This window comes from Amphiura filiformis, chromosome 12, assembly GCF_039555335.1.
Source record: "Amphiura filiformis chromosome 12, Afil_fr2py, whole genome shotgun sequence".
Classification (NCBI taxonomy): domain Eukaryota; kingdom Metazoa; phylum Echinodermata; class Ophiuroidea; order Amphilepidida; family Amphiuridae; genus Amphiura; species Amphiura filiformis.
Window position 1 is genome coordinate 20,296,796 of NC_092639.1, and position 116,182 is coordinate 20,412,977.

General features: G+C 36.3%; 6 protein-coding genes and 1 non-coding gene across 8 annotated transcripts in view; 1 reads left to right on the forward strand and 6 right to left on the reverse strand.

Moving 5' to 3' along the window:
* Positions 1-370, reverse strand: part of LOC140166692 (catechol O-methyltransferase-like) — a 2,270-nt gene extending 1,900 nt beyond the window's left edge. The window contains exon 1 of the mRNA XM_072190191.1: positions 79-370. Coding sequence (XP_072046292.1) covers positions 79-370 — 292 coding nt within the window. The remainder of the gene's footprint in view (positions 1-78) is intronic.
* A 39,862-nt stretch (positions 371-40,232) lies between these two features.
* On the reverse strand, positions 40,233-87,748 carry LOC140165919 (solute carrier family 35 member F4-like). The gene is made up of 8 exons (XM_072189262.1): positions 87,594-87,748; positions 78,350-78,456; positions 49,521-49,887; positions 48,493-48,718; positions 47,710-47,835; positions 43,017-43,206; positions 42,013-42,102; positions 40,233-41,304 (listed from the first exon to the last, which is right to left on the reverse strand). Exons 3-8 carry the CDS (start codon positions 49,787-49,789, stop codon positions 41,225-41,227), a joined length of 981 nt encoding a protein of 326 aa, XP_072045363.1. The 5' UTR covers positions 49,790-49,887; positions 78,350-78,456; positions 87,594-87,748; the 3' UTR covers positions 40,233-41,224.
* On the reverse strand, positions 53,314-55,767 carry LOC140165917 (catechol O-methyltransferase-like). The gene is made up of 3 exons (XM_072189260.1): positions 55,476-55,767; positions 54,896-55,089; positions 53,314-54,201 (listed from the first exon to the last, which is right to left on the reverse strand). Exons 1-3 carry the CDS (start codon positions 55,762-55,764, stop codon positions 53,857-53,859), a joined length of 828 nt encoding a protein of 275 aa, XP_072045361.1. The 5' UTR covers positions 55,765-55,767; the 3' UTR covers positions 53,314-53,856.
* On the reverse strand, positions 62,979-64,910 carry LOC140166693 (catechol O-methyltransferase-like). The gene is made up of 3 exons (XM_072190192.1): positions 64,904-64,910; positions 64,134-64,327; positions 62,979-63,487 (listed from the first exon to the last, which is right to left on the reverse strand). Exons 1-3 carry the CDS (start codon positions 64,908-64,910, stop codon positions 63,146-63,148), a joined length of 543 nt encoding a protein of 180 aa, XP_072046293.1. The 3' UTR covers positions 62,979-63,145.
* Positions 69,484-75,097, reverse strand: LOC140165916 (catechol O-methyltransferase-like). Its single transcript, XM_072189259.1, has 4 exons — positions 74,968-75,097; positions 73,214-73,537; positions 72,525-72,718; positions 69,484-70,994 (listed from the first exon to the last, which is right to left on the reverse strand). Exons 1-4 carry the CDS (start codon positions 75,053-75,055, stop codon positions 70,653-70,655), a joined length of 948 nt encoding a protein of 315 aa, XP_072045360.1. The 5' UTR covers positions 75,056-75,097; the 3' UTR covers positions 69,484-70,652.
* Positions 79,201-79,272, forward strand: Trnav-aac (transfer RNA valine (anticodon AAC)). The gene has a single exon. It is a non-coding gene; the product is annotated as a tRNA-Val (tRNA).
* A 7,349-nt stretch (positions 87,749-95,097) lies between the features above and the next one.
* Positions 95,098-113,997, reverse strand: LOC140165921 (catechol O-methyltransferase-like). 2 transcript variants are annotated; one of them, XM_072189265.1, is made up of 3 exons: positions 112,972-113,997; positions 111,883-112,076; positions 95,098-95,571 (listed from the first exon to the last, which is right to left on the reverse strand). In XM_072189265.1, the coding sequence occupies exons 1-3, from the start codon at positions 113,279-113,281 to the stop codon at positions 95,230-95,232; spliced, it is 846 nt and encodes a 281-aa protein (XP_072045366.1). In that variant the 5' UTR covers positions 113,282-113,997; the 3' UTR covers positions 95,098-95,229. The 2 variants fall into 2 exon arrangements, with proteins under 2 accessions (XP_072045366.1, XP_072045365.1); XM_072189264.1 differs by lacking the exon at positions 95,098-95,571 and adding an exon at positions 110,077-110,705 and having other exon boundaries at positions 112,972-113,381.
* Between the last annotated feature and the right edge of the window lie 2,185 nt (positions 113,998-116,182).

Below are 116,182 nucleotides of genomic sequence, written 5' to 3' on the forward strand. Positions count from 1 at the left end.
AGAGCCGGCTGATTTTATTCGTTTTTATGGTCAATATGAGTTTTCAAGTCTATAAAGCCAGCTTATCTTTTTGTTCACCAATAGTCCATGTCCATTCGTAGTTGTAGCAGTAATCATCATATGCTGCAAGTACGCTGTCTACATTACCCTCTTCTGAATGCCCTTCAACATATTTCCATAATCTATCTTGTAATGTATTCCCATAAATAATGTTTCTTGCTTTGGTGAATAATCCACTGTATACACCCGAACGTACTGGTTGATTTAATTTCCAGTATATATTTTTCCTTGATTTGTATTGATAGAGTAAGTACAGTTCCGTAGCCACTGCAGGTGCTGCAATGAGGGCGCTATATACATGCTGGTCCATGATTGTTTCTACAAGTATTTCAGAAAAAGAGGATTATTTAATCAATAATAATTATTATAGACAATGGACTTTCATTAATCCCTGTTCAGTGCTGTATAATTTCAAGTTATCTAAATTGTTTTTTCATAATAGTTGAAGAAAAAAATAAATGAAGAAAAAATTCAAAAATGTGAGAAAACCGAATTTAGTTTTGTGTCTTTAGAACACAAATATGCAATTTTCGTCAATTTGGATATTTAGGGTAAGTTGTTATGGTGGACCGAAAAAAATTGGCATGGAAAATCAAATTTGGCGCTTTTCTCAAAAACTGCTCATTTTTACCGTGCTAGTTGGATTCCTTGCATCATTTCCTTTCTGAAAATATATACTTTTATATACTTATCATCATTACTTTTAAAGATACAATACAAAACAATATCTAAAATTTCCCACTTTGAGTGGTCCTGCGTGCCTCCTTAAAAGCAGCTAATTAGCATTAATTAAGATTTTTGAATAATTAATTAGGTATAATAATGAAGAAAATTTTGATCACCCTGTATCGCACCCTATACAAACTACATATTTTCTGGTGGGGTTTTTCAAGCCCTGTTTGATTTTGACCTCCTCAGATTGTGATTGTACACCCTGAATATTGATTTCAAGTTTAGGTTATTGTAATCTGTGTTATTTATGCTTTCCAGCAATGTATACTTTTACATACCTGTAATTGGTACATAAAACTTTATACCCATTTATCTCAAAACTGATGTTTCACCTAGCATGTCACGATCCATCGCTAAAATGTCAATTCCAATGTTGCCAAACTCTTAATGCCACGCAGATGTCCATGCATAACTAACTTTATATCGAACGAATATCTCGACTTCGGTTTAAGCTGAACATGCTGAATGACTCAAAACTTACCTATTTGAATGATGTTTCAGGAGGCGTAACGCGACCAACATCGTTATGAATTCGGCAGACGGCCGAATCCGGATTCGGCTTTTGGTAAATTCATCTTATGCTTGCATTATTTTTGAATTAGAGAACAAGTGATCTATTCTTTACCTACAGAGGGCAGCATATCGATTTTTAACGGTTATCGTCGTTGACCGTACTGCGATGCACCGTTAGCTAACCCTGTATGTCGCCCTCTTTTGATTGCTTATTATGCTGTTATCATCTGATCTCCGTTAAAAAATTGATATGCTGCCCTCTATTATGTACAGCATTGATCCCTTGTTCTCTAATTCAAAAGTAATGCATGCGTAAAATGAATTTACCAAAAGCCGAATCCGGATTCATAACGATATATACACATGTCCTTTTAAACAGTTCAATAATGTTTCGGTATTTATGGTCTTATAGACCTGCCAGTATGCCCCCAGTCCTACTCTCACATCCTTGAACATAGGCATGTTCCCTGAACTACTGACATTTCATGACTTGTCGCGCGGCATAAAATGATAAATGAAGATATTGAGTTACAAGTTACTGGAACTAGGTCTTAAAGGGACATTCAGCATGTTCAGGTATATTTTTAAGTTTCAATGTATGTGGATAGGCTTTGAGACATCCTTATCTATATAGATTGTAGCTGTAGCGTTTGGGTAAATGCCCGGGTAAATGTCCTCTAAGATCTTAACATAATTATATACCCTTCTTTAATTCCATTCCTTCTTAAGGCTGCAAATAATTCGCTAGTTTCCACCGAATCAAAGGCTTTCTCATAATCTATGTAGCCTATACAAAGCTTCAGCTGATACGTATTTGCTTTCTCAATCAATTAGTTCAAAGCATGCAGATGATCAGTTGTTGAATAGCCCTCTTTGAAGCCTGCCTGTTCTCTAGGCTGATTTTCAGGGCTACGAAATCCACGGTATCGAGAAAGCTAACATCTTATATCTGTAAATACAGACCGAACCAGGTCAATACCCAATTTCTTCGCCAAGTTCTGACCGTTTAAATTTACGAGTGAAAAATGAATGAAATCATGACTTTTGACTCCGTTTTCCATAGAAAGTATTTCACATATGTGTTTAAATCCATTTTTGCTACTGTTGAACTCTCTGGTAACATTTTGGTAATAGCACTGAGAGTAGACATAACAAAATATTTATCATTTATCGAGCGAACCAAATTGTTTCCTCAAGATTTAAGAAAGTTACGGCAGTTTTGGCACAAGTATGAACGCTCTTTGAGTGTCAGGTATGTGCCAAGTAGAGCGCTTGAAAGTGCGACAGGCAAATATGAGAAGGTATTTTCAATTATGGGTTTTCAGTTTCGGACTAGCGCCATGTTTTACTAGCGCAGTGTCGGACTGAAGAAGTGTTCTCTCGATTCGGACTAGCGCAGTGTGTTTCGGATTCGGACTAGCGGCGTATCGGACTGAATAAGCGTTTTTCAAATTCAAACTAGCGGCGTGTCGGACTGTTGCAGTGGTTTTCATTTTCGAATTTGTGTAGTCGGACTATATCGGCGTGTCGGACTTAGCGGTGCACCCCCACGAATTGCTATATACGATGTATAGTTAATATTCGCATACATTATTCTTTTATACATTGGATGCTTTAGTTTATACATTGAAAACCCTCCCACTCGACTCGGCTATTTCAACATGGTAATCAGGCTGCCTTAGCCTATGCAATAAATTGGCATCAAATATATCTTTATTCTAAAAACATTTTAGAATTTTTTTTATTTTAGCGTACACTGCTGTGAAATCATATAAGATTCAACATCCACTGCACGTAGGCTTGACTATATTTTTAATCGATTTATGATCAATTATAATTGTTATTTCGATGTACGCATTCAGTTTAACTCGAATACTGATGTTTATCATATTTTAGTGGCTCCTTTTACCAAAGATACAAACAGTAAACCAGATGAAAAACTTACAATAATAATATTTACAGAAACAAAAAAATTGTTTTTACATAAGAATTCGAAGCAAATATGCAGTTATACATTCAAATATTTAAAAAACCCATCACAACAACAAACACAAGCATTGAAAGAGTTAATGCATTAAAAAAAAACCTGAAATCATTCATGGCCGGAAAGGTCATGCTTGCAGACTTAAGCTTGCAAAGTTCAATAGACCCTAAGGGCGAATTTCTCGATAGGAGTCTTAGTAAGCCTTTGGCTTAAGGTGGCCTTGAGGCTACTAAGCCTAGCCCGCTCTCGAAGCACGAGTCTTAACAGTAGCCGGATTTCTTGAACGCAAATTCAACCTGGTCTTTGTGGCCTTGCCGGCTTAACGCTTGACAACCTCGTCCCTTTCTACCAGCGACTTAATTGTATAGGCAGTTGGAGGTAGATGTGCATAAGCTGTTGTCCTTCACGGTTTACCGTACTAACATGGTTACCAGCGCAAAGACTAGCCTAGACCGGCGGTCTTGTGCTTGGGCTTACACCATTGTACACAACTTGATGCAAGAGTAGTTTTTTTTTCTGTTTTTGTGTCTTTTATGTATTATTTTATTTCCACTTATTATGAGTCCTGCTTGCATGAATGATACTTCTATACTTTTTACTCGACTCATTAATTTTTTTTTTTGCATTTCAAAAGGGTCAAACTGCAAGCCTACAGAAAAGGAAACGTCGATTCCCTAAAAGTAGGCCTAAAGCAAAAATTGTTTCACACTTCAAACAATTCGTACGCATGTTTGTCAAAAGTAAAACATTAAGGGGTATAATCCACGCGTCTAGTACGCACTCGTTTCTAACTGAAATTTCTGTGAAATCTTGTCCGCGCAGTTCTTGCCGCCACGCGCGCGTCAAACTAAAAACTGCGTGGAGTGTGCGCCAGGCGCTGGTAAGAAGTTCAGCTACGCGAGAGTACCATGCATGTTTTTATCGCCATTTACCGGTACCAGTGATTTTTGTAAAAGAAAGAAAGATAAACAAAGAAGGAAAGAAATAACTTAAGAAAGAAAGAAAGAAAGGAAAGTTCAGGAGTGAAAGAAAGAAAGAAAGAAAGAAAGAAAGAAAGAAAGAAAGAAAGAAAGAAAGAAAGAAAGAAAGAAAAAGAAAGAAAGAAAGAAAGAAAGAAAGAAAGAAAGAAAGAAAGAAAGAAAGAAAGAAAGAAAAAAGAAAGAAAGAAAGAAAACTAATAAAAGGAAGGAAGAAAGAAAAGAGAAGGAATAAAAGGAAGATAAAAAAGAAAGACAAAGTGAAATAACAGAAAATTTAAGAATAAAGGAAACTGAAAAAATAATGTAGGCCTAATCAATCAAATAAATAACAACGACAGAAAGAAGTGAGAAAGAATAACAAGAAGAAAGGAAAACAAAACAAAACAAAGACAGAAGAAGGAAAGGTAAGATAAAAGGAAGACAGAATAAAATAATGAGGGAAAATAAAGATAAAATAATAACCAAGATAACAAAATATATAGACCTAGGCCTAATTAGACTAGGGTGAGCCCATTTCAGAAATCCAAAAAATGTATTATTTCATGGAAAAGAAAATTATGATGTAATTAAATGGTATTAGCGTTACACATCTCGCATTTGGTTACCTATAAAGTGTAACTTCGTAATGTAATGTAACACAATTTAACTCAATGTTGGTAACGGTTGGGCAAGAGGAAATCAATAATACGTAAAAATAATATATAAGCTATAGGTATATATAATTATTATAAAACTAGGTCTATATTTTTTTCTTATGCATAGGCCCCTACTGTCCATTTAAACAGGCACAGTAGGCCTACGAAAAAATATATAAAAGGGGTGATGTCAAACGGCCTTTTTTATTTGTCTTATTAACTAGTAGGCCTATTATATAACTTATTTATTATAAAGTAGTTTCTTATTTTACTGATTATTAATATAATGAAATTATTTCAATAGTATTTTAAGGTAAAATTCTGTAATTTGAAATATATATCACATGAAGTCAATTTTATTTTTTTAATAAAATGTATATTTTCACATCTGACTTACTTCGCGTGCAACTGACTTTATAACTTAATCATGTAATGATAAAACGAGAATGATAAGTAGATCATTCAAACGTTTCAAGAACTGTTCCTTCCGGTATGTTAACGAAACGGCAAAAAAGAGGAAAGCATGGGAGCAATTTCATGTGGAAGGTCAAGGTTTTTGGACATGTCAAATATGTGGGGGGGGGGGGCATTTCTATTAATTTTTTGTTGACCGTTACAAGTTAGGTTCAAGCAGATCAGTAAGCCTTAAAACATTGCCTTTACTAAATCGGCAGCGCGATTTAAATTTGGTATACGAATACTTCAGAAAAGGATCCTTCCTCTCCTGAAGACGCTCACGATAGCAAGTTGACGTCGAAGATTGCGTCTTGCTTTAATTGCACCCCTTTAGCACCGTTGCTCCAAAAGAAAGTCCATCATTCAAAATGAGTAGGCGTTTATAGCAACAGCAGGTTTAACTGACTCGAATGAACACTAAAATAAAATGGTGAAATGTTCAACTAACAGCAGGTTTAACTGACTCGAATGAACACTAAAATAAAATGTTTTAATAAATAAAAAGTGTTTTAATAAATAAAATAAATAAAAGGTGATATATATATAATAATGTAATGTATTTTAATATATATTGGTTATTTTTTGATGTTTTAAGTTTGACCCTGAGAAAAATTGAAAAACAGTGTTTACACTGAGTTTTGTTACCCAGGCAAAAGAAGTATTAAATAAATAAATAAATAAATAAATAAATAAATAAATAAATAAATAAATAAATAAATAAATAAATAAATAAATAAATAAATAAATAAATAAATGTGAAATGTTCAACTAAATCGAACAATGATTATTACTTAGGGGTAGGGGCCTACTCTATGTTGATTGAAAGACAGCATCTGTTTTGGTTCAAAAATATGAAAGAAAAACCATGAAAACCTTGCATTACAATTTAGACCAAGGCTTACGACCTAAGACCTGCTCTGAGGCAGGGCCAAGAAAAGCCGCTGTAAGCCTGGCCTAACAGGCTTGCGTAGACTACGGCTACAGAAGACTGATTTCGAGAAATGCCAATTTTACCGAAGCCTGGGGGTAATCCTACAAGCCTGGCCCACAGGCTAACGAAGCCTCGAGGCTATGGTAGCCGTGTTTCGGGGAACGTGTTTTCAGTTAAGCCTGGTCTTACGACCTCTTAAGCCTTGAGGCTAGACTAGCCAACTGCTAAGCCACCCGTCGAGAAATTCGCCCTAAATGTCTTTTGAAGAGGAGAAATCATTTCTATCAACTTAATGAATCTTACCTCGAATAAGCTGCGCTATTATAAAATGAGCTGTCAATCCAAAATATCAATCCAAAAGCTGCTTGGAATAACGGTTGAATTCATACACGGCGTAAACTTGACAGAAATCGCGTATAGTTCCAAAAGTAATGAGTCAAATAACAAGAAACTTTGTCCTCAATCAGAATCTGATACTATTTTGTTAAAAGACGAGCAGTCAGAAATTTTGAGCCATATTAGGGACCGTTCACAAACACTTGTAAGGGGGCCTGATGAAAAAGGGGGGGCCCTGAAAATTTTTCGGATTTTTTGGGATTTCTGGGAAAATTGAGTTTATATGCTTTTCTATGGGGTTGACCGATAATTTTCATGTCAAAAAGGGGGGGGGGGGCCTGAAATTTTCGAGGTCTGTAAAGGGGGGGGGGGCCGAAAAATTTTCGCGATAAAATTTGTTTGCATCAGGCCCCCCTTACAAGTGTTTGTGAACGGTCCCTTTTGTTTACGCGGTGAACTAAAAACGGTACCTAAAACGATACGGTCAACGGTCAGAAATTAAGTTTGGGTGGTGCACTAACAACAGTACCTCGACGGTCAACGGTCAATTTAGCGTGAATGCGGATAGACAAGCATAATTAAAGTGGTATTCTTTACAAGGATAAAGCATCCAAATGATAAGCATAGCCCAAGAGAACGAACTTGAACTCCCCATATAGCTGAAATCCAATTAGCTGATTCATGTTTTTTTTCAGGAACTGAGGCTGAAACTGATCAAAACCACCTAGTACGTATTATATACAGTACCAGTTTCTCTGCTTGTATAAACCTACTTCAGTGGCGTAGCGTCAGGCACGTGCCCCCTGCAGAATAATGACATCGAATGATATTATTCATATATCAGTTATCGCCCATCACTATCTAAAATGGCGACTTACATGAGCTAGATTGTTTACCATGACTATCAGAATAAATCCTTAGCATCCTATATTATTAAAGCCTATCTGAGTGCGACTTACATGAGCTAGATTGTTTACCATGACTATCAGAATAAATCCTTAGCATCCTATATTATTAAAGCCTATCTGAGTATTCATCATGGTGTCAGTCGTAGAGGATATGTTTTGGAAACCGGTGGCAAGTAGATACCGTAAATACACGCAGTAACCAGTGAGTAACGTAGTGATAAAGTCAGCGTACGCACCACAGCATTTTAAGCTTACTTACCGTACCGATATCAGACGTTCTACACGCGTGTAATCCAAAAACATGGCAGAATTTCGCAAGCCAGACCCCTAAGCTTCGAAGGAATGTGGCAGAAAATTGGCGAATATTTGAACAGGATTATGATATATTCGTCATGGCCGCACATGGAGCGAAGTCCCAAAAGGAACAAGCTTACATATTACTTAATATTGCTGGCAAAGACGCAATAGAAAAAAGTAGGAGTTTCACGTATAAAGCAGCTGTTACAAACGATGAAGGTAACATTGTAACCCCTGCTGAGTCGAAAGAAGACCCAGTAATACTGAAAACAAAGTTCAGAGAGTTGTGTTCCCCACAAAAAAACGTCATTATGGAAAGACATAAGTTTAACTCAAGGTTTCAAAAACCTGGTGAAAGCTTTCAAAGCTTCGCGGCAGAACTCAGGACATTAGCTCAAACATGTGAGTTTGATAAACTCACCCCAGACGAGCTTATTAGAGACAGGATCGTGTGTGGTATAAATAATGATAGACTGAGAAGATCGATGTTGAAAGAACGTGATCTTACACTGGTGAAAGCAGTACAGTTGGGCCAGATTTCTGAAATGACTGATGCGCATTCCAAGACACTTACAGCCGCAGCAGCCGATTCGGATTCAACAAGCGCCGTACACTATATCAACAAGAAAAAACCACAGTCCGCAAATTACAGGAAATTTAAGCCTAAGGTGAATTCAAATCCCAGTCCTACCCCTCCTAGTACAAGCAAGCCATTAAGGGCGAGTTTCCCGACAGGAGTCTTATTAAGCCGTAGTCTTAAGGTGGCCTTGAGGCTACTAAGCCTAGCCCGCTCTCGAAGCCCGAGTCTTAACTCTAGCCGGATTTCTTCAACGCAAATTCAACCTAGTCTTAGTGGCCTGGCAGGCTTAACGCTTGACAACCTCGTCCCTTTCAACCAGCGACTTAATTGTATAGGCTGTTGCAGGTATAGCTGTACATAAGCTGTGGTCCTCACGGTTTACCGTACTAACAAGGTTGCCGTCTCATTATCGCAATGTTCCCGGCGCAAAGACTAGCCTGGACCCGCGGTCTTGTGCTTGGGCTTATACCGTACACAACTTGATGCAAGAATATTGTGTCTGTTTTTGTGTCTTTTATATATTATTTTATTTCCACTTGACCTTTTATGAGTCCAACTTGTATGAATGATAGGCCTACGTCTATATGCTTTATACTCGTAAGGTAAACCTGTTAAGCCTAATGGAAAGGAGCTGTGATTCCCCTAAAAAGGAAAGCAATCAACGTGCTATCTACTGCTGATATCAGTAGTCTTCTCAGATCTCACATGAAGTTACTGTTGGTACAATATTTATAATTATTTAAGTAGAAGATATAGCAATATTATATGCATCTTATCCGTAAATTCAGTTTTAATACTGCATGCATTATTCATGTTATTGTTTCGTGTCAAATATTTACTATATCTTTACCAATTTTGTCGTTCTTCTATTGTATTAAATTGATGTCCAACCTGGTATAATATAGGCACTCCAAAATAATATTGTAATAGGCCTACTTATAAAAATAACAAGTATCAAACTATTAAGGCTTGTATAGGGACAGGTGGTATCATATAGGTCTTCATGATGATGATGATGATGATGATGATGATGATGATGATGATGATGATGATGATGAAAGATTTAAAAAAAAATTATATTCGTTGTTAAAAATATCATCATTCATTTGGGGGTGGGGTGGGGGAAAGCGGGGGAAAACATAATAAATGAGGAGCAGGCATCGTTCATGCTGTTTGGGTTTGTAAGGGGTGGAGTGGGTCTGAGGAGTTATGGGATCTGCTTGGAATGTGTCCCCGGAAACACGTTGGCGTAGATTTCTTTTTGACATGGGGGGGGTGGGATTTTAAAAATGGCACAAATGCCATATTTAAGCTATTAAAGCTGGTGACATATAGGCCAATGGTACAAAAGTGGGATAATGTAATTTATTTAACCTTAAAAATTGAGTTTTTAAGGTTAAAATGACCAAATATGAGGTTAATTAATAACTCTCAGAAGTAAGCCTAGTTTACCAAGAGCTCCCCCGCTCCATCCCCACCCCCCTAGTTACGCGACTGCTTACTCATGTTAATTGAAAGACCGTCAAAATATGAAAGATACACTTTGCGTTACAATTTAAATAATTTGTAAATTGAAATAGACCAAGGCTTACGACCTAAGACCTGCTCTTAGGCAGGGCCAAGAAAAGCCGCTGTAAGCCTGGTCTAACAGGCTTGCGTAGACTACGGCTACAGAAGACTGATTTCGAGAAATGCAAATTTTACTAAAGCCTGGGGCTAATCCTACAAGCCTGGCCCACGGGCTACCGAAGACTCGAGGCTATGGTAGCCGTGCTTCGGGAAATACGTTTTCAGTTAAGCCTGGTCTTACGACCTCTTAAGCCTTGAGGCTAGACAAGCCAATTGCTAAGCCACCCGTCGAGAAATTCGCCCTAAGAGAATGCAAGAATTGTGGAGCCAGTCATCCGAACGGACAGTGCAAAGCAATGGGGCAAACCTGTCATTTCTGCAAGAAGCCGAATCACTTCAAGCATATGTGTCGCAGTCGCAGAAGACAGCAAGCAAGACCTGCACAACACGGTCAGCGAAGCGTGCATGAAATAGACGTGCAGGAGGAGGACATAGATTATACAGACTATGTGATAGACATGATAGGAAGTATAAATAGCCCTCAGCTATTTGATCAAGATTCTATTTACACCAATTTGCAAGTGAATGGTCACAGTGTCAACATCAAAGTTGATTCAGGAGCCAAGTGCAGTGTTATGCCAATGTCTCTTCTGCAGCAAATCGGTTAGGACCAACACCTCAACACGCAATACAAACCAGGTTTATTAGCGTATGGAGGTACCATCATACCAACTATTGGTGTTGCTAGACTTGAGTGTATCAGTGATGGAAAGAAATACAACACAGAATTCAAGATCGTAGCCGCATCAAGATCTTCAGTCGTACCACTACTGGGTTGCAGAGATTCATTGAATATGGGTTTAATCACATTGAACATGAACACGGTTCACATCATTGACACTCCGGTAGAAATTACTGAATACGCAGACTTATTTGATGATAAGTTGGGCGCACTACCAATCAAGTACAAGATGACCCTTGACCCAGCAGTACCTCCTGTGATACGACCCCCCAGAAAAGTACCAAAGCCAATGGAGGAGAAAGTGATTCAAGAGTTGAAACAAATGACAGCATTAGGTGTAATAGAGCCTGTCGAGGAAGCCACAGAGTGGGTTTCGTCATTAGTAGCAACAAAGAAGAAGGAGGACATAAGACTCTGTATAGACCCGCAAGATCTTAATCGAGCACTCAGGCGACCACATCATCCAATGAAAACGGTCGAGGAGATAACTATGAATTTAGCGGATGCTACAGTGTTCACAGTGCTAGATGCCAAAACTTCCTTTTGGCAGGTCCCTCTGGATGAAGAGTCATCCAAACTCACTTGCTTTAACTCTCCGCTAGGGAGATACAAGTATCTCAGAATGCCATACGGAATTAACAGTGGGTCGGAAGTCTTTCAACGGTCAATAGAAACATTGTTTGAAGGATACCCATGTTCAATCATTGTAGATGATTTGTTAGTTGCCGGAAAGGACTTAGAAGAGCATGATGCAAATCTAGAGAGAGTGTTGAAGAGAGCAAGAGAAGTCGGTTTGAAGTTGAACAAGGACAAATGCAAATTTAGGCAGTCAGAAGTCGGTTATGTTGGTCACCTCATAACAGATAAAGGGATCAAGCCCGATCCAGCGAAGGTATCCGCGATTAATGAAATTCCGATACCTGAAGGACCAGCAGACCTGCAACGATTTCTCGGCATGGTAAACTATGTGTCAAAGTTCATAGAAAACTTCAGTGAAGTATCAGCACCGCTAAGACAGTTGTTACACAAAGGTGTCCAATTCAGCTGGCAAAATGAACATCAACGAGCTTTTGATGAGCTTAAGCGTTTGATAAGTAGTCCTCCAGTACTCGCATTTTATGATGTCAACAAGCCATTGACACTCACCTGCGATGCTAGCCAGTTTGGACTTGGATGTGCATGTATGCAAGATGGCAGACCTATAGCCTTTGCGTCATGTACTATGACGGAGACAGAGCAACACTACGCGCAAATCGAGAAGGAGTTGTTAAGCATAACTTTCGCGTGTCGCAAGTTCCACCAATACATATATGGCAAGCACATCCGCATAGAAACGGATCACAAGCCCCTAGTGACAATTTTGAAAAAGCCAATATCAAAAGCACCATCACGCTTACAGAAGATGATGCTGCTGCTACAGAGGTATGATTTCGAGTTGTACTACAAGAAAGGAGCTGAACTCTATTTAGCTGACACACTTTCAAGAGCGCCCTCTACTAGAAAGGATGACATTAACTTTGAATATGAAGTCATGACGATTTCTAACTCCAGAGTGTCGGACAGTAGAAAAGAAGAGCTAATCAAAGAAACCGCTAAAGATCCAGCGATGCAGAAACTGATAGACACAGTGCATCGTGGATGGCCCAAGACACATTCAGCATGTGCACCAGAGATACGCAGCTACTTCCCATTCCGCGAAGAGATGGTAGTAGATAACGGTATAGTCATGAAAGGACAGAAAGCAGTAATTCCACAATCACTCCGCACAGAGTATGCTAAGATCTTACATCGTGGACACCAAGGCGCAGAAGCTACAAAGCGCAGAGCCCGCGATATAGTGTACTGGCCCGGAATGAACAGTGATTTAGAGAGACACGTAATTGAGTGTTCAATTTGCAACGCGCTAAAGAGCCACCAGCAGAAGGAGCCTTTAGTGCTTCATGACATTCCAGATCTTCCATGGACAATTGTCGGTACAGACATTTTTGAATGGAATAGTTTGCACTATCTAGTGGTAGTAGATTCCTATTCGGGATGGTATGAAATAAACAGCCTCGCAAATTTGACAGCGACAACAGTGATAACAAAGCTGAAACGTCACTTCGCAACGCATGGTACCCCGCAAATCGTCATAAGCGACAATGGTGGTCAGTTTTCGGGACACCAGTTCAAAGCGTTCGCTAAAGAATGGAACTTTACTCACATTACAAGCAGTCCCGAATACCCCCAGTCAAACGGTTTGTCTGAAAACGCAGTGAAACAAGCCAAGCTACTGTTAGAGAAAACCAAGAGAGAAGGTTCCGACATCTACATGAACTTGTTAAATGTCAGAAACATACCCAGAGACTCAGTTCTTGGATCTCCAGCTCAAAGACTTATGTCTAGATCCATTAGAACACCCATGTACACTAACAGCAAACTGCTAAAACCTGCTGTTATCCAACCAAAGACAGTAAGAAACCAACTTGACAAGAAGAGAAATCAGCAGAAAGCATCTTACGACAAGCATGTAAAAGTGCTGAAACCTCTACTTGTAAATCAGCCTGTGAGACTCCAGACAAAGAAAGGATTTGATCGCGCTGGTGTTGTCAAGCAAGTTGGTCCTCAACCAAGATCCTACATAATTTCAAGTGAAGGACATGAACTTAGGAGAAATAGAAAACATCTCCTACCAGTACCAGAATATGTACGTCAAGAGCCAAGAAATGACACACTTCCAGAGTTACAACTAGAACAACCAGTCAACAGTGCAGTGCAACCAGCAACAGTTCAACCTGGTCATCATAGACAGCCAGCACCACAGCAAGAACAAGAACAGCCTGTTCAGCACCCACCAGTGAAAACCAGAAGTGGACGAGTGGTGAAGCCTAACCCAAAGTACAATTCAGAAGTGTATGACCGTACATAGATGTTTTCACATTAGCCTTACTACCAAAACTTAGAGACAGAGACTCTCATTGAACTTCTAAAAAAGTCATATTTAAAAGTTTTGGCACTTGAAACAAGACAAATTGTCTAAAAAGACATTTAAAAGTTTTGGCACTTGAAACAAAACTAATTGTAAAAATGTTTGGCATTTGAAACCAAAATTGAAGTTCTAATTGATACATTACTACACTAATTTTGTTAAAGTTAGCAGATTGTGTATTGTTAGGTTTGCATGTTGTTTATTATTATGTCTGCAACATAATACTCATTGACACACATGATACCAATTACAACATTCGCGTGAGCGTGTGTGAAGTTCTACCTGTCAACCAGTCTGCAAGCAAGTCTAAACATAAAAAATGTAATTCTAGTGTAGATCTGTGTGAGTATATAATCACAACACTAATGGACTCAGAATAAGGTCCATGTACCACACAGTGAGAATCCAGGTAGTCTACCCTGTTCTCTAGAGTAGGTAAAAAATAATGTCAATAGTCGACAGTTCAGTATATTTCGGTCACCACATTTTGACAATTTTGGCATGGAAAATAATGTTTTCCTTTCTTTCCAAAAAGTTCTAAAAACAAAACAAAAAAGTAGACTGTCGAGGTTTGATATTGTTTCACAACTTTAAGAATGTTATTTTGTGAGTTCTATGAAGTTTACAGTTAAAAGTTTCACAAGTTTTAATCAGATGCTTTGGACAAAGTTCTAAAAGAAAGAGCAGAAACTTTGAAAAAGACTATAAGTGATAAAGGACACTTTAACTCATAAAGAATGACAAAAGGCAAGCAAAGCTTATTTCGGCACAGGAATATTTACAGTTTATTTGATATCACAATCAAGAAAAAATCTTGAGATGTCACATTTGACTTTTAGTGTGAAAGTTTCAGGCACTACTAAATTAGCAAGATTTGCTAATTCAATTTCATTTGAAATTACTGTGCAGTTTATCTTAAGAAGGGAGATGTAGAATAATGACATCGAATGATATTATTCATATATCAGTTATCGCCCATCACTATCTAAAATGGCGACTTACATGAGCTAGATTGTTTACCATGACTATCAGAATAAATCCTTAGCATCCTATATTATTAAAGCCTATCTGAGTATTCATCACCCCCCCATTCGATCTGAATTTTTAAAAATCCCATAGGTGCCCCCCAATGTGATGACCCACGCTACGCCACTGACCTGCTTGAAGCGTGAATTATTTGTGTGAGAAAGATTAGGCCAATCAAATTAAATAATCACCAACCACTAATCATGGAAGAAAGAGATACCAAGGAACCACAACGAACGCATTCACTTTGTCCACTCCTTTACCGACATTTAATTGACATTGTTATTCATGAGGATTTACTTTGATCAATACCCCGCGTTAAATAGGTGATTGGTATTGTACTCCATGTATTTGCATGTCTTCTGGAGCGTGTCTGAAGGATGATTTGAACTAATGACCTTCCGTGCAAGCACCCTATAGGATTTTCTCTGGTGACGTGATCATCGGTCATTGATGGCCTACATCTTTTTCTTCCATTTTGCCCAATTTTCCCGAACTTTGATGACTTTTTTCTCAGAGTTGGCAGTCTTTGGCACTGAAACGAGTTAGCTAGTTACGATTATACACATATAAACAGGTTTTATGTACCGGACTCAACCGGAACATTGTGCATTATTTAAGAACATTTTACATCTATTTTTCATCGAAAAAGTCACCAAAATCTTACCTTATTTGCTAAAGCTGAAAGCCGATTTTGACGACCTTTTCGATGTTTTAAAGGACATTTTCTACACAATACGATCAAGAAAACAGTTTGACTGTAGATCCCAAAACAAAGCTACTATACATGTTCAGAGCTTCAGTGAAATTCCAGAATCTTACTTCCGGGTAGCGTTTGTTTGTTCGTGGATGGGTTTGTTATAGTTTTTTTTTAGTAATAATTTCGCCAAGCAACGATCGCGGTAAATGGATCATACATAAAAGGAGGTACCATTGGTAGCTTTTCTTTTCATGCGTCAATAGATAAGCGGATTAAAACTTTGCCGATCGAAGTCGTTGTGGTTCCTTCTCATCTCTTTCTTCCATGCACTAATTGTAACAGAAACCAATAGAGGTTATCCACTTTACTCGTGCGTGACTTCTAACAAAAGGCACTGGTTCCCGTAGTATTCCTCATTCAAACTAATTCAATGCACGACCTCGGAGTTACCTGCATGACTTTGGCGGGCTATTTTGAAATAGTCATGGTTGCACATGCAGGTACTTCTTTTGAAAGTCCTAAACAAGGTATAGGAGTCGCTGGTAGGATATGCAGCTTATAGAACACGGATAACCTCTATTTATTCACCATTCATTTCAGAACATGTTTTAAGAACATATTAAAAGTCCCCAAAAGTCCAAGTAGTGGAACAGAGCCTAATTTGCATGAATCCAAAATGGCCGCTTATGCAGGGGTGAAAATTCAAATGTGATCAATTGCTGTTAAAAACCATACCAATGTCATGCTCTCATCATAAGGATTCAGAAAAAGTATACATTAGTTTGACCAGCCTCCGACATCCAGTTCTTGAGTTATATGCAAAAAGGTCAAAGGGTCAAATTTTGGGTTCCATAGTCGTTTGCAATGGAATTATGCCCTAAATTTAATCCAACTGGTCTCAAATTATTCCTTCGGCAAAAATAAATCAAAACGAGAAAGGTTGCATTGTTTTGGATGTTTTGTTACATAGGTAACATCACAAAATAGGACAAGGTCAACAGAGCTCAATGGAATTATATCTTCTTTGCCTTGTTACCAAGGTAACAAACCACCTGAGATATGGCAAACTTTTCTTTTTTAATATTTCTGCAAGTAGAGCAATATGAAACCATTTTGATCAAAATCATAGCATTGTTAATTTTTTCTGAATCCTTATGACGAAAGGAATACATTGGTATGGTTTTTAACAGTAATTGACCAAATGTGAATTTTCACCCTTGCATAAGCGGTCATTTTGGATTTATGCACATTAGGCATGGTTCCACTACTTAGACTTTTGGGGACTTTTTATATTTTCTTTAATATTAGTGATAGGCTGCATAAGGGTGTAGTTGCAAACAGCTTAGGGTACCAGCTTATTTGATGCAGCTTGTTGTTCTGAGTAATTTGACACCAATTTTATTGAAATCGGCCAAAAATTGAGACAGTGCCGGCCAAATAACGACACACAAGGGGGGGGGGCAGATTTGACCTTTAGTTTTTACTTTTAGGGGAATTTTATCACATTAAGTATTATGTAGTGCATTTTTGGTATATACTTACATAGTTTTAGGTCCAGGAAGGTCATTTATGCACTTTGTGTCAAATGAAACTTTTTAGTGTCCTTAAAATTAACGGTTTTGGTTAAAATTAGGCCGTGAGGGCGCTTTACCTTTTAGCGACCCCTTTCGCAACCATTTTTGATTTTTAAGTTGATCATACTAGAGATAATCATCAATCATCCATATTCTGAAATTTTCAGCCATTTATCACATTTGGTGTGGCCGTGGCGCTAATTTTTAATACAGGGCAGAGGATGATTTAAGGAAGCCCCATCATGCACTGTAAAAGTGTTATCACTAGAGTTTCAACTGCCACTTTACTTTTCAAATCCCATTGAACTCTGTGCAAAAGATGTTGTTTTAGAATTGCCCGTGTGTCGTTATTTCTTGGTCGATTTCAGATCTAAAGTGATGTATGCATGAAGGAAAATTCACACCTGCTGTAGATAACATAAAATGTGAAATCGACCAACCTTTAGAAGGTGTTTTTACTGTAAATATATCTGTCCAAATTCAAATTTAACCATGCACGTGTGTATGCAGTTGGCGGGCAGTGGTGTCATGTTCACTCACACAGCTGTGCTAACCGCAAGACTTGCTGGGAAGTGCTTAAATCATCCTCTGATACAGGGGTAACATGCCCATAGCAATATACAGGGGTCAACGAACTTTGTATCACATGTAAGTCAATGGAAGCGTCTCTACACATTTTCAAATGGGTACCACGCACAAGTGAAATAAGGTTGAGAGTTCAAATTTGGACAGATGCTGTTATTTATTAGTAACTTTGATTTGATAACAAGAAATTTTAAAATTTTAGTAGGGGGGATACGTAACAGCTATTAGGCTGAACAGCGCCCTCACATCCTAAATTGGCTCTTAAACTTGCATCAAAACATATGATTTGTGTAAAAATTGCATAAATATATCCAGGGGACCCAAAATCATGTTAATAATCATTAGAATCCAACAAACAGCAAAGAAAACGCCCATAATTGTCAAAATAGTGAAAAATAGGGGGGTCTCAAGAAATCCCCCTTATGCGTAGTTTTTTGGCCGGCACTGTCTCATTTTTCAACCGATTTTTTTTTAAAAGGTGTCAAAATGCTCAGGAAGATTAGCTGCTTCAATTCAGCTGGTACCCTAAGCTTTTTGAAACATCACCCTTTTTTGGGGCTGTACAGCCTATCACTATTAATATACTTTTTTGAAAAGAATGGTGATTAAATGGTTTTTGTTGCATCGCATCCTTCACATCCTTGATCTTCATCTTTTTATATCAAACGTTACACTTTAACAATTTCCTAATATTCACCATAACATCCTTGATCTTCGTGTTTTGATAAAACATCATTGACAAATCTCATCAGCCATATCCTTGATCATTTCATATGAAACGATTCACTTTAACAATTTCCTAATATTCACATTACATCCTTGATCTTCGAGTTTTGACATAACACCAATGACAAATCTCATCAGCCGTATCCTTGATCTTCATCTTTTATATGAAACGATTCATTTTAACAATTTTCAAATATTCACATTACATCATTCATGATCCTTGGTCTTCGAGTTTTCACAACAAATCAATGAAATATCACATCCTTGATCTTCATCTTTTATTTGAAACGATCAACTTTAACAATTTCCTAATATTCATATTACATCCTTGATCTTCGAGTTCTGATATCCTATGATCTTCATCTTTTTATATGAAACGATTCACTTTAACAATTTTCTCATATTCACAATACATCCTTCATGATCTTTGAGTTTTCACAACACATCAATGAAAAATTTCATCCGCCCCATCCTTGATCTTCATCCTTTATTTGAAACGATCCACTTTAACAATTTCCTAATTATTCACATTACATCCTTGATCTTCGAGTTTTCACAACACATCAATGACAAATCTCATCCGCCACATCCTTGATCTTTTTATATGAAACGTTTCACTTTAATAATTTCCTAATTTTCATATTACATTCTTGATCTTCGAGTTCTGATAGAACATCAATAACAAATCTCATCCGCTACATCCTTGATCTTTACATTTTTATATGAAACGATTCACTTTAGCAATTTCCTAATATTTGCATTACATCCTTGATCTTCGAGATTTGACAGAACATCAATGACAAATCTCATCAGCCACATCCTTGACTTCATCTTTTTATATGAAGCGACTCACTTTAACAATTTCCTAATATTTACATTACATCCTTCATGATCCTTGATCTTCGAGTTTTCACAACACATCAATGAAACATCTCATCCGCCCTATCCTTGATCTTCATGTTTTATTTGATACGATCCACTTTAACAATTTCCTAATATTCAAATTACATCCTTGATCTTCGCATTTTGATAGAACATCAATAACAAATCTCATCCGCCACATCTTTGATCTTTTTATATGAAACGATTCACTTTAACAATTTCATAATTTTCACATTACATCCTTGATCTTCAAGTTTTCACAACACATCAATGAAAAATTTCATCCGCCACATCCTTGATCTTTATCTTTTATTTGAAACGATCGACTTTAACAATTTCCTAATATTCACATTACATCCTTGATCTTCGAGTTTTGATAGAACATCAATGACAAATCTCATCCGCCACATCCTTGATCTTCTTCTTTTTATATAAAACGATTCACTTTTTCCTAATATTTACATTACGTCCTTGATCTTCGCGTTTTGGCAGAATATCAATGACAAATCTCATCAGCCTTATCCTTGATCTTCATCTTTTTATATGAAACGATTCATAGTTTCATTATCATTGAGGTATAGGACTTTTTATTTTTTCAGAGGAGAGCAGGTAGGGCAACTACTTGATTATATTTCTACATGTTCATACTACATACTCTGAAAATTTTAGAAAATTCGCACGAGTCCGTTTTTTTTAAATCACATTTTTGTTCCTAAAATGGGGGTTATAGCGCCCTCAACGGGCACTCTCTCCATAGGGCTACATGTTAAGACCAGTTATAGACAAATGGCCCTAAAATAAAACGGACTCGTGCGAATTTCCTCAAATTTTGCATATGATGTAGATTTAACATCTGGAATGTAATGCAATTGATGTCGTTGCTGCTCTTCTAAATTCATTTTTAAAATGTCCGCCCCAGACCAAGGTGTTCACTTTAACAATTTTCTCATATTCACATTACATCATTCATGATCCTTGATCTTCGAGTTTTCACAACACATCAATGAAAAATCTCATCCGCCCATTCTTGATCTTCATCCTTTATTTGAAACGATCCACTTAATAACCATTTCCTAATTATTCAAATTACATCCTTGATCTTCGAGTTTTGATAGAACATGAATAACAAGTCTCACCCGACACATTCATGATCTTGATTATTTTATATGAAACGATTCACTTTAACAATTTCCTAATATTTAATCTTGATCTTGGAGTTTTGATAGAAGATCAATGACAAATCTCATCAGCCATATCCTTGATCTTCATCTTTTTATATGAAACGATTCACTTTAACAATTTTCTAATATTCACATTATATCCTTCATGATCCTTGATCTTCGAGTTTTCACAACACATCAATGAAAAGAAAAATCTCATCCGCCCCATCCTTGATCTTCATCTTTTATTTGAAACGATTCACGTTAACAATTTCTTAATATTCAAATTACATCCTTGATCTTCGAAGTTTGATAGAACATCAATAACAAATCTCATCCGCCACATCCTTGATCTTCATATTTTTATGAAGATACCATTCACTTTAACAATTTCCTAATATTTGCATTACATACTTGATCTTCGAGTTTTGACAGAACATCAATGACAAATCTCATCAGCCACATCCTTGATCTTCATCTTTTTATATGAAACAATTCACTTTAACAATTTTCTCATACTCACATTACATCCTTCATGATCCTTGATCTTCGACTTTTCACAACACATCAATAAAAAATCTCATCCGCCCATTCTTGATCTTCATGCTTTATTTGAAACGATCCACATTCATTTTAACAATTTCCTAATATTTAAATTACATCCTATATCTTCGAGTTTTGATAGAACATTAATGTCAAATCTCATCCGACACATCCTTGATCTTCCAGTTTTCACAACACATCAATGAAAAACCTCATCCGGCCATCCTTGATCTTCATCCTTTATTTGAAACAATCCACTTTAACCATTTCCTAATTATTCAAATTACATCCTTGATCTTCGAGTTTTGATAGAACATGAATAACAAGTCTCACCCGACACATTCATGATCTTGATTATTTTATATGAAACGATTCGCTTTAACAAATCCTAATATTTAAATTACATCCTTGATCTTAGAGTTTTGACAGAACATCAATGACAAATCTCATCAGCCATATCCTTTATCTTCATCTTTTTATATGAAACTATTCAATTTCCTAATATTAACATTACATCCTTGATCTTCGAAGTTTGATAGAACATCAAGGACAAATCTCATCTGCCATATCCTTGATCTTCGTTTTTTACATGAAACGATTCACTTTAACAATTTCCTAATATTTACATTACATCCTTGATCTTCGGGTTTTGATAGAACATCAATGACAAATCTCATCCGCCACATCCTTGATCTTCGTTTTTTTTATATAAAACGATTCACTTTAACAATTTCCTAATATTTACATTACGTCCTTGATCTTCGAGTTTGGACAGAATATCAATGACAAATCTCATCAGCCTTATCCTTGATCTTCATCTTTTTATATGAAACGATTCACGTTAACAATTTTCTCATATTCACATTGTGATGTCCACTGGTATATCATAGGATTGATTGAGGCATTGAGCATCCAGCATCAATAACCCCCTGCCAGCTACTAGTAATTGGGAGACAGGCTTAATTGCCTACAGACTGAAAATACAGGGAGATCAAAATGGCTGCCTACCTGAGCAACACGGATGGCACATGCAAATGCATGGGCTGAGATAGTTGCAGATTTTTATATCTAACATTTGCAATGTAAATGCAAGGGATTCACCCCGGGGATTCACCAGAAAGACTTAGCAGTTATTCAAGAACCTAGTGGAGGTAAAGTTATATGTTGGTATGAAACCATTCCAAGGAACTGTTAAGCTTAAGCTAGCTGTGCTGTGTTATTTGATTCTGTCATGACATGACTTTGAGTAGTGTACACGAAAACGCGAACTGCGAACATGCATTAACTGGCTACAGAGTACAGACTAGTCTTCATGGAAACTCCCAACTACAGAACAATACATGATATGGATAACAAATGACTCTAGATCATCTCATGCCACAATGATGGCACTGCCAATGATAACATATTAATATTCTTACTCTATGCTAGTATGCTATACATTATATGATTGTGTATGTGTATTATAACTTGTGAAGCAGGGTAACATGGTTAAAGCCCCACCTGATGATGTAATTAACCCCAAAATAAATGTTACTAGTGTTTTATTGTTCTGAAATAGTAAAAACAGTGTACTGTGTTTACTTTGTGTGAACCTGGTAGTAAAGGGTATTCTGTCCCTAGGCCATCAGTAAGGTTGGTATATACGTTGGTCATAACAGAATTGGGGGCTCACGTCCGGGAATGAATTAAGTAATTTGGAGCCCTACCAGAAACAGGGGCTCGTGTTCTGAGATATTGAATTAAAAATTACAGTACACTGTACGTAAAGAAAGAAATACACTGTAAAATTTGGGTTTAATCAGTATCATCATCATGTCGTTTAAACCAGAAGAATTCATTGAGGATGTAACATGGGAAACGTTTGACAAGTTACGTAGACCTGAGTTAGTGTCATTAGGCCAATATTATGAGTTGGATATGAAACAGCCAATGAGAAAGCAAGTAATTAAAAATGATCTCATAGATGTATTGGTTGGTAAGAATATTCTTGATGAAAAATATTTGGATAAGAAAATGGAAGTCCAAATTCATGTTGGGGTGGATGTTGTAAAACTGAAACAACATGAAATTGAAATGCAGAAATTGAAAACTGCAGCACAAGAAAACGTGGCAAAGTTAAAAATGGAGGAAGAAATTGAAATGCAGAAATTGAAAACTGCAGCACAAGAAAACATGGCAAAGTTAAAAATGGAGAAAGAATTCAGGATGAAACAATTAGAAATGAAATGGTCACTCGAGCATGAGAAATTGAAACAAGAATTAGTATTCAAAGAGAGTACATTTGATGTCACAGAACATATCGAGTTGGTACCAAAATTCAATGAATGCGAAGTAGACAAATATTTCATACATTTCGAGGAAATTGCCAACAGTTTCTCCTGGCCAAAAGACCAATGGTGCATATTACTTCAGAGTGTTTTGGTGGGTAAAGCTTATGAGGTATTTTACTGTTTACCTGATGCAGATTACCTTACGTTAAAGCAGGCCATCCTGAATAAGTATGCACTCACCTCACAGTACAAAACAAGATTGGCAAAGCCATTTTCACACTCAAATTCCTATGAGGAATTAAGTAGAAGCACACAACATGGAGAAAAAGTTTGGTCATCTGAGGTTCATGATACAAAAAGTACAAAAGTTCCCAGTGACCCTAGTAAACAAAAGGTTATCAATGAAAGTAAGCCTAAATCAGGGCCTTCTTGCTATTACTGCCATAAGAAAGGACACCTGATGTCCCAATGTTGGAAACTTCATGAGAAACCAAATTGTCCATCTCCTGTAATGTGTGTAGACCCTGTGCATATTAATGAGAATCTCCCCAATGAAAACCAAAAAGTCCTACAAAAGGAATCTGACTCAATAGAAGTTAGTGAAATATGTGAACCTTTGGTGAGTGAGGGAATTTGTGTATCGTTATCAAATGACAAATCAGATTCAAAGCCCATAGAAATAATGAAGGATACAGCTTGTGGCAAGAGTGCAAATTTGGAAAGCACCTTGTCATTTTCAGAGATATCTTCCACTGGAGAGGATGTGCTGGTCCCTGTTATTGGGATGGATACTGTTAGTAATCCCCCTCACATAATTGAATTACAGACTGACTTGGTGTCAAAAACATGTAATGTGGGAGTACAAAATGAACTGCCCATAGATGCTGTGAACATACTCTTGGATAATGATTTTACTGAGGAAAAAGTACTACCTGATAAAGTGCCTGATCACATACATGTAGTTACTAAACCAGTGATTGAAACTGATAGGGATGGAGAGAATTGTGTTTTCCCATCAGGTTTTGTTCCCAGATCCATGAGTTGTCAAGCAAACACAGAAATTATGGAGCCCTTACAGAGTGCTCAAGAAAAACATGAAAGTCAGAAAAAGGAAAATGACTTAGTCCCAGACCTAGAGGACACTTTTCTTTCTGAAATACATGTATATGATCAGGATGAACAATCAAGTCCTATTGTTATGGGGAAATCAGATCCCAATGTATTCAATGTAAATACAAAATCTGAGAAACATAGGGACTGTGAACAGTACCCTAGTGACCATGAAAAACTGGTTAGTGAACAAGAGAAGGACCCAAAACTAGTAAACATAGGTCAAAGATCAATGACAGAGGATACAAATGAGGTCCCTGTATGTTTGTACAAAGTAAATGAGGTTCTTGTGAGGAGATACAGACCTCCAGATACAAAAGTTGACCAAGAATGGAGAGTCTATAATCAAGTAGTGGTGGATAATACATGTAATGTAGTCATAAGTCTGACACATGAAAATCTCAAACAGAGTCAAGACAAAATGAGAACATGGTATGACAAGGAAGCTGAGAACAGAGTATTTAAGCCAGGTGAAAAGGTCCTGACAACTACAACTGACTTGACATACCATGATCTTGATGTACATGCAGGTGGTTTTGCACCCATAAAACAGTATCCCTACATGGTAAATCCACTCAAACAAGAGTATACCCTAGATGTCAAGCATGTTAATGAAAGACAATGAGGTAACTGGCACCCTACCAAGGGCAGTTTAAATTGAACATACATGTATGAAACATTGTGTGAAACAAGAATTTCCTTTAAAAAGGAACACTGTGTACTTTTGAGTAAATCACATGTATTGAACATGTTCAAAGCTGAGTTTTCATGGCATTCAAATTTTACTTTTAAGTGTGCTATATAAAACTTTGAGTTTTGTTATCAAACAAAAATTGCTTTTAAAAAGAAAAGCAGTGACATGATCATGAACCAATGTCAACATTTTATATTTTGTGATAGTGTTATACAGTCAAGGTGTTTTTTCACAAAAGTTCAGGTATAAGAACCATAGTGATTTAACTAAGTAATCAGTTATGTAGTAAAACACTTAAAGGAAGTGTGAAGTTTTCATTACATGTAAACTTCTCTTTTAAGGGGGGAGGTGTGATGTCCACTGGTATATCATAGGATTGATTGAGGCATTGAGCATCCAGCATCAATAACCCCCTGCCAGCTACTAGTAATTGGGAGACAGGCTTAATTGCCTACAGACTGAAAATACAGGGAGATCAAAATGGCTGCCTACCTGAGCAACACGGATGGCACATGCAAATGCATGGGCTGAGATAGTTGCAGATTTTTATATCTAACATTTGCAATGTAAATGCAAGGGATTCACCAGAAAGACTTAGCAGTTATTCAAGAACCTAGTGGAGGTAAAGTTATATGTTGGTATGAAACCATTCCAAGGAACTGTTAAGCTTAAGCTAGCTGTGCTGTGTTATTTGATTCTGTCATGACATGACTTTGAGTAGTGTACACGAAAACGCGAACTGCGAACATGCATTAACTGGCTACAGAGTACAGACTAGTCTTCATGGAAACTCCCAACTACAGAACAAGACATGATATGGATAACAAATGACTCTAGATCATCTCATGCCACAATGATGGCACTGCCAATGATAACATATTAATATTCTTACTCTATGCTAGTATGCTATACATTATATGATTGTGTATGTGTATTATAACTTGTGAAGCAGGGTAACATGGTTAAAGCCCCACCTGATGATGTAATTAACCCCAAAATAAATGTTACTAGTGTTTTATTGTTCTGAAATAGTAAAAACAGTGTACTGTGTTTACTTTGTGTGAACCTGGTAGTAACGGGTATTCTGTCCCTAGGCCATCAGTAAGGTTGGTATATACGTTGGTCATAACAACATTACATCCTTCATGATCCTTGATCTTCGAGTTTTCACAACACATCAATGAAAAATCTCATCCGACCATTCTTGATCTTCATCCTTTATTTGAAAACATCCACGATTCCTAATTATTCAAATTACATCCTTGATCTTCGAGTTTTGATAGAACATGAACATTAAACAACAAGTCTCACCCGACACATTCATGATCTTGATTATTTTATATGAAACGATTCACTTTAACAATTTTCTAATATTTAAATTACATCCTTGATCTTGGTTTTGACAGAACATCAATGACAAATCTCATCAGTCTTATCCTTGATCTTCATCTTTTTATATGAAACGATTCACTTTAACAATTTTCTAATATTCACATTACATCCTTCATGATCCTTGATCTTCGAGTTTTCACAACACATCAATGAAAAGAAAAATCTCATCCGCCCCATCCTTGATCTTCATCTTTTATTTGAAACGATTCACTCTACCAAATTCCTAATATTTACATTACATCCTTGATCTTCGAATTTTGACAGAACATCAATGACAAATCTCATCCGCCACATCCTTGATCTTCATCTTTTTATATGAAAAGATTCACTTTAACAATTTCCTAATATTCACATTACATTCTTGCTCTCCGAGTTTTGATCTTCGAATTTTGACAGAACATCAATGACAAATCTCATCCGCCACATTCTTGATCTTCATCTTTTTATATGAAAAGATTCACTTTAACAATTTCCTAATATTCACATTACATCCTTGCTCTCCCGAGTTTTGATAGAACATCAACAACAAATCTCATCCGCCATATCCTTGATCTTCATCTTTTTATGTAAAATGATTCACTTTAACAATTTCCTAATATTCACATTACATCTTTGATCTTCGAGCTTTTACAGGACATCAATGACAAATCTCATCCTTGATCTCCATCTTTTTATATGAAGATTCACTTTAGCAATTTCCTAATATTCACATTACATCCTTGATCTTCGAGTTTTCATAGAACATCAATGACAAATCTCATCGGCCACATCCTTGATCTTCATCTTTTTATTTGACGCGATTCATTTTAGCAATTTCTAATATTCACATTACATCCTTGATCTTCGAATTTTCATAGAACATCAATGACAAATCTCATTCGCCACATCCTTGATCTTCATCTTTTTATATGAAACGATTCACTTTAATAAATTTCTAATATTCAGATTACATCCTTGATCTTCGAGTTTTCATAGAACATCAATGACAAATCTCATCGGCCACATCCTTGATCTTCATCTTTTTATTTGACACGATTCATTTGAGCAATTTCTAATATTCACATTACATCCTTGATCTTCGAATTTTCATAGAACATCAATGACAAATCTCATTCGCCACATCCTTGATCTTCACCTTTTTATATGAAACGATTCACTCTACCAATTTCCTAATATTCACATTACATCCTTGATCTTCGAATTTTGACAGAACATCAATGAGAAACCTCATCCGGTACATCCCTGATCTTCATATTTTTATATGAAAATATTCACTTTAACAATTTCCAAATGCTTACATTACATCCTTGATCTTCGAGTTTTGATACAACATCAATGACAAATCTCATCAGCTACATCCTTGATCTTCATCTTTTTATTTGACGCGATTCATTTTAGCAATTTCTAATATTCACATTACATCCTTGATCTTCGAATTTTCATAGAACATCAATGACAAATCTCATTCGCCACATCCTTGATTTTCATCTTTTATGTGAAATGATTCACTTTAACAATTTCTAATATTCACATTACATCCTTGATCTTCGAGTTTTCATAGAACATCAATGACAAATCTCATTCGCCACATCCTTGATCTTCATCTTTTTATTTGAAACGATTCACTTAAGCAATTTCTAATATTCACATTGCATCCTTGATCTTCGAGTTTTCATAGAACATTAATGACAAATCTCATTCGCCACATCCTTGATTTTCATCTTTTTATGTGAAATGATTCACTTTAACAATTTCTAATATTCACATTACATTCTTGATCTTCGAGTTTTCATAGAACATCAATAACAAATCTCATTCGCCACATCCTTGGACTTCGTCTTTTTATTTGAAACGATTCACTTCAGCAATTTCTAATATTCACATTACATCCTTGATCTTCGAGTTTTCATAGAACATCAATGACAAATCTCATTCGCCACATCCTTGATCTTCATCTGTTTATATGAAACGATTCACTTTAACAATTTTCTAATATTCAGATTACATCCTTGATCTTCGAGTTTTGATAAAACATCAATGATAAATCTCATCCGCTACATCCTTGATCTTCATATTTTTATATGAAAAGATTCACTTTAACAATTTCCTAATATTCACATTACATCCTTGTTCTTCGAGTTTTGATAAAACATCAATGACAACTCTCATCCGCCCGCCAAATCCTTGATCTTCATCTTTTTATGTGACATGATTCACTTTAACAATTTCCTAATATTCACATTACATCTTTGATCTTCGAACTTTTACAGGACATCAATGACAAATCTCATCTTTGATCTCCATCTTTTTATATGAAGATTCACTTTAGCAATTTCCTAATATTCACATTACATCCTTGATCTTCGAGTTTTGATACAACATCAATGACAAATCTCATCGGCCACATCCTTGATCTTCATCTGTTTATACGAAACGATTCACTCTACCAATTTTCTAATATTCACATTACATCCTTGATCTTCGAATTTTGACAGAACATCAATGACAAATCTCATCCGCCACATCCTTGATCTTCATCTTTTCATTCACATTACATCCTTGATCTTCGAGTTTTGATACAACATCAATGACAAATCTGATCGGCCACATCCTTGATCTTCATCTGTTTATATGAAACAATTCACTCTAACAATTTCCTAATATTCATATTACATCCTTGATCTTCGAATTTTGACAGAACATCAATGAGAAATCTCATCCGCCACATCCTTGATTTTTATCTTTTTATATGAAAAAATTCACTTCAACAATTTTCCAATATTTAGATTACATCCTTGATCTTCAAGTTTTGATAAAAATCAATGATAAATCTCATCCGGTACATCCCTGATCTTCATCTTTTTATATGAAAAGATTCACTTTAACAATTTCCAAATGCTTACATTACATCCTTGATCTTCGAGTTTTCATACAACATCAATGACAAATCTCATCAGCTACATCCTTGATCTTCATCTTTTTATTTGACACGATTCATTTTAGCAATTTCTAATATTCACATTACATCCTTGATCTTCGAATTTTCATAGAACATCAATGACAAATCTCATTCGCCACATCCTTGATTTTCATCTTTTTATGTGAAATGATTCACTTTAACAATTTCTAATATTCACATTACATCCTTGATCTTCGCGTTTTCATAGAACATCAATGACAAATCTCATTCGCCACATCCTTGATTTTCATCTTTTTATATGAAACGATTCACTCTACCAATTTACTAATATTCACATTACATCCTTTATCTTCGAATTTTGACAGAACATCAATGAAAAATCTCATCCGCCACATCCTTGATCTTCATCTTTTTATATGAAAAGATTCACTTTAACAATTTCTAAATGCTTACATTACATCCTTGATCTTCGAGTTTTGATACAACATCAATGACAAATCTCATCAGCTACATCCTTGATCTTCATCTTTTATTTGACACGATTCATTTTAGCAATTTCTAATATTCACATTACATCCTTGATCTTCGAATTTTCATAGAACATCAATGACAAATCTCATTCGCCACATCCTTGATCTTCATCTTTTTATTTGAAACGATTCACTTAAGCAATTTCTAATATTCACATTGCATCCTTGATCTTCGAGTTTTCATAGAACATCAATGACAAATCTCATTCGCCACATCCTTGATTTTCATCTTTTTATGTGAAATGATTCACTTCAACAATTTCTAATATTCACATTACATCCTTGATCTTCGAGTTTTCATAGAACATCAATGACAAATCTCATTCGCCACATCCTTGATCTTCATCTTTTTATTTGAAACGATTCACTTAAGCAATTTCTAATATTCACTTTACATCCTTGATCTTCGAATTTTCATAGAACATCAATGACAAATCTCATTCGCCACATCCTTGATTTTCATCTTTTTATGTGAAATGATTCACTTTAACAATTTCTAATATTCACATTACATCCTTGATCTTCGAGTTTTCATAGAACATCAATGACAAATCTCATTCGCCACATCCTTGATTTTCATCTTTTTATGTGAAATGATTCACTTTAACAATTTCCTAATATTCACATTACATCCTTGTTCTTCGAGTTTTGATAAAACATCAATGACAACTCATCCGCCCGCCAAATCCTTGATCTTCATCTTTTTATGTGAAATGATTCACTTTAACAATTTCCTAATATTCACATTACATCTTTGATCTTCGAACTTTTACAGGACATCAATGACAAATCTCATTTTTGATCTCCATCTTTTTATATGAAGATTCACTTTAGCAATTTCCTAATATTCACATTACATCCTTGATCTTCGAGTTTTGATACAACATCAATGACAAATCTCATCGGCCACATCCTTGATTTTCATCTGTTTATACGAAACGATTCACTCTACCAATTTTCGAATATTCACATTACATCCTTGATCTTCGAATTTTGACAGAACATCAATGACAAATCTCATCCGCCACATCCTTGATCTTCATCTTTTCATTCACATTACATCCTTGATCTTCGAGTTTTGATACAACATCAATGACAAATCTCATCGTCCACATCCTTGACCCGGGGGTCACTCCCATTGTGGCCTGTACACCATCCGCGATAATGAAAACGCGTAAAAGGGTCGTTTTTGTGGAAGGCACGATACGCGCGTATCGCGTTTAGGGTGTCAAAAACATGAAAAATTGGAAAAAAGAGTAGCAAAATTGCAATTTCTAAATACGCGGAAATGAAATTTAGGGTATGGAATTTGATGTTAGGTATGAAATCCTTGTTTAGGGTGTCGTTTTAGCCAAGGGTTAAAAATCCTTGTTTAGGGTGCTTTTCAAAAGTTGATTATCGCGGATGGTGTACAGGCCACAATGGGAGTGACCCCCCCGGGATCCTTGATCTTCATCTGTTTATATGAAACGAGTCACTCTACCAATTTCCTAATATTCATATTACATCCTTGATCTTCGAATTTAGACAGAACATCAATGAGAAATCTCATCCGCCACATCCTTGATTTTCATCAAAAAAAAAAAAAAAATTCACTTTAACAATTTTCCAATATTTAGATTACATTCTTGATCTTTAAGTTTTGATAAAAATCAATGATAAATCTCATCCGGTACATCCCTGATCTTCATATTTTTATATGAAAAGATCCACTTTAACAATTTCCAAATACTTACATTACATCCTTGACCTTCGAGTTTTGATAGATCATCAATGACAAATCTCATCCGCCACATCCTTGATCTTCATCTTTTTATGTAAAATGATTCACTTTAACAATTTCCTAATATTCACATTACATCTTTGATCTTCGAGTTTTATAGAACATCAATGACAACTCTCATCCGCCACATCCTTGAAACGATTCACTCTACCAATTTACTAATATTCACATTACATCCTTGATCTTCGAATTTTGACAGAACATCAATGAAAAATCTCATCCGCCACATCCTTGATCTTCATCTTTTTATATGAAGATTCACTTTAACAATTTCCAAATGCTTACATTACATCCTTGATCTTCGAGTTTTGATACAACATCAATGACAAATCTCATCAGCTACATCCTTGATCTTCATCGTTTTATTTGACACGATTCATTTTAGCAATTTCTAATATTCACATTACATCCTTGATCTTCGAATTTTCATAGAACATCAATGACAAATCTCATTCGCCACATCCTTGATTTTCATCTTTTTATGTGAAATGATTCACTTTAACAATTTCTAATATTCACATTACATCCTTGATCTTCGAGTTTTCATAGAACATCAATGACAAATCTCATTCGCCACATCCTTGATCTTCATCTTTTTATATGAAACGATTCACTTTAACAATTTCCTAATATTCACATTACATCTTTGATCTTCGAGTTTTTATAGAACATCAATGACAAATCTCATCCTTGCATCTGTTTATATGAAACGATTCATTCTACCAATTTACTAATATTCACATTACATCCTTGATCTTCGAATTTTGACAGAACATCAATGAAAAATTTCATCCGCCACATCCTTGATCTTCATCTTTTTATATGAAGATTCACTTTAACAATTTCCAAATGCTTACATTACATCCTTGATCTTCGAGTTTTGATACATCAATGACAAATCTCATCAGCTACATCCTTGATCTTCATCGTTTTATTTGACACGATTCATTTTAGCAATTTCTAATATTCACATTACATCCTTGATCTTCGAATTTTCATAGAACATCAATGACAAATCTCATTCGCCACATACTTGATCTTCATCTTTTTATGTGAAATGATTCACTTTAACAATTTCTAATATTCACATTACATCCTTGATCTTCGAGTTTTCATAGAACATCAATGACAAATCTCATTCGCCACATCCTTGATCTTCATCTTTTTATTTGAAACGATTCACTTAGCAATTTCTAATATTCACATTGCATCCTTGATCTTCGAGTTTTCATAGAACATCAATGACAAATCTCATTCGCCACATCCTTGATTTTCATCTTTTTATGTGAAATGATTCACTTTAACAATTTCTAATATTCACATTACATCCTTGATCTTCGAGTTTTCATAGAACATCAATGACAAATCTCATTCGCCACATCCTTGATTTTCATCTTTTTATGTGAAATGATTCACTTTAACAATTTCTAATATTCACATTACATCCTTGATCTTCGAGTTTTCATAGAACATCAATGACAAATCTCATTCGCCACATCCTTGATCTATATCTTTTTATGTGAAATGATTCACTTTAACAATTTCTAATATTCACATTGCATCCTTGATCTTCGAGTTTTCATAGAACATCAATGACAAATCTCATTCGCCACATCCTTGATTTTCATCTTTTTATGTGAAATGATTCACTTTAACAATTTCTAATATTCACTTAACATCCTTGATCTTCGAATTTTCATAGAACATCAATGACAAATCTCATTCGCCACATCCTTGATTTTCATCTTTTTATGTGAAATGATTCACTTTAACAATTTCTAATATTCACATTACATCCTTGATCTTCGAATTTTTATAGAACATCAATGACAAATCTCATTCGCCACATCCTTGATTTTCATCTTTTTATGTGAAATGATTCACTTTAACAATTTCAAATATTCACATTACATCCTTGATCTTCGAGTTTTCATAGAACATCAATGACAAATCTCATTCGCCACATCCTTGATCTTCATCTTTTTATATGAATAGATTCACTTTAACAATTTTCTAATATTCAGATTACATCCTTGATCTTCGAGTTTTGATAAAACATCAATGATAAATCTCATCCGCTACATCCTTGATCTTCATATTTTTATGTGAAATGATTCACTTTAACAATTTCCTAATATTCACATTACATCTTTGATCTTCGAGTTTTTATAGAACATCAATGACAAATCTCATCCTTGCATCTGTTTATATGAAACGATTCACTCTACCAATTTGCTAATATTCACATTACATCCTTAATTGATCTTCGAATTTTGACAAAACATCAATGACAAATCTCATCCGCCACATCCTTGATCTTCATCTTTTTATATAGAAAGATTCACTTTAACAATTTCCTAATATTCACATTACATCCTTGTTCTTCGAGTTTTGATAAAACATCAATGACATATCTCATCCGCCCGCCAAATCCTTGATCTTCATCTTTTTATGTGAAATGATTCACTTTAACAATTTCCTAATATTCACATTACATCTTTGATCTTCGAGCTTTTACAGGACATCAATGACAAATCTCATCCTTGATCTCCAACTTTTTATATGAAGATTCACTTTAGCAATTTCCTAATATTCACATTACATCCTTGATCTTCGAGTTTTGATACAACATCAATGACAAATCTCATCGGCCACATCCTTGATCTTCATCTGTTTATATGAAACGATTCACTCTACCAATTTCCTAATATTCACATTACATCCTTGATCTTCGAGATTTCATAGAACTTCAATGACAAATCTCATTCGCCACATCCTTGATCTTCATCTTTTTATATGACATGATTCACTTTAACAATTTCTAATATTCACATTACATTCTTGATCTTCGAGTTTTCATAGAACATCTGTGACAAATCTCATTCGCCACATCCCTGATCTTCATCTTTTATATGAAACGATTCACTTTAACAATTTTCTAATATTCAGATTACATCCTTGATCTTCGAGTTTTCATAGAACATCAATAACAAATCTCATTCGCCACATCCTTGATCTTCATCTTTTTATATGAAAAGATTCACTTTAACAATTTCCTAATATTCACATTACATCCTTGTTCTTCGAGTTTTGATAAAACATCAATGACAACTCTCATCCGCCCGCCAAATCCTTGATCATCATCTTTTTATGTGAAATGATTCAAACAATTTCCTAATATTCACATTACATCTTTGATCTTCGAACTTTTACAGGACATCAATGACAAATCTCATCCTTGATCTCCATCTTTTATATGAAGATTCACTTTAGCAATTTCCTAATATTCACATTACATCCTTGATCTTCGAGTTTTGATACAACATCAATGACAAATCTCATCGGCCACATCCTTGATCTTCATCTGTTTATATGAAACGATTCACTCTACCAATTTCCTAATATTCACATAACATCCTTGATCTTCGAATTTTGACAGAACATCAATGACAAATCTCATCCGCCACATCCTTGATCTTCATCTTTTCATTCACATTACATCCTTGATCTTCGAGTTTTGATACATCAATGACAAATCTCATCGGCCACATCCTTGATCTTCATCTGTTTATATGAAACGATTCACGCTACCAATTTCCTAATATTCACATTACATCCTTGATCTTCGAGATTTCATAGAACTTCAATGACAAATCTCATTCGCCACATCCTTGATCTTCATCTTTTATGTGACATGATTCACTTTAACAATTTCTAATATTCACATTACATTCTTGATCTTCGAGTTTTCATAGAACATCAATGACAAATCTCATTCGCCACATCCCTGATCTTCATCTTTTATATGAAACGATTCACTTTAACAATTTTCTAATATTCAGATTACATCCTTGATCTTCGAGTTTTGATAAAACATCAATGATAAATCTCATCCGCTACATCCTTGATCTTCATATTTTTATGTGAAATGATTCACTTTAACAATTTCCTAATATTCACATTATATCTTTGATCTTCGAGTTTTTATAGGACATCAATGACAAATCTCATCCTTGATCTTCATCTTTGTATATGAAACGATTCACTCTACCAATTTCCTAATATTCATATTACATCCTTGATCTTCGAATTTTGACAGATCAATGAGAAACCTCATCCGCCACATCCTTGATTTTCATCTGTTTATATGAAACGATTCACTCTACCAATTTCCTAATATTCACATTACATCCTTGATCTTCGAGTTTTCATAGAACATCAATGACAAATCTCATTCGCCACATCCCTGATCTTCATCTTTTTATATGAAACGATTCACTTTAACAATTTTCTAATATTCAGATTACATCCTTGATCTTCGAGTTTTCATAGAACATCAATAACAAATCTCATTCGCCACATCCTTGATCTTCATCTTTTTATATGAAAAGATTCACTTTAACAATTTCCTAATATTCACATTACATCCTTGTTCTTCGAGTTTTGATAAAACATCAATGACAACTCTCATCCGCCCGCCAAATCCTTGATCATCATCTTTTTATGTGAAATGATTCAAACAATTTCCTAATATTCACATTACATCTTTGATCTTCGAACTTTTACAGGACATCAATGACAAATCTCATCCTTGATCTCCATCTTTTTATATGAAGATTCACTTTAGCAATTTCCTAATATTCACATTACATCCTTGATCTTCGAGTTTTGATACAACATCAATGACAAATCTCATCGGCCACATCCTTGATCTTCATCTGTTTATATGAAACGATTCACTCTACCAATTTCCTAATATTCACATAACATCCTTGATCTTCGAATTTTGACAGAACATCAATGACAAATCTCATCCGCCACATCCTTGATCTTCATCTTTTCATTCACATTACATCCTTGATCTTCGAGTTTTGATACATCAATGACAAATCTCATCGGCCACATCCTTGATCTTCATCTGTTTATATGAAACGATTCACGCTACCAATTTCCTAATATTCACATTACATCCTTGATCTTCGAGATTTCATAGAACTTCAATGACAAATCTCATTCGCCACATCCTTGATCTTCATCTTTTTATGTGACATGATTCACTTTAACAATTTCTAATATTCACATTACATTCTTGATCTTCGAGTTTTCATAGAACATCAATGACAAATCTCATTCGCCACATCCCTGATCTTCATCTTTTTATATGAAACGATTCACTTTAACAATTTTCTAATATTCAGATTACATCCTTGATCTTCGAGTTTTGATAAAACATCAATGATAAATCTCATCCGCTACATCCTTGATCTTCATATTTTTATGTGAAATGATTCACTTTAACAATTTCCTAATATTCACATTATATCTTTGATCTTCGAGTTTTTATAGGACATCAATGACAAATCTCATCCTTGATCTTCATCTTTGTATATGAAACGATTCACTCTACCAATTTCCTAATATTCATATTACATCCTTGATCTTCGAATTTTGACAGATCAATGAGAAACCTCATCCGCCACATCCTTGATTTTCATCTGTTTATATGAAACGATTCACTCTACCAATTTCCTAATATTCACATTACATCCTTGATCTTCGAGTTTTCATAGAACATCAATGACAAATCTCATTCGCCACATCCTTGATTTTCATCTTTTTTATGTGAAATGATTCACTTTAACAATTTCTAATATTCATATTACATCCTTGATCTTCGAGTTTTCATAGAACATCAGTGACAAATCCCATCCTTCATCTTTTTATATGAAACAATTCACTTTAGCAATTTCCTAATATTCACATTACATCCTTGATCTTCGAGTTTTTATAGAACATTAATGACAAATCTCATCCGCCACATCCTTGATTTTCATCTTTTTATATGAAACGATTCACTCTACCAATTTACTAATATTCAGATTACATCCTTGATCTTCCACTTTTGATAAAATATCAATGATTAACCTCATCAGCTACATCCTTGATCTTCATCTTTTTATATGAAGCGATTCACTTTAACAATTTCCTAATATTCACATTACATCTTTGATCTTCGAGCTTTTACAGGACATCAATGACAAATCTCATCCTTGATCTTCATCTTTTATATGAAACGATTCACTTTAGCAATTTCCTAATATTCACTTTTACATCCTTGATCTTCGAGTGTTGATAAAACATCAATGATAAATCTCATTCGCCATATCCTTGATCTTCATATTTTTATATGAAAAGATTCACTTTAACAATTTCCTAATATTCAAATTACATCCTTCATCTTCTACTTTTGATAGAACTTCAATGACAAATCTCATCCGCCACATCCTTGATCTTCATCTTTTTATATGAAACGATTCACTTTAACAATTTCCTAATATTCACATTACATACCGTACTTGACCTCCGAGTTTTGATAGAACATCAATGACAAATCTCATACGCCACATCTTTGATCTTCATCTTTTTATGTGAAATTATTCACTTTAACAATTTTCTAATATTCACATTACATCTTTGATCTTCCGAGTTTTTATAGGACATCAATGATAAATCTCATCCGCTAAATACTTGATTTTCATCTTGTTATATAAAATGTTTCACTTTATCAATTTCCTAATATTCACATTACATCCTTGATCTTCAAGTTCTGATAGAACATCAATGACAAATCTCATCCGCCACATCCTTGATCTTCATCTTTTTATATGAAACTTTCACTTTAACAATTTCCTAATATTCACATTACATCCTTGATCTTCAAGTTCTGATAGAACATCAATGACAAATCTCATCCGCCACATCCTTGATCTTCATCTTTTATATGAAACTTCCACTTTATCAATTTCCTAATATTCACATTACATCCTTGATCTTCAAGTTCTGATAGAACATCAATGACAAATCTCATCAGCCACATCCTTGATCTTCATCTTTTTATATGAAACGATTCATTTTTATCAATTTCTTAATATTCACATTACATCCTTGATCTTCGAGTTTTGATAGAACATCAATGGTAAATCTCACCCGCCACATCCTTGATCTTCATCTTTTTATATGAAACGTTTCAATTTCCTAATATTTACATTACATCCTTGATCTTCGAGGTTTGATAGAACAACAATGACAAATCTCATCCATCACATCCTTGATCTTCATCTTTTTATATCAAACGATTCACTTTATCAATTTCCTAATATTCACATTAAAGCCTTGATCTCCAAGTTTTGAGAAGTAATTCATTGGTAGAGCACCAGCGCAGTCACCTTCGGAGCCTTATTTCACCCTTATACAGATGAGCACTCCATTATAATGCCTCTTTGAAGGTGTCTTGGGAAGTATTTCTTGAACTGCATATCTCCTTGTCTTGTGTATGCCTCAATTGATACTCTGAGTTCTCTGGACTCTGGTGCGCACAACCGTCACGCTTCCCCCAGAGATAGATTTAATTAAACCATCATCAGAGATTGGGCACTCCATCCTACTTTCAGGCTAGGAACAGCTGGTATGAGTAGCGTAAACCAGCGTGCTAAGTCAATGCCCCTATATTACACAGCAGACCCTTGAGCTAGAGTCAGCTGAGCATAGCTTGCACTGCTGGAACTGAGATATGCGATGTCATTACGGACAATGACTGGTCACAGGAACCTAGTCTTACTATCATCAGTTGGAGGGGTAGTTCATTGGTAGATCACCAGCGCGGTCATCTTCGGAGTCTAATTTCACCCTTCTTAAGATGAGCACTCCTGGTATATTTCTCTCTTGGAAGATGACAAAATTGGAAAAATCACCTTGTTGCAGTCTAACTAACAAACGAACAAAATCAGCTTGTTACACTAGCAAGTGCCACACCGTTGTAACGGTCCACCCGGGGTGATGTAAGGCAGCAGGCAGGACTAGTGTATAGCTATGAAAAGTGTCGTTGAGGAATATTTATAAGTGTCACTTGGCATATTTAGGTCTGAGTGTCTTGTGCTGGTTCGTCTTCTTTATCTTCACATGGAGACGGTTTCCAGCTTTGAATCAGGTCTATCTGTCGGAATGCTTTGCTTTGACGGCATAACCATATCACATAGCTGGTTCTGAGTGCGGTTTTAGAAGCCACATCCATGATGTTACGTCTCTTTCCACTTGGTACTCCGAGAGCAGCGATGCATCCTTGATCTTCATCTTTTATATCAAACGATTCACTTTAGCAATTTCCAAATATTCACACTAAATCCTTGATCTTCAAGTTTTGATAGATCAATTGCAAATCTCATCCGTCACATCCTTGATCTTCATCTTTTTATAGGAAACGGTTCACTTTAACAATTTCCTAATATTTACATTACATCCTTGATCTTCGAGTTCTGATAAATCAATGGCAAATCTCATCCACCACATCCTTGATCTTCATCTTTTTTTATGAAACGATTCACTTTAGCAATTTTCTAATATTCAAATTACATCCTTGATCTTCGAGTTTTGATATAACATCATTGACAAATCTATGGGTAGCATTTATATTCGAGTGACCAGCTTTCACGCATTTCGAGATCAGAACTGCCCCTGTATGCCCCTTGTATTATAATAATATTGTGCATAGTCAAGGGCATGTCTTAACCGGATGAGACCATTTGAGCCCACAGGGTTCTGATAGACTAAATAAAAAAAATAAATGTTATTAATCATGATGAAGGCATTCAGTTGAACTCGAAATTATCCTGATATTTATTACATCAAAATACTAGTATAAAATGGTTATGAAAAAGTTTATATAATTATATTTGTGACAGTAAAAGTAAGCTTATATTATTGAATGCAACATATCATAATGGCATAATTATAATGGCACTTCAATACTGAACAATTCTAATTTTAGAATCTGCCAGTTTATTATCCGAGTTAAAAATCTAAGACTATGGACTTTCACTTTTAAGCAGAACTTTACCCCGGGACTTCGTTCTCTAAAACACACTGTCAATCATACTTGTTTATCAATCAAATCTAACCACAAGACTAAGCATGGTGGTACAATACACGCTAGATGCATACGTTCATCCACCAACTTTCGCGCCAGCACAAAAGCGCCGCATTCCCTAGATAGTTGTGTACCATGTATAGTTAATGGTACCAGTGCGTGTCGGGAGGATTTAAACAATAACGAGATCTGGGCGACCAATCACAAGCCAGATCCATTTAAAGATGCATTACATCATGGCCAATTTAGTAGGCCAGATTTCCGACAATCTCATCCATAGAAGCTCATAGACAGCTGTGTTAAGCATGTAAACCGCAATCCAAAGTCAGTAGTCCACGTGGGAAGCTAACAAACAGAGGGACGTCACGGTGACTGAAAAGATCAGTTGTGAAAATCTATCAATTGTGCACACATTAATTAAATCAGAGTTTTAAGCTTAAATGTAATAGCCAGAGTATTCATAATTGGCAAGTGGACTACGGAGAAGTCTAGGGTTCTGACAAAACAGGGTGTGTGGACTGCAGTTCAAACTCTATTTGGATTAAGATAATATCATTCTATCTTACTCCTATCTTATATTATCCTTTCTTATATCATATACTGCATCGGTTATTCAGCCGGTTCATCAGTCGTTTCTTCTAACAAAGGCTGTAATTCATCATTGCGTCTTTTAGGCCAACATGCTTCTTGCCAAGACTCGGTAACAACATGATCACAAACCTCCAATTATCAGCAATGTGTCATTTATTTTGAGCCATCCGAATGGCAAATTTCTGAAGATGTAGTCAACCACTGCAATATATAAGAGTTCAATTATATGTTTAAAAATAAAACAAGACAGAATGATTACCCCTGCAAAAATATATAACAAAATCTCAAAAAATCCAAATTTGCGAGCTTTTTGGTTCCAAAAGAGGTCCAAATTACAAATTTCCCCCCCTGAAAAAAGACCACTTTTTCAAAATCCACACCCCAAGAAAATCTTATGTACGGGAATGAATAACAAATCATGTTAATTTTTCATTGTCAAACATGTAAAAAATGCTTTTTGAATGTTTTCATCCCATTTTTTCACACACTTGTCACCAAATGAAATGAAATGGGGTTATTGGAGACCCACTCACAAAGTGATTTAGTTCGCTATTAGGGAATCCGCCAGGGACCCCGTTGACTATTTGTATTTGTATTTATTTATTTTTTTGTGGCTTTTTTCTGCTATTGTATGTATGTTTGCCTGGATTATCAATAAATCAAATCAAATCAAATCAAATCTTGAATATTGTCTTATTTATATACAAAGAGTGAAAATGGGCCATACCAGTTGAAATCCATACAGCCCCTATATGGAAAACATAACCTTCCTACACATTTTGAATTTCAAAAGGAGTTTCCTGAATGGGTGACTCCATTTGAAATTCACACTCCCTGTATGAGTGCTTAAAGTCATCGTCTTCCATAGGGTATATGGATTTCAACTGGAATAGCCCAAATCCAACAAACCTGCATTCAGCGGAATACCAATGACAGTGCCCAATGCAATGAACAAAGGAAACGTCAAAGCGATGCCAAAGTTGATCAGGAAATTAAAAACTGCAAACAAAGAAGCACACAAAACAGATAGAATTACAAATCGTCTCTTTTTTACATGTTAACAAATTTAGGATGGGATGTCTTGCTTTACATATGGGTCTATATTGTATTTATCTCGGAAATACCTAAACCCTATAGACTTCTCCATAGTCCACTTGCCCATAGTGCATAATCTGGCTATTACATTGAAGAATAAAACTCTAATTTGTATTAATTTGTGCACAATTGATAGATTTTCACATCTGTTCTTTTCCATCACTGTACTTCCTCTGTTTGTTAGCTAATTCCCCCTTTTTTACTCGGGCTTTTGCGATCAATAAACTGGTAGATTCTAAAATCAGAATAGTTCAGTATTGAAGTGAATCATTATAATTATGCCATTAAAATATGTTGCATTCCTACGTATACTATACTTTTACTGTCACTGATTTTTTTTTTGCAACCATTTACTAGTTTGATATAATAAACATCAGTATAATTTCGAGTTCAACTAAAGGTGTGCATCTTGATTAATAACATTTTAATTTATCAAAAATCAACTATGGCATAGTCTACCTACACCATCATACCAACATACACCCCCACAACACAAACTGTTAAACTCCCGCAAACCCACACCCCTACATGCATAATGTGTAAGTTGGGGCGTGGATGTGCGGGAGTTCAACAGTTAGTGTTGTGGGGGTGTATGTTGGTATGGTGGTGTAGGTAGACTATGCCATAGTTGATTTAAATTCTTCACACTGATTTTATTTCCTGAAGTTACTTGCTTCACAGAATCAGGTTTCTTTGTTTATATCATATTTCACCCATGCTCTTTAGCGATAAAGATCTGGAAATCCACATTTTTGTAAATAATACATAAGTTTTAATATCATGTTTTTTTACCCAAATAATAAATCCACACATCTTACCAAAACTTAAGGCAGCACTTCCACACAAATAATCCCAGGGTATATTGTACCAGTCGATGATCTCAAATCCAGTGAAGTAAAATATGATGAAAAATGGCCACAGAAACAGCAGATTGAAGAATGAAAGTACGGAGAGAAAAAGTGATACCTGGCCGTAAGTTGCATCTCCAATAAATCTTTTAAATAAAACCTGTTTAAGACAAGATAATATCAATCATTAGATAAATCATTATTATTATGTTATGATGGTCATACCAGGATGTGTGTTTAATAGCAATTATCATTTCTTTTTAGCTATATTAGCTATATGGAAGATATATGTGACCAGCTCCAACAAAACCCGGAAAAAGGCATGTTTCTGAGATATAGGCCTTAAAAGATGACATTCCCATAAAAAAAGTGGACTTTCAAATCCTTGAAAGTACTTATTAAAAAGAGGATTATTTAATCAATAATTGACAGTTGAACTATGACAATCCCTATTAAATCCTGTGTAAGGCAGGAAACTAATTAGCAAATTATTACTAGCAATGTGGCAAAAATATCAAGGTATCATTTACAAAATTATCCATATCTTGAAAAGTATTGATGCTATGTATATAATTTTGGTATCATTTTGAAGCTTTAATATTGTCCTGTGCTTACATTTTTATTCAAATAATGAAATGTCAAAAATACAATACGACTTGTTTTGTCGGAACGAGTCGCATATACTTCATTGACAAACAATGAATTTTAATGAAATTATAAGATAATAGGTAATAGGGCTACACATCCTGCACATGAACATATGAAGAAAGTACAGTTTACCAACCCAAAGTAAACACAATGCAAAACAAGACAACAAATAAACACAATGCTGCACCTATTGCTGACCCATTGACATGATTGTCCCTACCTTATATAATGCTGCACCTATTGCTGACCCATTGACATGATTGTCCCTACCTTATATATTGCAGCGCCTATTGCTGACCCATTGACATGATTGTCCCTACCATATATATTGCTGCACCTATTGCCGACCCATTAACATGATTGTCCCTACCTTATATATTGCTGTGCCTATTGCAGACCCTATTGGCATGATTGTCCCTACCTTGTATATTGTTGCACCTATTGCTGACCTATTGACATGATTGTCCCTACCTTATATATTGCTGCACATATTGCTGACCCATTAACATGATTGTCCCTACCTTATATATTGCTGTGCCTATTGTTGACCCTATTGACATGATTGTCCCTACCTTATATATTGCTGTGCCTATTGTTGACCCTATTGGCATGATTGTCCCTACCTTGTATATTGCTGTGCCTATTGTTGACCCTATTGACATGATTGTCCCTACCTTATATATTGCTGCGCCTATTGCTGACCCTATTGACATGATTGTCCCTACCTTATATATTGCTGTGCCTATTGTTGACCCTATTGGCATGATTGTCCCTACCTTGTATATTGCTGTGCCTATTGTTGACCCTATTGACATGATTGTCCCTACCTTATATATTGATGTGCCTATTGTTGACCCTATTGACATGATTGTCCCTACCTTGTATATTGCTGCACCTATATTGCTGACCCTATTGACATGATTGTCCCGACCTTATATATTGCTGCATCTATTGCTGACCCATTAACATGATTGTCCCTACCTTATATATTGCTGCACCTATTGCTGACCCTATTGACATGATTGTCCCTACCTTATATATTGCTGTGCCTATTGTTGACCCTATTGGCATGATTGTCCCTACCTTATATATTGCTGTGCCTATTGCTGACCCTATTGACATGATTGTCCCTACCTTATATATTGCTGTGCCTATTGTTGACCCTATTGGCATGATTGTCCCTACCTTGTATATTGCTGCACCTATTGCTGACCCATTGACATGATTGTCCCTACCTTATATATTGCTGTGCCTATTGTTGACCCTATTGACATGATTGTCCCTACCTTGTATATTGCTGCACATATTGCTGACCCGTTGACATGATTGTCCCTACCTTGTATATTGCTGTGCCTATTGCTGACCCATTGACATGATTGTCCCTACTTTGTATATTGCTGCACCTATTGCTGACCCATTGACATGATTGTCCCTACCTTGTATATTGCTGCGCCTATTGCTGACCCTATTGACATGATTGTCCCTACCTTATATATTGCTGTGCTTATTGCTGACCCTATTGACATGATTGTCCCTACCTTGTATATTGCTGCGCCTATTGCTGACCCTATTGACATGATTGTCCCTACCTTGTATATTGCTGCGCCTATTGCTGACCCTATTGACATGATTGTCCCTACCTTATATATTGCTGTGCCTATTGCTGACCCTATTGGCATGATTGTCCCTACCTTGTATATTGCTGCACCTATATTGCTGACCCATTGACATGATTGTCCCTACCTTATATATTGCTGTGCCTATTGCTGACCCATTGACATGATTGTCCCTACCTTGTATATTGCTGCGCCTATTGCTGACCCTATTGACATGATTGTCCCTACCTTATATATTGCTGTGCCTATTGCTGACCCATTGACATGAGTGTCCCTACCTTGTATATTGCTGCACCTATTGCCGACCCATTGACATGATTGTCCCTACCTTGTATATTGCTGCACCTATTGCTGACCCATTGACATGATTGCCCCTACCTTGTATATTGCTGCACCTATTGCTGACCCTATTGACATGATTGTCCCTACCTTATATATTGCTGCATCTATTGTTGACCCTATTGACATGATTGTCCATACCTTGTATATTGCTGCACCTATATTGCTGACCCTATTGACATGATTGTCCCTACCTTGTATATTGCTGCACCTATTGTTGACCCCATTGACATGATTGTCCCTACCTTATATATTGCTGCACCTATTGTTGACCCTATTGACATGATTGTCCCTACCTTGTATATTGCTGTACCTATATTGCTGACCCTATTGACATGATTGTCCCTACCTTATATATTGCTGCACCTATTGTTGACCCTATTGACATGATTGTCCCTACCTTGTATATTGCTGCACCTATTGCTGGCCCTATTGACATGATTGTCCCTACCTTATATATTGCTGCACCTATTGCTGACCCCATTGACATAATTGCCCCTACCATAGATATTGCTGCACCTATTGTTGGCCTGACCCCATTGACAGGATTGTCCATACCTTGTATATTGCTGCACCTATTGTTGACCCTATTGACATGATTGTCCCTACCTTGTATATTGCTGCACCTATTGCTGACCCTATTGACATGATTGTCCCTACCTTGTATATTGCTGCACCTATTGTTGACCCCATTGACATGATTGTCCCTACCTTGTATATTGCTGCACCTATTGCTGACCCTATTGACATGATTGTCCCTACCTTATACAAATACAACATGTTTTGAGGGGAAGTAGTCAAAACTACTGGTCCCTCGGTGTTGGATGATTTGACTACTTCCCGACGCATCAGCGGAGGGAAGTAGTCAAATCATCCAACACCGAGGGACCAGTAGTTTTGAATACTTCCCAAAATGGAACATGTTGTATTTGTTTTACTATACCTCATAAATATTTTCACTATCATGCACGGTAAAATCGTAAACAAAAGTCAAAACACACACCAGTCAATGTGCCGATATTTTGCTTACCTGTTTTATTGGTGGATTTCTGTTCAATCAATTAATTTACATTTTCACCTATATTATTCTAATTTTCTTTTTAACATTCCAAAAATAACATTTTGTTTCATAAAACGTCAAATTCGCGTGTTATTATCCATTATGTAATATCGGCAAAATAACTGCAGCAGACGCCATTTTCACGATAAACGCATCTACAGAATCTCTGTTGTGTAGCAAAAATGCTACGTCTGAAGGAACGATGGCGCGCGGGGTCGAGAAACCGTGTGGTAGTAGGGTGCGGAAGTTTTTACTACTTCCCCACAATAAGATGTCTGGATTACCTAATAAATATTTATGAGGTATAGTAATGTATATTGCTGCACCTATTGCTGACCCATTGACGTGATTGTCCCTACCTTGTATATTGCTGCACCTATTGTTGACCCTATTGACATGATTGTCCCTACCTTGTATATTGCTGCACCTATTGTTGACCCTATTGACATGATTGTCCCGACCTTGTATATTGCTGCACCTATTGCCGACCCTATTGACATGATTGTCCCTACCTTGTATATTGCTGCACCTATTGCTGACCCTATTGACATGATTGTCCCTACCTTGTATATTGCTGCACCTATTGCCGACCCTATTGACATGATTGTCCCTACCTTGTATATTGCTGCACCTATTGCTGACCCATTGACAGGATTGTCCCTACCTTGTAAATTGTTGCACCTATTGCTGACCCTATTGACATGATTGTCCCTACCTTGTATATTGCTGCACCTATTGCTGACCCATTGACATGATTGTCCCTACCTTGTATATTGCTGTGCCTATTGCTGACCCTATTGACATGATTGTCCGTACCTTGTATATTGCTGCACCTATTGCTGACCCATTGACATGATTGTCCCTAGCTTGTATATTGCTGCACCCATTGACATCATTGTCCCTACCTTGTATATTGCAGCGCCTATCGCTGACCCTATTGACATGATTGTCCCTACCTTGTATATTGCTGCACCTACCCTATTGACATGATTGTCCCTACCTTGTATATTGCAGCGCCTATTGCTGACCCTATTGACATGATTGTCCCAGCAGCAGTAGTTCCTTTCAACCCTTCTGCATAAGAAATAAGTACTATGCCACCTGTAGAAAGAAGTACTGAAAGCCCCTGCAAGTAACAATAACAATCAATTTAAATGGAAACTGGAACAAAATTCAAAGAAGGCATTGGAAAGTATATATTTGCATTCATACTCTGGCCACAAATATCACTTTCAAATTGTATACTAAAGACCAAAATGAAGGAAGAAAATATAGATATTTAAAAACAATATGAGATGGAATAGTGACCTCATCTAGTCAGATTTGTGAATTGACTCCTTTCACCAAACCAACCAACCCTGCAACACACCACCCACCTGACCAGTACAGGACATGAAGACAGATATAAGATAGAAATATGCTCAGTGACTTCATCTAATCAGATTTGTGAATTGACTCCTTTCACCAAACCAACCAACCCTGCAACACACCACCCACCTGACCAGTACAGGACATGAAGACAGATATAAGATAGAAATATGCTCAGTGACTTCATCTAGTCAGATTTGTGAATTGACTCCTTTCACCAAACCAACCCACCCTGCAACACACCACCCACCTGACCAGTACAGGACATGAAGACAGATAACGTAACCTGTATGCTTGTTGAGTACCTAGCTGTACTCTTTAAAAATGGGTTTTTGTACAAGTATAAGCTCTTTGAGTACAACAAAGTATTCCACAGCTAATATCCTTAATGTGATATTTATATTTCCAAACTTACTCTAGCTGGTAGTAGTTGCAGCCTTTCATGCAGCCACACCCATGACAAGATATAGATGAATGCATTGTTACTGGAAAATAGTGCAGTGACATCAGCAGGTGCTATCAAACCCAATGCATAAACATATAAATAATTGGTCACTGCCCAACATATGCAGAATGAACCGCTTAGTTTGAAAAATGATCGGATGTTGAGGCCTTCTGGTCCGTAAATGGTTTCACAATTCCTGTCAGATGGAGAAAAAAGGTACAAGTGATTATGTGAAAGCATTTGACCAAGTAGAGTACAGAATTATTGTATGTCATTTACTATCACATCACAGGATTTTCCTATACCATAGATATAGAATTCCGCATATATGCCTCTAAACGTTTTTTGGGGCTATCATTTTCTTCGGAAGTGAGGGTCCCAAATTTACAACAAGTCAGCATTAATAAAATTGCTACCCCCTATTTTGGCAACAAACATTTTATGACCCCCCACCATTGATACACCTTACCTCCTAAACAGGCTAAAATTGTATTGAAATCAGTCTTTTTGAATAAAATAAACACACTATCTGTGGTTAACTTGTGACTCCCTACATTATGGTCACCAGAAATCCCCCCCCCCGTCCTTCCAAAGAAAATGATAGCCCCTTGTTTAAAGAGATGAAGACAGACACCTACCATAAAAACATTGTTTTGTGTTAAAGCATCTATGCAGGTGACTGTACATGATTGCAAGACCAATTATAATGTTTTTATGGAGGGTGTCTCACTGTCTGCCTCTTGTCTCTTTGGTAAAAAAAAACACACTCATTTAGAGGCAAATATACTAAGCAAGTAGAGTGAAGTGCCATGCTCAAGGACACAAAGAGCCAGCCGAGCTCAGGCGGACCTCGGATTCGAACCTGTGACCCTTGAATTCACAGTCCAATGCCTTAACTGCTCAGCCATGCTCCCCTCATTACTTGCATGTTATTTACAATTATCTGTAATTAACAAGTAGAAAGTTATGATGTAACTGTAAAAAATAAATCGACATACCTGTGCAGATTTAGAACACCCTCTCTACTTCTTGATTCCCGATTAAAAACTAAAGCACCAATGATAAACACAGGATAACACACAGAAATCCACAAAGTTGAAAACCAGACGTTAAATGAAGGCGCAAAGAAATCTGCGGAATAAGTACTTGTTGCAAATTGTGTTGAGCCAACCCATGATACTGCTATACCGATGACAATAAGCAATCCGGAGATTGTTTTTGAAATTCTGTGGTATCTGGTCCGAGTTTCTGTTGCTATGGTCTCCATTGTTTATTATTTAATTTGAGCTGGTTTGTGATGTGGTTTTCACCATGTCTTCAAGTTGAACTCATCTTGCATGTTTGTTGTTATGTTATAGAAAAGATCTGCAATGAAAAAAGAAGTTTTTTTTTCAACTTTCTGGTATGTAAGGTAAAAGATATATGTGACCAGCTCCAACAAAACCCGGAACAAGTCGCCAGACATGTTTTTGAGTTATAGGCCTTAAAGGCCCTTTCAGTGATTTCACAAAAACAAATAAAAAAATGGAAATTTGTCAGAGTTGCTTAGAAATAAAGAATAAGTCTACAGAATTTCATTAAACCACTTTTCCGCTGAATACATCGACAATTTAGTCAAAAAACAGAAGTTTTAGAAAGGTTTTCTACTTCAACTCATATCGACTCGAGAAAATCGAGATTTTCGTACAGTGCGCCACCAATCGACTGGAAAAACTTCCTAGTCCAGTGTTTCTAACACGGGGAAGTAGAGTCTAAATTGATTTAAAACAGACGCTAATTTTTGTAGTAGAAAACAAAATAAGCAATTAAAGGTCACCGAGGCAAACTAACGGTCAATTCAAATATGAAAAACAGTTAAAAGTGTGTATTTTGTTTAAAATAGTGGCTACTGATGTAATAAGTAGTAGAAACAATACGCAACGCGTGTTGGTACGTGGAGAGTGAGCTTCTTTCGATCTCGAGTCGGACTTTTTGTACTGTCAGTATCAAAAGTCCAGAATCATGCAAATGCTTTATTTTGTCTAAAATACACGGCTTTCGACCGAACCACTAGCAGGCTATGTTAGCACATCTATGCCAATTACAAAGGTACCAAAATCTGAATTTTGATGAATTTTACGATCGTCCGGATGAGCAAATCACTGAATGGGCCTTTAAAGATGACATGCTCATAAAAAAAAATTTGGAATTCTCAATTTCATGGTATTTGACTGTGGGACAAAGTGGACTTTAAAATCCTTGAAAGTACTTATTAAAAAGAGGTTTATTTAATCAATACTTAAAAGTTGAACTATGACAATCCATATTCAATCCTATGTAAGGCAGAAAACTAATTGGCCCATTACTCGGAATAACAGTTTGGAAAAAATATCAAGGTATCATTTACAAAATTATCAATATCTTGAAAAGAATTGATGCTATTTATATAATTTTGGTATCATTTTAAAGCTTATTGTCTAGTGCTTACATTTTTATTCAAATCATGAAATGTCAAAAATGTGACTTGTTCCTGATTTTGTCAGAGCGTGTCACATATAATTATAGTATAATATAGATATATAATTTCATTACATTATCTGCATTAGCCACATGTAACCATCTTTAGTTATCTCCACCTCTATTAGGGGCTGTGCAATCATTATGAACCCTGGTGGGAGGGTAAAATTGGGGGGCATGACATTTTTGGCCAGCTGAAAGTGGGGGAGGGGGCAGGCAATTTTGGCAAGCCAAGCGGAGGGGCAAGCAATTTTGGCACACATTCTTGGGGCACCTTTTAAAGAAAACACTAAAAAGGATTAGGAATACAGTATAGAAATGCTTAAATAATCAAAATTTGGCATGTGCAAGGGGAGGCAAAGATTTTTTGGCAGGCAGAAAGGGGGAGCAAGCGATTTTTGGCAGGCCGAGAAGGGGAGCAAGTGATTTTTGGCAAGCCGCTTGGAAATGTTACCCCCCCGGATCATAATTATTGCACAGTCCCTTAATAGATACCTCTACTTACAATGGGTTATATTTCCAGTTGAAATCCATACGCCCCCTGTGGAAGACATGACCTTAATCTCCTACACAGGGAGTGTGAATTTCAAATGGGGTTACCTGAATGGGTGACTCCATTTGAAATCTACACCCCATGTGTGGGAGATTCAAGTCATGTCTTACATGGGGAATGAATTTCAACTGGAATAGCCAATATTCTCTGCTATCCACTAGACAGCCATAATTTTATTAAGCAATGTTCAGTAAATGTAATATAGCTTTTATCATGTTTATTATGCTATCTTCAGTAGATAGCTATGTTTACATTGTGCTATCTTCAGTAGATAAACTGTAGTTCACAACTTCCTTTTTTTTTAGTACAACGATACATTTATTATCAGATATTAGATAGATATGCTTTCATTATATCATCATCATATCTGTTTTCCTTATACTATCTTCACTAGATATCTATACTTTATTATGCTGTCTTTAGTACAATGCAAAGAAACCAGTTGGAAGACAAAAAAGGAGAGCAGTAACAGGACCCCCACCACTGATCATGATCAGACTTTTATCTGCAACAGTCGGACCTGTCTGTCCCGCATCAGCCTCATCAGTCAGCAAGCATGCAGTACGTGGCAAGCATGGACAACAACCTTTAGATCTTTGTTAGTGAAGCCAAGACAAGAGTACATGTAACTGCAGCCAATATGTGCTAACATTTTCCAACTTCCAATTTACTTGACGGGCTTAAATGGTACATTCACATTATGTGGACATGTCCTTAAAAACTTTTACCCCCGAATAGCCAGTATCGGGGTAATAAATTTTCTTTCCCTGATCTTATTTTCACATAACACAATCAGCAGAGAGCTCCAACCAAGACATGTGTGATAACCGTTGCCCTTCTTCCCTGCTGACAGTGGTATTTGAAAATAAGATCTCGGAAAGAAAATTTATTATCCCAATACTGGCTATTCGGTGGTAAAAGTTTTTAAGGGCATTTCCACGTAATGATGTTATCTGTTATCTGTTTCAGCATTTGCTACCCACTTAGTACTACAGACACCTGCTCAGTTAACCCAGTGGCATAGCATGAATGCGATGGGGGAGGGGGCACAGCGCCTGATAGCGGGTAACTGTCCTTTTTCAGCAAGTTCAAATGGGATTTTCACTTCGATTGGGCCGTGCCTCTCATATGTTGCTACTCAACTGGGTATAACTATGACTGGCTACTAATGGGGTGTATTCTATCATGTATGTTGTATGCATACATTGATACTAGGTCTAGGCCTATTTATATGCCATTTTTAATGATTATGAATATGGTATGCTCAAGTGATAGAAAAAATTGATCAAGTTTCTTACTACATAAAGCCCGATGACTTAAAGCAAGATACTATTGACTTCTGACTCATTCGAATTATGAAAGCAATTATTCAGACAGACATTTCATCATTAAAATGTGTAACCATTTTATTTCTTGATTTTCAATATTGTTTAAACATCACTACATTATCATGTATGTGCAGTGGCGTAACTACAGGGGGGGTGGGCAGAGGGGGAAACATGCCCTGGGCACCACCCTTAGGGGGCGCCAAATTGACCAATTCAGCATCGATTATGCGCCCCTCCAAGCGATGAAAGTCAAAATTTCAGCACAAAATCAATTGAAAGAACATTTTAAGACCGATATTCAACCTCTAGTAACTAAATTTATTAGTTGTAGGCCTTATTTGTCCAAAGTTGCGCGCGCAGAACGCGCCATTGTTTCAAGAATTAGGAGTGCCATGGGGGGGTGTGTGTGTGTGGGGGGGGGTAGGAGCGCCAATTTTGTTTCTTGCCCCAGGCGCTACCAACCCTAGTTATGCCACTGTATGTTAGGAATTATTACAATTCATATGAAATAGTAACACATAAAATCACATATTTTCAAATATCACAAACTCTCTACAATATTTTCAAGACTTTCATTGGTTTGAAGCACTTTATTTTTATAACTATACAAGTCTCATTAATGCTTTTGTCTCTACTGCTCTCAAAAGACAAAAACACTTTTAAAACATGTTTGTTTTAACTGAACTGAACTGAACTTTTCAGTGCTTTATAGCGGAAAACAGAAAATCACTGAAATCATCAATTTGTAACACAGATTTTAAATTTTGTAACACGGAGAAATCGTGGCTTTATCCTAGACTACTGGGTTTTAATTTACATCTATCAACAGACAGAAAATACAAATTTGATGTCTTTGTCAAACGACCCAATCTGCAAAAAGTTTCTCATGGTATAAGATATCACAAATTTTTTGTAGTAAGTTGGTGGAGGATACTGTGGATCACAAAGTGCCAAATTTTACAGTCCATGAGTCTCTCCACTGAATATATCAGCTCCTATGAAGATCCCACGTTCCATTCTATCAGTGACTCCAACTCTATACTGTTTACTTCCTTCGTAGAACTTGTGGCACAGGTAATTGTTTGATTTACCAATATACTCTGAAAAATTGGGCGCATCTTCGACATTATCTGCAAATACAACACTGCCGTTATGTAAAAATCCACATTTTTCAAGTCTATGCAAGTCAGGTACATAAGCTTCCTTCTTATGATCTAGAAACACCAGGTCAAGTGTTTCTATATTATAGTTGTGGTGCAGTTCAGGAATAACATCTTCAGTGTATCCAACAACAACTGTAACCTGTCATGAATACATAATAAAATGTTAATGTTAGCAATAAAAAATAAACAAATACAATCTTTTAACAAATAAAATGCAATGTACTTTCATGTACTTTTAAAACCTGGTGGTCACTTGATTACAAAAGTGCTATTGACAAAAGTGCATTGACATTCAGCTTCATTTCTGCATTTTTTTTACCACTTATTCCGTCATCACTGTTGCTATCACCTCAATTTAGCACATCAGCCATCTTGCCCTGTTTGTGAGGGCACTATAATATGTGTGCAAATACCACCTAAATCCTGGACTTGGGTGGTTTTTGGATATCACATGCTCAATAGATGCTCGTAGAGGGTGGATTTGTGTTATTCTTTTATACATATGATAGGTCTATTTATAAGCAACAATTTCCCATGCTTAACTCAATTTGGCCAAAGTATGGACTTGGGTGGGTTTTTCTCCTCCAATACCTATGCTACCATTTAGTTATAACATATAGGTCTGCTTTGAGGATTGATTAACATACATGGGTAGCACTTTTATATTCGATCAAGTAATTTTCATACCAATTTTTCCACCAATTCAGTAAATCAATCGACTATCCAACTGACTGATTGATATTGATAAGTTGGTTGATTGACTGATTGATTAATTGCTTGATTGATTGACCACATGATGTTAAATCCTACAAAAAAGGGGTTTCAATACATACCTTGTCTCCAAAGCCTGCCCTGTTGATAATCTTCTGTGCGATCTCAGCACTCTTAGGGTTAGCTTCAACCGTAATAAGCTTTCCATCTGATGGCATGTTCTGAGCGATGATTATGGCAGAATAACCAACAAATGAACCAAGCTCTAAGGTTATCTTGGGCTTTGCTTCTTGCACAACTTTAGCTAAAACTGCACCTGAAATAGTTGATGCAAAACAAGATGAATAACTGCCAAATTGGAACATGTTTTTGCATTTGTGTTATATTGTTAGAGAGCTATTGAGAGGTCCATCATTCCCTGCATCTTGAGTAGGTGTGTCCATGGTCAGATCAAAGAATACTTTGGTCAGATAGTGAAAGTTCTGTCCCTGGTGTAAGGGTTTTCACAATGTTCATCTTAACAACAGGCACATGTAGGGATGTGGGGTGTCTGTGTGGACTGTGTTGATGTCCAATGGTGGACTTTTTGTGGGGTACAACACTCTCAAAAGGTGGACCAACTTGCCAAAAAAGTGCCATTTTATATCAGATTTGTAAATCTTTACAAGAAGATCAATGGATAAAATCTATAAAATAGCTCACCTTTTTGATCACCAATAGCCCATGTCCATTCATAGTTATAGCAGTAATCATCAAATGCCACAAGTACGCTGTCCGGATTGCCTTCCTCTGAACGCCCTTCAACGTAATTCCATATTCTGTCTTGTAACGAGCTCCAGTATATAATGTTTCTTACTTTGGTGAATAATCCATAGTACACCCCCTGACGTTCTGGTAGATTTAATTTCCAGTATATTGCTTTCTTTGATTTGTATTGATAAAGTAAGTAAAGTCCCGCAGCCACTGCAATGAGGGCGCCTTGTTGATCCATGATTTTTCTACAAGTATATCAGAAAAAGAGGATTATTTAATCAATAATTGACAATGGACTTTCATTAATCCTATATTCAGGACCTGTGTAATTTGAAGTTTTCTGAATTATATGTGACCATCCACCACAAACTGGTCGTAAAGTCGGCATTTTCCATTTTGAGATAAATCAAAAACAGTATAATTATGGATTTCTATGTAAAATATATTAGGAATTTGACCTTTGATGAACCATAACTTCACTTTCAGATGTCCAATGAAGCTGGTTGAGGTGTCATTTTAAAGCTGAAAGTGAATTCTTTCAAAATCTGCAATAAACAGAAAATGACCTAGAGCCGATTTTACTACCACTTTGTGGTGGATGGTCACATATTTACACAATATTTGAACATCCAAAGAACTGATGGTAAATTGTATCATATTTGGAAAAGTACATGTGCATCAAACATCTGGCATTATGTAACTCATACAAAGTTTCTTGTCATTTGATTGACCAATTACTATTAATTATTTCTGCTATTTTAGTGGCCAGCTGCAAAAGGACTATTGCACTCCATTCGAGTGCATAGTCATTTTTTCATTGCACTGACATGGAGCTACCATAGCAACGCTGACAGACGCGCGAGCATAGGCCTATAGTGTGAGATTTCCACCTCGACTTGCCAATTATAGGTGCGGGTGTTGCTTTTAAAATAATTATACATTTAGATTTTTTTAAATTTATTTCGTTTTCCTTGTGATTTATAAAATTAAGCCTTGTTGAATGGAACAGTCCATATTCACTAGGATCCACAACATGCTCATCTATCAGGGCACAGTTCTTTAACCCCAATACATTTGTACATTCATTGAATGACCTTTGAAGATTTGGGTACAAAAACTCATACTCTGCAACTTGAGGTCAAATTTTGCCCTCTGATTATGTAATTGAGGTTATTGGACTATGTCATTGGGATGAGGCTATTGTGGTCCACAGTGATTTGACCTCATGAAAATATTCTTACCATTGAACTCATAAACATTCAATATTTGTATACTATTTCATAGAAAGCTTAAAGGAGTATTTCGTGACCCTAGCATCCTCTTTTTATGACATTTTTCAGTACATATCCACGAAAAAAAGCATATTCCCAAAATTTCAGTTGATTCCGATTTTATGCTTATGAGTTATGCATGATTATGTGTATTACACTGCTCCATAACAATACGTTGTAATTTCGTTCTGGTGCACCAGAACGAAATTCAAATTTCATGATATCTTTGCTAAACGAATTAATCTGCAAGAAATATTTTGTACATAAACATTATGTAGCCAGAGTATTCCAGTGATATAAAAATCTCAACTTTTTTTGAGAAAAGTGGGGATGAGGCTGTGGATCACGAAGTGCCCTTTAACTAGCTTTATTAATCATTACAGCTAATTCAAAATATCAAAAACTCAAATTGTATTGTTGAGGGGTAAGTGCAAGTAGGCCCTTTCTGAATAGCTGCCCTTTAGATATTTGACCATTTCTGTATAATGTTGTATACATCTAAAAAGAATCACACCTGGCAGCTATTGCATGCACATGCAGGTACATCCTTGCAAATATCCCTATTTTGTCTATAATAATAATTTTGACAGTCACATCACAACAAATGATAGTGCAAAATGGTAACCATAATGTGCAATTTCCATCAAATTTTAATTATGTTATTCTATATTCAAAATGCTGAACTAATATTAGTAAGGTTTCTATCAATTTTAAGCCAAAAAACAAGGTAAAATGATAGAACCCCATTGGCTATAATTTTGGCCATATAATATGTGACCATCCACCATGAAATGGTAGTAAAGTCGGCTCTAGATCATTTTCTGTGTATTGCAGATTTTGAAAGAATGCATTTTCAGCTTTACAATGACACCTCAATCAGCTTCATCGGACATCTAGAAGTGAAGTTATGGTTCATCAAAGGTCACATTCCTAATATATTATACATAGAAATGCATTACTGTTTTTGATTGTATCTCAAAATGGAAAATGCTGACTTTACGACCAATTTGTGGTGGATGGGCACATATTGAGTTTGAATGTGGGACTTAATGTCTGAATTCCGACATTATGTCAAAATTTCTCCATTGACCTGAAAAACACAACAAATTGGGCCGATTTCATTTAGTTGTACGTTGGGACTTGTGTAAACATATGCCAAGAAAATAGGTTAAAAAAAAACCAATTTCATATAAAGATCTTACACTGTGGCTCTAAACAATCTACCCTAAAAGTACCTGTAAATAGAGATGGCCGCCTATCTGCTGTGTCCTAGCAGGACATCAGTCAATATGAGACATTCTTAAACACCAATTTCATTGGTTCTTACCCATGTGATATGACACGATATCACACGGGTCAGCGCGTGTGCATCAACGCGATACGCGTGCTCGCTATTTGAACCAATCAGGAGGCGCATAGCAACAACAGGACTGATCAATTTTAAGCCCTAGGTAGTTCCTTATAAAATGTAGGATTTAATTTGATTAAAATTTGTAATATATTTATGAAATTTCTATTTGAATTGAAGTGTTTAAGAATGAGAATAAAGGTGATATTGTGTCATCTATTATTATTTGGCGTAAAACAACTCGGCTTCGTCTCATTGTTTTACTTAAAATAATGATGTCGCCCGTGTTATTTGAGATGATAGATACACTCCAGTGGCTAAAACCAATACCTTTATTCTCTAAATATTAAATGCAAGGATCCAGAGGATACATGCCTGAGATGTATATAAAAGTACCTAATTATATAAGTAGCACTTTTTGCTTACCTGTTCAGTCTTGTATCCCTGAATTTAAGTCACTGTCTTTGGATGATGATAATAATACCCATACTGTAACAAAACAAAGTGTGCAGAATCAGCCAGTATCATCTGAACAATCATGGTTTGAAAGACAAAGTTATACACTTTTATATTAAATTTTTGATTGTATTTTTAATACATTCAATAGTAATATCAAAATTAATAAAAAAATTAACTAAAAATATTCATTATTGAACTCAAACAACAACAAAAAACAGGTGTTGGTTTGATCTATTGGCCATAACTATAATAACCATGTGAAAGTGGTATATCCATGTATACAAATTTAACCAATAATTCATTAGAAATTGATTAAATAATCATCATAATGATTATTAAATATTTTTATGGTGCAATCTTACCTAAGTGCAGTAGCATAGCCAGTGGTGGGGGCAGAGTGACAAAAATGAAAGAGCAAAGTGCTCCTCTTGGGGCAGAGTGCCTGGTTGAGCACAACATTCATCCAAAGTCATCTTTCTGTGCCACTAAAAATGGGGAACAATCTTCCAATCTCATCAGGTCTAGCACTTCACTAGCAGTGTTAAACTAATTTCAAAGTTTCCAAACCAATTTTTTTGGGTAAAATGAGTCAAGTGTAATTTTAAACACTTAAAATGAAAATGAATTAAGTGAAAACACTTACCATTGCTGTCACCATTTACTTTCATTGTACTATCTTCAGTAGATATCTATATTTTGCTATCTTCAGTAGATATATCTCTACTTCATTGAACTATCTTCAGTAGATGGCTATATTTTCATTATGTTACCTTCAGTAGATATCTATATTTTCATTGTGCTATCTTCAGTAGATATATCTCTACTTCATTGTGCTATCTTCAGTAGATATCTATATTTTCATTATGTTACCTTCAGTAGATATCTATATTTTCATTGTGCTATCTTCAGTAGATATATCTCTACTTCATTGTGCTATCTTCAGTAGATAGCTATATTTTCATTATGTTACCTTCAGTAGATATCTATATTTTCAATTATGTTACCTTCAGTAGATATATCTCTACTTCATTGAACTATCTTCAGTAGATGGCTATATTTTCATTATGTTACCTTCAGTAGATATCTATATTTTCATTGTGCTATCTTCAGTAGATATATCTCTACTTCATTGTGCTATCTTCAGTAGATATCTATATTTTCATTATGTTACCTTCAGTAGATATCTATATTTTCATTGTGCTATCTTCAGTAGATATATCTCTACTTCATTGTGCTATCTTCAGTAGATATCTATATTTTCATTATGTTACCTTCAGTAGATATCTATATTTTCATTGTGCTATCTTCAGTAGATATATCTCTACTTCATTGTGCTATCTTCAGTAGATAGCTATATTTTCATTATGTTACCTTCAGTAGATATCTATATTTTCAATTATGTTACCTTCAGTAGATATATCTCTACTTCATTGAACTATCTTCAGTAGATGGCTATATTTTCATTATGTTACCTTCAGTAGATATCTATATTTTCATTGTGCTATCTTCAGTAGATATATCTCTACTTCATTGTGCTATCTTCAGTAGATATCTATATTTTCATTATGTTACCTTCAGTAGATATCTATATTTTCATTGTGCTATCTTCAGTAGATATATCTCTACTTCATTGTGCTATCTTCAGTAGATAGCTATATTTTCATTATGTTACCTTCAGTAGATATCTATATTTTCAATTATGTTACCTTCAGTAGATATATCTCTACTTCATTGAACTATCTTCAGTAGATGGCTATATTTTCATTATGTTACCTTCAGTAGATATCTATATTTTCATTGTGCTATCTTCAGTAGATATATCTCTACTTCATTGTGCTATCTTCAGTAGATATCTATATTTTCATTATGTTACCTTCAGTAGATATCTATATTTTCATTGTGCTATCTTCAGTAGATATATCTCTACTTCATTGTGCTATCTTCAGTAGATATCTATATTTTCATTATGTTACCTTCAGTAGATATCTATATTTTCATTGTGCTATCTTCAGTAGATATATCTCTACTTCATTGTGCTATCTTCAGTAGATAGCTATATTTTCATTATGTTACCTTCAGTAGATATCTATATTTTCAATTATGTTACCTTCAGTAGATATATCTCTACTTCATTGAACTATCTTCAGTAGATGGCTATATTTTCATTATGTTACCTTCAGTAGATATCTATATTTTCATTGTGCTATCTTCAGTAGATATATCTCTACTTCATTGTGCTATCTTCAGTAGATATCTATATTTTCATTATGTTACCTTCAGTAGATATCTATATTTTCATTGTGCTATCTTCAGTAGATATATCTCTACTTCATTGTGCTATCTTCAGTAGATAGCTATATTTTCATTATGTTACCTTCAGTAGATATCTATATTTTCAATTATGTTACCTTCAGTAGATATATCTCTACTTCATTGAACTATCTTCAGTAGATGGCTATATTTTCATTATGTTACCTTCAGTAGATATCTATATTTTCATTGTGCTATCTTCAGTAGATATATCTCTACTTCATTGTGCTATCTTCAGTAGATATCTATATTTTCATTATGTTACCTTCAGTAGATATCTATATTTTCATTGTGCTATCTTCAGTAGATATATCTCTACTTCATTGAACTATCTTCAGTAGATGGCTATATTTTCATTATGTTACCTTCAGTAGATATCTATATTTTTATTGTGCTATCTTCAGTAGATATATCTCTACTTCATTGTGCTATCTTCAGTAGATATCTATATTTTCATCATGTTACCTTCAGTAGATATCTATACTTTCATTGTGCTATCTTCAGTAGATATATCTCTACTTCATTGTGCTATCTTCAGTAGATATCTATATTTTCATTATGTTACCTTCAGTAGATATCTATATTTTCATTGTGCTATCTTCAGTAGATATATCTCTACTTCATTGTGCTATCTTCAGTAGATATCTATATTTTCATTATGTTACCTTCAGTAGATATCTATATTTTCATTATGTTACCTTCAGTAGATAGGCCTATCTATATTTTCATTGTGCTATCTTCAGTAGATATATCTCTACTTCATTGAACTATCTTCAGTAGATATCTATATTTTCATTATGTTACCTTCAGTAGATATCTATATTTTCATTGTGCTATCTTCAGTAGATATATCTCTACTTCATTGTGCTATCTTCAGTAGATAGCTATATTTTCATTATGTTACCTTCAGTAGATATCTTTATTTTCATTGTGCTATCTTCAGTAGATATATCTCTACTTCATTGTGCTATCTTCAGTAGATATCTATATTTTCATTATGTTACCTTCAGTAGATATCTATATTTTCATTGTGCTATCTTCAGTAGATATATCTCTACTTCATTGTGCTATCTTCAGTAGATATCTATATTTTCATTATGTTACCTTCAGTAGATATATCTCTACTTCATTATGCTATCTTCAGTAGATAGCTATATTTTCATTATGTTACCTTCAGTAGATATATCTCTACTTCATTGTGCTATCTTCAGTAGATATCTATATTTTCATTATGTTACCTTCAGTAGATATCTATATTTTCATTATGTTACCTTCAGTAGATATCTATATTTTCATTGTACTATCTTCAGTAGATATATCTCTACTTCATTGTGCTATCTTCAGTAGATATCTATATTTTCATTATGTTACCTTCAGTAGATATCTATATTTTCATTATGTTACCTTCAGTAGATAGGCCTATCTATATTTTCATTGTGCTATCTTCAGTAGATATATCTCTACTTCATTGAACTATCTTCAGTAGATATCTATATTTTCATTATGTTACCTTCAGTAGATATCTATATTTTCATTGTGCTATCTTCAGTAGATATATCTCTACTTCATTGTGCTATCTTCAGTAGATATCTATATTTTCAATTATGTTACCTTCAGTAGATATATCTCTACTTCATTGTGCTATCTTCAGTAGAGCTATATTTTCATTATGTTATCTTAAGAAAATATCTATATTTTTATTGTTATCTTCAGCAGATATATTTCTACTTTCAAAGTGCTATCTTCAGTAGATATCTATATTTTCAATTATGTTATTATTGCAGGGCCCCCAGGAAGATCAGTGTTTCATTGATGGGATTACCCTGCTTAAAGAAAGTATAAATAAATAAATAAAATAATTACCTTCAGTAGATAAGTGCTATCTTCAGCAGATATCTATATTTACATTATTATCTTCAGTAGATATATTTCTACTTTCAAAATGCTATCTTCAGTAGATATCTATACATTGTGCTACCTTCAGTAGATACACATATCCCCTAAATATTATGAAGATACTTGGTATAATTATACTATATTCTGGAAAATATCCTAAGTTTAGTTTATATTATCTGAGATGTTTTACTACAAACACACAGGAAGGTCTTGTCTGCAATGGCTGCCTATTGGCAATTTCAGCATTCTAGTATTAAGTACACATCTTAAAATATGACCCATGGCAGCTATTGCAGAAAGTGCTTTCTTTCACTAAACCCTCCATAAACAACATTTTACAGTCCAAGAGTCTCTCCGCTGAACATATCGGCTCCTTTGAAGATCCCTCGTTCCATTCCATCAGTGACTCCAACTCCATACTGCACCGTCCCTTCATAGAAATTACACTTGTATTTGTTTGAGTTGCGAATATACTCTGAAAAATTTGGCGCAAATCCGACATTATCTGCAAGTACAACACTGCCATTATGCAAAAATTCACCCTTTTCAAGTCTATTCAAGTCAGACACATAAGCGTCCTTGTTATGATCTAGAAACACCATGTCAAGTGTTTCTATGTTATAGTTGCGGCGCAGTTCAGGAATGACATCTTCGGTGTATCCAAGAACCACTGTAACCTGTCATGAATACATAATAAAACATTAACAATAAAAGCAATCTTTAAACAAATCAAATATTATAGATGTTGTGCATATGACTTATCATACCGTAAATATGGCGGACTACTCAAATGCATTCAACAAAATCATGATTGCAATCTAACAAATGCACTACGATCAAATAGGGTGATACCACATTTGATTGAATGGACTGCACTGCGCCATGATTACAGTGAAGGACACCGGTTCAAATCCTTTGTTTGGAGCCAATCGATAAAAGCATGCAGGGCCTATATATTACTGATTCACCTTACAAATCCTCACATATTAAAAAGGGGGTCATTCAATTGTAACAGTGCTAGGGCCTATGCAATATCATTGACACTGAAAACTTATTAGAATTGTGAGCAACGAGCTGTCAACATATCTTTAGTGTCCTTTTTTTTTCTCTCCAAGTGTCCAGCTAATAAACATGTATATCTTTAGTTAAAGGTTTTTGCCAAATTAGAGCCGAATATTTTGCAGCACAGCCTTAGGCCTAGGTAAAAAAATTTATATCTTCTCCAAATTAAGGCCCACATGGCCACATACGTGCAGACAGAAAAGTGATTACTAAGCGTCATTCTGAACATAGTTCAGGCAAGAGCGGTTTCACTATACATACCATTCCCCCAAAGCCTGCCCTGTTGATAATCTTCTGTGCAATCTCAGCACTCTTAGGGTTAGCTTCAACTGTAATAAGCTTTCCATCTGATGGCATGTTCTGAGCGATGATTATTGCGGAATAACCCAAGTATGTTCCAAGCTCTAAGGTCATCTTTGGTGATGCTTCTTGAACAACTTGAGCTAAAATTGCACCTGAAATAGTTGATTTTAAACAAAAACGATTAATAACTGACAAATCGAAAAATGGTGTTGCATATGTGTTATATGGTATCACATAATGACCCTGGTATAATAGTCCTACATACTTCAACGAAATATGATTAGAATTTGGTGATGGTCTAATTCTGGATTTCCAAACAAAAAAATGTCAAAATGTGAAACAAGGTTTAAACAAAATTAAAGTTGTTTCCCATAGGCAGTGCCCACTTTGTTTTTTGGCAGCAGTGTTACCGCATTTCTTTTTATTTGAAAAATACAGAAAATTTGAATATTCAAACAAACTAAAATAAAAGACAAATTTTATTCTCATAATGGCTTTTAATTAAGCGAAGTCGAATTAAAACTCAATTGTCATTGGGGAGAAATTTTCTGACCATGTGAATAAATGTTTTTATACACTTGCGTATAATATGGTTTAAGTCATTGCTTCACTTGGGAGCACATCACAGTGGTATAAGATGTGCGTTCATGCATGTTAAACCAGGTGGATGTTTATTGTAATCATAATGGCTTTGTAATTTGTTTTGTCGTTGCTATCCAACCAATCACCTGGCATTTTGAGTGGTGGAAAGCAAAATAAGTTTATTGATTCACTTCATGTTTGGCTACCATCGAGAGATAATATGTATTAAAAAACCCACCCTCCACACCCAATGAATGTATTAAGTGAAAATAAAGTAACAGCGGAAAATGTTAACAAGTTAACATGCTTAGCGGAAAGTTTGTAATAAAAATCAATTTGATGTAACTTTGAAACCATGTTTAATGCTAAAATTTACACGAGCAACAAATGTTTTACGTGAGCTGTTGCCTATAAAAGGAAGCAGTCGGACGTGATGAGTTGCCAGTCTGTAGTGGTGAAACCCCGGGGGTACTCAAGTTTGGTTTTGGTAGGGACGTGCCACTAGATTAAGGAAAAATTGGGATATTTTCGAAAAAATTGAGAAAATTTTGAAAAAGGACCCATTCATATACCAAAATAGGCTTTGAAAAAGGGGTCATTGATATACCAAAAGGTTGAAAATGCTACACATATTTGCAGCACGTCCCCGTATGGTCATTTGAACTGAGTACCCCCCCCCACGGGGGTGAAACATCACTAAAAATGTGAGTTTAACACCTTCATTATAATTGGATTTGTATAAAAAGAATCATGTTAACAGAGGTCTACACCTTTGTTCACAAAATTTAGAACGATCATGCATGCACATACTAAGGTGTGGGGGTGTGTGTGTGCAATAACACTCCAAAGGTGGATTTTTGACATTTATGTCCTATGCAGTGGCAGCGCTACGGGGGAGGGTGGAAGGGGGGACTTTGCCCCTCCAAATATTTTTCTTGCCCCCCCACACTTTTGAGGTAAAAACCCCCAAATTACATAAATTTCCACTTTTTGCCCTAATTTACGCAAAATTTGTTGATTTTGCCCCCCCTCTGAAATTCACTTTGACCCCCATGCCACGCAAAAAAATTCCTGGTGCACCACTTTTGGGGGGTACAACACTACCAAAAGGTGGACCAACTTGCCAAAAATTGCTCTTTTAAAATTTAGGTATCTAAATTTGTATAAAAAAGATAACTGAATAAAATATATAAAACCAGCTTACCTTTTTGTTCACCAATAGCCCAAGTCCATTCATATTTATAGCAGTAATCATCAAATGCCGCTAGTACGCTGTCCGCATTACCCTCTTCCGAAAGCCCTTCCACTTAATTCCATATTCTGTCTTGTAATGTGCTCCTGTAAATAATGTTTCTTACTTTGCTGAATAATCCATAGTACACTCTCTGACGTTCTGGTAGATTTAATTTCCAGTATATAGCTTTCTTTGATTTGTATTGATAGAGTAAGTACAGCCCCGCAGCCACTGCAGGTGCTGCAATGAGGGCGCCATATACATGCCGATCCATGATTTTTTTCTACAAGTATTTCAGAAAAAGAGGATTATTTAGTAAATAATTAGTAAATTACAAAAGAGATTCAATGTCAATGCACATTCTATTCTATTGTGCTACTGACATTCCATGTCAAACTCCAGGTTCAAACTAGTAACACATCTATAATTTGGTTCAACTATACACATTCAAAGACTTTCCCATTAAATTGTACTACTATAATTTTCCAACTTAATTCCCAGGAAAGTATTCAAGTGTCTTTTTTTCATGTTTAGATCATCAATCATTCTAAACAATCTCTTATCAGTTAAGTATGGTACAGATCTGTTGTTAGTGGTGGCATCAAGGGGGGGGGGCAAGGAGCAAATTCCTCCCCCCCCCCCCATCAGAACTCTTTACCCAAGTAAAAACCCCAAATGACAAATTTCAACTTTTTGTGGCAAAATATATATTCCTGGCACAGCCAATGTCTGTTGTCACTACTATATAGGTTCTACTCTTACAGTGCAATCCACAGTGCAATATCATATGAAAAGGTTTGACTGCAAAAATGATTCTCTTATAAATGTATCTATGCACAGTTTCCACCTCGATACACCAGAGTACACACAAATTTCCAGCACAGCTAGCGAGTGAGTCTAGTCTCCATGCAGTTTGTGTTATACTACACAGTTGAGTGCATATCATTTTAAGAGCTGTGTGAGATCTAGTGGAAAATAGACATCTGAAGTTTGGTTTTTGCTAAAACCTCAAGTATTCCCTTCATCCAATCAGAATTTTTTTTTTTATATTGAAAGAAAGCTATCACTTCCCCCTAAAACACACTCTTTGTCATTAGTCAACAGATAACGCAATTCAAATTTTTATAGCAACGCGAATGTGAAAAATCTGCTGAAAACAAACTATTCAAGCAGACTTTTTGAACAAAATGTAGATTTTAAAAGTCAAAACCTCAAGTGTTCCTTACAATATTTTTCATTTTGCCTAAAGAGCACACTTATATTATCCATATACTAGCATCATTAGAATGGCCAATTCTCTATAAATTGCAAATCTGGTGCAAAAAATACTGATTTCACCTGTTTTGTCATAAATTCAATGAACTATGACTTTGCTAAAGAATGCTTACAAATTAATATGCAACTAATCATTCTTACCATTCAATATGTATCAGTACTGCTGAAAAAAAGATGGTATGCTATACTAGCCATGTACATGTAACCAGGGTTTCCTGTAAAATGACAATTCCTGAGTTCACTGCCAAAATAGTCGTACCACACCATCATGTTCACTCATCTGTGTAGAAATGACCTTTTGCATAGAAATTAGGACTAAAAAAAATTGTTTGATCGGTGTAACCCGACCGACCCTAAAAATAGGCCCGACCCTAGACTTTTTTTCTTATATTTTTGCAAAAATTGAAAAAAAAAAATTGAAATTTAAGAAAATTTTTTTTTAAAGTTCGAATTTAATTTATAGCTTAAAATGTGTGTAAAAAAAAATTCTTTTTTTAAAATTGCCGACCGACCTACCCTAATTTTTTTTTCATGTTACGCCAATCAAACAATTTTTTTTTTAGGCCTTAGTACAGAAATCCAGTGTGAAATTTACAGAGTGCAAAATTATCTCCTACAAACTTGGAACAAAGGTCAATGCCCTTTTTAGCAAGTTTGCTGCTGTTATTACCTGGTTTCTCATGGCATGTCAAGCTGGGGCCAATTTAGCTTATTTCACAACAAAATTGGCCCAATGACTCATTAAAGCAATAATGTGTGATTTGCATAATGAATGGATTCCTATTTAAATGTTTGTTTTCACTGATCACATTATCCTCTTTTAATTTCGAGCCATACTAATGAGGTGTAACGAAGGAAATTGCGATTTCATTCCAGCGCCTACAATGCGTGTACTACGCTCGCCGATCGTATTACATGTAACTGCATGGAGCATCGCGCTCGACGTGTGTACACATAAGCTGACGTCCACGAGAGATGTTAGCAAGCAGTCGATCGATGAACTCTGAATAAAACCGGCTCGACCCGGTTTTAATATAAAAAGTCAAATTTTACTGTTATTGAAGCACTTCAGGCTAAAGTCTTTTATGTGATATTTTAGTGTACCACTGGGCAGGGTTGTAGCAAGCGGGGCGGCCGGGGATGCCATGGCCGCCCCACTTATTGAGAAATTTGTTATGTTTTTCTTTATATCTTTATTTCAATTTGGGCATATATTTGTATTTTGGCCGCTCCACATTTATGATAGCCGCCCCACATTTTTCAACCTTGCTACGGCCCTGCCACTGGGCATTATAATTATGCAAAAAGTAGAAATCCGAGTAAAATTGAGGGCGTCGCTGTGAAGCAAATCACACATTATGGCTTTAAAGGACACTATTTTGTTATTAATTTCTTTGTTTTTTCTCCCAATTTAATGGACCAATTTGCCAGCTGACAATTTTGGGCCATATACAGCCTAAGTGGGCACTTAATTTGCATAAAACCATGTGAAGTGTATCATCTAACATACCACCCCATTGTCACACATTAGCACACTATGTAGCGATCGATAGGTGTTTTGGGATTCACTTCGTAGTGTCGATTAGGTACCTATTTTGCCTAATGAAATATGTGCAGTTTCTGCGCCGTAGGGTTAGCTAGCGATGATTAGGTATCTATTCAGCATATTAGGGTTAGGGTCACAGTTAGGGTTAGGGTTCATTATTGATCGCAGATTATATACGTATTCATTGGTAATATACTATAGTAATAGTATATCGTGTGTATGCGCTTTATTCCGTAAATAATAAGTATGATAAATAAACGGCTTATTGATGGCAGAACGACTTGTAGCACAGTGGTATAGCGTCTCGACTATGGATCCATAGGTTGCTGGTTCGAACCCCGGTCGATACTTGGTAGAATTTTAAATCTAACATAATGTTAACACATGTATTTTGTTCATTTCAGTCATAATATTGCATCTTTTCAAGGACATTAACAGGTTCACATCACATTTTACTACGGATGCCAAAGATTCTCGGGTAAAAAAATGTGCAAATGAAGTCAGTCACATACTCAATGCGCAATCAAGCGTGTGGTGGTATCTCTTGTATAAGAGATTGACTTGTGGAAGAGGTGATGCATATTTTGTCACTCAGCACGAAAATGACAAACAATTGGTGGTTTATTTCCATTTCTATCATATTATGAGAAACCAAGTATATAGCAGTAGACAATAATATAAATCAAAATTCAGAACCTTATATAGCTGAGGTGAAATCAAACTGCACGAAAATGACAAACATTTGGTGGTTTATTTCCATTTCTATCATATTGTGAAAAACCAAGTATATAGCTGAGGTAGACAATAATATGAATCAAAATTCCTAACCTTATATAGCTGAGATGTTAGCTCAATATGCTAGTTAAATATTGTGACCTGATGATCTTGTGTTAAAGACTTGTTAAATTTAGTAAATAATTATGTATATAGACCACTTGACATCATTGTTTATAAACAAAGGCAAGGGACTGGTCTATCGATATGCTTGAACGAACCACTACACTGTTCAATGGCTTTCTTGTAATATTATATGAAATGTGGTGGGCGATTTAAAATGCATGTGCCCTGAGCAAACTACGATGCGTACGCACACTGCAGGGCAAAGAACAATGGAAATTGCCATAATTTGCGCATTTACTGCCGGGCAATGACGTCACATGTCAAGTGGTCTATAGCTGAGGTAGACAATAATATGAATCAAAATTCATAACCTTATATAGCTGAGGTGTTAGATCAATATGCTAGTTCAATATTTTACCCGATGACCATGTGTTAAAGACTTGTTAAATTTAGTAAATACCAGGTAATTATAAGAAAACCAAGTATATAGCTGAGGTAGACAATAATATGAATCAAAATTCATAACCTTATAGCTAAGGTATTAGATCAATATACTAGTTCAATATTTTACCCGATGAACTTGTGGCTTGAATAGGTGTGCAGCAAACACAGCCATCAACTTTATACTCAATGAGAATAAAGGCACAAAAGGCCAGTGGCGTAACCAGACCTGACCTTCCGGGGGGCCGGGGGGTCAAGATTTAAAAATTTCCCAATTTCTGATCAAAAGTTGTAGTATTTATGTGCAAGTTTAATTTTTTGCCTATTTTTTGCTCTCTTCCCAGCTTTTTTTTGTGTTGGGGGATTGCCCCCCACTGGTTTACGCCACTGCAAAAGGCCATTCACAAAGGAAACAAAGACTACCAACATACTAACCAGGCCGTTTCGAAAATATCAACATGCGATTTTACGCTCATTTTGTGGTGGTATGTGACAAATCTAAAAATATGACCCATGGCAGCTATTGCCTTCTTTTTCTAAACCCTCGATTAACATCATTTTACAGTCCAAGAGTCATTCCGCTGAACATATCGGCTCCTTTGAAGATCCCTCGTTCCATTCCATCAATGACTCCAACTCCATACTGCACCGTTCCTTCATAGAAATTACACTTGTAATTGTTTGAGTTGCGAATATACTCTGAAAAATTTGGCGCAATTTCGACATTATCTGCAAGTACAACACTGCCATTATGCAAAAATTCACCCTTTTCAATTCTATTCAAGTCAGACACATAAGCGTCCTTGTTATGATCTAGAAACACCATGTCAAGTGTTTCTATATTATAGTTGCGGCGCAGTTCTGGAATGACATCTTCGGTGTATCCAACAACAATTGTAACCTGCCATGAATAAATAAAACATTAATTATAATTGACAACAACAAAAATAAACAAATACAATATGTTAACCGTAGAACTTGGAAGGGGGAGGGTTTGTTTAATTTTCATCCATCATAAAAATTGTGTGTCTTTACGCTCAAGCAACTTAAAGCCATATTATAACATTTCTTTAAAAATAGATTAGTATTTATTTTCCATAAAATGTTAGCTTTTACTGTCAGATATGTCCCCTTTTAATTTTAAGCCGAACAAGTGAGGTAAAGCATAGAAAATTGGAATTTACTACTAGCGCCCATGCATGTTACTCCCGCGGTTGTAATACGATATGATCCTCGGGGTGTGTGAGTATGTGCATCCCGCACGCCGTGTACGGGGTGTGCATACGTGTTTGACTAATATTTCCATCGTAATAATAAAACGCCGGTTCCATTGTTTTATTCAAAATCTCGGATTTTGTCAAAACTACAGCACCTAAAGTCTTAATTTTTGCAGAGTATCTTTATTGACTAAAGTAGATTACAATCATGTAAAAAACAGAATTTAAAATGTTTTTGAGGGCGTTCTCCTCAGCAAATGTTATAATATGGCTTTATCATAGATCCATCCTTTGTGCTTATTTTAGTGATAAAATTTTTACCCCAGTACCTAGGGGTAGGACAGCAAAGATAACCATGTGGGGTGAGGCCCACCATAGGTTTCTACAGTTTCCCTCTTGTAATATTACTTACTTGTTTATAGTTTAAAATAGTCATTATCTTTTATATTTAGGAGAAAATTTACTAGCATAAATCACACATGTAGTATTTTTAGCCAAAAATCAATTTTGCCTATACTTTTTGTACTTGCAAGAATTTCCAAATTTTGCAAGAGGACACTCACATTATGACATCATAGCGACATTATGTCGGGAATGTTTGTACTTATTTTGGTATCACTGGATAGAGGAGACCCATACATAAGTCCCAAATATAATGGTATATGATGTTTATAGTTGAAAATTAGGGTAGTTGCAACAACCCCTCCCCCTTCAAAGTCCATGTTATGGCCCAGTATGGCTCAGTAGTTCTAGGTTTAAAGGGTTATTTTGTGATTTTTGCTACCTCTTTGTCTGGTATGGTGAAATAAATATCCATGAAAATATCTTATTTCTAAAATTACAGTTGGTTCGGACATTGAACTTGCCAGTTATGCATAATTGCATTTATTACAGTGCGTCATAGGGGCACACGGGGGGCAGTGACGTAGCAGGGGTCATCACATTAGGGGCACCGACCATGATGGGGGGGGCACAAGCCAATTTTTGACAATTTTCCTGTCGGATTTTTTAAAATTTGAGATCGATTGGGGGCACGTGCCCCCCTGTGCCCCTATGACGCTACGCCACTGGGGGGCACATGCCACCCACCCCATTCGATCGGAAAATTAAAAAATCCCATAGGAAAATTGCCGAAAAACGGCTTGTGTCCCCCCCCCCCCCCCCCCCCCCCCCCCCCCCCCCCCCCCCCCCCCAAAAGGGGTTTCAATACATACCATTTTCCCAAAGCCTGCTCTGTTGATAATTTTCTGTGCAATCTCGGCACTCTTTGGGTTAGGTTCAAGTGTAATAAGTTTTCCATCTGACGGCATGTTCTGAGCCATAATTATGGCAGAATAACCCAAGTATGTTCCAAGCTCTAAGGCTATCTTAGGCGATACTTCTTGAACAACTTGAGCTAAGACTGCACCTGAAATAGTTGATTTTAAACAAAAAGGATTAATAACTCACAAATCACCCTATAGTGTTACATGTTATCAGCTTTCTTGGTCAGGGGGGCAAAATAAAATTTCAGGGTCAGAGCTGAAAAATTTGTAGTTCCATCATGCAATAAATATACGGGTGTTGTTTTTTAGAGAGAATGTACATGTTTTCGAGCTTCCAAAAAAGGCTTTTGGGACGATGTGTTCAAAACTTTTGAATTTTCGCCCATGATCAAAATTAAAATGGTTTTATTGTGACAATGCGTGCACGCAGCATGCAATAAGTTTGTATTTTACACTATTTTGGCCCATGATCTGGGTGAATTTTAATGGAAAAGGGCTTCTTTCCCTTTTCTTTTCCTTTTGCCCTCCAAATTTTCTATTTCATTTTTTGTAAGGGGGCACTTTTTTCTTTAATTTTTTGTCGGGGGAGGCCAGAAAACAAGATTTAACAGGAATTTGGGCTGAAAAAAGCAGCTTACCTTTTTGATCACCAACAGCCCATGTCCATTCATAGTTATAGCAGTAATCATCAAATGCCGCAAGTACGCTGTCCGCATTACCCTCTTCTGAATGCCCTTCAACGTAATTCCATACTCTGTCTTGCAATATACTCCTGTAAATAACGTTTCTTACTTTGGTGAATATTCCATCGTACACGCCCTGATGTTCTGGTAGATTTAATTTACGGTATATTTCTTTCCTTGATTTGTATTGATAGAGTAAGTAAAGTCCCGTAGCCACTGCTGGTGCTGCTATGAGTGCGCCATATACATGCTGATCCAAGATTATTTCTACAAGTAGGCCTATTTTAGAAAAAGAGGATTATTTAGTAAATAATTAGTACTTTACAAAAGAGACCCAATGGTAAATGTACATTTTATTATAATGCACCAAAAAAGTATCCTTACACAATAAAAAAACAAATTACCCTAATATGGTTCAGTTTTGAATTTGTGATTATTTTTCCAAGTGTAAGGATACTTTTTGTAGAACTACCATGTTCGATTTAATATTGTTTACCTTTAACACATAAAGTCTGTGAAAAGTCGTATTGCAATCGCAACAGGTGAATTTGAGGTGCAAATTGCACTGCAATAGGGCTTAGGCCTCAAAAAATAAATTGTTTGATTGGGGTAACATAAAAAACAATTAGGGAGGTAGGTAGGTCGGGATTTTTTTTGTTTACTTTTTAAGCTGTAAATTGCATTCGGAACTTTTTTTTTTAATTCATTTTAATTTCTTTATTTCTTATTGACCTCTGACCTTTGACCTCCGCATTCCCCTCATATAAAGTATTCCACTCACCAAGTTCAAGCCCAATCAGACCAAGTTTAAAATTTGACCTTTGACCTCCGATTTCATCCAAATTTTAACACTCCTCATATTTGTCTATATCTACCGTGTGAATTTGGTGAGATTCGGATCAAAACTGACACAGCCTTTTAGGCCCTTGAAACTCAATTCTGTGTTTAGCGTCCCCCCGTCGCGCCCGCATTACGATTTGCTTGCCGCGTTTGCGTTGCAAATTCTGAAAAATAATTCATTATTGTGCAAATCACTACTAAACCAGAAAGAAAATTTTTTTTAAAGCCTTCAAAAGCTATAGAAAGCCTAGACAACTATAAGGACAATTTATCTAAATATTTGAGTGTTAAAAATATACAGATTTTTGACCTTTGCTCTATCCAATTATTTTAATTATAACTTTGGGATACCAGGGTAGACTAGAAGAGAATACATTGAGTTTGTTTTAAAACCTGATTTAAACAAAAAGCAAGAACATTTATACTTTTACAAACATTATGTGTAATTTAGTGACATTATATTGGGACTGGCGATACCCAAATAGAATGAACAAAAGCACATAAGCATTTGGTAAAAAAAACCTGATTTATACTCACAAATCTTGAAAATAATGAATAATGAATTATGAAATAGTTGGCTCATTATGGGCTGAAAATATTGGTCGCTAAACTCAGCATTGAGTTTCAAGGGCCTCACAGACATTCACACATGTATACATAACCACACACCTACATAGGCCTACATACAAACAAAACTATAGTAAGATACAACTATACGAAACTTCAATAGCGGCACATTCGTTGTCATGTTTACATCATCAATCATTCTAAACAATCTCTTACCAGTAAAGTGTGGTATGGATTACTAATATAGGTTCTACTCTTAATTAAAAGCACTTTACAGTGAAATATTAACGAAACATTCTTACCGTTCAGCACTGCAAAGGATGGTATATACAAGTCATGTAACCAGTTTTCCTCTAACATGTCATTTCCTGAATATTCATGCGATACCATCTTTTCATGTTCATTCACCTAAAAATGACCTTTTGCATAGCTACAGAGTGTGAAATTGTCAGACATAAAATGGAACAACATTTTCAAAGTCAAAGCCCTTTTTAGAAAGTTTGCTGTTACCTAGTTTCTTATGGCATAGTGTCAAGCTGGAGCCTATTTGGCATTTGGCAACATAATTGGCCCAATGACTCATTCAGGGCTCTGGTATGAACATTTTGAAAGTATTTTTTGTGGGACATGAGAGCACATTAAATATATCGAATTAAATTCTGAATATAAAGAATGTCCTTCTGATATCAAGTATACGAGTGGATATTCATACGTAGCAGTAGATAAAATGAATTAAAGTTTTAACTTCAACACTACACTATTTTATCGCTCACCTGGAACGTTTTCACTAGATCGACAAGCATCTTCAGCAGATGGTTATAATATGCTGTGAGGATATCTTGTCTACAATCGGGATATCATCACAGCATCACCATCTGCTGAAGACAATAGCCACTAATTGTGGGACAATAGCCCCTGAATATAACTAGCCCATGAAATGGCTGTCACTCAGCAAGACAGACTCAGACTCAATACTGACTTCAGCATTAAATCCATGGCATTACCTGTTGTTAACCACCTGAGCACTACCTGCTGATCTAACATTGCCTCTGATTGGTCAATTACATGATATCTTCATTTTAATCACCAATCAGAATGGAGCTTTACAAATAATTCACCCCAATTTTTTTTGTGTGGTGAAATTATTCTAACAATGTTCTGATTGGTCCAATTGATAATGAAAACTTCTTTTTGGCCAATCTGCAGGTAGTTCTCATAGGTTTAAAAGTGTCACAAAATGTGGACCAATATAACATTATCAGTTTACAATTTGAGCTTGTGTCTGTGAAAATTAATGATGGACCAGTAGATTTCAAATTAAATGGCCTAAATAAAATGGTCCTAGAAGAGTGTAGTTTACTTCACCCACTGCTGGCAGCTACAAACTATATAATACCCAAACTGCCTAACCCAGCAAACACAAAACGCTTTCGACATCATTCGCAAAAGGTTATAAAAGGTTGTCAGAAAACGCTTAAATGTCGGGTTATATAAAGGGTACATTAATGGTATAAAACGCTTTTCATAACATTTGTTGGTAATTCACTGCACAGCAAACACAAATGTTTTACAGAAAACATTAAATGTCGGGTTATATAAAGGGTATAAAAACGTTTTAATAACATTCCAAAAACTTTTTTTTTTGGTACAAATCATTCTAAACAGAATGTTATTTTGGGGTTGAAAAAATATTTTGCAAAAATGTTTACCCAAAATATTTACAATAACGTTTTAAAATGTTTTCACGACCTTTATATAACCCGACATTTAAATGTTATTAAAACGTTTTGTAAAATACATTTTAAGAACATTTCTGTGTTTGCTGGGTGCAAATATTTTAACATAATGTTATTTAAATGTTAACAAAATATTTGGCCAAAAATGTTTGCAAAAATAGTTTACAATGACATTTCAAAAACATTTTAAAAATATTGTTGTAGTGTGTTTTCATGCAAAACGTTTTAAAATGATTTCATGACCTTTAAATAACCCAACATTTTAATGTTATTAAAACGTTTTTACCTAAACCAAAACCCAAAATATAACTTATTTAAATCGTTTTAAAAACGTTTTTGTGTTTGCTGGGAAGTCATTATTACATGTTTCTCATTTGCAATTTTGATTTTCTGAGTAGTAAACCCATGATTAATCAAATTTCCGGCCGCATTCTTCATAAAACTTGTGGAATACATCAAAAGAGATGCATTACACATGTTAATGAAGAATGTGGCTATAAATTTGATTAATTATGGGTTTATTACTCAGAAAATCAAAATTGCAAATGAGAAACATGTAATAATGACTTAGGCAGTTTGGTTATGAGGGTGACGACAATACTAGCTTTAAATTGACACCATACTTAACAATCCATTGTATATTTTGAAACAATACATATTTTCTGAATATATTCTGTATATTTGATGAGTTTATTGCCTATTTGCCTGAAATCGAGAAACATGGATATATATATCGATTTTTGAATCTGAACTCTTTTTAAAGATTGAAAACTCTTGTAAAAATAATATTATGCAAATCCACACAACCTGTTGAACAGTAGGCCTAATCTCACAGCAATAATCATAAAGTGAACATATGGATCGTATACGCCTATTATTTCAATAGTGAAAGAATATGCGCTTTATATTCCACCACATGGGAAGAGGAAACCGGGACAGCCGCGCACACTGTACTTACAGTATGTCCAGCACCTCCTGGGAGATACTGAAGGGATGCTGCAGCCAAACAAAATTGTTTCGCTTGCCCAAGGGCACTTAACACAAATGTTAACTCCAAAAGACCTCCTTTTACCAGTACGCCGTCAGCTCCCAAAGACCCACCTCCTCCAAATTCCAGAGGAGCATACCCACCAAAATTTTTTGATGTGCCCCAGGGTACGTACTGGATGCACACATGCATACATCTATTCGCTGTCGTAGTGTGACATCAAAATCAATCATTACCGGGTCAACTGGTTCACGCTATCTGTGTATGGAACCACAATCAAAATGATCACAACACAAAAGTCAATGGCTTGCTAACAGGTGTGCAAACCAAGCGTGAACCAGTAACTAAGGTACATGACATATTCACTATGATAGCAAATTTGCCACACATTGAAATTCTGGCTGTAGCTCTTATTAATAACTTAACTTTTTGTAGGTTTGTACTTACTACAAATCAAGATTTCCAGTAGCGTGCACAGGTACGTTTTCAAAAGAAGGAGCCACAGGTGTTGACTCTTGATGCCGCCGACTGCAAAAAAAAATCAGGTCCCTTTGATCACCGTGAACAGTCCCCAACTAAAATTGTGAAGCTTGCATCGACAGATGCCGCATATAAGGCATGTTCAGTAGGTATTTCATGTATTGTTAGTGGCGCAATGTTTTTGTTTACAATAATGGTAAGACAAAAAAGAATTACTAATATCACTCGTATTAAGAAGATCCCAAACCCTCTGGAAAAACAGATATACTTTTGTTTTGTTATTGTTGAATATGAGATATTGAACAATGAATTGGATTTTACATCAAAAACAGTCAAGGAAAAAAGTGAGTCCTGGTCCCAACTAAATTCATGGAACCTAGTCCCAACTAAATTAATGGAATCAGGTCTTACTTTTCCCCCAAACTTAGGCCTGGTAGAATTTTAAATTCACTAGGTATAAAACACTGTTTGACTACTTACCTATATACTTGTATGTCTGAGGCATCCTTCTGTCACATCATAGGGACGGAAGTTACCACAGAAGTATGGTGTGTGTGTTCAAAGGTTATATCACTGGCTATAAAACACTGTAACAGGAAATGAAAAAAAAACAATTGAATAAGTGGCAAAAGAAAACCTTGTCCCAAGATAACTTAACATCCGCATCACAGGTCAACAAACTTTTGCCGCGCCAACATCAGTTGGCCTGATGATTGCCACTCATAAAAACTTAAGTCCAGTAGATCTGATTATAATCTCAAGTTCATAGTTGTTATTACCTGGATGAATGATAATCTTCATAATCATATGTTGTTTGTACTGTTTACCCTGAATGCTCATATCCATAAGTACCAGACTTGTCCGCGTCGTCTGAGTGGTTTACTTGCGAGGAAGCTGCCTGCCGAAGTAAACCACGCAGACGCCGCGACGCGAGTTGTTAATCGGTGATGAACAACGGTGAAACATGATTGAATCCCTTTCAACAACGAAACAAGCTAAAGATGTCTAATTCACATGATTCTTTCATTCAGAATGTCCATTTGTCATTGCCACTCAACCTTACAAAAAGATCGCAGTATTTCTCTGTTGATATCAGCATTAAAACTAAAAAATAAAGCGGTAATATTTAGCTGCTACCGCCAACAGAAGAGAGTTCATGTTTACGCATATGTTCCAGGCATGACGAATTTTACGCGCTCAACGCGTACGCGCAACCTTGCGTTCGCGTATACGCTACTGAACTGTGGATTCATCACAGATTAACAACGGTTGGCTCCTGTACAAAGGTAGTATAGGAAGAGTTGTTGAATCCTGTTTTAATATCAGGGACAGTCTGTGTAGCTCAGTGGTAGAGCACTCGCCCAACAAGCAAGAGGTCTGGGGTTCAAGTCCCCACACAGGCAGGTATGTCCAGTGTTTTTACTCTGCTATATCTGCCTATGCATGTCCATTTGTAAATTCATGTTTCATTGTGTTCGCGTGCGATGCCTAATTCTTCTTTCCCCTAGCTTATACAAACATTAGGCTATCAAATGCTGAACACACGAAAGACTTGGTTCTAAAGTTATGAAGTTTTGTGACGTCTATTTTTCTTATGCTTTTTGTTGTGTTTTTTACCCCATATTTTTGCCATTATCTCAATTTCAAATTTGCTGCCTTTGGCCCCATGTAAGAGATTGTGTCACATATGCCTATTCAAATTAACATACACTGTGCAGTCATCTCATAAGGGGCTGTGCAATAATTATGAGCCCCCCGGGTAAAATTTCCAAACAGCTTGCCAAAAATCCCTTCCCCCCCCTCTCGGCCCGCCAAAAAATCTTTGCGCCCCCCCCTTGCACATGCCAAATGTTTAAGCATATTTAAGCATTTCCGTACGGTTTTCCTAAGCTTTTTTAGAGCGTTTTATTTAAAAGGCGCCCCAAGAATGTGTGCCAAAAATCGCTTGCCCCCTCTCTCGGCTTGCCAAAATTGCTTGCCCCCCTTTCAGCTTGCCAAAATTTCTTCCCGCCCCCAAATTTTACCCTCCCTCAGGGCTCATAATTATTGCACAGCCCCTAACAATTTATTCATACAGTGAACAGTTGGATAAGCTTCTGTTACAAAATGCATGTTTTGGATTTTTCTTTATGGTTTACCAACAATAGCAGTTTATTAAACTGAAACTTTTTGTGCCAGATGAGGTACATTAAGGGCCATACATACTCCAAATATTTGACGTAGAATCTTTGTCCAACAAGTATTCGTTATTCAATCTATTTCAATTCATTTTTATTGTCTAATGAAAGTGTGTTGATGGAAAATCAATTATGTTACGTCAAATGTCTGTTGGAAAAATATTGTCGATTTTATGTCATCAAACTTTAAAAAGTTAAACATTACTGGAAATAGAATGAGAATAGATTAAATAACGAAGACATGGCATCAAATATTCCAGTAGCATATACAGCCCTTTTTAAACGGGCGTTCGCCCCCCATGTATCAAAATAAAGAGTAGAGAAATTGGAGGAAAAGAGAAGAGAAACATCTGTATACATGCAATTTTGACGAAATAATTAAATGTTAGTCTCATATTTGACTATTTCTGCTTAAAAAAAAGAAATTTAGGCGCGCTTCGCACAAATTTGTTCCAAGTTAAACCATATTCGACCATTTAAGCTTCAATATGTTATATTTACACATTTCATGATCCTTTTAGCTCACCAAGAAATTCACCCCCCGTTGCTGAAGTTCTGTATACGCGCATGTATATATCCACTTCAAAGTCTGTAGCTACCCTGATTTCTATAATCATCTATCAAATATATATTTACACAATACTATATTGTCTGCCAGAAGTTCAATCTAGGTTACAATATACCAATAGTCATGTTCACACTTTGAGTTACACCTGGGATAAACTGACGCTAACATTGATAAAAATTCCACAAATATTTTCGCTACTCCTACATTGTACCGCATGTCCACACCTAGCTTACTCCTAGCACTATGCCGACCAGTTCCACCATGCATTCGCTTCTGGTCGGAGTAAATATCGGTTACCACTTCTGGTGTTTCTGTGACCTTTTTACAACCACGTCATATGTAATGTCTAGTTCCGACCAACAAAATGTCAAACTTACACCGGGTGCGAGGCGTAGCAGCGTTCACATTGCAATTTTCGCCTGGCGGAAGTTACACCCAGCTTGTTAATCCTGACTTTTGTCAGGAGTAAATCATCGGACGTACACCTGGTGGAACTTTCGCTGACCACCATTCACACTGCCACTACTCCTGGCAGCGCCTACCGCTACTCCTAGCAACTTGCGTCGCCCAAGTTCGGCCGGGCGTACGTCTGACAATGTGAACACAACTTAAATAATCAATCGCTGTGATAAATTGTCAACCTGAGATAACATACCCTATATTGCACAATTCACTTCTTTGCAAATTCAACAATTAAATAAATAATTTCACAGCCACAGACTTTAGAATATGATACGGATTTAATCCAGGGGGGGTATTCAGCACAGTGGCCATATGAAGGATGTGCTGCAAATACGGGTTTCTTTTTGCAGCCTCTGGTGTGACAGTGCGGTGCCCCCTTTTTTGATAAATTTTGGTATAAAAATGGATCATATTTACAAGTTCATTGAACAAATACCCCAAATTGCAAAATTGTGAAAAAATTTGGCCAAAAACAGGCCTCAAGTATAAAATGGGCAAAATTTTCTTGGAAAATCAAACCAATAATAATCTAAATATGGGTTGACTTTCAGATTCTCAGGCACACCCCTACCTCATTCGCCCCTACATTATCCCCCCCCCCCACTCGCTCACAACCACCCATAAACCAACCTGCACTCACTCACACATTTACAAACTTTGCATATGAAATCCAAGGCGGAACTCAAGAACCAGCGCGTCTGCTAATGCCAGAACGGCTCAAAGATCAAAAAAATAAACCATTTCTCGGCGAAAAAAAAATCGTAACTCGGTAACTGCTCAATTGACGCGATTCCAAATACAGCGCGCCACCTACGATCACGCCTGGCTGATCTACTTCGCGCAGAGCATCATGGGTAAAAGTCGACATCCATGACGCGTCGACGATGTTATCCATCGACCGGCTTTCCGAGGCGCTTGGGAAAATACTTTAGGCTCTCGTTTACAAAAAAAAAGAAAACACTTTCAGGTCTTAAGCTTTGTTGTAAGTAGGCCTATAATAGACTTGATTAAAAAAATATGATTGAGGATAGGCCTACTTAGACCCTCATATGCATATCCTTTTTTAAAAAAAACAATTTTTAAACCTTGTTTGTTTTAAGTAGGCCTAATTCTCAATATTTAGAATAACGAAATACTAGTATTCAATACATATTTTAACAGCATGGACAGCGGAAAGGTTTTTTTCTGCCTCCTTTTTAATTAAGTTAATTTCGACAGTTATGGTTTAGGCCTACCTCTGTGAATGTTCAGAGTGTTAGGCCTATTCCCACACAAAATAATGGGCATTAAACCCTTATTTTCAAACTTTTCCGAACCCGATCCGAGGCGCTTGGGACAATACTTTAGGCTCTACTTTTTATCTAAATAAACAAATAGCTCATTATCTCATCCCAATTGCTACATATTGAACAACAGACTCTGGTGAGTGTAAACACATTGGAAGAATATTTAGAAATGCAGTACTACTCCCCATTCCAGAAAAATACAGAACTATTTTTTTGGATTACAAAAATATTATCCTGTTTTGCCAAATGAAACATAGCTAAATCCTAATCCTTTAGTTAGTCCTAACTGGCAATGAAAGTAAAATTTTAATATTTGGTCAATTTTTGTAAAGGGCCAAAAATGGCATTTTAAGGGCATTTTCAACCTTTTTCATATTCTGTGACAATCAAGCCTAAAGACTTGAAGAAAGACTAATTACAAGTTATGCATTCTAATTTTTGGAAAACGCATTGTCCAATCTTTTTCATAACCAATTAGCAAAAATAACATATAATATTAAAATTATGAGCTAACTCATACTCAAGATTTTGAATGCTTAAACTTGTGCCAAGTCTTACAATTTTAGTGATTACAATTCTCGCTATTCATAATAAGGGCACCGCGGTTTCAGCGATGTTTAAATGATGTATCATGGGAAAAGTCGACATCAAGTCCGCGCTAATACGAATATTACCATGCTATTACATAGGAACACGTGACAATATTTTTTAGTTTGTCAAAATAAAGGTGTTACACGCGAATCGATACTCAATAATACTTAATAATGTGATTTGAAATGTGCACAATTAATTTTTTCTCTATCGATTTGCGTGTAATACCGTTATATTGACAAACTAACAAATATTGTCACGTGTTCCTATGTAATAGCATGGTAATATTCAGACAGCGGACTTGATGTCGAATTTTTCCCATGATACATCACGATTTTCCCATGATACATCACGATTACATCGCAAACCGCTGGCGGCGCCTTTATTGCGAATAGCGAGAATTGTAAAGAAAACATGCAAAATTGCAAAAATATTAAAATTTGACTTTTATTGCCAGTCAGGACTAACTAAAGGATTAGGATTTAGCTATGTTTCATTTGGTAAAACAGGATAATATTTTTTAATACAACAAGAAATGTCTTTAAAAAGACAATGCTACGGCTGAATTTTAACACTTTCAATATTAGCGACATCTGACTCATTTCCCTTGATCGTGTCACATATTGACTTCACTGCTTGGCAAACAGTGGCGGCGCCAGGAATTTTTTCAGGGGGCATGGTGGGAGGGAGGAAAGGAAATTTCAGCAAATTTCAATTGCTGCAATAAGTGGAATTTTTTGTAATTTGGGGGTTTTTGCATTAAATGTGGAGGGAAAACTGGGGGGAAAGAAAAATATTGGGGGTAGAGCAAATGCCAACGTAGTGCAGCCTCTGTTGACATAACACATTATTTTAACAGTAAGAAAGAACATGCACTTTTATGTGATATAATTTTTTTAATTTTATCCTGCTGAAGTAAAACATTTTGAAATATTTATGCACAATTTTTTTTCGATGGTTTGAAAAAGTGAAGAGCAAAAAAAAATGTATAATTCAATTTGTTTCACAATTTTTTAACATTTTTTACTTACAATTTTTCCTTTTTCTTTCATCCAGGGTGAACAAAATAGTCTATAGTTCACCCAAATTTTGTTTCACCAACTCCTTCAGTCTACCGATGGCCTTACATGAACCGACGGCTATGAGTGGGGAGCACCGGCCCCCTGCCCCCAACTGGCTACGCCACTGTTTAATTAAATATAAATTAAGTTAGGAGTGCAATATTTTATTTTGTTTACATACAGGGTGAATATATAACTTTTCTGTGTGTGTATATATATTTTTCACTCTTATTAGTTGTCATCTGCAGAGAGGGCACACTTTAAGCAGAAGCTCACTATACTGGATCGTGGGTGATTGAGAAGGAGTTTCGCCAAGATGAGCCTGGTAAACTGTCTGAGGCTTGGGATATTGCTGTCAGCCCTGCAAGAGATGTTGCTGTAGCAGACTTAGATGCAGCCGAGATAAAGGTGTACAATGCTGAAGGACAACACAAACTCAGTATCGATACTACACAAGGACCGATGCTTGGGATAACATCATGCCCCGTGAATGTCACTGTCAACTTGGAAGGAGATTATTTTATCACAGATTTGACCAGATTCATTCAAGTGTATGATTCTTCTGGTATGTTTAAAGACCAATGGGTTGCCCTATCACCTGAAAACAAGCTATCGAATACTGAAAATACTAGACTAGTAGGACTGACGATGAATACAGAGGGTCAGCTGCTGGTAGGAGAGGTCAATCATGGGTACATCAGCAGGCATAAGCAAGATGGATCTCACATCACTAGCATCAAAGTAAACATTAAGCCATACTTTCTAGCTGTGACATCGCAAGATGCAATCATTGTTTGTGATGCTTTAAATAGAGTAGTACAGATAGTCAATAGCACAGGGCATATCCTACACACTCTCAAGCCTCCATCTCATGAGACAAGCTGGGAACCCTGTGGAGTTTGCTGCTACGAGGACATCATACTCATCTGTAATGATGTCCTATCTGACGATGGAATCTGCTGCTTCTCATCGTCTGGTGAATACCTGAGATCCATTGATGTTGGGGTTCACCCGCACTGTCTTGCACTTGGGAACAGTAAACTATATGTGACATACTGGAATAGGGTTGAAAAGCTATTCATGTGGATAAATTATCCATAACTAACATTAGACTTTGACACAAGAGAAGTGTTTCAATGTGTTCATTTTGAAACTGAATGGACACATAATTACAAGAATGTAAACTCACAAGTGTACAACAAACTTTGTGTCATACAGTGGGGGGGGGGCACAAGGAGCAAATGCCCCCAGTCAGAACTCTTGCCCCCCCCCCCTTTTGTGGTGTTGCCCCCCAGTAAAAACTCCAAATTACAAAAATTTCAACTTTTTGCGGTAATTTTGTGCAAAATTTGTTGATTTTGAATTAACATTATTTTTGGGATTTTGGGCCAAAAATGGCATTTTGGCCCAAATTTGACCTCACAGATGAACTTATCAAGTCTTTGCCATTCTAAATATGTATACTTTTATATACTTTACACCAACAATTTAGCAGTTATGAGGCCCGAAAGTTTCCATAATTCCAGGGTTCAGACCAACCTTAAATCACTGCACTTTTTTTTTCACAAGTACTCTTTACAATGACTGCATTGTGTGACATGTTATACGTTTGAGCAATTTATGTGGGTGTGTTGGCCACCATTGGATATCGCATGATTGCACGGTAGATTGGTTGCTAACAGTATTTCCTTTTTCTGCTATTCAATTTTTACAGGGAAAATGAAAGATAAAGTTAAAATCGTACTTGGTTTTCAAATTTAAAAGAAAATGTGACGAAGATGGAATTGAAAAAAGTGATGTTTATGAATGAGGTTTATGACTTTGCATCTGTTCCTCCATTTCAAAGCAAAATGTTTAAATTTTGCACAATATTACCCTCAATACAACTGATGCACAATCATTAACTTCTAAGTCAATCAAATATTTATTGACTCACACAAGCATGAGATTATTACAAGTTATAGCACCATAGATTACTCCTATTCCAGAAAAATACAGTACAATTTTTTTTTTGTTTAAAACAAAATTATCCTCTTTTACCAGATGAAACATAGTTAAGGCCAGTGTAATGGGAGAGAACATGGACCTTTTTGAGCATCATTATTTCTGAATTGTATGTCAAAAGTATATAAAACTATACATTTTTGGAAAGCAAATGAGTCAAGGAATCCCATGGTGACGTCAGATGTGTTCAAAAATCTTGAGTTTTTGAAAAATCACAAAAATTCACTTTTTTACCCCAATTGTTTTGTGACAACTTAGAAAAAAATCTGTTCGGAGTAAAAAAAATTCAGTTAGCTTTTCATAAAGAAGAGACATGAACTTAGTGAAGGTTTTTTTATTTTTTTGAAATTTGTCTCTTTTTTTCGAAATATTGAAAAAAACATGTGAAAAAAGCAATTTTGTCACTCTATTAAGCTAAAAATTGCACAGAATGGTGTATATTTTTGTTTAAAACAAATATTTTGAAAAAATGAGAAAACCTTCCCTAGGCTTTGATGTACTCTAAACGATAGTGCAAAAAGTTTACCTTTTGCTTGCATATTTTTCGAGTTATCTTGTTACAAAAATCGTGCAATATTGTCAAAAGTGAACTCTGAGAAATCGACGTTTTAGTAAAAAAATGTCAAAATTATGCACAAAACGTGCATCTCATTAACTCGGTTGCTGCTGCCTGCCTGTATATTTTAAAACGGTAAGACTTTCACGCTTGTAAAAGCTGTATCTGGTGCATGGTCTAAATATGCATCTTTTTGCACCAATAAATCTATAATGTCTGCTTTCAGTGCGCCAAAATTCAAAATAATTAAAAAATCTAAGTGGCATTTTGACTGCAAAATTTGTTTTGTTTACACCACATTTGCTGGCATGAACAACAAACCGAATGCGCCTAGACTGCGTTTGACATACGCCAAGAGAGTTGCGCCACACACGCTAAGCGAATCGCAGCAGTAATCAAAATATTTTGCATTCACGATTTTTGACTCATTATTTCCGCCAATTTACTAAGCTGTCTTGAGCCATGTGACTTTTTAGAGTTGAAAAGAGTGAAACAAATCAAGCAAAAATACGAGTAAATATTAGCAAGTTGTATTTTATCAGTTTCAAGTGAAAGAATACATCTTAGTGTTGATAAATATCAAGAAATCTCAAATTCAGGCGTGAACGAATGTGTCTTCCATTACTCTGGCCTTAAATCATAATCCTTTAGTTAGTTCTAACTGGCAATGGAAGTCAAATTGAAATAGTTGGAAATATTATAAAAATATTAAACTTATGAGATAGCTCTGAGCCTATACTCAAGATTTTGAATGCTTAGACTTTTGCCAAGTCTTAGAATTTTGTGACTACAATTGTAAGAAATTGTACAAAATTGCATGTTTTGGGCCCCATTTTCCCTCAAATTGCAAAATATTAAAATTTGACTTTTATTACCAGTTAGAACTCAGAAAAGGAAACAGATTTAGCTCTGGTTCATTTGGCAAAACAGGATAATATTTTTAATCCCCAAAATTAGTTCTGTATTTTTCTGAATAGGGAGTAGTGCATTGTAGAATGCAGGTAACATTACAAACATACCTCAATAACATGCCAGTTTCATTTAGAAGACATCCATCATATTAATACTTGGATGCCCCAGGTTGGATGCATACTAAAACTTAAATTGCTGGCTGGGATTGCTGATCTGTTTTGTCTTTCTGAAACAAAATTAAAAATAACGAAAAATTACATATCACCATGGTCACAGTAAAACAACTGGTGATCTGGGAGTCAATGGTAGCACCTCCAAAAACTAAGTCTCTACTTCAGAAATAACATTTTGGTGGGAAATATGTGACATGATTGGATAAATAATATTTATTTTTGTACTTTATGTTGTTTTTTGCACCCTATTTTTCTGCTTCCTCATTTCAAGAAACTTATCTGGGAAAATACTCTTCTTTTCTACTTGTATTTTAATTTCATAATGCCCACGCTTAGTCTAAATGGATCAGATTATGACACATATAATTTAACCCCAACCCTACCCGTGTTTTTTTTTGCTATCGGAAGGGAAAGAAGAAAAAAGGATAGAAGGTGAAGAAAAAAGTCACTTGGTACCCCCAGGATTCGAACCCGGGACCCCTCGCATGCCATGCACACGATCGCCGACATGTAGCTATCGAGGTTAGGCTGCCATGGGCAGCAATTCCCTGGGTATATATGACTGGGCTGATTGCGTCATCAAGTCACATGGAATGCATGCACGCAGAGTGGTTTTTATAGTGAGCTTTAGTGAGACTATTATAGGAGGCCTAAATCTAGGAAAAACATGTTAATTAACCCCAACCCTACCTGTGTTTTTTTTGCTATTTGAAGGGAAAGAAGAAATGAAAAAGGAGAGAAGGTGAAGAAAGAAGTCACTTGGTACCCCCAGGATTCGAACCCGGGACCCCTCGCATGCCATGCACACGATCACCGACATGTAGCTATCGAGGTTAGGCTGCCCTGGGCAGCAATTCCCTGGGTATATATGACTTGGGCTGATTGCGTCATCAAGTCACATGGAATGCATGCACGCAGAGTGCTTTTAATAGTGAGCTTTAGTGAGACTATTATAGGAGGCCTAAATCTAGGAAAAACATGTTAATTAACCCCAACCCTACCTGTGGTTTTTTTGCTATTTGAAGGGAAAGAAGAAATGAAAAAGGAGAGAAGGTGAAGAAAGAAGTCACTTGGTACCCCCAGGATTCGAACCCGGGACCCCTTGCATGCCATGCATACGATCACCGACCTGTAGCTATCGAGGTTAGGCTGCCCCGGGCAGCAATTCCCTAGGTATATATGACTTGGGCTGATTGCGTCATCAAGTCATATGGAATGCATGCACGCAGAGTGGTTTTAATAGCGAGCTTTAGTGAAATTTGATTGGTTAGGGTTAATATAAATCATAATTATTCATTTTAGACCCCATTTCAGTCATATGATTATGATTATAACTATGATTACAATGACTTGTTGACTGTTAACATATGAAAACAATGCAGACACATACTATTTCTTTCATTTTAAACATATATATTCATGTCTTTGTATTTCTACCAATTGCTTCACTTTCAAGCAGATATTTCAGTTTCACTACTAATGTATCTTAGGAATGATTACAATACACATAAAATACTAAGAAATTATCAAGTTAAAACTTTTTTGCATTTTCAAATATCATGCACGAACACCTCTTACATGTATTACATTTTCATAAAACATTTTTGAAGACCTATGTTTAAACCCCTTTAACATGTACAAGCTGTATCAAAATGATTGGTACCCATCAATTTTGATGTTTATTGAAAAGCTTGCCTCTTCCAAATGCAGAACGTATTGTTTATGACTTTTTATACAATCATTCTACAAATTCTTTGGATGTTATTTTGAATTTTCGAGGCATCGGACTCATCCATTATCAATGAAAATTGATGGGTACCAATTATTTTGATACAGCCTGTATCCCACTTACAATCAGCATTCTCATAAAGGTTGTGTGGCATAATAAGCCTAATATGTAAAGAAATTAGCCCAGAAAATAGCTTTTTAACAAAAATAGCTTTTAATGCTATAGAGCATTCCTATATAACTGCCACTTTCAAAACATTGATGGGGAAAATATTAATATCATATTATAGAGTAGCGAAAACAAAATCAAGAAGGATACCACATTATTTTTTCATTATTTTATAATCACATAATGCACTTCTTCACCTAGATTTCACTTTTTTTTTGTGCTATCAATGTAATATTGATGTTTATATCACTCATACATAAATTTTAGACAGTTCATTTGGTTGATTACCATTTATCATTTTTACCAACACTCTCTCCGTGTGATAGTCTTTACTATCATAGTGCTCTGCCGTAGTGCGCCTACGCCAAGCCGTGCGCTGACTCTTGGACTCGCTGATTTAGTAATGGGGTGGACCCCAAAATTTGAAGTATATCACGGCAAAACATGGTGTTACGTTGATGAAAAAATATATTTCCTACCTTAAATAGTATTTTAGTAATAGAATTTATGCATGAGTGATATAAAACAAATATTAACTGTCTTAAATTTGTGTAATGGTCGAAATATAATCACGAGGTGAAAGATGTATTGTTCCATTCCACTCGCCATTCCCGCTCGTGGAATGGAACAATCCATCTTTCACCTCGTGATTATATTTTGACCATCACACTCATAGACAGTTAATATTTCTATACAATCCCATCAATGACAGGAAGATACCAATTATAGATTAGGCCATCTTAATATGTGTACATCCATATCAAAACGATGCACTTGTCGGCTGCTACATGTGTCTCATTTCACATAATAGTTAGGAATAAATACCAGACTCATCTCAAGTGGAGGTCACCTCAAATCATACCAAAGTCACTTGATTTAGGAATACAGAGAACGTGTTCCTAAACTATGTGACCTGGGGAAGTTTTGAAGTGACATCCACTTGAGATGAGTCTGGTATTTATTCCTAGCTATTATGTGAAATGAGACACATGTAGCAGCCGACAAGTGCATCGTTTTGATATGGATGTAAGCACCAATTGCAAGTTCTTCTTCCTATACCATTTTCCACCCTGATGTGCCAGTGACGTCAACACGATGAGGCAGCTGTTTCGCTCACACACTTATGCAGCATCTTGTAGCATGCGCATGTCTACGTCAGCGCTTTGAGCAAATACTAGCAAATTGAGACTGCGCCTGATGAAATGTGCACCAACGTCACTGTCGCATCAGGATGAAAAATGGTATAATTTGGCAAACTTCATCATATTTGCACATGATTAAGAGGAATGAGTCGGATGTCGCTAATATTGTTTTTGAGAAATTGGCAGAAACAGTGCTCAAATTCTTTTGTTTTATACTGTTTTCAGCCATTGATAAATTGCTCATAACTCGGTAACCAGATGTCCGATGGGGTTTGCATCGAAATGTAGCATTCATAAACTGCCAGAAAATGATGTAAAAAACTTCTAATTGAAAATTGCCGACATGCGACTCATTTCCCTTGATCATGTCACATATATGCACCAGTAAATTTGCACCACACTCAATTTACTTGCAAATTACAGATACAAGGAAGAAAGTCTGATGAATTCTAAATATACATGACATTGTAAACATTTTGCAAACCATATTTCAGTACTATTCTTTTGTATTAATTCAGTGTCAGAATTCATAAAATATATGCTCTCAATACTAACTTTACAATAAACTTATCAACGTCTGAAATATCAATGTTCTTCATGTCAAAAATCATGACTTTTAATTAAAATTCAGGATCCTGACTTGCATTCCCATAGCAAGTAAGTACTTAAAGCCTTTTATTTTAATTTATAGATTTTTTCTGTAAATTACCACTTTTCACAGGGCCTAAAGATCCTGGATATTTAGGCTCTCTAAGTATCCAATATATTATAAGACCGCAATGTTTTCTGTAGTCTGTTTTGTCTCAAGTTTAGAGCAAAAAATGTTGGATTTTACAAGAAATATTTTATCTGACATTATCTTGCTGTATTTCATAGACTAATTCCAATCAGCCGTCTACACTGCGCATGTACTGTGTTATGCTTCGTAGTGATGACTGATTAACTTACAGCCCATATTGTGACGGTCTTCCGAAAAATATTAAATGCGACTTTGGTTGTGCGCCATAGCGCGACGCCTGTGTACCGTGTCGCTGTACCGTGCCGTTGTGACAAGATCGCGCTCTGAAATTCTAAAAACAACAAACTCGGTCAAAAGGTCAATTTGGACACAACTGCGTATGCTCTATGCCACAGGAATCCTGTTGCAAAATCCGTCACTTTTTTTCTACATAGTTTTCTCAGTCGTCAATCCAGAAGGTTGACAAATGAGGGCAGCAGTCTATGTATTTCAGCTAGTGCGCCATAGGTAGAAAACCTGGGTTTTATTGAGAACAATATAAATATGTAATCTATTCATGACTTCATTGATGTGACCTTGATAGCCATCATTTCTATTCACCATGTCCGTTGAAGTGAGAGAGAATTGAATAGCTGCGTGTACGTCACAACAGAAATGCACACAATAGAAATGAGCATCTCATGAATGTGCAACCAATGTTTAGACACCCGCTTTTAGACATAATGAGCTTGTAGTTGATCAGCTTCAGATTTCATTACTTTCAACTATTGTTTAGTATTGAAGAATGGAAAATTGAAGGTTGAAAATGACTTCTGTGTACATGTCCATCGCAATTGCAAAACGTTTAATGTAGAGTCCGAAGTTTTCCGTTTTACGGAAAACAGGGAAAAAATCACCGAATCGGAGGTACAACACGGAAAATGACATTTTTGTATGATGTGAACAAAATTGTTAAAAGATAAGATAAATTAATGTTAAAAACAATCTTGAGTTGTGTATGTCAATTTTTATGATAAAAATGCTGTTTAATAATACTGAAATAAAGGTATATTACCAAGGCATGAACCGCTATCCATCCAAACATCGTAACAGTCGGCTTATTATGAGAATATTCCAATCAGAGCATATTGATCGCGATATTGAACACTTTATTGTGACATTAATATCATTCATAATCATTGTTTATACATTTTAAAATTTATTCGTAAAACATGGATTTACTAATTTTACAACACGGATTACAACACGGAAAATGGATTTTAGAAAATGGTAAACTTCGGACTCTAGTTTAATGGATCATGCGTGCGTTTAACGGTACATGCGTTTAACGTTCCCATTCCTAGAAAAAGCAATGAAAGTATCAATACATTACATTTACCATATCATTATGAAGTAGGTAATGGTGTCTCCAACAGACGAGGATACCTAGAATACATAAAAGCAGAAAGATTTAAGCGTGGTATACCCCCGGGGGGGGGGGGGGTACTCAAGTTTGGTTTTGGTAGGGACGGGCCGCTGAGAATTTGAAAGTGGACCCATAAATATACCAATTTTACAAGAAATTTGGACCCATTGATATACCAAAAGTCAAAATTTTCGGCCGAATTTAACCCAAATTGTCTTAGTTTTTACAAATTTTCCCAAAATTTTGGAAAAATTTTGACAATTTTGGCTAGATTACGGAAAAATTGGGCTATTTTCCTAAAAAATTGAGAAAATTTTGAAAAAGGACCCATTCATATACCAAAATAGGCTTTGAAAAAGGGGTCATTGATATACCAAGAGGCTGAAAATGCTACCCATATTTGCGGCACGTCCCCGTATGGTCATTTGTACTGGGTACCCCCCCCCCCCGGGGTATACCAACTTGATGTGGGGAACAAGACAAAGACAAAGAAAGATAAAAAACAAGACAAAGACAAAGAAAGATAAAAAACTAAAATAAATGAAGTATGTAAACCATGTGAGGGAAACAAGTAAAATACAGACTAGATGGTATGCTGGGGGGGGAATGTAGGCACAGAAGTAGGTAAAGTTTAAAAGCCTACATTTGTTGTATTTTGTCCCCCTCTGCATACCATCTAGTCTGCATTTTACTTGTTTACATACTGCATAAGTTTTTGTCTGTCTTTGTCTTGTTCCCCACATCAAGTTGGTACATCTGGCTCAAAACTTTCTCTCACGATTGCACCATACCACAGATTATTATAAACAATCGCTGTGAAATGCCTTAGGCACAATGTCTAATTAGTCCTACAGCACTATCGGTGCAGATGGCACTTTCTATCCGGAGCCATAGCCAGGGGGTGAGGGGGTACGACCCCCAAAAAAAATGCCAAAGGCCCAAAAAGTCCCCTTTTTTCCAATTTGCGAGCTTTTTGGTCCAAAAATGTCCAAATCCGCTCCCAGTCCAAAAAGATCCAAATTTTGGAAAAAAAGATCCACTTTTTCAAAATCAGCACCCCCCCAAAAAATAAATCCTGGCTAAGGCCCTGTTTCTATCATATCCTGAACATTTGCACATTGCTTTCGTTTTTCATTTAAATGAAAACAGATAAAACTATGTAAATGATAATTATTATGCTTGCTTGATACAATTTATTACATTACAAGGGTATGATAAAATGAAAGTATCGGCTTTCCCTAACCGGGCAACGATAGTGCTGAGAAGACCAAATTAGATGTGGTGCCCACAGCCAGGGTTGCCAAAAGATTTCAGCCCGAATCGCGGGTCAAATAATCGAAAAGTCACCCAATTTTTCTCTTTACCATTGGTTTCTATGGGACAGGAAACTATCGGAAGTCGCGGGAGCCAATGTTGAAAAGTCGCCCAATTTTTTTCTTAACCATTGGTTTCTATGGGACAGGAAATTGTCATAAGTCGCGGGGAAAATCTTCAAAAGTCGCCCAATTGGGCTACCAAATTGTGGGTTTGGCAACCCTGCCCACAGCATTTATAGAGAGGGAGAACCGTGACTCCCTATACCGCCATATATACAATCGCGCTGTCAGCTACAAACGAACGAACAAAAACAATTCTGCATCTCATCTTTAGCATCTTGGTATCACGTGTAAGTCGCATCAAGTACGTCTCTCAAATGTGCCCATCATCCATGTCGCTCTTGCATGACAATGAATACCTCGCGCACATTCCGAGGGAAATCAACATTTTTGCTCCATACCTGTATCAAGATGGCGGTTGAGTCCCGGTTCTCCTTCTCTAATTCTGTGGTGGTGCCTTATATATGAGGGGCTATAAGTACAGACAGCAGCATCAAATCAGCATTAATTGTCAAATTGCACCAAACGATCTGAGATGTGTTACTACAAACCACAGACGAGAGAGATACAGACCGCGTGCAATCAGTCAAAGTCTCAGCATTACCCGATAATGAGGGACGATTGTTCCGCAAAATGCGACTGGCGAGACTGCTACGCAATTACCGCGTATTTTCATCGTCTATCGACTAATCGAGAAAGCACGCAACGATTAATCGAGTATACGCTGTTGTTAAACACAGCACGATCGAACAATTGGCCCTCATGAATATGCGAGAACTCACATCATACAATACACAGGCACTTTGACTGGTTGTACGAGGTCTGTATCTCTCTCGTCTGTGCTACAAACACACAGGAACTGGTCCTGTCCCGGGTCCTGTCTGCAATGGCTGCCCTATATACATTTTGGCAATTTCAGCATTCTAGTATTAAGTATACATCTTAAAATATGACCCATGGCAGCTATTGCAGATAGTGCCTTCTTTCACTAAACCCTCGATAAACATTATTTTACAGTCCAAGAGTCTCTCCGCTGAACATATCAGCTCCTCTGAAGATCCCTCGTTCCATTCCATCACTGTCTCTAGCTCCATACTGTCTACTTCCTTCGTAGAACTTGCACACATAATTGTTTGAGTTGCGAATGTACTTTGAAAAATCCATTGCATCTGTGACATTATCTGCAAACACGACACTGCCATTATGCAAAAATCCACCTTTTTCAAGTCTTTGCAAGTCTGGCACATAAGCATCCTCCTTATGATCTAGAAACACCATGTCAAGTGTTTCTATATTATAGTTGTGGTGCAGTTCAGGAATAATATCTTCGGTGTATCCAACAACAACTGTAACCTGTCACAAATAAATAAAACATTAACGATAAAGAACATTAAATCAAATCAATGCATAACCATACAAATCATTATCACATAACTAACCCAGAGGGGGCACTGGAAAATTAAAGTGGTAGGCTGGCGGGTTAGCATCATTTAGGGATTCAATCATGTTTCACCGTTGTTCATCACCGATTAACACCGATGCGTCCGCGTCGTCTGCATGGTCTACTTCGCTCGAATGGCCCTTGGTCGGACCTTTTCAAGTAAATGCCCAGGTAATTATTCTCACATTCATTGATTGCTTGATCGATTGACCATCTGACTGATTGACATTGATGGATTGATTGATTAAACAATTAGTTGATTGATTTTTTTTTTTTGTTCACAAATCCAAATGTATTTCGGTATAAAGATCTTAAACATACCTCAATGACGTTTCGTACTACACCGCAGTACTTTCTCAAATTGACTGATCAACTCTCACACTCCTCGTCTGTTTACTGCTGGAACTCGATGTTGGTGGCATTTTGGAGTGGAGTAATTGGTCATAAATGTGGGGTAGGAAGTGGTTGCCCTCGTCTCGGTTGAAAGTGTTGGCCCCCTTTTGCCAGATCAAGATGGCTTCCTTAATGTGTCTTCGTTTTCGGTTTTGTTCTTTATCTCTGATTTTTGCCTCTTCCCAACCAATTATGTGGTTTTCCTCCGCTATACATGGTTTGCTTTGGCTGATTTGTTTACCTCTCCTGTGACAGAGGCCTTTCTCTGAGATCTAGTGAATGCCTTATTAGAGGCTGCAGCTTCAGTCTGACGTCGAGTTCCAGCAGGAAACAGACGAGGAGTGTGAGAGTTGATCAGTCAATTTGAGAAAGTACTACGGTGTAGTACGAAACGTCATTGAGGTATGTTTAAGATCTTTATACCGAAATACATTTGGATTTGTACAAAAGAACATTTGCAAAATATGAATTATGAACAATCCTGATGAATTTATTTACGGATAGTTGATTGATTGATTGATTGAATGATTGAACATTTGCTGTTGTTTCCTACAAATAAGGGGTTTCACTACACACAGTGTCATCGACCCTATATCTTCATGGCAATAATCGCCATGGTAGGTTGAATCCACAGCCACGATTGGCCATTTGGTTCAGACCTTTGAAGCTCTTTGAGACGAATAATTAGTCGAGGGACATGACTAAGGCTACTCACAATAGCCGGGTTATTGATCTTGGTTGTGCGTGAATAAGCTTGTATACCCCATTGAGGTCAATGGTCATCGACTTTTATACTGCCTAGTAGTGAATGCAGCTGTACTACACGATGTAGTCCATACAGGACCAACGCAATATAAAATTAGAGTTTTGGTCCGATTTTGAGTTCAAAGCGCACGGCCAATTTTCAAAGCGCATTCTAGCGACCATCATATCTGTTCAACACGTATTTTCAAGTGTATGAGACCACATCTGGTTTCTTGAGAAAAATTCATTTACAGGAGATATTCATCATTTTCTAACCCGGTATCCGAAGATTTTCGTCTGATATCAAAATCGTGCATAGCAATTCACGTGTATCGATCCCGTGTATTAATTTTAGTGTCTCTGCTGCACCAAATAATTATTAGCCAGGCGGTGTCGGTGTGCTACATACCTTGTCTCCAAAGCCTGCTCTGTTAATAATCTTCTGCGCAATCTCGGCACTCTTTGTGTTAACTTCAACTGTAATAAGCTTTCCATCTGACGGCATGTTCTGAGCCATAATTATGGCAGAATAACCCAAGAACGTGCCAAGCTCTAAGGTCATCTTAGGCGACGCTTCTTGAACAACTTGAGCTAATATTGCAGCTGAAATAGTTTAATATAACATAAAGATTATAATTAGTAACTGACAAATCAAAAAAAGATTTTGCATGTGCAAATTCCTTAATACAAAATATTTGTGTGTGGTACCAAAGCAATGGCATGGGGCACCCAAAATAATTCCCTGGCAGACCTTGGTAGCACTTTTTCAAGTCAACACCCAGGTAATTATCATATTAAATTAAATTTCTCAGTACATAACAGTGAACCAAAGTCCATCATAATTTGAAACAAGAAACTAATTTTGCTTAATGTACATGTTCAGTCAATGGTGGTTGGTTATTAGTTGCTGTACACTAGAAACCATTGGTCAACGGTTATTGTTCACATATACAAGTCAACAAGGTACTTCAGAAGATGAGGAATTTCAAGAAGCACCATGCAGCAAACCTAACATGTTTGATAACTAATTCAAATCTGAAATCTCTTGGAAGGTTAATTTTGTCAACTTCATAGTACTTACTAGCAGATCACAATACAATAGGCCTTTTGAAATTTAGAGTTCTGCATAACAATGCTAAGTTTCTCTATTGCCAAGTTCCAGATTTGATTGAAATGTTCAACTGATGGGTTGGAGGTGTGAATCCTCCTTTGTGCTACTGAGAAACCAAATTGCTTAGGCTACTTGGTGTCTGTAAGTGGGTCGCAAATTCTGTCATTTGATTGACTAATTGTGGTACAATCCACCAAGAAACTGTAATCAATATCGTCACTGGGCGGGAAAAACCTCATATGTACTTTTTGCTCCTGAACATGGATGAAGCAAACCATTCAATATAATGTCTACACCTACAAGGCTTTATCCATGTTCGAGGGCCAAAAGTAAATATGAGATGTTTTCTGCATGTAATTTTGGCCCTTGAACATGGATGAAGCAACCTCTTCAATATAAAGTCTACACCTGCAAGGCTTTATCCATGTTCAAGGGCCAAAAGTACATATGATGTTTTTCCCGCCCAGTGACGATATGAAGTGTGATGATCAAAGTGGAACAATAATGTAATAAATGAGGCTGAAAACCCCAAACTTGAAAAAGCCACAAGTCTGCAAACTTAAGCAAGAGATGGCATAAAAAAATATGGCAGCCTACATGCTCAGCAAGCAGGATTGTATACTGGATAGAGCAGTTTGGAGAAAAAGCCACAAGTCTGCAAACTTTAGTGGCAGATGGCAGCCTACATGCTCCTCCCCAGTTTGATGCTCAGCTAGCAGGATTGTAGATTGGACAGAGCAGTTTGGAGAGCCATTATGGGAGTCCAACTACAAGTCGACCAAGGCTATAGATGAGTTGACCTCAATGTTTATCAACAAAGGCAAGGGACCGGTATATCGATGTGCTTCAGCGAACAGCATACAACCACTGCACTGTTCAATAGTCTTATTGTGATGTGGCGGGAGGTTTAAAAGCACGGGCCCTGAACAAAATATGATGCGCACGATACTGCCAGGCAAAAACAAAGGAAATTGTGATGATGCGTAAGATACTGCCAGGCAATGACGTTAGAAGTCAACTCATCTATAAGCAAGCAAGGCAAATAAAACTCACACAATGGATGAAAATCTCTAAGAATCACATATTATGGATGAAAACCTAATAAAAAAATATAAAAAATAAACTTATCAAAAGCAGCTTACCTTTTTTATCCCCAATAGCCCATGTCCATTCATAGTTGTAGCAGTAATCATCAAATGCCGCAAGTACGCTGTCCGCATTACCCTCTTCTGAACGCCCTTCAACGTAATTCCATACTCTGTCTTGTAATGTATTCCTGTATAGAACATTCCTTACTTTGCTAAATATTCCATGATACACTCCCTCAGATTCCGGTAAATTTAAGTAAATATCTTTCTTTGATTTGTATTGATAAAGTCCGTACAGTCCCAAGCAGCCACTGCAGGCGCTGCAATGAGGGCGCCATATACACGATGATCCATGATTCATAGATTGTGCTCCAACTTGACCCTGCCAAGATAAGAACAGGGAATCAACTTCTAGTACCAGATTTTGTTATAATAAATTCCAACTTAAATAAACACAGCATGCACACAAAACCACATAAGTACCGTTTGGTTCAATACCACCAACTGCTTAGTTTTCAATGGAAAAATGGCTAATTTCAGGCAGAATTTTCTCATATTCAGAACTCTCTCAGTTAAATGCCAATAACACCAGATGAAACTAGATGATTTAGATGCCAAATAATCAAAAACTCAATATAGGTTGACCTGAGTCTTTTCTTGTTTTAACACACTGAACCGTAAATGTCAGTGCACCCTCAAGACTGAAAGCTACAATTAGGTAGGGCGAATATTGACTAAAAACCGATGCTGTGTGGATGAATTTTGGTAATATTTCAACAAAAATGACATATGAGAGAAAATATACCATTTCAAAGCATCAAAACCCAAAATGTACTTTTGTTGCTATATAATAGTAAAATACAGTGACTTTAAAGCAGCTTTTCAGATGGCACATTTGTTATGGAATCGGATAGCATCGTTTGTATAGTATTTTTTGTGGGAAATGAGAGCACATCAGACATATCAAATTGCATTCTGAATACGAGGAATGTCCTGATTATAACATTTTTTTTTTTTAAGTTCGGAATATAATACAAATCTTATGGCAAATTATTAAAAATTTACATTTTTTGATATTTTTGATATTTTTAAAACAGTCCTTAAAGTAAACTTTATCAATCTAATGATAGAGTGTATGTAGCTGGGAGAAGAAGCCATCCATTATTACTACTTGGTCTTTTGGGGGAAAAATGTATTTCTTCAATACGTAAGGTCAAAATGTTCAAATGATGGACGGTTTTCCTCCCAGCTACATACATACTTCGAGGACTGTTAAATATCAAAAATATCAATTTTTAATAATTTGCATAAAATTTGTATTATTCTGTCGGTCGGACATCCGGGCTATCTCTAGTCTCGGGCCCAAACTGCATGTGGCTCACGGTTTGTTGTGAACAACAGAAACCGACTGTGAAGGAGGCTACATAGCGATGTTGCTGGAGTGACATTCAATTTCGAAAAAAACGACACTCGACCATGGAATTTAATTTTAAGTTTGTCAGTATATAAACGGTAAATCAAGTAAGTTTCTTCCACTCTGAAGACTTAGAAACGGTTGTTTGATTCCACTGACTATTTGCGATCGAAATTTACATTACACCAATGACAGAAATCATCAACAAAAATCGAATCAGGGACTTGTTTTCACTCGAACATCATCAACCGGAAGTGACGTGACACGGACCGACAGAATATCGCGAATTTCAACAAATCAAAATTATTTGATATCAGGACATTCCGTGTTCTTCAAAATCAATTTAGTGGTGTATGATGTGCTCTCAGGTCCACCAAAATAATGTGCAAACATTGCTATTCGATCCCTTAAGATTTGGAGCAAACATTAGTATCCCAACAAACAAACCAACATTTTTTAAATGCTATAAATGTATTTTAGTTGTGTTTGCTGAGATGTTAAGAGTGTGCTTTTGTTAACATCCTTCATGGAGGGATACACAAAAGAAATTTGTCATCTGCAACGCATACTGTTGTATCTCAAAAGGCTGCCTTGTATGTTTTTTTTCTTATTGTCGCCTTACTTTAATGAGATACACTGTAAAATTCACTTTATTTAATAATTTTGAGGTATTATCACAATATTACAATCCCATGTCCATTCATAAAAGAAAGAAGCATGCAGAAAATATAAAATAACAATATGAAATACAACAATGATAATAAAAATAACATAAAGCAGCCTTTTGAGAGACAACAGAATCAGACAGTGGAGACAGAAGAACTGTGGCTGGCTGTATTTACTGGACAGGACCAACAAGATTGCAGATAGCATAAAAAACATATAAACGCTATAGTTGGGTGTTGTGTGGGTCTGCGCTCTACGACAAAAGCTTTGATCATCTGTGGCAAAGCCAATAAAACCAATTTCTGCCATTACATGTTCATAGGGGTGGGTGTGTGTGCGTGTACAGATACTTCCGAGGACTCCGACATAACAACACACCTAGGACTTTTTTTACCGAGGACCTAAACACGCGTCCTCGCTACGCAAACCTCGTTAAAATGTGAAAAATGAGGTCTCATACCCTACTACCCCCTCTATAGCTTAACATCCTCATAGTGTTAACCGGAATCTAATTTGTTCGGTATTACCAACTTCTTGAGCACTTGACATGACAACGTACAGACACACCGACTACACACACACATTTGGACTTGTAAAATTTCGTCTTTTTTTTTTTTTTGGTCCTCGGAAATATTTGTAATGCACGAGGGCGTGTGTTTGTTATTTGATGATAGCAAACAAGTCATTAAAATAATATCAAGTTTACAAAAGCAGTAAAATATGTCATATTTATTCCATGTATCCATATCAATAACACAAGATACACAATGTTATGCATTTTACAATGTTATATTATTACCAGTCTATCATGAGTTGAAAGATGCATCATTCAATTTCATGATTCAGTATGGTGCGTGAAATGGAATAATCTGTCTTTCACTGAGTGATTATATTTCTACTATTACCCAAATTCAAGACACTTTGATTTATACCACTCATATATGAAGAGCTTGTTTCCCAATCATGTTAAGTCCACAAACACATGTTTCTGATTTACCTGTGTGCGATATTGCAATGGGTTGTGATGTTATAGGCATAGTAATTTCAGTTGGATGCACCATTACAAAGCAAACAGTGGATGGATGCACAGTAACAATACTGTGTAAGGCCTTTGGTTCCCAAATGAGAACAACAGTCTGCATATTGTTATGCAACATTGTTGTGGTAAATAATGGCTTGTTGATGGTACAACTCATTGTTGCTAATGTCAAACTTGTCAAAGTAATTGTGATTGTATCACACAAGTAAATGAGAAACATGTGGTTGTGGACTTAACATGGTTTGGAAACAAGCTCTTCATATGTCACCAAATCTGATCCAATCAGGCTAAAATCGAGGAAAAAACCAATAAAAAACATAAAATGGACATATAAAAGGTTCATAACTTTGCAACCAAGTATTCAAGAGACCTGGGAATTCAACATCAGTAAGTGTAGGTACAGAGCAAGTTAGTATTGGTAGTAACTCAATTTTCAAAATGTCCGACTCTGCCAGAGTGGATGAGATCCGGTCACATAAACATTCTACCACATTTCAAGAATATTTCATACTCAATTTGTCAACACAACACCAAGTTATATTTCACATTAATTACCCATAACTGTTTTGGAGTTTAAAGACAACGCGGTAGTCGTCCTTGCACATGTACCTGACCCCGGCAATATTACACACATATCATAGTTCATCAACATTTCTTTCGAGTTGTAGGCTTTATGGTTAAAAAAGTATCATTGGTCATTACAAAATAAGGTATGTGGATCACATGCATGCACATGATGGGTAGTTCCTACATTTCGACTGTTCAGTGCCACAAGTGGGCAAGAGCAATAGCTGCCTTGTGAACATTTGGCAATTTACACACAGTAGGCCTATATAATTTTCATCTACACGTGGCAGCTACACACTGGAGCTATTGCACTTAACCCACTTCTGGCACTGAGCAGTTGATTTATTTGAGGTGTCTGTGTTATACTGAATATGGTCCTTATCATTATATTTATATGACAGTGCTCTCAGCTCCTGCATGGCAGTCCCGAATGTTGAAAACACCCTTTTGGAAATTTGGGACTTTTTTGCCTATCCATAATATCAATTTTGGTCCCGGAATTTTGGTCAATTTGAAAATTAATTTGAGTTCAAATGGCAATGTGACCTGCTCCAACAAAACCAGAAACCTGTTATTTAATTTCAGGCCAGGTCCTTGAAATCCATGGGAACGCGGCCGCGCCGCTCTCAGAAAAAAAAATTGGAAGTCCCCAACAATTAAAATAGGTCATCATAATTATACAAAATGCATGCATGGAACCTATATATTTATCAAATTTCTAACCTGCAAGAAAAAAGCTGTTGCATGCAAGAAAACAAATTCTTACCCAGAAGAAAAACCTTATGCAATTAAAATGTATTTTTATATTTTCAGCATTTTTTTTTTTTTTTTTTTTCCAAAATTATGTGAAAGGTTTCTCCTTAATATAAAAGATAACTATTTTGATAAGATGATGCTAAATAAAGTAATTGAAACTTTATTAATATATATATTCATGCATTTAATAATAATAATGCTAAATATGCTCTTTATGTATGTAGCACACCGTCGACATCCCTATATCTTCGTGTTAAAAATTGCCGTGGTAGTACGATAAATCCTCACGTTTTTCAACAACTACGCATGGTGATTTTGAGCTATTTTGTTTGAGATAGGCCGTGCGACTCAGGCTATGCATACAATTTGAGATTTTGAGAGCCGGCCACACTGTTTCTATTCTATGTTTTACGATTTTCGCATGATCAGTATATGGCTGGTCAGTAATCGCCATTAACGTGGAGCTGCTACTGCCAGTAGCTTACTTTTTTTTCAACCGGAGCTAAATTGACCAATCATGTTAGATCTTTTCATTACGCTGGAGCCAGTTGATGCATCATCGTTCCAGAGAGAAAAACTCTTGCCAAAATTAATGTTTACTATGTGGATTTTAAATGAATCGAATGTAAATAAACCACAAACAGTTGTACAGGATCAATACCATTGTTTGATTAGTGTATAGTCAATTACCTTGCATGCATGTGCCATGTGTGTGGCGTGTTTGTTTGTTTGTCTACTGTGTCAGGCCAGGATCACTGACACCCACGGTACTGATACTGTCATACTATCACGGTGATCATATTGTTGAATGTTGTTGACTTTAAAATAATCATGATGCAGTCATGTCTACAGTAGAATTCACCACGACCTTTGAAGGACTTAAACCCCATTAAAAGCTATTAAACCAAGATAACACTCAATGAAAACAGCTCAACTATGTTACATCAGATCTTCTCTGGTTAAATACACACTGCACTTGTGTCTGTTTTACCTGTGCAATGAACAATGAGCTGGTATTATAGTTTCAGTTGGGTGAATGATTATAAAGCTTAACGCAAGGTAACAATACTGTCTGGGCTTTTGTTTACTTAAATGAGACAATAGTCTGCTTATTGTTAACCAGCGTTCTTGAAAATGAGAAGCATAATGGTTTGCAGACTTAACACGGTTTAGAAATAATTTGTTCATATTTTTTGGTGTTATCTGTCGTTTACATTTCCTTCCTAAAACACAAAAGTACCAATATTTCCAAACACCTAAATTAGCTAAAAATTTAGGAAATGTTACAAAACTATATTTTCTAGAATTTCAGAGAATACTTTAAATATTGACTGGTTATTTTTACACAGTGACGCCATATAGGCAATGGCATAATACTTCTAACATACACTAGGTCACGCGTCAATGGTGAGCGCACTGAGTATTGTGTACTAGGAAAACGGGCAGTACCGTAACTACAGTATGTATGGCCTACTACTAGTATATAAAGTAAATCCGAACTGGTTTGCTGAAGGTCGAATTCCAGAGCCACGCCACGCAAAGATGTACAAATCAGCCTGAATTGTGTGCATCGCTTACCACCACGCTGCCTAGCTATATAGTTGTGTACAATACTGTATGAGTTTCTTGTGAGTGCATGTCCATCTTAATAATAAGTCGGTTCGTACTTTTCATAAATTACTTTTTGAATCATAACTATCGTGACCGAGGATATCTTGCAACTACGTGAAGCTCGTCTGGCAAATTCTTAATGACTAAATTCGCTTCACGTAATGAGTAAGTCGTACTTGATTGGTCAGTTTTGCCTCCGAGTAATGAAAAACTCTAACATGATTGGTCAATTTGGCTCCACGGAACAAAAAGTCAGCTACGCCAGTAGCAGCTCCATCGTTAATGGCGGTTGCGCCTACCATATCAGTATCCCATATGATATTTCTATTGTAAGAAAATTTTATTTGTTGTCACGTAAATCACAGGTTTCGTTTAAATGTACTAACTGGAAATTAAATGTACTAATTAGTGAGGACCGGTATTTTGCTGTGGATATGTTTAACTGCAATTTGCGGGTAAAAAATTTGAAATCCTGGGTAAAAATTTTGATAATATTCAACTCTTTGAGAAAATTATTTTATAAAGGAATGCTGGTAAAGCCAGGTGCAACACAATGTACATTATTGACACACTATCACGCTCTTTATCTTCGTCAATAATAGAATAATCGATTTCAATCGAATTGAATGCATGAGTTTGTAGTTGACTACTGAGCGACCTAAGCGATCGATTGCTAGCCAATCAGATAGAACTCCTTTTCTTGCGCTTCAGTGAAATACCACTCGCCTGTCGCTCACTACCACTCGCCTGTCGCTCACCAACGGAGTATTAAATTTATATTTATCGATAGGACGCCGACGGTGTGTGTAGTGCTATATAAATGCCTCAAATGTATGTATGTATGTATAGGTCCGATTTTGGGGTGAAACCAATTTCACCCCTAATTCCCTTTTGGGGGTTGAGGCAAGGGTGTTGGGCTAGTTGGGCTTGGGTGGGATTGTGAGATGGGTTAGAGTTTGTGTAAGGTCAAGAAAAACATTGTTAAAAAATTGAAATTTGAAAAAAAAAACATTTTTCGGTTTATATCTGTCTTATATAGTCGGTTTTTACAATACCGATTATGCCTACTATTTTAGTACCCTGCAGACAAGGCGGTCAAGAATTTCACAAATTTCACCAAAAATTTAAAGCAACACAGAAACAGGAAATATTTTTCCTATAACTGATGAAATATAAAAAATATAATACTTTAAAAAAATAAATGCACACAAAATTCTAACACAAAAATTCCATGTATGACACTTAATCTTCAGACACTTTATTCCATGCAACTTATGTACTATCATATATGACACGATCTGGTCCATGGGTGCCAAAGGCGGCAAATTGAGATAAAGGCAAAAATATGGAGTCAAAAACAACCAAATACAAATGAAAACAAACCTCACAAAACTTCATAACTTTATAACCAAGTATGCTAGACCTTTGGTATTTTCAGGATGTGATAGCCCAATGTTTGTGTAAGGTAATAATTACTGGAACTCATTTTTCAAAAATGCCTCCTTTGGAGCAGATCATGTCACATAATTATGCAACCTGAGTCACCTGATCTGATCCACTCAGGCAAAAGTCGGAAATTGAGTTACTACCATTACTAACTTGCCCAGTTCCTACACTTACATATGTAGAATACCCACATCTCTTGAATACTAGTACTTGGTTGTAAAGTTATGAACCTTTTATATCTATCCATTTTTTTATGTTTTTTGTTGTTTTCTCTCCTCATTTTTGCCTATATCTCAGTTTCATTTTTGCCAACTTTAGCCTGATTGGATCTGGTCACATATAGGCTTATACCTTTAGAAGGCTTATACTGGCCCATTCCAGTTGACATTATATAAACCCCATATGGCCAACTGCATGCTATACATTGTACACTTCTCCATGATTTTCCTAGCCAAAAGAAAATGTATTCTGGTTTACACATTGAAAGACACCATGTGTCTCATCTCAAGTTGAGAGTAACGCCATGTTGGATTTTGTTGTGGCAGACTCAATTCAGTGTGTTTATGTGGTTGCATCACCAGCGTACAAACAATTCGCCCTTCTATGAGTGTATACACCCCGCTTGATTAGGTTATTATTCTCAACTTGAGACAAAACACAGTATATCAGCTGCCATATCAAAAAATCTTAAAAAATCATCAAAATGTGATTTGAGCATTTTTTTCAAGAGTATTTATAGGTGTGCAAACATACCCTGCAGACAATGAAACTAAACTGACCTACTAATAAGGGTAAAAGGTCAAAATTTTAGTCTATGTTGGATGACTCTTTCCATACATACGGAATATAGCTTACATACAATTGAACATAGCTTCAAATTTATCAACAATGCCTGTTTTTTTTTCTGTTGCCAAAATCTTTTAAAAAAAAAAAAACCCCTACAGTAGAAATTTCAATTGAATGAACAGCCTGACAGTGTGTGTGACGATATTTTTCGTACACTGTGCAATGTACTCCAGCATGTGCGACTGTGGGTGCATAACACGGAAGTAAATCCAACCATGCCAACTCAATTGGTTAGTATTGTATCCAAGGTCGTGCGTTCGCATTGTAGTTTGAAATAAACAATATACGATAGCAGTTGGATCGAGTACAGCTGTTGAATGCTGTGTTAAAATTAAAATTCCTACCGTAAAGTCAAGGAGGGAAAAGCACTGTTCTACAGACCCGACCTACCCAATATTTAGCATTTTGGAGATTTGTCAAGCTTTTGGATTATTTGGCATCCTCCTTGTCATTATATATCCCTGGAAGACGAGGACTTCGATCTGCCACCGATGCCACTCGCCTGCATGTGCCCAAACTCCACTACTGCTTCATTTAAGTCAGCCGCTGATAAGGCTTTTGCTTTCACAGCTCCTAAGTTGTGGAACCAGCTACCTGTTTCTGTCCGCTCCTCCAACTCTTTGCCAGTGTTCAAAAAAGGGCTGAAAACATTCTTGTTTTCAGAAATATAATTGCTTTTATTGCATTTGCTTATATTCTGTCATGTTTTTGCTATATTTTTCTTGCTATGTTGTATTGAGCGCTGTGATCATTTGAAATGGCGCTATATAAAAGCCTATTGTATGTATGTATGTATGTATGTCTCACCTCCTTTTTTAACCAAATTGACGGTAATAACTCTTGTAGTGAGGGATCAATATTCAACCACAAATTGCCACAAGCAAAACTGACTTCCTGGTAACCAAATACCATACAAGATTTTACACCATACAAGTATTACTCATGATAAATAGATATCAATTATTATAATGAATGGAATGCATCTTTAACATTGCTGGACATGATAAGTTTCACAGCTAAAGAATTGAATTTTGAATACATTATATATATCAAAATCTAGGTTGCTGAGCCCCATGTTACTGTTTCTGAAACAAGGTGAATTTAATGAAAGAATTTATTTTTGCTGATGATGTTAGATCCTGTAGGAACATTGGGCTATTCCAGTTAAAATCCACATTACCCCTGTGGAAAATTTTGGAACTATCTTCCACAGGGGAGTATGTTTTTCAAATGTAATTGATCAGAGTTAATCAATCCATACTCCCTCTGTATTATGGCTTTACCTATATCTTCCAGAACTGGAGTATTTCAAATGGAAGTTACCCAATTGTCTATTCTATTCAAAATTGATACTCCCTCTGTTAAATCTTCCACAAGGGTAGTGTGGATTTTAAATGGAATAGCCCATTAGCCATCTCAAAAGGTGAATGACGGTTGATGGTGAGGTTCACATACATCACCCCACATTCAACTTCACCCAATCTGTTCTAGCGGGGCCATCCTCGCATCACCCTGAATGAACTAGAATTCACCGGCCACCGTTTGCTTGGTAGAAACACACCGTAAAAGAGGTGCATTCATAAAACTATGTATTTCATAAACAAATAAAACAACATTCCAGTCTAGCTTTATCTTACAATTTTAATGGATTTTAACAAGATTTTGTAAATTTGGGTACAGATTATTTTGACTAACCCTGTATAAGCTGCAATACCAAACTGTACGGCAAAAACAGCAGTGATTTATAAGGTGCTATCCAGCAAACATAAAACATTTTACAGAAAAGTTTTATATCAAGGGTATAAAATGTTTTAATATCATTGATAAACATTTTTGAAAACTTGCTGTAAAACATTTTGACATGTTATGTAAGTGTTGACACTTACATTTTGCAAAGATATTTGCCTAAATGATTTATATATCGTCACTGGGCGGGAAAAACCTCGTATGTACTTTTGGCCCTTGAACATGGATAAAACCTTGTAGGTGTAGACTTTATATTGAAGAGGTTGCTTTATCCATGTTCAAGGGCCAAAAGTACATGCAGGAAACAGCTCATATTTACTTTTGGCCCTTGAACATGGATAAAGCCTTGTCGGTGTAGACTTTATATTGAATGGTTTGCTTCATCCATGTTCAAGGGCAAAAAGTACATATGACGATATATGGTGTGTCTCAAACCACAGTGGTCAGTAAATTCCTGTGATATGTGCGGATGCTTGTGGGTCTATCATGTTTATGCATGTGCGTAGCGCACTATAAATCACTGCACTTTATCTTTATCATGCTGAGTCCATTAGGAGGGCGAGTTAGCGCAGCGGTAATTCCCTCGCTTTGTACCACTGAGGTCCCGGGTTCAAGTCCCGGCGCGGCCCAAGGATTCATGTGCACTTGGTTTATCCCAATTCATGCTCGCTCTCGCAGGTTTTCTCCGGGATCTCCGGTTTCCTCCTGTATCGCAAAAATCGGTGATTAGTTGTTTGGTTATCAAAACTTCCTTCACCCAATGGAATTTGGGGAGCTGCACAGATAATTGGTGGATGTTACAATCTAAATGCGGATAGGTGTGCGCCGTTCGGCAGCAACCTAGTTGATGCGATCTGATGCGATCTTATTGTGATGATTCACCATTGCAGCGAAATTACAGCGCTTTGAGTCCTCTAAGATCTGGAGAAAGGCGCTTTATAAAAATAATTTATTATTATTATTTAAATTTATTATTAACGCTCCTAGTCTGCAACTGAATTTTTTTATTTAAAAAAATATTTTAAAAAACATGCAATTCTCAATTTAGAGAATAACAGGCCACTGCTCCGATTTCTCGAAGCTTGGCTAGTGGTGAAGCTTAATTCCTAAGCCAGTAGGCTCTAGGCCTACCAATGGTGATCCATTTGATTGATTTATCTTTGTAAGTGATATACAATGTAAAATTGTAAACACTGGTATATAGGACTAATTGGGCTTAAGCTTAGGAAGCCTGGCCACTAGCCATGCTTCGAGAAATTGGCTCTTTATGTCTACAAGCCCAATGTCTCCCCGCTAAACATATCAGCTCCTTTAAATATACCACGATCCATTCCGTCACTCACACCTGCAAAATACTCCACGTCTGCTTCGTAAAACTGACATTCGTAGTGACCCGACTTGCGAATATACTCCGAAAACCCTGGTGAACCTTCTCCGTCAACGTTGTCTGCAAATGCAACACTCCCGTTGTGCAAAAATCCACCTTTCTCAAGTCTCTGTAAGTCGGCAACGTAGCCCGTCTTGAAATGGTCTAGAAACACCATGTCAAGTGTTTCTACATCATAATCATGGTGAAGATTGGGGATGACATCGTATGAAAATGCATTAATGACTGTGACCTGAAAAAGAAGAGACCAAAAATCAATATTATTTATCACCAATGAGCATATGCAGCATAATATGGTTATAGGTTTTGTCACTTCTTTCTATTTTTTCAATATATGTAAAAGGATTCACTTGTCGGCTGCTACATTTCTAGTGGAGCTCACTAATTCCAATCATTTTTAAGTCATATGGTTTAGGAATCTCAAGTGGTGGTATTATATTCATCTCAAGTCACATAGTTTAGGAATATTCATGTACATGTACATGTATATGTACATGGCCCACCAGTGGATCTTCTGCGATCCCTACGCAGAACTTCAGACAGTGGATTAACTGCCCACGGTGGACGCAAGGAATCCACAATCAGATTTTCTGCGCACATGCACAGAAAATCCTCCGTATATAGCGACAGTGGAGTAATTCTGCGCAGTCGCAGGGAATCCACTGGCGGACTTTTCGACGCACACGCAATTGGCTAATTACATGATCTTATCATCTGACTTACCAATCAACATGGACTTTTTTTTCTTACTAAAAAATCAAAATAATGGCCGCAAAGCGGCCATCGTGTTTAGGCCATTAACGTCGCACTTGCGCTACGCAGGGGGTGTCTCAGAAGTGAGAAACTTTTGCAAACTGAAGGCCCAATTGATGATATTTGGTGCACTATTCTGGCACTATATTATTGTGTACAATTTTAGTTTGAAAAATCCGAAAATGGGTTAAATGAAGGCCCAAATTGAAGCCATTCGAGGATATTATTAATTATTGCTTTTAGTGTTGGGTCCCCAAACCAGAAGCAAAAAGGGGAATTTGTTTATCCACAGGCCTACACACTGTGTATTAACACAGGGGAGTTGGAAAATTTTGCAAAATGAAAGTCCAATTGAAGCCATTTCGTGCATAATTTTTTACACTTTCTTTAAGCATGTTTTAAAAGGGTCTAGAATAGAGATTCGGTTATTTATGTTCATCCAGACATGTTACACAGTACACACAGCACATTATGAGTTAAAAAGTGGGGGGGGCAGGCACTCCCCAGACAAAAAAGTGGAGGGCCCCCTGCCCCCCCAGTTCCACCACCGATGCTCAAAACATGCTATGGCCCACCTTATGACCAATCAAAATAGTTCTTAGAGGCTGATAATATGGCCTGTACATGTAGTTAACTTCTTCAGTTACGGTACATACCTTGTCCCCAAAGCCTGCTCTGCTGATAATCTTCTTTGCAATCTCAGCACTCTTTGGGTTAGCTTCAACTGTAATAAGCTTTCCATCTGACGGCATGTTCTGAGCAATGATTATGGCAGAATAACCCAAGAATGTACCAAGCTCTAAGGTTACCTTGGGCTTTGCTTCTTGCACAACTTTAGCTAAGATGGCAGCTGTCAAAAAAAAAAAGATTTTACATAATCCAGTCAGACAAGTGTAATGAAAAAATACCTTCAAAAACAAAAATCCCCTCCACTATGAGTGGTAAAATTTTGAGCACAATAAAATCAACATGAAAATAAAAAAATAAATATTGGTATTTATACAGCGCCTTTCACATGTGCACATGTACCAAAGCGCTTTACATTTATTCCGCCGTCGTTAGAATATGTCAGCTACCATACAATGCCCAAGGCATGCTCATACCTTTGGGCGGCGCTCAATGGACAATATTCATAACAGCTCCCCATTTCACCCCTGGGTAAAGAGAAGCAAGTAAGGTAAAGAGTGCCTTGCCCAAGAGCACAGCACAATGGCACAGCCGGGGCTCGAACTCGCAATCCACCGATTGCAAGGCAGAGCCTGTACCGCTGTGCCACCGCGCCCCCATTGAACGTCACCAGAATTTTTCTAGCTGCAATATGACAAACTTGTGTGAAAAGATATCGGAATTATTGAGTAATTAACCCCCTGAGCACTACCTGCCTATCTAACATTGCCTCTGATTGGTCAATACACGATATCTTTACTTCAATCACCAATCAGAATGGAGCTTTGCAAATAATTCACCCCAATTTTTTTTGCGTGGTGCAATTATTCTAACAATGTTGCTGATTGGTCCAATTGATAATAATGAAAACTTCTTTTTGGCCAATCGGCAGGTAGTTCTCATGGGGTTAATGAAGTTTGGTGTGAATATGTAAGTTGGAGTGTCATTTACTCTGTAAAAGAATAAGCTTAAATGGATATTAATTATGTATTTACATTCTCCGAATTTAAAATTTCCAAATTGAGGCAAAAGTATATAGGAAGATGACGAAGAAGATAAATTTTTGATTTAAATCTCACCTTTTTTGTCTCCAATAGCCCATGTCCATTCATAGTTATAGCAGTAATCATCAAACGCTGCCAGCACGCTGTCCGCATTACCTTCCTCTGAGCGGGCCTCTATGTAATTCCACAGACGATCCTGAATAGTATTGCGATAGATAAAGTTCCGAGCCTTGACAAAAAGACCCCTAAATGTTCCGCGTCCCCCAGAATACGGAACGTTAAACCAAAAATACAAGCTCTTCTTGCTTCTGTATGCATACAATGCATAGAGTCCAACAGCTACCGCAGGAGCAGCAACGAGGGCGCCATACAAACGACGATCCATGATTCACTGACCAACCACACGCAACCAGGCCCTGCCAAGCATCAATGAACATTATAATATCATTATTCATGCCTTTTTTACAATTAATCACAAACAAAATTTTGCATAATTTTTTTTACATATGGGCACTTTTTTTTTAAATCTAATTTTTGTGTTGTTGAATATTGCATACAAAAGTGCTCCTCTTATCATTCGTACCACATAAAACTAAAATTCAGCTGATCAACTACTAGCATGCTGAATAAATTTGAGATCTTTATTCATCTTTATGCAATGTTATTTATTCAACTGAAATCAACCACGCATCCTTTTTCAGTTGAACAGGAAATGGCCTGAAAAATTTATACAGATCATTCTCAAAAGTACAAATACAATGAAGCGAAGACTTTGGAAATGAGAAGCAGTCATGGTTAGTGTTGTTGGTCAGTGATCTTGGATTTTTAACAAAACCCAACTTATTCTCTTCTCCAATATGCTGGCGAAGTTATGTAATAATCGGATTAACTACCATAGCAACAGATAAAAACAATTTTTGAATATTCCGCGCTGCACTTGTACGTTCACGCAGTACCTCTGCATTGAACCATATCATGCTGATCACTCGCACAGGTAAGATTAGTATCTTTGAAAAGACCAGTATTGTATTCAATCTATGATTGCAGGTATACACAGGTGATGAGTGCAACCTGCTTGTAGTGCAGCGCGATATATTCACAATTGTTTTCACCAATTGCTCGGGTAGTTAATCCGTTTTATTACATCACTTCGCCAGCGTATTCCATGAAGTAGAAATTATTCATAATCATGGCTCAATACACCTTTTTGCATAATTGACCACTTTGTTGCCGTTGGCAGGGTTTGGCCCTGCTAACTCTAATTAGGCTGGAGGAGGCGAAGTGGAGAACTAAAAGTGAGGCCAAAGATGTTTTAAATCACATACATCCAATTACGCAGTTAAGTTAATTTGCCAAGTAACTATAAGGACTCACTAACTAGCTCAGACTTGGTACATACAGTACAAGCACAATAGAAGTATTGTCTTTAGCATTTTGCTCATTTTAATCTGTATAATTAATTACCGGTATAGGGTTAATTTCTTGAAAAATTAAAATTTCTTGAAAAATTAAAATTAACTCTAATAGCATGCGCATATTTTGGTGGGGGAAAAAAAGGAGGCGGCTAAAAAAAAAAAAGGGCGGAAAATGTGAAAAGGATAAAAAATAGTGAAAAAATGGTACTATATATCAAAATATGTTGGTTTTAGGGAGCTAACGCCTATAATCCTTTTTTTTTTTTTTTTTTTTTTTTTCGTCACTTTTTCAAACCTTTTCGGTTGTTGAGCAAGGGGCGGCAAAATTGAATTTTCTACAGCCCCCGGGGTAGGAGCGCCACGCCACGGCACGCCACTGTGAATAGCCTCAAGTGGTAAATTATAAAAAAGGTGTAATATGAGGTGAGATTATGAGCCAAATATCAAGTCTTAAAAATACCCATAGGCGTAGATCCATAATTCCACATATGCGATGATCTGATCAGACCAAAGTTGGCAATAATGAAATTGAGATATAGACGAATCCAACAAGCCAAGTAATGGTCAGGATTTGGTCGGCCATTATTGGGTCCCCGCAACACCAAACACTAAACTGGTGTTGTGACTGCCCAATTGGGTGGATCAAAGCTGCTTAAAAATCAATGTTAGATTCTTTTGTGTTGTAAACTGTCATCATTCTTTTGTCTACGTGTAACACAGGTGATACATGTAGAATGCAGTTTAAAATAGCCTCCAAGGCCGCATAATTTCACATTTGAGGTGATATTGAGGTGTAGGAATGTGTGAAATTGGATTCGTCTATAGGCAAAAATAAGAAGCTCATATTTGCTTATTTTCACATCAGCAAGCTTAGGTGCTGATCAAGTTATAAATGGTAATAACTCAATTTTCAAAATTTTCAACTTTGGTCTGCTTTGGATCAAATCATGTCGCATTATGAAATCTAGACTATGCCATAGTCAAATTTTATTAAAAATATGTTATTATTAGTCATGATGAACCCATTTCGATGAACTCAAAATTATACTGATGTTTATTAAAATTAAAGTATTCAATAGTAAAATGGTCATAAAGAGTTAAAAATATCAGACGATTAGTGGCAATAAAAGTAATTGAATGCAACATTATCTTGCATAATTATAACGGCTCACTTTAATACTGAACAATTCTGATTTTGGAATCTACCAGTTTATTAATAGCAAACCCCGAAATTTCGACTATGAACTTTGAATTGTAAGCAGAACTTTACCCCCTGGACTTTGCTCTCTAAAAACACACTGTCAAGCATACTTGTTTATCAGTCCATTAACCACAAGTACGCAGCTAGATGTTTGATGAGAGATTAACTTTCGCGTCTACACAAAAAGCGCCGCAAATACCACAGACAGTTGTTTACGGTGTAGTTAATGGTAATGGCGCGGGCCCAGACGATTTAAACCATAGCGAGGTATGGGCGACCAATCACAAGGCAGATCCATTTAAAGATGCATTACATCATGCCCAATTTTAGTTAGGCCAGAAATTGGCCTAACTCTCCATAGAGTCCCGTGTTAAAAATCTTAACCGCAAGGCAATGTCAGTAGTCCACTTGGGAAGCTAACAAACAGAGGGAGTAGGGTGACTGATCAGATGTGAAAATCTATCAATTGTGCACACATTAATTAAATCAGAGTTTTAAGCTTAAATACAATATCCAGAGTATGCACAATGGGCAAGTGGACTACGGGGTAGTCTATATGAAATCTTGCATGCCGTTACAGGCATTCCATGGAATTTTGACACCCAACACATTTTTTGTATTCACTGGCATATTTGTCAACATTGAATAAAACAATCTTTCTTTTTCCAGT

Bases quoted from the DNA above. Each gene is read 5' to 3' on its own strand.
- LOC140165919 (XM_072189262.1), bottom strand. From the start codon at position 49,789: ATGGAGACCATAGCAACAGAAACTCGGACCAGATACCACAGAATTTCA. The intron at 43,207-47,709 runs GTAGGGACAATC...TGTCTTAAACAG, and splicing joins TAGGCGCTGCAATATACAAG to GTTTTATTTAAAAGATTTAT. The intron at 41,305-42,012 runs GTTTGTTGGATT...TATATATTGCAG, and splicing joins TGGTATTCCGCTGAATGCAG to TGGTTGACTACATCTTCAGA.
- LOC140165917 (XM_072189260.1), bottom strand. From the start codon at position 55,764: ATGGATCAACAAGGCGCCCTCATTGCAGTGGCTGCGGGACTTTACTTA. The intron at 55,090-55,475 runs GTGAGCTATTTT...CAACTATTTCAG, and splicing joins GGCTATTGGTGATCAAAAAG to GTGCAGTTTTAGCTAAAGTT. The intron at 54,202-54,895 runs GTATGTATTGAA...TATTCATGACAG, and splicing joins GGGCAGGCTTTGGAGACAAG to GTTACAGTTGTTGTTGGATA.
- LOC140166693 (XM_072190192.1), bottom strand. The intron at 63,488-64,133 runs GTATGTATAGTG...TATTCATGACAG, and splicing joins GGGCAGGCTTTGGGGGAATG to GTTACAGTGGTTCTTGGATA.
- LOC140165916 (XM_072189259.1), bottom strand. From the start codon at position 75,055: ATGGTATCGCATGAATATTCAGGAAATGACATGTTAGAGGAAAACTGG. The intron at 73,538-74,967 runs GTAAGAATGTTT...TTTCTAAAATAG, and splicing joins ATCCTTTGCAGTGCTGAACG to GCCTACTTGTAGAAATAATC. The intron at 72,719-73,213 runs GTAAGCTGCTTT...CAACTATTTCAG, and splicing joins GGCTGTTGGTGATCAAAAAG to GTGCAGTCTTAGCTCAAGTT.
- LOC140165921 (XM_072189264.1), bottom strand. From the start codon at position 113,281: ATGGATCGTCGTTTGTATGGCGCCCTCGTTGCTGCTCCTGCGGTAGCT. The intron at 112,077-112,971 runs GTGAGATTTAAA...TTTTTTTGACAG, and splicing joins GGCTATTGGAGACAAAAAAG to CTGCCATCTTAGCTAAAGTT. The intron at 110,706-111,882 runs GTATGTACCGTA...CTTCTTTTTCAG, and splicing joins GAGCAGGCTTTGGGGACAAG to GTCACAGTCATTAATGCATT.